The sequence below is a fragment of the Gopherus evgoodei genome, chromosome 4 (genome assembly GCF_007399415.2).
Source record: "Gopherus evgoodei ecotype Sinaloan lineage chromosome 4, rGopEvg1_v1.p, whole genome shotgun sequence".
Taxonomy (NCBI): domain Eukaryota; kingdom Metazoa; phylum Chordata; order Testudines; family Testudinidae; genus Gopherus; species Gopherus evgoodei.
Genome location: NC_044325.1, coordinates 131,301,283 through 131,424,889, shown reverse-complemented (window position 1 = coordinate 131,424,889; position 123,607 = coordinate 131,301,283). Strand labels below are relative to the sequence as shown.

Genomic DNA, 123,607 nt, shown 5'->3' with positions numbered 1-123,607 from the left:
CCAATTCACCCAGCACCCACACCCTAAACCAAACAACTGAAATGAGACCAAAGTCTTACAGCCCACAGGAGACTAGACGATCGTGTGCCACTGGCAGAGAATAGGAGGGATTGAGGTGCACCCGGTGCCAGAGGGCCCTGTGATGGCAGGGAACTGATTGAGTGAGATAGACCCAGCAGGCGATCCACACTCCATGCTGCAGAGGATGGTCCCAAGGTCCCTGCTAATCTGACATGGGGAAATTTCATTTCCAATCCCAGATCTGGCCATCAGAACAAGCCACACCAGCCAAGCATGTAAAACAATGGATTCTCTTTACCACCTTAGAGCACCATCCCACCCCCATCCAATGTCCCATCTCTAGCCATCGACATCTCTGATGCTTCAGAGAGACTAAAAAGAAACAAAACAAAACAAAATCCCCCAAACAATTACCAATACATCAGGAAGTTAAAAATATCCCTCCTGACCCCTGTAGGCTGAAGCTCTGAAGCATGAGATTTTAGGAATATAAGACAATAACTAGAAAGGACCTTAGGGCTGCTGAGCATTGGCCACCACCATCACAAGCAACCCTACAATCCGAATTTGTTCAGCTCTCACTTAAAATGAATTAAGTTGTTTGCCCCACAATGCCTTTGGGGAGGCTGCACCAGAGCCTCCCCGTCTGATGGTTAGACCCTTTTTTCTCATCTCCAGATTGAATTTGTTCATGGCCAGTTCATTCCCATTTGTTCTTGTGCCAACTTTGTCCTTGAGCTTCTCCCTCTCTGTGGTTTAACCCTGATGTATATGTAGAGCGCAGTCAGATCCCCACACAGCCTTCCGTTTGCTGGACCAAACAAGCCAAACCTTTTTAGTCTCCACTCACAAGACTGGCCCTCCAGTCCCCTGATAATCCCAGTAGCTCTTCTCTGTACCTGTTCTAGGCTGATTCATCTTTCTTGAACATGGATGATCAGAGCTGTACCCAGTATTCCAGATGAGGTCTCACCAGTGCCTTGTGCTATCGTGTTAACATCTCTCTCTCTCTCTCTCTCTCTCTCTCTCTCTCTCTCTCTCTCTCGGAAAGGCCTCGCCTGATACAGCCTAGAATCACATTGGCTTTTTTTTGCAGGTGCTTCATGTTGTTGGCTCACAGTCATCCTGTGATCAACGCACATGCCCCAGTGACTGTCACTTCCAGCTGATGAGCCCCCTGTTTACAGCAGACACGATTATTATCAGGCTCTAGGTGCATGACCTTGCTCTTTGTTCTATTGACTTTCATCCCATTTCTATTAGGCCAGTCTTCAAGGTCATCCAGAGTTTCCTGTAGAGCGTCTGATCCTTCTCTGTATTGCTGATACCTCCCGGCTTTGTATCATCCCCGATTTCAGTAGCACACTCCTACTTCTTGTGCCAGGGCCATTAATAAAGCCACTGAATAAGACTAGTCCCAAGACTGAGCCTGAGGAAATCCGCTACTAACCTCCCTCCAGTCAGATAGTCAGCACAACCCGTCAGCACAACCTGTTGCTTTCTCCACTTTAGCCAGCTCCTTACCCATCTTCCACTGCTTCTCCTGATACCCACCTTCTCTAATTTAACTAATAATTTCACATGTAGTATCACAGCAAATGCTGCTCTGAAGTGCATTAGATCTACTGCATTTCCCTTGCCTAAAATAATCAGGCCCCCTAAAAGGTCCATTGCCCGACTGTGGCTAAGGGACTTGCTGCCCATTGCCTGCACAGGGGAGCATAATTGTTGGTGGCCAGCTAAGAGGAATAGTTTGTGGTACAAAAGCGACAGAGGATGGGGAACTCACAGGGCCATAAAGTATATGGGGCCAAACTCAGTGTTTCCAATGCTGATGATTTTGTCACAATTCTCATGATACTTTGGTGTTTTTCTTAAAGCCCCAGCCCCTCCTAGAGCCAGTTGATCAAGAGAGCATCTCAGCTTTAATTGAAAGACAAGTCTGAGTAACTTTCTAATGCTCACCCTTGTGGAGAAACTCTTTCCTGAGCAGCTCCTGAAGGCTCATAAAGGAGAAGACAAAGAAAAAGGAACCCAAAATTCATCATTGTATCAAAAGTGCATGATTTTAGACCAAACATTTTTTTTTAGACCTGACATGAGTTTAGACTGCTTGGGGTTGGCAGTACTGCAGCCTGGCCTTCCAGGGCACCCAGCTGGAGTGTCCTATACACACACAGGGTACTTTACTTTCACCTTGTCTCTGAGCAAACCCCAACTACTTCCAGACATTCCTCAACATCTCTAGTACCATTACAAACCACTATGTAGAGGTATAGGCAAGATTGCTGCTGACTGACACACCCACTGCTTTACAACAAGGAGATGCCATGTTAAGTTCCCTCAGCTATTCCGTGTCTGCGACACGTAAGGTTCGAGTAATGTTTTAATGGGGGAGGAACAACGGGACACAATAGAATTGGACTTTAGGGTTGCGACATTCCAAAGGAAAATGGGGCAGTTGTAAGGGCAGTCAACATGGGGAACTTGACCAGAACCGTGATTGCAGAGCAAACTAGTCTGGAATAAGTAGAGGGATAGTTGATGCTGGAGGGAAAAGCCAACTCTAGGGCTCGTCTACATGAGGAAATGGACTGGAGTAGCTGGTGTGGAATAAGTACCAGCTAGATGAGAGCACTCGCTATTTTGGAGTGGCTCATGTGAACACTCTCCTCTGTCATTAAAGTCACTTAATTCCAGGATAATCAGTGTGCTTCCAAAGGGAGCGATTCTTCCTGAATGGAGTGACTTTTATTCCAGAATGGGGCCACATGAACTTTTCCGGAATAGCTAGTGCCTGTACTTAGCTGGTACTTATTTCACACTAGCTACTCCAGTCCATTTCTACATCTGACCCCCCCCCCCCCCGCTCCACCCACCTTCTCCTGGACCAAGCCACCAGCCAGCCCACTTAGCCAGGGTCATAGCATGGTCACAACTTCCATTTGGAGCCCCACCTCCTGTCAGGGAGCACATGTCCCAGAGCTCCTCTGCCTTAACAGGCCCAGTCCTCCCCGCATCGGCTCACAGTGTCTGCTCTTAGGTGGCCCCACATGCTCAATGGCAAGTGCCTCTCAACAAGGACCCAGGATTTCTCCTGGCCAGGCTACCAGAGTTGTCACATACCTGAGCCCTCAGTCCTGCAAATAGTCCTGTGGTGCCCCCTGCCTCCCCCCCATGCCCAGCACTGCTTCCTCAGCCCCAGGCCCTGCTCAGGTGGGGCCAGCCACCACCACAACCTCCCCAAAGCATCCTGGGGAGCGTGAGTACAGCCTTCCATCTCTGCTCTCCCCCACACCCTGCATCCACCATGATGTCCCCAGACCCTCTACCATCTGACAGACGTGGCTTCCTGGCTCCGCATTCCCCCAAACCCAGCACCCCTCTACAGCAGGACACCCCTTTGGGGTGTTCTTGGGAGGAGGCAGCTGCCAGACAACCGGCTTAGACCCATTGTGAGGGGTGCTGTGCTTGGGGCTGAGAGGCCTAAGGGAAGATTGGACATGGGAGGATTGGGCTGACTGGCTAAGAACTCCAGGCCGCCTGCCAAGCTGACCAGCTGTGGGGCAGCAGCGCAGGATGGGAAGGCAGAGGTGTGTGTCAGACTCACCTTCCCGGGCCTGCTGCCCAGGTGCGGGGTCTGGCCAGGGGATTCAGCGCAGCGCGGAGCTGGGCAGCAGGGAGCCGGGCAGCAAGGCCAGAAAGGAGAATCAAAGCCTGGCAGTAGCTTAGGGTTAGCCGGCTTGACAGAGAAGACGATTTCAGTCAGTTAGGCTGGGTGTGAAGAAGCTGGGTTAGGAAGCTGGCCGATGATGGTTATTTACATGCACTGCAATGGCACCCAAGCAGGAGCGGCACCAGGGTTTTTGGCGCCCTAGGCGCAGGGCCGGCTCGGTCCCGCGGCTCTGGTGGACCTCCCGCAGGCATCCCTGCGGAGGGTCTGCTGGTCCCGCAGCTCCAGTGGACCTGCCACAGGCGTCCCTGCGGATGCTCCACCGGAGCCCCGGGACCAGCGGACCCTCCGCAGGCACACCTGTTGCAGGCACAGAGGGTGCCCGAGGCAAGCAACAGTGGTTCGTTGCCCAGAGTGCGTAACGCCAATAAACACACCAGGGTGGAGAAGCAAGCAAAGTTTATTTGAGATCTCAAAGCGGTGCTGGGAGACTTGACATGCCTCAGATCCAGCACCCCTACACAAGCGGCTTTTCCCTTTTTATAAGTTTTTTTTCTCTTTCTTCTTTCTTCTCCCCCCTCCTCCTCCTCCTTCCTCCTCCCCCTGTAGCAATTACGTAAGCGCAGGTGCATTAAGTAATCTTGGCCGCGGCAGCTCGTTATAAGTTTTCCTTCTGCAAGTTATCTTGTCCTTCTGCTAAAGGTGCACAGGCCTCATTATTTCTGCTTTAGACCAGTTAGAACTGTTGTAACTGATAACGGCTGTTACACTTGGCCTTTTAGGTCAATTAAAGTTCAAACATGGAGGGAGTTTTGTCTGCTGAGGCCTAAAACCAGGAAGGCTCCATACCCTTGTGGCCTTCCACCTTCCTGAGTTACTTAGGGTTATGCTTAGTGACACCAACAAATCCCTCCTTTGAGAAGACTCAACAAACTTTTGGCTGAGTTTTCTCATACTTTGAGGACAAAAAGCGATTAAGCTCTAGGGAGCTGGAGTGCTTTACAACAAGCAAGCAAGAGGAGAGTAACGATACACAACACCACACCAGTGAGCAAGAGGCGAACAATGCCTTCCCCTAGTCCCCCCAGGTTGGGTAACCAGCCCCAGAGGGAATCAGAAATAGTGGGTTCCCTTTCCTGGGCTTTCCACTGTTCAAAAGCCTGTTTGGCTGACAGGATGTGCTTGTTAATATCCTGTGCGCTTTCTGGGACATAAGTACAGCATTCATCCCCTATAAGGGCGCACACCCCGCCCTGGGAAGCCACACTTCCACCCAGAAAGTGTCCAAGTATGTCTTCGTGATCACAGATCAGATGGTATTCCTGATGCATCTGTAAGGGCAGTGGGCCAGATCTGGTACTCAAGATCACTCCGAATGGCCATCAGCTGGTCATTCAGGAAATCCCGAATTCCTAAACATACTAGATCCCACTACAATGCCTTCCCAGCCTCAGTTATATTCAATACCATTTTTCCTTGGTGTAGTACTATATTACATCTGTTATTTAACTATTCTTAGGTACTTTCAAAAGGCATTCCATTAATAGCATACATTATTAGTCACTGGAATGGTTTCAATACGGGTAAAATTTCTAGTAGCAGAACAAACTCTTTGGGTACTTGTTATTTAAAATCCAATTAGAGAGAGCTATACATGCTGAAGGATTTATCCAAAACACAGGGTGCAGCCTGTAAAATAAACCCCAAACTCCAATTAATACCACATTCCCAAACATGGGTCCCACAAATGTCCTCCCACCAGTGTATAATTCTTTGTTTCTTCACCAGGGTTAGTTCTTAACGTCCTTTCTAGTCAGGAATCCCTGGATTTTGGCAATTTTAGTGGAGTGAGTGTTCCTTCTTCTTTCCCAAAACAGTCATGGTGCAGCATCGTACAGAGGAGAGGTTACTAGCACATCACCCTGTAATGGTTTTGATTCTTCTAGAAAAATTCAAAGGCACGGTAAATCTGTCAGTGGACAAGGGAGAGGTTACTAGCACTTCACCTTGTACTTTTTCCCTACTGTCCAGAAGGCACAGTGGAGTTAGAAGGCAAAATAGGCTAATCATCAGTAGGAGAATTCTCCCGATGTGGAGTGGTCTTTTTGCAGTGAGAATCTTGGGTCCAAGCAGTCAGTCTTTGGCACTTCACAGTGGTGTTGGTAGGCAGCAGGACTTAATAAGGGCCTTTCCAGGGTGGAGCCAGAGCAGTCTTTCGTTGGTGGACCTTTACATCAATCCAGTTTCCTGGTTCCAAGGAGTGGCAGGGCTGCTAGGGTCTTTGGGTAGCGCTTCTTTACCTGTGAGAAAAGAAACCTAACACATTTCATTAGTGCCTGGCAGTGTTTTGCAAATCTCATAGCTGCATGGGCAAATCCAAGCCCTCCTTTTCCTGGTTGTCAGCCAAGTCTTGACTGTGAGCAGTGTCCTTGAGTGGAGTCAGTGTCTTATCTATAGCCTTAGCTTGCTAGTTAATTTTTTTTTCCAGTTAACTCATTTTGTTCTTTGTCCTTTTCCCCTTCTTGGATTCTTTTAACCTGCAAAGAGAACTTCCACTTTTCACTTATATACCTTTTTCCCAACAATGAAGACATAAACATTGTAATTATACAGTACATTAATCTTATTATTTAATATATGCCACACACACCCTTTTACTAAAATAACCTTATCACAGAGCTTTGGAGCAACAAGCCAGGACAAGCACACCCACTTTGAGGAGTTCACTCAATACAACCTCTAGTCCAATAGCCTCCCACCATCCCCAGCCCGCTGGCTAGAAATCTGAGGTAGCCAGAAAGATCCCATGTACAATATGGAGAGTGGGTTAACTTTTCATGTCTTTGCTTCCAAAGACTGTTGGTATGCAAATTTTAACAACAATTTTTGCAATTAACAACTTGGCCAATGAAGTTTCTTTTTCTTAAGGAAATGCATTAGACCTTAGTATTTCATATTCTCCTGATTTATCCAAACACTTTGTATTCCAAGTTGAACAAAACAAGTATCTGCATCTTAATGTAACCTTTTTGTTTAATTTTAAAATAGACTATTCTATGAAAATATTAAACACAACAATTCCGGCCACAAGACAAACACCACAGGACAGAACATAGAACACAAAACATAGTTCCTATTGGGCCAGTAAATGCATGGTACGTTGAATGCTGTTCAGCTAGCCTCAGTTTTCTCTGGTTATCTGAAAGACAAAAAAACAGAGGTCTACCCACCCCTTCCGGGCAGACAATCATCCCTTGAAATATACAAATACCCTTGTTGACTTCAGGCAAAACAGAGGAATTACCCCATATTTTCTTGTATTTGTTTCATAGGCAGTCCAGGTTTTCAATTACATAACACTGTATAAATTCTTCAGCTAATTTAACTAAATTGTTCATAGCCAAATCAAATGATTGCAGTCTAATAATTTCTTTGCCTGAATTTATTTACAAACATTTCACAGACACCAAGAACTTTCTTCTTTAGCATTTTTACAAAGTTCAACTGCTGTTTCCTCCAGCAACTACAGAGTTAACTTCTCACTCTCCCTTAAATCACTTGCTTGTCTCCCAACAGCCACTTTTATCAACTTCACTCACCATTCCAAGTAAGTCCTAGGTATTTGAAATCTCCATGCTTACACTTACTGACTCCTTCCTTCCACTACACCCTTAAAGTTTTCCAACCTGTTTTCCAATCTCTCTCTGTCTGTTGCCTGCCCGTCTGGGCCCGATCCTGCTTTTCTTGCTGAACCGTCCCTTCCATGGGCACCAACTTGTTCCACTACCAGTTTAGCTAGGAGGGTGGGCTTCTCAGCTAGCCCCCACCCCTCCTGGTCTCTTCCCATAAACATTCTTACTCACAAGACTACCCGAGTCCTCCCTCGTGAGGCTTGTCACCTGGACAAAAACACATGGCCCATATAATCCAAACCCCTTTAGAGGGTTTACCCAGAGACCCATCCATCTGTCTGCTGACACTTAAACAGAAAAGAGAATTACACAAAGCAGAGGAACTTATAGTCTAAGCTAAGCTTTCCCACTTCTATACACTGACCACTACAGGGGACAGGACAGAAGGATCTCAATTCGACCTCAGAGCTTCCTCGCACGCATGGCTTCCACTCTGAGGAATTACGAACGAGAGGTTCAGTTCTGCCCACAATCCTAACGCCCAAATGAACAGAGCAGAAAAACAATAGTAACCGGTTAAACAGAACAGAACCAGAACCAGATAGCGTTTCCTTATCCTATTAGGGCTCGCTTTTACTCATGCAGTTCTCAACATATAACACCAATAGTACCAAGCAAAGCAAACATAAAATAACAAGGGTAAAACAAATAGATGGTGTAAATTCTGCAGGGCTCCCCCCTTCTTAATTGCTCACCAAACTGTGACAAATTTCTGTTACCAATCTATCTCTCATGTCAGGTGATCAGGCTGACACTACAGGATCGTTGGGGGAAGATAAAGAAAACACACCATATAACTGAATTTTAAAGCTTCATTAATAAAATAATAAAACAACAACGGAGAGTGTTGGGAACGCTCCCACATCACTCAGGAAAATATTAATGCCCCAAGCCCTAAGCCCCTTTCATACTCACACACGTACGTCCAGACTGGCCACTTCTCTGGATAATGTTCAGAGAAGGGGGAGCGGTGGACGGGAGATTATCCTATATACAGCTTGTCCAGAATTTCCAACATGCTTCTGCTCTTGGGAGGGCTGTTCTCTTACACCCTGGAATATCCTGCGGCGTCTCTTTCAGAGATTCCAGTCCAGGTCGGCTGCCTGTGGCTTCTTTGGTGTCACCAAGCCACACCGGCTCCGGGGTCACAAAGGCACACTGTTGGATCTTACTGGACAGTTAAGCTTTGCAAACGTAATCTCAGTTCTGTAACTTATATTGCCTTTGGTTCACCTTTGTAAATTTTCCTTTTCCAAAGCCAGCTGGGGCCGAAAGCAGTTTTTCTTTGTACTTAGCATAGTCTGCGTTGATTCTTGACCTTGAACGCAGAGCAACTTTCTTTTTATCCCTGAGCCAAGCTGAATTTCAAATTAACCCATTCCTTTCCTCAATAGACAAATTTGTTCACACTGTGTCAAGGCTTTTTGGTGATTAAACGCTCCTCTTAGATGTATGATCTTATCTAGATTAAAGGACCTTCTAGTGGGCATTGTTTAGATGGATTTTCACGCGTGTAAATATGCCGATTTTCTAAATACCTGCAGGTTGTTGAACCATAATGTACATACATGTAATATGGGCGGGTACCCTTAGGGGGTGAAGTGGAATGTTTAGACTGCCCCCCCACCCATTTTCCACTTACACACACAGGGAGGGTGCCCTGTCCGCACTAGCGGCTCATAAACTAAGGATTTTTCCCTACAGGGCACTCACTCTGCTGACGAGGATGGTCACGACCCTCCTACACCTCCCTTCAGCAAAGAGCGTCGGCTAGTTTCTGGGAGATGGCGCTGCTTACTCTGATTGCATCCAGTGAGATGATCAGACTGTCAGTAGCCCACATGGAAAGGAAAGGGGAAGGGAAGATGGGTACACACACTCCTAGACCCAGGTAGCTTCCTCACCGCATGATGCCAGGCTGAGTCAGCCCACCATGGGTCGGACCTCCTAAAGATCCACTAGTTACCGGGCTTGCGTTAGAATTGTCCTGGTCACGAGCTTTTGCTTCACAGGGTACTCTGGGTGTCTTCCGGTAACAGTCACTCACACTGGCCCCCAGTACCATTCTGCATCTGATCTTGCTTTTTAGCTACAACAGAGAGAGAGAGTGCAGGTAGGACATAGGGTCTCCCCTTTCTAGACAGGTTCCTCCTTTGTCCCTGCACTATCCCTAACCTGCTTTTGAATCCTTGCACTCCGCCAGACAGGGGGAAGAACAGGAGCTACGGTGGGGGATTTTTTTTTTACAAGAGCTCTCCATACAAACAGCTTCAGAAGCTACCGGTTCACTGACAAAACAGGAGTAACTGGAGGATCGTGTTATAATTAAGTGATCCTTCCAGTGGCCACCTTTTCTTGTCCTCTAGTTGATACTGAGGCCAGTCTACTATACAGAACTTTTTCAGTTTGCTTTTAGTTAGTGGATCTGATCCAAACACTTCCCAATTCGCTAGAATGCATTCTAAGGGTGTACACCGTGCCCTGCCTATACTCTGTCTCTGCCCCATATCCTAGGGTGACACTGGGCGTCCCCAGGTCCTAACAGGCAAAAATCCAGACCACTGGACTGTTCCTACCTTATCCAAGGGACCAGTTCCTCACCATCGCCCTCAACTGCTTCTCCACTTCTCGAGCGCGTTGCACCATTGTGCCCTCTGGGGTCGGTCGAACTGCGTCTCCGCGGAGGCCCCCGGTGAAGTCACCGGTGTGCACTGGGTGTCGGTCGTCACCGCGATCCGTTGACCTCCAAGAGGGGTCCGGGCAAGGCTAATTTTCGCCTCCGCCCACCCAGGGACGCCAAAACTGTTGCAGGCACAGAGGGTGCCCGAGGCAAGCAACAGTGGTTCGTTGCCCAGAGTGCGTAGCGCCATAAACACACCAGGGTGGAGAAGCAAGCAAAGTTTATTTGAGATCTCAAAGCAGTGCTGGGAGACTTGACATGCCTCAGATCCAACACCCCTACACAAGCGGCTTTTCCCTTTTTATAAGTTTTTTTTTCTCTTTCTTCCCCCCCCCTCCTTCCTCCTCTCCCTGTAGCAATTACATAAGCGCAGGTGCATTAAGTAATCTTGGCCGTGGCAGCTCGTTAGTAAGTTTTCCTTCTGCTAGTTATCTTGTCCTTCTGCTAAAGGTGCACAGGCCTCATTATTTCTGCTTTAGACCAGTTAGAACTGTTGCAACTGATAACGGCTGTTACACCTGGCCTTTTAGGTCGATTAAAGTTCAAACATGGAGGGACTTTTGTCTGCTGAGGCCTAAACCAAGAAGGCTCCATACCCTTGTGGCCTTCCACCCTCCCGAGTTACGCAGGGTTATGCTTAGTGACACCAACACGCCTGTGGGAGGTCCACCGGAGCAGTCTGCCGCTCTCCCAAATCCTGGCGCCCTAGGCGACCGCCTAGGGCGCCTAAATGGAAGTGCCGGCCCTGCACCCAAGGGTTCCTAGCGAGGATCAGGGCCCCGCTGGCCAAGGGTGACACACACTGACAATTAGGGCATGATGGCTGTTAAAGCCTTGTGTAGCATTTCAGCAGTGCGCTGTGCCCTAGCTGCTTGGGGACTCAATGTGGGCGTAAATTCTGCTGCAGGGGGTTTCTGGGTTCTTGGGTTTTGGGGGGGGGGTCACTAGGGAAGGGCAGGAATAAGAACAAAGTCAGACACCAGGGGCAAAGTGTCAGGCCCCAGGATCAGGAATAGGTATTAGTGTGACTTTAAAAACCAGCAAGCCAAGGTGTCACGTCCTGAGGTGTAATCCAGCCCAGTGAGGGGCTGTGTCACACCCGCCCTGTGACCCCGAGTGCCTCAAAAGGCTCTGCTGCTGCACGTCTCCTGTCTGGACACATCCAGCCATCACATAAACATGCACTGAGAGTCTGTGCATTAAGCCCTGCTTCGGCGCCCCGACCCCGCAGCCTGCCGACAACACAAGCAGCCCCACTCTGCTTACACCTGGCAAAGGGACTCTAGCACCCCCTCTCCCCCGCCCCCATGTGCTTTGCAATGGCCAGCCCCTCTCCTGGATCGCTGAGAGGGATGAACATTTGTTTCCTCCTCTAAAGAAACAAAAGCACTTTACAGCTTATTACAAGGGTGGCCAAACTGTGGCCCACGAGCTGCATGCAGCCCCCCTGTCCCCCATTCTCCACCTACCAGACTGGGGTTGTGGAGAGCTCAGGGTGCAGGGGTGGGGCAAAGGGCTTCTGCAAGAGACGATTGGTGCCTGCTGAGAGTGGGGGGGGCACACTTAAAAAGTTCACTCCCCTCAACAGCTTGAGTCACACCCCCAGGCATTCCCCTCTCACCCTCAGTGCCCCTCCCAGCAGCTCCCAGGTGTCAGCTGCACATGGAGAGGCAGGGGAGCTGCAGGGAGTGGCCTCTGCTTTAGCTTTGCAAGGACAGGCAGCAGCAGCAAAAGCAGCAGCTCCAAGCTGTTTGCAGCTGCCTCTCCCCATGGCTGCAGCTCCCAGCTTGCTGGCTCCAGCAGCTGCCTTGCAGGAAGGGGCCCAGCTAGGGTGACCAGATGTCTCAATTTTATTTGGGTCTTTTTCTTATATAGGCTCCTATTACTCCCGCCCTCCCCCACCCCCGTCCTGATTTTTCACACTTGCTATCTGGTCACCCTAGGACCAGCAGCACCAGGTAACAGAGTGGGGCCAGCAAACCCTGGCAAAAATAGGGGTGTGGGGGGAAGGTCACATGTTGCCTCTGGCTTCTGCCCAACAGGGAGGGATTTTTGTGGTTCAGGGCTTCAGCAGGAGTGGGGCTGAAGCCCGGCAGGCGGGCCCCAGCTCTTGAACTTCTGAAGATTGTTGTATGTGGCGCAGATGGTCAGTAAGTTTGGCCACCCCCTGGCTTATTAACTTCACTGGGAGATTGTTAGTGGCTTAAGAGTGTGTTCCAGTGCTCAGCAGACAGGACTCGGGTTCTGCTTAGGGCCTTCCACTGTGACCTTGAGCAGTTCGTTTTACCTCATGTTCCTCATCTGCAAAGGAGAAAAACCAGGTTGTGAGACTTCTCTGCAGAGCACTTTGAGAGCCCACGGATGGAAGGTACCAAGTACTGTTGTTTTATTATTAGGAACCCAAGAAAGAATCCTTGCTAGTTGGGGTGGCACAAGTCCTGGCTCTAGAGTGCTAGTGGGTGGATTGTAGGCTACGTGTGTGAGCCAGCCTGTGTCGGTGCCGGGAGCTGGGAAGAGCCGAGACAGTGGGAGCCTGGACATGTGGGAGTTGTCTTGATAGTCACGTCTCTCATCTGAATGCAGAAATCCAGGGTCTGTGGCCATTCTTTCTCTTAGAGTCTGTCAGCAAAAATAATCTGTCTGTTATAAAAGCCTTTTGCTCCAGTCTCTCTCTGGCTGTCTCCTGAACTGAGCGAGAGAGACAGAAGGCCAGTCACTCATGCTGCCATGCCATTAGGTCAAGCCGGTGTCTGAATTTTTAAAAATGGCCATGTTAGGGGCTTGCATACACTCAGTGGCATTCATATTTATGATTGATGCTGAGCACTGGGGATCATTTGTTTTGCTGCAGAAATTGGTCTGCGTTTCATGAGATTTGCCAGGCCCTGAGGAACAGTGAGGCAGGTGCAGTGATGCTGTAATAACCCACACAGAGAAAAAAGAAAATGGGGGATGAGGCTTCAGGGGTGTGTGTGTGAAGGTTGCGTGTGCATGTGTGTGCATGTATTTGTGTGTGTGTGCATGTGTGTTGAAAATCATAGCCCAGCCCTAACATACGTGACTAACTTTTAATCAATAAAGCACAAAACTCTACTAGCTCTCAAGTGGGAATCTCAGTAGCACTCAGCTCTGTCCTACCTCTGCTCCCATCCAAGTCGACAGCAGAATCAGGCCAAGGCTGAGATGGTGGAAGATCCTGGTTCTGTTTCTCAAACCAACTTCCAGCAGTAGCCGCTCTTTGCTGGAATTCCTCCTCCACGGGGACACCCCCCCCATCCCCCGGCCTCTAGACACTGGCCAGACTTAGGCCTTGTCTACACTAGAAAATGTTGCATGGGTGTGATCACATCCTCCATGGGTCAGAGTTACTGCTGGGACAAGCCCAAACCACTATCCCAAGTCCAGATTTTGATAGTGGCTCCTATTTTCATGATGGGCTGAACCATAACTCCAGATCTAAAATCCCCTTCCCACCTAAATTCTTGGCTCAGGGTTTAGCTTTTTTTAATTTCTGGGGGCACTGAAAAAAATAGGAACTACTTGCAGACCCTGGACCTGGGATTGGGGGGCTCATATCAACAGTAATACTCCCCTCCAGGGTTTGATCATATCCAGAGCAGAGGTGAAGTGTGGCACTTGGAAGCACAAGGCACATGTTGCTCTTCCTGCCTGTGGCAACAGGCTGTATTAATTTCAGTGCAGCAAGAGCAAATCCAAAGAACTGAAAATCAGATAAGCAGGAAGGCCCTTCTGATACGCTTCTGTCGGGGGCTGGGAGAGGGGGTTTGTCAGGTGCAACAGAGCCTTTTAGTGCCTGATTACTCCTAAGGGACAACTTGAGAGATCCAGCCTCCCAAACACTTACTGCTGGGCACCATGTTTGCTACTGCACGGCAACCACCCAGGTGGTTCTAGCAACAACCCTGTGATAGCAAAGAAGCAACTTGGGTCCAATCCTCCCAGTTATTGGCTTCCAAAGGGCTGGGGAACAAGGAGTGCAGGCCTGAGCTCTGGCTTGCACAGAGGTGTAACATTTCTTGTACACTGAGTGGACTCTATAGTAAATTGGAGGGTCTGGGTCATCCCTGACCTGTGAATTGTCCAGTGCCAACGTGGCGAGACAAGCATTCAGTACAAACCTGCTTTTCTTTTCTATAGCATCTGCCGGAGTTCTGTCATGCGAGATGGAGGCGCTGAGGATCACGTGATATCAGTGACAGCCCCGGTGTCTAGTAAATATGCTCGAGCAATAACACGAACTTACCAAGTCTGTGCAGGGGCCCCAAAATGCACAAAACCCAGAGCGAGCGCTCGCTGCTGTTTAGACAGGCCTGCAGCACTAGGAACGGCCAAACTGCATTATCCAGTCCAGAATCATCACTGGGAGAGTGCCCTGCCCCAGCTGCTTCAGAGGAAACCTCCTGGTGGGCAATTCCTGTCCATGGAGGAAGTTTCTTCCTGACTCCAGGGAGTCAATGTCAGTTAAGATGTTGAATCATGCCCTGAACGTTTAATCCCTTCTATTTTTTCCTAACACAACAGTGATTCTTATTATCCATAGACCTGTCCAATCCTTTTTCCATCCTGCTAAGCTTTTGTGCTCAGTCATATCTTGTAGCAATGAGTTCCACAGGTTAATTATGCTTTGTGGAGAAACAAAAAGAAACGAAAAGAAAGAAAGAATTTCCTTTTCATCAATTTTAGATTTGCTGCCTTTCAGTTCCATTGGCTGCCCCCTAGTTCCTGTTTTACCACAAAGAGTAGAGAGGAGCACCCAGTCTATCTTCTCCCTCCTCTTCATTACTTTGTATCTTTCCACCACGTCCCCTCTTACCCGCCTCCTCTCTTAACTACATACCACTCCTCCGCAGATGAACTGCCTGCTCCGTGTTCCAGCTCACCTGGCGCCTCTCCGAAAGAGCAGCTTTTTCAGGCTGCCCCGAAACTGGTCCGAAAGGGAGAAGCAGATGAGGGGGCTCACGGAGCAGTTGGAGTAGGCTAGCACCATGGCCAAACTGGAGGACACGAAAGCCGCAGGCGTCTGAGAGAGGTGGTGAGTGGCAGAGAGGTAGATCACCACAGAACAAGGTATCCACATCAGCACAGAGACAATCACCACGGTCAGTATCATGACAGTGGCCTTCTGGTTGAGTTGGGTGCTCTCTGATGAATGGACCACGTGGGTGTTCCGGCACCAGAGGAACTGGACAATCCTGGAGTAACACAGGAGCATCAGCAGCACAAAGGGGAGAAAGGCAATGCCCCTGAAGAGGAGGAAGTACAGGAAGGTTTGCTCCGGGGTCAGGAGGAGCACACAGTAATGGGTGTCTCCAACCACCATGACCCTTTGGTGCAGCCAGTTGGGGATGGAGATGAAGAAGCCCAAAAGCCACATGCTCATACACAGCAGGAGCCCCTGGACCTTACTGGTGGAGAAGGAGCAGGTGGGATGGACCACAGCCACGTAGCGCAGGATGGATGTGGCCACCATGCTGTAAAAGCTGCAGAACATAGTCCACATGGAGAGGCTCTGGCTGCTGACAGAGACGGCCACCCCCATCTGCCAGTCCTCCTGGAGAAAAGTCAGCAGCAACACCTTGACATTGCAGAGAAGGAAGAGCAGGTCAGAGACGGTGATGCTGATCATGAGGGTGCTGGTCAAGGTGGAGATGTGGCTGCTGCTGCTGCTGCTCTGGAGACCCTCGATCAGGACCAGCAGCATCAACAGGTTTTCTACAAGACCAACTAACAAGATCAGGCTGCAGACAGCAGCAAAGATGTATCTGAGCTGCCTCATGGCCAAGCCAAGGAAGCTGTGTTCCATGCCGTGTGCGGTGGTGTCATTCAGGGAGCTGTCGGGGGCAAGGAAGACAACGGCTGTGGTGGCTGGGAAATCCATCATTCCAGCTTTAATGAAAGCGGAACAACAGAGTCTAGAATAATAATAACCAATAATACCCATTGGGTCCTGCTGTCATAACTGCTGTCTGGCCATCCCATGTACTTTACAAACATAGCAGCAGTCCTGGCAGGAAGGGGATTAGCCTAATTTTACAAATGGGGAAACTGAGGCACACAGGAACACTAATTTACCGAAAGTCATGCAAGGAGTCAGTAAGGGCAGGGCACAGACTCCAGGAGTCCCACTAGCTTGACCAGACAGCAAGTGTGAAAATTGGGACAGGCTGTGTGTGTGTGTGTGGAGGGGGGGTAATAGGCACCTATGTAAGAAAAAGCCCCGAATATCGGGACATCTGGTCACCCTAGTCCTGACTCCTTGCCCTGTGCTTAGCCCAATATGGGCAGGGATCACCCAGTGCATATCCACTAGCCAGGTGTGACCTCGCTAGAGGGATGTCGCCAGAACGATGCTCAGTCTGCCATCATCATTCACCATGAGGCTACTCCCGAATGGCTCTTCTCCGGCCACTGAGTTACTGCCCATCCCCTGCCCCCATTGTGCAAAACAGCAGCTTCCAGGTCTTGCTCAGTTCTGCGTATTGGGCACCTTTGCCTGCTGCAGGGAGCATCCTTTCTAAGGGATGAGTTATTCCTGTTTCCCTTCTGATTCTTTGAGAGCACACACTACAGTGTAGCTGCTTCAGGACTCCCAGTTTAACCCACCCCCTCTACTCGGCTCATGAGCCACCCCAGCCTTGGCTCACAAAGCTGGATCAATAAGCTCAAGGAATAGAGACGTGTGCTGTTGGATCCAGAAGAGCCAGGTTTGGTCCCTGCTGCTGTAGCGTTCCTGCCTGCTTAGCCAGCTGCTGCACTAGAAAGAGCCGATTTGCTGCTGGTCAAGCTGCTATGGGCTGGAGAACATGGTTAGAACATGAGAATGGCCATACTGGGTCAGACCAAAGGTCCATCTAGCCCTGTACCCTGTCTTCTGACAGTGGCCAATGCCAGATTCCCCACAGGGAACAAACAGAACAGGTAATTATCAAGTGATCCATCCTCTGTCGCCCATTCCCAGCTTCTTCAAACAGAGACTACAGACACCATCTCTGCCCATCCTGGCTAATAGTTATTCATGGATCTACCCTCATGAATTTATCTAGTTCTTATCTGAACCCTGTTATAGTCTTGGCCTTCACAACATCCTCTGGCAAAGAGTTCCACAGGTTGACTGTGCATTGGGTGAAGAAATACTTCCTTCTGTTTGTTTTAAACCTGCTGCCTATTAATGTCATTTGGTGACCCCTAGTTCTTGTATTATGCGAAGAGATAAATAACACTTCCTTATTTACTTTCTCCACACCAGTCACAATTTTATAGACCTCTATCATATCCCCCCTTAGTTAAACAAAAAGCCTTGTTCTTTGAACTTGCAATCAGCCACTGGAGGGGCGGGAATCCTGAGCCCTGAACAAGCAGATGCTGTTTCACACGCAGTGACATCAGCCAGGTACTGTGAGGCCAAGTGACTCTTGACTTTAACTTATGGGAAAAGAACAAAGCAGGAAGGAACAGGAGTAAGATCCCCATGAGAGTGAGTACAACACCCCACTACGCAGCCATCTGAACCCACCAGAAATCAGCCATCTGCAAACAGTGGAAATGTAAAGGTACAGTAGCCAGAAAATAAAACCTAGGATGAAGCTAGGTAACCGCCAGGCCCACCTCTGCCTCCTGCCCCCACCCCTCAACTAGCTCTTTGAGCCTCCTTCTGCTTAGGCAGAAAAATGTTTTGAGAAAATAACCTTTGGAAATAAACTCATCCATTTGTGCCCCCTCCCATACCGTCCGACTCTCCCCACATCTCTCTAGCCAAGCCATTTATTCTCCAGTGCCCTGCCCTGGGGAGTCGACTGAACAGATGAAGATTCCATCGTCTCTCTTTCTTTTCTACAACATCTGCACTGCAGAAGCAGCGTATGTGTCCTGTCAGCTCACTGGGAGGAAAGGCCGGCCTTGCATTCAGGTTCTAGGCATCAAGACTCCTGGATTCTCTTCCTAGTTCTGTCCTGGGTTCACTGTGTGACCGTGGGAATGTCAATTCCCTTCTCTGTGCCTTGGTTCCTCCTGTGCGAAGGGGAAATCATGACACCGACCTCCCTCCCGGGGGCCGGGAGCAAGGCTAAGTGATTTAATGCTTGTGGAGTGCTCAGACCCTAGCGTGACGAGATCCAATAACTGAGTCGGTGGAGTTAAAGCAGGGAGGACGCTGGTATACAGGACCCAGAGCCAACTCTTAGCCTTCAGACCCACATGGTCTCCACATTCGCCCTAGCTCAGAAACTCCCATGTTCTCAGCCTCCTGGAGTTCTCCTAGTCTAGGGCTGGTCCTTTGTTCTGGTCTCTGCCCCTACCTCACTCTATACTCACACCACCTCCCAGGCCCCAACCACCCTCACTCACGCCCTTCAACTGGCTTCTCTGCTGGCTGCCAACCTGACACTGCTGAGTAACAAAGGGCACTGGGAGAGGGACCGTGCCCCTCTAGGCACATTGCACATGAGCCACCTAAGAGGTGCCAGGTTCTAATGAGGATTAGTTTCTGCCAGCCTGGCCCAGAGAGCAGCTGGTCGCCTGGACGTGCAAGGCTCCATGTTGGGTGCTCAATCACCTAGGCCAGTTAGAGGTGAATCCTCTGCATCCACTCAATGAATTACGGTGTTATTGTGCGACTAGTAATTAGGACACCTGCCCCATTGGCTTGGCTTTTAGCTCACAGCTTCATTCCCTCTGCCGCTTTGTTCATTCTCATTGTAAAACAGGAACACAGCTCAGCTCTCGCCAGAGACTCCAGGTCCAGAAAGGACCATTGTGATCAGGGTTAGCATTATGTTTTTTGCCACCCCAAGCAAAAAAAATTTTGGCTGCCCCCCTGTCATAAACAGATAGCTAAGGGTTAATGTCTCTTCCACCTGAAGCACCTGACCAGAGGACCAATCAGGAAACCGGATTTTTTCAACTCTGGGTGGAGGGAAGTTTGTGTCTGAGTCTTTGTTTTCTGTCTGCCTGCTTTCTCTGAGCTTTGGAGAAGTAGTTCTGTTTTCTAATCTTCTGTTTCTAAGTGTAAGGACAAAGAGATCAGATAGTAAGTTATATGGTTTCTTTTCTTTGGTATTTGCATGAATATAAGTGCTGGAGTGCTTTGATTTGTATTCTTTTTGAATAAGGCTGTTTATTCAATATTCTTTTAAGCAATTAACCCTGTATTGTGTCACCTTAATACAGAGAGACCATTTGTATGTATTTTTCTTTCTTTTTATATAAAGCTTTCTGTTAAGACCTGTTGAAGTTTTCTTTACTGGGAAATTTCAGGAAAATTGAGTCTGTACTCACCAGGGAATTGGTGGGAGGAAGAAATCAGGGGGGGAGATCTCTGTGTGTTGGATTTGCTAGCCTGATTTTGCATTCCCTCTGGGTGAAGAGGAAAGTACTTTTGTTTCCAGGACTGGAAACGGAGAGGGGGAGTCACTCAGTTTGGATTCACAGAGCTTGTGTCTCTGTATCTCTCCAGGAGCACCTGGAGGGGGGAAGGGAAAAAGGATTATTTCCCTTTGTTGTGAGACTCAAGGGATTTGGGTCTTGGGGTCCCCAGGGAAGGTTTTTCAGGGGGACCAGAGTGCCCCAAAACACTCTAATTTTTTGGGTGGTGGCAGCAAGTACCAGGTCCAAGCTGGTAGCTAAGCTTGGAGGTTTTCATGCTAACCCCCATAATTTGGACGCTAAGGTCCAAATCTGGGACTAAGGTTATGACACCCCCATCCCAGCCCTGGGCTCCCCCCCACACACCCTGCTGCTGCCCCAGCCCTGGGCTCTCCCCCCATCCACCAACACCCCCTGCCACCCCAGCACTGGGCTTCCCCCTTTCCCTCCCACCAGTGCCCTCCCCCCACCCCACTGCCACCCCAGCCCTGGGCTCTCCCTCACCAGTGCCCCCCCACACTTTCTGCCACCCCAGCCCTGGGCTCTACCCCCCCCCACCTGCACCCTCCTTCCACCGCAGCCTTGGGTCACTGGTAATTCGCTCCCAGGGCAGGTCATTCAGCAGGAATTTTGGATGTGCACAAAACACAGACAGGATTGGTTCCCATATGGTTGCAGAACTGCAGTAAAGTGGAACAATTTTCAGCTTGTGTGATTGGAGGATATCTGGATGCATATTATAAGACTGTCCTCCATAAATGAGGAAAAGTTGAGGTGCCTTTATTATTCTTTTGTTCTACTCTTTCTTTCTATGGGGAATTTTCCAATGCAATATGAGTGTCTTCCTTTTAAACAAACAAAAAAAAACAAGGCAATGGCTGTTGAAAATAGTAATTCCAGTCTTAATAACCACTGGGAAGCATTTCTTGCTCGATCTTATCCTACTTTTTCTACAGCAAGTTACAGTGGATCAGTATATTTGATTTAAGAGAAATGAAGTAACAGCTGCCCAAACTGAGCTTGAGCACGCCTGAATTTTGAGGTGTTCACATCTGGAAGGCAGGTGCTGGGGGGGGCGAGGGGGCTGTGGGCTCTGCGGGGGAGCACAGCAGCATGTATGCAGCAGCGTGTCTGGAGCTGCACGGAGCCAGACATGCTGGTCTGAGTGGCACAGTAAGGGGGCTGGGGGGTTGGAGAAGGGGTAGGGAGTTCTGGGGGGGCAGTCAGGGGACAGGCAGCGGTTGGATAGGCATGGGAGTCCCAGGGGTTTGTCAGGGGACAGGTAGGGAGTGGGGTCCTGGGGGGAGGTTGGGGGGGGTCTGAGGAGGGGGAAGTTGGGGACAAGGAGAAGGGAGGCTCAGATATGGGGTGGGGTCCTGGGGGGCAGTTAGGGGCAGGGGTCCCGGGAGGGGGCAATCAGGGGACAAGGACCAGCAGCACTTAGATGGGGGGGTGGAGTCCGGGGGGGCAGTTACTGGCAGGGTCCCGGAAGGAGGTGATCAGGGGACAGGGAGCGGGAGGGGAGTTGGATGGATTGGAGTTTCTGTGGGGGGCAGTCCGAGGGAGTGGATGGTGGCAGGGTGGGGCTAAACTCCCCATGGAGTGTCCTGTTTTTTGAATGTTAACATATGGTCTCCCTACCACTCACACCACGCTGCCGCATGAGGTACCCCTCCTTCCTTTCCAGTTGGTGGTGGCCAAGGGAATGCTGGGAAATGTAGTTCTTACTCTGCTTCAGGGCTGGCCCTATAGGCAGGGAGCTAAACAATGAACTACAGCTCCCAGAGCCCCCTGTTGGTTCTCAGCTCCTGTGCCGCCCCTGCAAATGGGCTGCCCCAAGCAGGTGCTTACTTTGCTGGTGCCTAGAGCCGCTCCTGATTGTGATCATCTAGCCTGACCTCCTGCACAGCACCCTCCACAGGACCTGCCTGGATTCATTCCTGTGTGAATGAGAGCAGATCTTTGCTAAAGAAAAATATCCCATCTTGATTTTTAGCTCATCAGCGATGGAGAATCCTCCATGACCCTCAGTAAACTGATTAATTGCTCTCATTGGTAAAAGCAGATGCTGTGTTTCCAGTATGACCTGGTCTAGTTTCAGCTTCCAGTCATTGCACCATTGGCTCTGAGCCAGTTCAGTATCCGTTCCCCATGTAGGCTCTCAGTGATTAAGTCACCCCTCAAGCTTCTCTTGGCTAAGCTGAACAGATTGAGCTCCTTGGCCAGACCCACAATGATCCATAGCCACCCAAGTCCCAGTTTTGGCTCCACTGCAAGCCGCAAAACTCCCCTGGCCCCTGCAGGCACCTAAACTGCCTGGCTATGTTTTCCAGATTAAAAGTCCCTCAGCCTCTTTGTTTCTGCCTCTTTCCCTCTTGACTTACTCCAGAGTGATTCAGAGCCCAGCAAAAGAGGCATTTGGCCCCAAAAGACGTGGGCAGGGTAGTTAGATGTGGTAGGTGCACTTAGAGGCCACTCACCAGATCAGGTCCCATTTGCAATCTGGCCAGAGAAGGAGAAAGCGGTGCTGGTGCCACTGCCCAGCGGTTTGAGCACACACCTGGGATGTGGGAGAACCAGGGTCCATTCCCCCCTCTGCCACAGAGGGAGGAAGAATTTGAACAGGGCTCTCCCACCTCGCAGGGGAGAGAGAGTGCTAACCACTGGGCTAAGAGTTAGCAGGTGGGCACCTCCTCTGGCCATTCTGAGTGGAGCAAGCCTAACTCATTCCCAGAAGAAACGCCTTAAGTGCCTGGAGCTACCTGCCTCCAGGTTCCCTTTCCTGGATCACTAGCAGAGCGAGGTGCCTCTCTCTGAGAAAACACTGGCTTAGCACAGCCCATCACTCAGCGTCTCCCCTCTGCTAGCTCAGGCAGCTCCGCACCCAGTGTCTGGCTTGGTGGGTCCCATTCTCAATCTTTCAACTGCAGCGGCTTGAACACCCAAGCTAATGGACACTTGCTGCAATCCCTGTGCCAAACCCAGCAACTGCTGCAGAGAAATGGCTCTTCTGAAGCCAGTGAAACACCTTCTCTCTCTCCCCAGGGACTGAGCCATTTGTACCACCTGCATCTGGAGGAAGAAACTCACCTGGCTCAGGAGCCCAGACGCAGGCCTGCTGGCTGGGCGAGGGCAGCGCTTGAAGCCTTCTAGGCTGTGTCAGCAGCTGCAGGGCATATTATGCTCCCTGGCCACATGGGAAATGGGGAGGGAAGAGAGCGGTTTCCCCCAGGCTCCCTGGGGCTGTGCAAATCAGGCTAGAAAGACTCAGTTCTCTGTGCAGACTTGTCCCAAAGCTGCCTGTGAGGGAGTGTGTGAAAGGGGGAAGCTATTTTAATCCTCAGCTTTCCAAAGACACATAGAACCAAGTCCCCTGCGACCACTCGTGGTCACTAACGAGCCGCTGACAGGATTTTTCAAGCCAAGGGGGTTGTTAATTTATACCTCCGTAACCCTCGCCAGCAGTTCCCAGTGGGCGTGCTGCATTCTCCGCTTCCTCTGCTGCAGCGTCGGCAGGGTCGGGGGGCTGCGATTGAGCAGTGGGTGGGATCCAGCCCGTGGGCAATGCTGGATCGAAGCTTCCATACAAAGGCTGGGATCATGTGGCCTGGGAAGGGCTGTCAGCTGCCGTAATAGCAACCAGTCGCCCCTCTACATCCTGTCCCAGAGCACTTGGCCTTTCTCCAGAGCCCTCCATTCAACGGTCCCCAAATGCTGTACGAACACTAGTGCCTTAGGGCTGGATTTCCAAAGCTATTTAGGCACTGAATGATGCACAGAGGTGCCGAGTGAGGTTTTTCACACAGCCCCACTGAAGTGCCTAACTCCTACTGGAATCAGGGCGGGTAGGTGCTTTTGAAAATGCCACTAAGCACCTCTATACATCTTGAGGTGCTTAAATCCCTTTGGCAATCCAGCCGTTAAGAGCCTCACAGCTTCCCGCTGCCAGCAGGACCCCAAGTATCATTTCCCTAGCTTCCAAATGGGGAAACCGAGGCACAGAGAAGTTGTGACATGGCCACAGTGGCAAAGGACAGCACTGGCAGAGCTGGGAACTGAGGCCAGGAGCGTGGTGCTAAGTGCTACCTGCTGGGCCACACTCCCTCTATTACAGAGCACCATCAGCTTTGGGATTCACTAGCATAGGAGGGCGTGGGAGGAGTTCCACATCCTGGAAGGGCCAGTGACAGCAAGTGGTGAATGGAAGCACGGCCTCATTCCACAGCCCCAAGAGGCAGTGAGGGCCACTGGCTTTGTCTGGTACCTTGGGCATGTCCCCTCACTGCTCCAGGCCATGTTTTCTCTGTCTGTACCATGCGGCATCTCTAATTTAGCCTCTTCCCACCAGAGGATCTCCAGGTGCTTTATAAGTGCCAATGGATTAGACCTCCCAGTGAGAAATAGAATCATAGAAACATAGAAGATTAGGGTTGGAAGGGACCTCAGGGGGTCATCTAGTCCAACCCCCTGCTCAAAGCAGGACCACCCGCACTTACCGGATCTGAAAACTGAAGCCTCGAACATTGAATTGACCTGTCTAAGATCACACAGTGAATCTGCAGGGCCCGGAATAGTGTTGTACACACAAAACTACATAGGATCTTTTCAGGTGGCAAGACAAAGATGCCACATTTATTATGATAATTTGATTTATGAACAATAACTAATATCTTAATCCTTGTACACACACATTATACCTAATACTTATACACACACACATTCACACACACACACACACACACACACATCCATCAGATGTTCTGCAGCTGCTGCATAGTTACCAGTCCTGGACATAGCTTGAGTTCGTGGCTTGTGGTGGCTAACTGGCCAGGAAAGCCAGGCACAAGGACTAGCTGGGTCTCTGTTGGGCATGCACCGATGCCCTTCCATGTTGGCACCAGAATGTTACCTCTCAAAGTCTTCCATCTCACCCATCCTTTTTGTAGGCTTTAGTTTGAATCCAGAGTCTATAGGTCTTGCTGCGTCACGCTGCCTCTGGGTTTGGTGATTGATCACCCGTCAATTGCAGGCGTAACTTTCAGCCTGGGACCTGGCTTCTATTGCATCTTTTCTTTTTAGGGTGGACTCTTCTTACTTTGTTAGGGCTCTTGTCTGCATCTTCAGCTGGTGGGGTTTGAACTCTATTTCATCAGGACAGGCTGGGGCTGGAGGTTGATTCCATCATCCATACATACCTGAGTCACACAGCTAAACTAAACTAATAAGATTACAGAAGAGTTTGCAAAAATGAAGTTTGGAGGAAGCATTTACAAAATAGAGTAAACGTTTTTAAATGGGGTTTGAATTATAATATGGCAAACAGTGAACAGAAGTTACAATATAGACAAGTGTAGTGGATGGCAAACAGTGAACAGAAGTTACAATGTAGGCAAGTGCAGTGAATTGTGAACAGAAGTTACATTAATAAAGTGAACAATTAAACAATTTCATCTATCAGTTCTACAACAGATGCCAGCTCCTCCTGCCTGCAACATTTATCCTCGCTCTGGTAGACGGAGAGGAGATGCAGCGGCACAGGAGAAGGATCTGGCTGGTTTAAAGTGTCCCTTTAAGGTGACCAACTATAATGGCAGTCAGTAGCATGGGGCTGCTGCCACATGATGCCCAATATTGCTCTAAGCTAGCTGTGCCAATAAAGCAATGCTGGACCTGTTCCTGCATATGCCTCGCCTTGTAGCAGCATGGGGTAGTGAGAGGCGCAGTGGGTTAACCCAGTGCCATTTCTCCTCCCTGGAGACCTTAGCTGGAAGCCAGCTAGAATTTTAAGTGACAAGGGGTTTGGGCAGCAGCTCACTGGAGTTCCATTGGTGCATAGCAAAGGACCACCCCATGCACAGTAGGGCCTTCTGTTCTGCTTTCTCCTCACTGCTTTCCCCATGGCCAGATGGGTCTCTGTGGTGAAATCTCCCATCTGTCACCCCGTTGGCTTGATGTCAGATGAGCGATGGAGTCTACATTCATCACAGAATGATTCACCTGTGCGCAGTGTCCTTCACACGGCCTGTGGCTCCTCCAAATTAGTGCCAGGGCAGAGAACCAAGTAACAGCAAATATTCCAATATATAGTAGAAAACAATGCAACATACACACTGAAACTGGGTCACCACTACCTATAATCATTGTCAGCACTTAATTTGACTCAGTGATAATTAGCTCTAACAAGTACACTATGATTTTAAGCAATTAATGTCTCATTTCAATTATATATGTTAACAGGGTATAAATAGGATCCGATTTTCTTGCACAGTAATGGCTGACGTAGCCATGGCGCTGTTAAAACCATTCTTGCAATAACCATTGTATTGTCCGCTCAAGAATGGGGGTTACAAAAAGACTCGGTGTTGGCCCTGCTCCGCTCCCATCGGAGTTAATGGTAAAATACCCATCGAGTTCAACCAGAGCAGAGTTGGGGCAGCGCTGAGCACCTCTGAAAAATCTCACAGACTTCAAAGTCAGAGGAGCCCATCATAATAATCTAGTCTGACTTCCCGCACATCACAGGCCTCAGAACCTCACCCACTCGCTCCTTTAACAGACCCCTAACCTCTGGCTGAGTTACTGATGTCCTCAAATCATGGTTTAAAGCCGTCAAGTTATAGAGCAGGAGTCGGCAACCTTCCAGAAGTGCTGTGCCGAGTCTTTAAGGTTTCACATGCCGGTCATACATTTTAACATTTTTAGAAGGTCTCTTTCTATAAGTCTATAATATATAACTAAATTATTGTTGTATGTAAAGTAAATAAGGTTTTTAAACTGTTTAAGAAGCTTCATTTAAAATTACATTAAAATGCAGAGCCCCCCGGACTGGTGGCCAGGACCCAGGCAGTGTGAGCGACACTGAAAAGCAGCTCGTGTGCTGCCTTTGGCATGCGTGCCATAGGTTGCCTACCCCTGTTATAGAGAATCCACCATTGACATAGTTTAAACCTGCAAGTGACCGTGCTCCATGCTGCAGAGGAAACCCCCCCCCCTCCACTCCCGCAGTGTCTCTGCCAATCTGAGCTAGGGAAAATTCCTTCTCGACTCCAGATATGATGATCAGTTAGCCCCTGAACATATGGGCAAGAGCTACCAGCCAGACACCTGGGAAAGAATTCTCTCTAGTAACTCAGAGCCATCCCCATCTAGTGTCCCAATCCCATCACGAGCCACTGGAGATATTTGCTACTAGCAGTTGCAGATCGGCTCCATGCCACTGTAGCCAGTCTCATCACACCATCCCCTTCAGACCCTTTCAAGCTCAGTCTTGAAACCAGTTTTTTTGCTCACACTGCGCCCTTTGGAAATCAGTGGGAGCTTTGTCCTGAACTTCAGTGGGGTCGGTATTTCACTCCTAGACATCTGTGGACAGTCACCCACCATTGCACTAGTGCTGTTGGTGGCAATGGCAGAATAAACAAGGGCCAAGTGGCCATCAGTGTTTATTCCAAGAGGCCTTCTGGGAATGCCCTATTTTCACTCACTGTTGAGCTTTGAGAGCCAGATGTGGAAGCTCTGCAATAACACAGGCAGGGCTGTGTGCATAACTGAGCTCTCGGGTCACTTGCAGTACCAAACAATTGGAAAAAAAATAGTTTCAGGTCAACTTAAAAAATTTTGCTTCAATTTCTTTCACAAACTGAAAAAATAAAAAAAAATTCCTTTTGGGTAGGAGGAGACCTTGGACATTGTTGGAACATTTTATACTTTTTTATTTTAATAAAATCGAAGTAACTTTCTAATAACAAAGTCATTTGGAATCAAAAAGTTGAAAATGATTTTGAAAATGTTAAAAAGGAAACATTTTGAATTTTTTTTAGAATTTTTTTTAGGTTTGGTTTTAATTGAAACAATCCAGCCTAATTGATATGACATCACAAAATGTTTCCGTTGACCTAAACCTGCATTTTTTGGCCAAAAAAATTTTTGGAAGAAAAATTCCATATCGCTCTAGTTCTCCTGGCATTTCCAGCCTGAATTGTCATGAGCGAGCCCGTTGCCAGGGCTTTGTCTCCAAGGAGGGTCAGTGGCAGCTAGTAGCTGTAGCCCAGACAGCGATCTCCGGTCTGCACACCTGCCTCCTCCACTCTCAGCCTTTTAGTGCCCCCTGACCAGTTTTTTTCAGCTGGAGCCAAGCTTGGGCTGAGAAACCGAAGAAGCCAGCAGGGCTGACATGGCAATTGGACCAGCCAAGCAAGCAGCATGGACCATGAAGACTGGAGGGTGCTGTGGCAAACTGTGGTTCACCAGCAGGAAGGTCACCACCCAATGTGGCATCCACATGATCATGAGGCTCACCACTATGGTGACCTGCCTACAGTTGTGGCACCAACTCTCGGTGTGGATGAGCCCTCCCCTGAACTGGCTGATCTTCCAGGAGCATAGTGGGGAAGAAAGCCACCCCAGGCGAGAGAGTGAAGGAGACCACTCTGCAGCTCCATCGTGCAGGAACACTTGGTGGCAGCACCGGCTCTCGGTGCTCATGACCTGCTGGTGCATCAAGCTGGGAATAGAGAGCGCAAAGCCCGTGAGGCACATGAAGCTGGGCAGCAGGAGCCTTTGGCAGCGAGTGGAGACAGACCATGGCCAGGTAATGCAAGACTGAGGTGCCCACCATGCTAGGGTTGCCAACTTTCTAATTGCTGAAAAACAAACACACTTCCCTGTCCTGCCTCTTCCCCTGAGGCCCTGCCCCTACCCCGCCTCTTCCCATGAGGCCCCACCCCCGCTCACTCCTCTCCCCCCAGCTCACTCTCCATACCTCCCCCCCACTTTCCCCCCCCTCCTGGGTCTCACCTCTGCCGGCAGAGCCAGGCTGGGAGGAGCCGACGCGGAGCCTGCCCAATCAGGGCACAGCAGGGCGGAGGGGAGAGTCGTCCCCGGAGCAAGGGGCAGGCAGGGGTGGGTCCCTGTAGCGAGGGGGCAGGGTTGGGGCAATCGGGGACAGGATTCTCCCCAGGTGGCGGCACCGACCTCTTGGAGCCCATCCAGAAGCCAGTCACTGCTCTGTCAGGTGTCAGCAGCTGAGCACAGAGCAGCTCCTCCATGGGGCTCCAGCCGCCGCTGCCGCTCCTCCCACCCCCAGTGGCAGAGCCTGGTTACTGCGGCCAACCGGACTTTTAGCGTCCGGTCAGCTGTGCCGACTGGATCCTGCCAGGTTCCCTTTTTGACCGGACGTTCCAGTCAAAAACTGGATACCTCGCAACCCTACCTTGAAGAGAGACAAGGCTTTTTGCGCAAAAGTTTTGTAGACAAAGTGCCAGTGTAGACGCTGCTGTTCGTTATGTCAACACAACTGGCCTCCCCCAGTATCCCACAATGCCCACCATGACCTCTCTGCTCACGGTTTTGAAGGCTGCCCAGAAAGCATGAGCACGCCCCACCCCTTCTATGCTCCAGGAAACTTTGACTTTCCTCAGCCTGAAGAGCTCACGGAGCCAGAGGCACCAACTTTCTGAGTTTCCAGGGGCTGCTCAAGCCCTGCTCTGCCCCAGGCCCTGCCCCCACTCCATCCCTTCCAGGGGTGACAGTGAGCTGGCACGGGCAGGTTCTCCATACCGGTAAGAACCTGCACCGGCCCACACCCAGCCCACATTAAAGCACTGCCGCAGCAAAGGACCCTGCAGCGCTTTAACATCCCTGCCCCTTTTGCCCCACCCCCGGCAGCTGACAGGTAGTGTGAGTGCAAAGGGAGCAGCTGCCTTGGGGCTGGTGATTTAAAAGGGTGTCCGGAGGTCCAGGCCCTTTAAATCAACCCGGGAGCCCTGGGTGGTGCAGGCCAAGGGCTGGCTGGGAGACGCTGACCCCTTAGCCCCCTCCCTTCCACCTGAGGTCCCACCCCATCCAGGGGCCAGAGCCACCCCCCTGTACCAGTAAGTGACCTCAGTTACTTTCACCCCTGACCCCTTTCCCCAAGGTCCCACCCCTGCCCCACCTCTTCTCGCCCCACCCCCACCCTCAAGTGCACCCCACTTTTGCTCTGCCTCTTCCTGCCCCTGCTCCTCCCCCCAGTGCCTCCTGCATGCTGCTGAACAGCTGATCATGGTGGGTGGGAGGTGCTGGGAGGGAGGGGGAGGAGCTGATTGGCGGGGCCCACCAGTGGGTGCTGAGCACCCTCTATTTTTTTCCCGTGGGTGCTCCAGCCCCAGAGCACCCATGGAGTTGGCACCTATGCACAGAGCTGCTGAGGATGCTGCTCCCAGTAGCTGAGGAGGCTGTGGGAGAACTCGGAGGGAATCACAGAACCACAGGCAGGCAGGCAGAGCGGGCTGCTGCTACTGGGGGATGGGTAGAGACTGCTGTGCTGTGCAGAGCTGGGGGCTTATCGGGGGGATGTCCCTCTCCGCTGGGGACAGAATTAGTTGTTCAGGCTGCTGTCTGAACTTAAAGACTGCATGCCGACACTCTCCCCAACACAGACACTGTTTCTGTCTCTCTCCCTCAACACCCACACATGCTTCCCCCCTTCCTCTCACCCCCCACCCTCCGTCACTTCAGTTGAAAAGCAACTGGCAATCTAGCAGGATGCCCGTGGGACGAAGGGATTGAGAAAGTTGCATCATGTGATGCTGTCCCTGCCCCATGAGGCATTGCAAACCGTTCCCAAAGCACCCTGCAATAATTTCCCACAGTGCACTGCTCTCACTGTTGATGCAAGAGCTGCTAGTGTGGATGCACTCTGCCAACACAAGGCGCATACTGTGGACATGCAACAGAAGTTTAATTAAAGTGATATAACTTTTGTCGACAAAACTCTGCAGTGTAGAAAAGGCCTTAGGGACATCAGCAGATGTCCACCCCCGAGAATGCCATGGTAACTAAGTGACCTATGTGCTAATGAACTAGAGGCAAAAAGATTAACAACCATGGGAGAAGGGCACCCCAACATTAGTAGGGTGAGGTGCTACAGATTAGAAAAAGGGCAGAAACCCCTAGTGACCATGCCTTAGGCAGAATGGCATCAGCATAACACCGTATAAAAGTTGTAGCCTGGCCTGCATGCAGCTCTTGGAAGGTGCAAGGATGACGATCACGGCTGATGGTGACAAGAAGATGATGCTAAAGACAATAATTTAGGGGTTTAGGGACACCCAGAGCCTAGGGCTGCATCCCTGATCTTGGCTAATAGCCATTGCTGGACTTATCTTCCATGAACTGATCTAACTCTTTTTTGAACTGAGTTATAGTTTTGGCCTTCACAACATCCTATGGCAAGGAGTTCCACAGGTTGACTGTGCATTGTGTGAAGAAATACTTCCTTTTGTTTGTTTTAAACCTGATGCCTATTAATTTCATTGACACACCCAATTTGTGTGTTATATGAAGGAGTAAATAACACTTCTTTATTCACTTTCTGCACACCAGTCGTGATTTTATAGACTTCAATCATATCCCCCCTTAGTTGTCTCTTTTCCAAGCTGAAAGGTCACAGTCTTTTTAATCTTGCCTCATACGGCAGCTACTCTATACCCCTAAGCATTTTTGTTGCCCTTTTCTGTACCTTTTCCAATTCTAATATAGCTTTTTTGAGACGGGGTGACCAGGATTGCATGCAGTGTTCAAGGCGTATCATGGATTTCCATAGTGGCATTATGATATTTACTGTCTTATTATCTATCCCTTTCTTAATGGTTCCTAACATTCTGTTTGCTTTTTTGACTGCCGCTGCACATTGAGTGGATGTTTTCAGAGAACTGTTCACAATGACTCTTAGATCTCTTTCTTGAGTGCTAACAGCTAATTTAGACTCCATCATTTTATATGTATAGTTGGGATTATGTTTTCCAATGTGCATTACTTTGCATTTATCAACACTGAATTTCATCTGCCATTTTGTTGCCCAGTCACCCAGTTTTGTGAGATCCCTTTGTAGCTCTTTGCAGTCTGCCTGGGACTTAGCCATCTTGAGTAGTTTTGTATCATCTGCAAATTTTGCCACCTAATGGTTTACCCCCTTTTCCAGATCATTTATGAACATGTTGAATAGAACTTGGCCCAGTACAGACCTCACTACTTACATCTCTGCATTCTGAAAACTGACCATTTATTCCTACCCTTTGTTTCCTTTCTTTTAACCAGTTACCCATTCATGAGAGGACATTTCCTCTTATCTCATGAAAGCTTACTTTGCTTAAGAGCCTTTGGTGAAGGACCTTGTCAAAGACTTTCTGAAAGTCCAGGTACACTATATCCAGTGGATCCCCCTTGTCCATATGCTTGTTGACCCCTCAAAGAATTCTAGTAGATTGGTGCGGCATGATTTCCCTTTATAAAAACCATGCTGACTCTTCCCCAACAATTACGTTCATCTATATGTCTGATAATTCTGTTCTTTCCTATAGTTTCAACCAATTTGCCTCGTATTGAAGTTAGACTTATTAGCCTGTAAATGCCAGGATCACCTCTGGAGCCTTTTTTAAACATTGGCATTACATTAACTATCCTCTAGTCAACTGATATAGAGCCTTATTTAAGCATACTACAACTAGTACTTCTGAATTTCACATTTGAGTTCCTTCAGAACTCTTGGGTGAAAACCATCTGAGCCTGGTGACTTATTGCTGTTTAATTTATCAATTTGTTCTAAAACCTACTCTAATGACACCTCAATCTGGGACAGTTCCTCAGATCTGTCACCTAAAAAGAATGGCTCAGGTGTGGAATCTCCCTCCCATCCTCAGCCATGAAGACCAATACAAAGATGGCCTTGTCTTCCTTGAGTGCTCCTTTAGCATTTTGATTATTCAGTGGCCCCACTGAGTGGCAGGCTTCCTGCTTCTGATGTACTTAAAAAAATTGTTGTTAGATTTTAAGTCTTTTATTAGTTGCTCTGTGGATTCTTTTTTGGCCTGCCTAATTATACTTCTACACTTGACTGGCTAGAGCTTATGCTCCTTTCTATTTTCCTCACTTCCAATTTTAAAGGATGCCTTTTTGCCTCACACCGCTTCTTTTATTCTGTGGTTTAGTCAAGGTGGCAGTTTTTTGGTCCTCTTACTATTCTTTTTAATTGGGGATATACGTTTAATTTGAGCCTCTAGTACGATGTGTTTTTTTTAATTTCCATGCAGCTTACAGGCATTTCACTCTTGGGACTGTTCCTCTGACTTTCCATGGAAGATTAGGACCATGCCATCACCAGTGCAAACAGCTGGAACTCAGGACGTCCACTGCTCCTATTTTCATACATCCTTAGACATTGGATCAGAAACCAGGGGCCCAGGCCTGCTCCTAGTCAAGTCAGCAGGAGTTTTGCCATGACCGTACTGGGGCCCAACCAGAAGAGAAGGGATCTAGGTGCTGGGGGATGGTTTCCAGGAGGCAGCATCAGCAGGACAGGCAGCTACAGCAGCACTCTGCACTCAGTTGCTCTGCGTTCCTGTGCTACAGAAGAGCTGGGGTAGAAGCAGCGAGTTTCAGGGGATTCAGCACTATCAGTCCCACTCTTCCAGGCCACCAGACAAACGTCAAGGGCAAACATCTGTGACTTGGGAGAGCCATGTCTGTGCACCCCACACGACAGCTAAAGCCAGGCTTGAGCCAGGACGCTCCCGATCTGCCACACATGGAGAACACTACTAGTCCTTTAGAAGGAGTGAGCCATGGACAGGGTGGGCCAGGAATGGCTTGCACAGAGCTGAATGCTGCACCAGGGCTGGTGGGGCAGCGTCATGTTAAAAAGCAAGTGTGCATGTGCGTGAGTATTTTAAAAATAAAGGAGCCAAGAGTCCCTCTCTCACTATGCACACGTACAGCACCTAGCACTGAGGCCCTGATTTCAGCTGGGGGCACTGCCGTAACACACACCTCAGTATTGCAGGGTCAGGGACAATCTGGAACAAGCACCCAAGAGGACCAAGAATGACAAAAGCCGGGATGCAGCAGCTTAATGTTCTCTTGCTCTGGGACTTGCCATCAAACAAAGTCGAGGGGAGCACAGCTGTGGCCACGATTTACACTGATTAGTGCCAGAGACCAATGACATGCTCAGCTCTCTGCCTGCAGCCTGGGCTCTGTCCTGCAGGTCAGCATGAGCAGCGTTGGAGTGCTCAGCACCTGGCAGGAATAGGACCTAACTGCAGCGCAGGTTTAGTCACGTCACAGGCCTGGGGAACCATGTTGCTGTTGACCTCACGGCAAGTGCGCTCAGCCCACCATGCTGCTGCTGGCAATAAAAACGGAGTCTTACTTTGGAAAAGACAGGCACATCTTCCAGCCCAGCAACCCCCCTTTGCTTCCCACTGGGACCCCATTATCACTGTGCTCATTCACACCTAATGTTCCAGGAGCCGGCATCTCCCGCCTTCCACCCCACTTGGGAACAGCAGCACCTTTAACGTTCCCTCCTTCCCTCCGAAGACTAGTGTTGCTGAATTCCCTCCTGGGGAACAAACAGCTGATTCACCATGGAGGTGAAGCAATACACTGTCTGAGATACCACCTGAGCGCCAGAGGAGAATCTCAGGGTAAAATATAGAAACAGACTAATAGCCAGCTATTCCACCTGCATGCCATAAAAATCAGCAATTTTAGCGTACATTATAGCATTTCAAGAACTCCCCAGACAGGCAGCATGGCTCAGTGGCTGAGGCATGGCACCTAGGTCAGGAAACCTGGGGTCTCTTCCTGGATCTGTCGTGGGCCTGCTGGATGACTTTGGGCAAATCACACCCCCACCTGTACCTCAGTTTCCCCTCTCATGCTCTGACCTAGTCTACAAAGACTTTGCTGGTACATAATGACACCCTAACAAAGATGCAGTGTAGGCTAGCGCAGGAGTTCTTTCACCAGTATAATTACACTACCTCTCCAAATGACATAAGCTAGTCTGTCCAAAGGTATAAGCTGGTATACGCTGTGTCTACAAGGGGATTTTGCCAGTGCAGGTATGTCACTTAGGGGGCATGATGTTTTCACAGTCCTGACCCACAGCTACACTGACAAAATGCTACTCACTTCCTCCCCTGAGCACACCCTGTCCCCACTCCTTCCCCTCCCTCCCAGAGTGTTGTACGTGCCGCCAAACAGTTTTTCGCGGTGGGTGAGAGGCACAGGTCGGGAGAGGGAGGAGTTGGTCAGCAGGGCCACCGGCAGGTGAGAGACGCTGGGGAACAGGGGAGGGGAGAGCTTGGCTGGCAGTGGGTACTAAGCACCTGCTAATTTTTCTTACCAGCCCTGGAGCACCCAAGGACTCGGTGCCTATGGTCAAGCCCCATTGCCTGAAGCCCTCGGGCAATGGGGCTTGAGCTTCAGCTTTGGGTCTGGGCCCCAGGAAATCTAAACCAGCCCTGCTGACCCCATTAAAACTGGGTCGCAACCCACCATTAGAGAACTGCTGCCTTACAGGAATAGTTATACTGGCATAGCCACCTTTCTCCTGCTCTGACTATATCCACGGCGAGGGGTGTAGATCTAACTACACTGGTAGAGCTAAATCACAAACATTGGCGTCGACAAAGCTACGTGTACACATATGTACAGCACCTTGCACACTGGGGTCTTGATCTCAAGTGAGGCTGGTGGGTGCCACTATAATAAATTAACACTAATCTACCCCATAAATGATACTGAAAGCAATCATACCCAAGAGCTAGCAGACAGACAGAGGCCAGGTCCCCTGTGGCTGATACTTCTCACAGAGCTCTGCCCATTGGCCTCCAGGAACCCAGCGTCACCCCACTCGGCCAACGAACTGGACAAGGGAACGTTCTTGTCACTCACTCATTTTTATTCACATTTTGTAATGAAGCTGCTAGAGTATTAGGAGCACATAACAGTGTCATATCTACAAAGGGAAGGGAACAGCCCTCCTGTGTACAATACTATCAAATCCCTCCTGGCCAGAGACACCAAAATCCTTTTACCTGTAAAGGGTTAAGAAGCTCAGGTAACCTGGCTGACACCTGACCCAAAGGACCAAAGAAGGGATAAGATACTTTCAAATCTTGGGGAGGGGAAGGGTTTTGTTTGTGCTCTTTGCTTTGGGGTTGTTCGCTCTTGGGACTAAGAGGGACCAGACATCAATCCATGTTCTCCAAATCTTTCTGAACCAGTCTCTCATATTTCAAACTTGTAAGTAACAGCCAGGCAAGGCGTGTTAGTTTTATCTTTGTTTTCTCAACTTGTAAATGTTCCTTTTTGCTACGAGGATTTACCTCTGTTTGCTGTAACTTTAAACCTAAGGCTAGATGGGGTCCCTCTGGGCTCTATGAATCTGATTACCCTGTAAAGTTATTTTCCATCCTGATTTTACGGAGATGATTTTTACCTTTCTTTAATTAAAAGCCTTCTTTTTAAGAACCTGATTGATTTTTCCCTGCTTTAAGTTTCAAGGGGGTTGGATCTGCACTCACCAGGAATTGGTGGGGGGAAAGGAAGGGGAATGGTTAATTTCTCCTTGTTTTAAGATCCAGAGGTTTGGATCTGTGTTCACCAGAAGCTTGGTGGAGAAGTCTCTCAAGGCTACTGGGAGGGAGATTGTCTATCCTCCCCCCAGACAGAGTTTCCCAAATAACTGTTAAAGGATTTGGGTGGTGGCAGTAAAACCAGATCTAAGCTGGTAATTAAACTTAGAGGTTCTCATGCAGGTCCCTACATCTGTACCCTAAAGTTCAGTGTGGGGAAGGAACCTTGACAAACAGATACCAAAATTCTTGTCAAGGCGGAGCCAAGTGAGGGGAGGGGCAGGCTGGGGGAGCTACTAGTTTACCTCGCTAGCGCCTGCCCCAAAGAGCTGATGGTGTGTTCTGCACTCGTACCGGGCCTGGCACACGGGGCTCCTGGGCGCTACCGTAACACGTGCTAAGGACCAGATGATACAGCCTCTCCCTGTGAGGGCAGTCTAGGCCCCTGATTTATTGCTAACGCTATGTTGCAATAACGCATAAAGAATCAGATTTTAAGGCCTGCCAGGACTGTGCCAATCGGTGGCTGAGCTCCTGCAGTGCGCAGCCCAGAGAGCCCATCACCTATTCCTGCATCCAGCCCCTCTCCTCTGGCCAAGCCAGGCTGGGCCCGCATGCCTGGTGATGTACAAACCCGTGACAGTACCACCGCTGCGGCCCCATGGAGCTTCCTGTCTAGAACCAAGACAGCCAAGCAAGATTGAAGCAGCAGCTTACCCCATGCAATGGGATGTGCTTGGTTCTCAGCCAGTCAGGCTGCCCACCCTGCTGGCTTCTTCACTGCCTCTGGGAGGCTGGGTGTCTACAGAGCCCTTTGGGAATGGCCCAGTCTAGGGTGCCCCTGCCCCGGGACAGAGGCTGAAGAGCTAATCCGGCGTATGCAATATTGCACACACAGCAGCCATGGGGACTGAACTTGGGACCTCTTGCTCTACAGGCAATAGAGGCTCATACTTGAGTGATGAGGCCCAGCTCATCCCCTCTATATGTGGCCCAGGCACATGAGAAAAGATCCGGGACCAGCCCGGAACAGGCATGGTCACACGTAACCAGGACGGAGAGCGTCAGACCTTCTCCATGCCTTCCTCATCCCAGCTCCACCCAGCCCCATCAGCCCCTACAGCGCTCCTCCCTCGCCACCCGCAGCTTCCATCCTGACCGTGTCCTTGGAGCACCCTGGCTCGAGGCAGCACCCCGTCTGCCTCACAAGCTTCCTCAGCCCAGCCTGATACTGGCTGGAGAGGCTGAAGCAGATGATGGGGTTGACGCAGCGGTTGGCGTAGGCCAGCAAGGTGGTCAGGTTGGATGCCAAATACATGGGGCCTGTGGTGAGCAACTCATCATCCTTCGTGAGGAAAACCACCAGCCAGTAGGGCACCCACATAACCACAAAGGTCATCACGGTGACCAGAGCCATGACCGTGGCACGCCTGTTAACTTGGAGGCTGGAGGCTGTGTGGACGGTCAGCCCCCTCCTAACCCACAGAGTGAAGATGATGCTGGAGTAGCAGAGGATCATCAGTAGCATAGGGGGGAGAAACGCCAAGCCTCCCACGAGCCTGAAGTAAAGAGCCAGTTGCTGCTTGGGCATTTGGTTCACGCAGTACGTCTCCCCCTCCACCTCCACTGTTGTGTAGTGAATCCATAAGGGGATGGAGAAGAGGAAGCCAAGCGTCCATATAAACATGCAGACCCAGGCGATGAGCCTCTGGGACACAGCCATGGTGCGTGTGGGGTGGATCACAGCCACGTAGCGCAGCAGGGAGACTGCCAGCAGGCTGTAGAAATCGGCAAAGATGATGGAGAGGGACATGCTGTTGTAGGTGACGCACACCACGTACCCCAAGGGCCAGCCCTCGAATAGCACATTACCAAACATCACTGGGACAACATAGAGGAAGAAGAGGAGGTCCAAGAGAGCAATATTGACCAGCAGGGGCCCAGTCAGGCGGGAGACATGGCTGGCACCAGTCCTCATGAGGTCTGGGATCAGGACCAGGAGCAGCAGGACATTCCCAGGCATGCCCAGCAGGAAAATGAGAAAATAGATGGAAGCAAAGAACCTCCTGGATTGGAGGAGGAAGAGATCACTCAGCACAGAGCTGGAGCTGTTCCCTGCACTGGAGTTGGAGGTCATAGCAACGCTGATGTGCCTTGTCAAGCAGAGCTCGGCTGCAGCTGGCCCTGTCGCTCTGTTCTGGAAATCAAAGGGCAAAGTTAGCATGGCATTCAGCACCTACGGGCTTGTCTTCATGGACAGCACGGCGGCGGCACTGGTGCAACTGCGCTGCTGTAGCACGTTTGTGAAGACACTGCTACTCTCCTGTTGACAGGGAGCTGTCTACACCGGGGTGAGGTCAGTATAAGTATCACTCAGGGAGGGGGATTTTTCACTCCCCTGAGCGATGTGGTTATACCACTACACGTCTGTAGTGTAGACCAGGCCTCAGAGAAAGCAGCAGTGCTAAGGGTCCAGCCCTCGGAGAATGGTCAGAAGCACAGCTCCCCAAGAGGAAAATATGGAGGTTTGGTGCGCGGAAGTGGGATGAGTAACAAATTCACCAGGCAGCCTGAGAAATTCTGACCCTCAGAAACAAAACTTCCAGCTTCCTGGGGACAAAACCACTAGAAATCCAGACACAGGGGGAACACAGCTCCCTGATAGGAAAGCCCTGTAGGATGCCAGAGCAAATACTAATCCCCCAGAGGTTTCTCTAGCAGGGATCCGTGACTGCTTAGGGAACAGAACCCAGGCACCTCCTGCTTAGCTAGCGAGCAAGACAGCCTCGGCTGACACCCCGGGAGCTGTAGTTCGAGGCCAGTGGTGGATTCGTAGCACTAAGAGCTCAGTAAAGGCAGGAGCAGCCAGATAATTTCGAAGAGGTGGATTTAATTAGAGTGAGTCTGATCGCACCACTAGAGAAACGTACTGGGGGGTCAGGGAGCGGCCTTGGGAGAGCCAGGCACTGCTGGAGAATAAAATACTCAAAGCATGGCAGGAAAGTGGGAGAACGTGCAGGAGCCCAGTGTCCACGGCTGAGGGACAGAGGCTCTAGCTGGGTGTCTAGAGGGCCAGAGCGCCTCAGGTTCTGCTGCGCTCGGTAAAGCACCTAGCAAGCTCTTTGGAGCAGGGCTGGTTTGCCTGGGCCTTGTCCAACACCAACCCTGTTGTTGGTTATTTCTCCCTGCTAACCTCCACATGTGGCTGTTTCTGAAGGGCAGACAGGCTCCCCGAACTCCAGCACCCTCTCACGGGCAGGCTTTTTGCTCACCCAGAGAGAGCGACAGAGAGGGAGCAGGAAACTTCCCTCAGGATGGGGGTTTGGTTTGGCCAGTGAGCTAGGAACTGACGCTGCAGCACAGGAAACGGTCTAGTTAGAAGGTAGCTTCTCGTTTGGTCACCGGGAAGATTCCCCCAAGTTTCATTGGAATCACGCTTTGCACGAGTCTGGACACCCATTCTCCTCCACTACACATTGGACTCACCCGATGGGCCCGATCCTGCTCCCACCGAAGTCAGGAACTGAACTTCCATGGTGCAGGAGCAGGCCTGATGTCCAAGTTCCCGACACACCCCGTCCTTCCTGTATTTGAAATGCAGCTCTACGAACCCGCTCCTCTGTGTGCATCTCCTTCTGCAGTGCAGAGAGGTTCCTGGCTCCCTGGCCTGTAAGCTGGGAGCCCGTGGCGTGTCCAAGCCAAAAGGACTCACCTCTCCAGTGCGCGTGGGTGCCCCTTGCAGGGAACAGCTGGATGAAGCTGCAGTCCCAGGCAGCTGCTCTTGTCTTGACCTTGTCACTTTCCCGAGCAAACCCCTGCTGACTAATGAGAGACAAATTTATAAACTCCAGCCAGAAAAACCTCAGGAGGCGGCAACACCCCTGCTCTGCCCAGGGCTGCCCATCACAGTCCCTCTGGCTGAGCAAACAGTCAACCTGCTCCAGTGCAGAGATCAGCCAAAAGGCACAGACGGCCGTCAGTCAGCCTGGTGGAGAAACCGCCTGCGAACTGGGGTGAGCAAGGGGACTCTGCCTACTTCTGCCACGTGTTCCAAATAACCAAGCAGGCTGAAATCGACCCCGTGGATCCTGCCACCACTGAGCTTTTGGGGAGTGTGGATCGAGACTGGAACCCCCAGTCCAGCCTGACTCACAGCACTCGCTGTTCCAGAGGACACTGGGGGCTGATGGGGAAGGAACTACATGAGGCACACAGTGAAGCTGGGTAACAAATTTTCAGTGAACAGAAATATTGCTAAAAAATGTATTTTTCATAAATCCAGGGCAAATCTGGGGAATAGTTTCACCCCCCCTTTATTTAATGTATTTATTATTAATTATTATTATTATTATTATTTTAATTTTGGCCACTGAACCAAAAAGTCAGTTATTCACTCAGTGCTCTGACTACCACAACTGTGGTCTGCATCCTGGGCTTTGATACAGCGAGCTTTCCCGGAGCTGTGTTTACAGAACACGTCACACACACTGCACTCACCCCAAAGACTTACAGGAGGAGGAATAGCTCAGTGGTTTGAGCATTGGCCTACGAAACCCAGAGTTATGAGCTCAATCCTTGAGGGGGCCATTTGGGGATCTTGGGCAAAAATCTGTCTGGGGATTGGTCCTGCTTTGAGCAGCAGGTTGGACTAGATGACCTCCTGAGTGTTAAGATAAGTTCCTGTCTGCATCCTAAAACTTGCCCATACCGGTATTGCCCTGGCCTCTTCCTTTGTCATTCAGTGTTAAACGCATTTTGAACTATATGCATTTCCTCACCTTTTGGGGGCGAAGCCAGACTTTCAGGCACCTGCTCCCCTACTTGGTGTAAACTTTGCTTGTACCAATCAGAAACGAACACACACAGTTTTTGGGCCCCGTCCCCTATGACACTTTTATGATGTCATAGTGGGTATTTTAGGCTGGTCTGCCATGTGCAGGCAGAAGAGGAGAAAGAAAAACGAATCCTGTGTACCTTGTGCACACCCGTAACCGAGCCTGATCACCTCGAAGCCTCTCTCAGCTCACGTGTTTTAAGCAGAGTTTCTACGTTTGCCGGTCATTATGAGTTGGTTTGTATTCGTAAGTATTGGTTATTACTAAATGCTGCATCTGTGTTTATAAATATTGTTTAATAGTAAATACTTTAGCCATTGTATATTTTAAGTTCCATTAACCCTATTAGCTAATCATACGCTGCTCCCCTACCCCTTGTAACTATCCCCAATAAAACTTTAAATTAATTAATTTTAGTTGTGTGCATGCCTGCAGTTTGCATCGTGACCCAGACCCTCCTTGCATCCCTTACCTATACAATCTATTGCCACGTGCAGCCTGGTAAATAACAGCTCTGCATTTTTCTTTCGCCCCTAAAAGGACGTGGCAATCTACACTGAGGTCCCTTCCAACCCTGATATTCTATGACTTTCCAGTGGTTCTTTCCTGCTCTGTTCTTTTCCCTGCTGTAGAAGGAAGCTCGTTCACACTGAACACACCCCCTCCTTTCCAAATGTGAAGCCATAACGTGCCAGAAACCAAAGCCTTTACTTCAGGTGCAGATTCATAAATGTTTGCTCTAGCAGATCACTGCCCTTCAACAGGACCCAGCAGGCGCTAAATCCAAACTCTAACACGAGGGAATTTGAAAGAGACCTGGCCTAAGCAACTACAACTCCACTGACTTCACACCAGCTTGGGCCAGATGGGAACTGGGCCCAACTATTGCCATACGGGATTGGGACAGAACTTAAGCCTATTTAAAGGAAGAGCAGGGATTTCTAATAGCTTCCCTTCATGCAGGGACATGCACCTGAAAAATCTGATGCAAGAGCTGGGCTCAGTCAGGTGACTAATAATGGTCCATGCTGGCATACCGGAGTCCTGGTAAGTCCATGGCTGGTGAGTATTTATCCTGTCATCACAGCACTGCCTTTTACAGGTCAATCACGTGTACTTTTGGAAGTTGTTCCACATACTTTGCCCTTTTGTAGAGCTCTCCACCTGCAGGTCTCAAAGCATTTTATAAACACAGACCACCTCAGCATCCCCAGATAGGAGATATTCTGCCCCTCTTAAAGATGGGGAAATGGAGACAAAGGGGAAGTTAATTTCCCCAAGTTCACACAGTGAGTCAGGGCAGAACCCAGCAGTCTAAACTCCCATTTTCCCTGATCCAACCACTAGACCATACTCCTCTCCCAGTGCCAGGAATGGGAGCCAGGACTGCTGGCTCTGGATTCACCCCTGCTGCTACCACAACAGTGGGAAGGACTTTTGTGTTAAATGGCAGCATTGTTTTTTTTTTGGCACTTCTATCTTATGTATAAAGAACAACTTTATTCCATGAAGGGAAAGGTTATTCTTGCTTTTTTAACACACTAAAACCAGAACAAATCAAACAATCTGATCACTTTCTCCCCTGTTGTTTTGCTGAAGGACCCCTCAGAGAACGGGAGAACGAGCAAGATTAGGACATTGCATGGGGCTAGAGCCAGAGCAGTGGAGAGATGGGATTTTTAATCAGGCTGTTTAACACTCCAGTATTAACAGTGTTCAATTCAAACTCCGGCCACCTGGGAAGAAAGCCCCTTTATAAAGGATTCAGCATCCCCCCACAGTGAAGAGCCGAGGAAGCTGAGCTCCAGCTCTCTGCTACTCCAAGCAGATCTCCAGTAAGAGCAGGAACAAGATTTGATATTTTTAAAGTTTAAAACAACCACAGCCTAAGCAGGGAGATCCATCACAAATTGCAGCCACGCAGTGCAGGCTCCAATGGACCAGGGCGTGTGGTCACGTCGCTGTGCCAGTAACAGAGCTCCTGGCACTCGCTCATTGAACTGCACCACCAGCAGGGCTGGAAATGCACACAGGTTTTGCCCGCAGGAGCTAATTTTTGCCTTTACCTGCCAAAGCCCCAGTCTGAGGCTCTGTTGGTTCAAACGGCGTGTGGCGGAGAAAGACACTCAGAAACATGGCAGGGTCCCCCAACACCAAACAATCACATCCCTGAATCCTCAACCACCACCTTCCTTCCGGGCTGTTTTCCACCCTACACTCCTCCCCCTTCCCCCTGAGAGCAGGTGTCACTGGTTAAATCTGCTAAATTCCAGCCAGCAAGATTTACTGGCAGACCGTCTGTTTCATTAAGCTGGTGTTTGCGTTCACCAAGGCCCTAAAGACATCATTAAAGCCTCCAAACACCATCCAGCGTTATCATGGATTGTCAAGAGGCACCACAGTGCTTATTAAGAGCTCTCACCTCCACAGCCAGGGAAAGGAGAGCAGCCTTATGTTGGGAAAGGTGTTACTCTGCTGCCTGGCTCAGGGGAAGCATTTTCACAAGTCCAGGCTGCTTGGATTGATTTCTGGGTGTGCAGAGCCTGGGAGCAGCTGTGAGGAGGGAGGGGAATTGATTGCAAAGATCTTGCTGCCCACCCCACCCCAATTGCCAGTGGGACACAGGCACAACTTGCTGCCGAGAATAGAACAAACACCAGCCTAGAGTGCTGCCCTGGCTGTTCCCAATCGCAGTACCGCCCAAGAGGGCACGAGGCAGCAGAGAGACTGCCTGGGATGGGGATGCACAGAGCAGAACATGCCCAATTTCACTGTGTGGAAGTAATGCAGATGGCAAAGTCTGATAAGCAAGCGCTGTGGTTACAGCAGCAGGAGATAAGCACCTGGCTTTGAAGTCCCTTTGTCCAATGCAAGGCCTAATTCTCACTGAATTAAGGCCAGCAGGGACTATGCTGATGCTGTGTCTGAGCTCCTGCATGGCCCAGGCCAGAGCCAGTCACCCAGCTGTTCCCGCACTGTAGGGAATTGTTCTTCCCTGCAGATGGGATTGTTGAACAGCCCAGTGACTTGTTAAACTAGTTGCTCCCCCCAGGGTCTGTTTACAGACTCCAGACAATGCTCCCAGCGACCCCATCGTTGCCTATGCTGCTCCTGCAGTTAATCACCCTCAAGAAGTTACATCTTCTTTCCCATTTGATGTTAACTTCAGCTGGGAACCCCTGGATCCTGCTAGGCTCTGGGGTGCCCAGTTAGAGACCCTGAATTACAGGGACTGTCTCCCTAGGTAGCACTGGCCAGAAGAGTTACCTCTTAACCGACTCAAAATTAGACTGAGCTCCCAAGCCTCACAAGGCTGTTCTTCCTAAAGTGTGTGCTGGGAGCCCCCATCCCCAGCCTCGCTGGGTGCCAGAGCAGCTCAATGAACGCTGAGAAAACAAGCACCAGATTGGTAACATTTGTACAGCACCTAGCACACTGGGGTCCTGCTCCACGGAGCCAGCCTCCATCACTGCCTGCTAGCACTAGTCTGTCTACTCAGGCTGGGAGGTTCATGCCCAGCCACAGTGTGGACATATCCCAGGCAGCTACCACAATACAAAGAGGTTCTAAGAGAGCCCGTAGGCATCTAGTGCACACAGTACAGGATCATCAGTGCCTTAGGGCAGGGACAGTCTGTATATTCACCTAGCACAGGGGATCCCAGGCATGAGCAGGTCTCCTGGATGTGACAGTAACAAACGGAGGTTCAGCGTAGGGTGACCAGACAGCAAGTGTGAAAAATTGAGATGGGGGGAGGGTAATAGGAGCCCATATAAGACAAAGACCCCCAAATCAGGACTGTCTCTATAAAATCAGGACATCTGGTCACCCTAGTTCATCGGCAGAGCACGTTGGTTTGCATGCTGACCACGCCTGCTATGGAACTGGCTTTCTACAGTGGCTACACACAGCCCTGAGCCGTTCTGCCAATAGGTTTTCAAAGCACTAAAGTAGCTTTTCCTTTCAAAAGCCCTGGGAGGTGCCCAGGGACAAACCGCTCTGGGGAGTTGTGCACTGGGCTCCTGAGTTAGATCCTGGAAGGGGAGGAGTGGGATGGATCAGTTCTGCTCTCTACACTCACCCAATAGCCACCTGCTTTGGTCTGAGCCCTCAGACTCCATCACCCAAAGCCTCTAGCACTAGTGGCCTTGGCCCACGGCACGGCCCCCCAGTGTCCTGCTGCTCCTTGGCTGCCTGCCCCAAGGGCAAGCCCACACTGCTTTCACGCAGTTCCCCTTAAGGATGCCAGGCATGGAAGCCCGCCTCTCTCTGCAGGGCAGAAGGATCATGTGAGCAAAGGGAGGGGTGTTTTCCTGCCACTGGTAAGGTGAAGATTCAATAGGACTAATCAACTGTACATTTTATTGACATCAGTGCATTCCCAGAGAAGTGCATTAAGCAGGGAAATGGCCACCCGAGTAACAGACTTACTGGAGCCCTTAAGAGGGGCACATGGCTAAACAGATAGATCGCACTGCTATCCCCTGACCCCGCCCCTACAGTGTGTTATGGTGGCTAGTCACCAGGGAGAGCCGGGCCTGGGAGAAAGCACCTAGTGTTTGTTATAGTGCGCAGGGGCCTGCTGAGGCCTGTTGCTGGGCCAGGGGGGAGAGGCGCTTCAGAGCAGTCTAGCAGGAGCCAACCCCTCCCATTCGCACAGTGAGGCACCCACAGAGCAGGTAACACAAAGTCCGTTTGGTTTTTATTTCTAACCCAAATATTGCAAATATACAGAAAAATCCCAGTACAAAGTCATTCCCCAGCCCTGACTTCTCTCACCAACAGACGCTGGTCCAGTAAAAGACCTCCTCCCCACTCTTGTCTCTCCAGTACAGTTATAGCCCAGCCAGGTTTGTTTATAGAACACTCCACACCCCTCAGCCCATCCCCTGGACCTGCCCTTGGCCTGGAGCCCGGAGACACTCTACATGGCAGGGCAGGGGCTCTGGCTTTAGTTACGTGGTGACATATCCCCGGCAGGGCACCTGGCACAGCATCCCTGTGTTGATCTGCCCTGCAGCCATACTGGTAAGCCAAGGGTATTGGGGCAGCATTGGTGCTCAATGCCACGCGACAGCAGCATTCCCAGGGTAGTGCTCGGGCAACAACCATTCAGCAGGGACAGGGAGGCAGCATTATCAGCGTGCTTTGCTCAGGGAGAGGAAGGCTGCCGTTGCACTGGCCCATGGGGAAATGCACCATTGCCCACCAGAAAAATGACATTTGTCTCTCGCCAAGGCTGCGTTTACCCCATTGGCACGCAAGCTTTCTGGGGGGCAGGTGCTCTCCACCCCAATGGCCCATGTACCGCATGCATAGCAAACATCAAGGCTGATGGGTTTGGGGGCAGGAAATAGGGCAGGGGGTGTGCAAAAGAGAACCACAGTGTTTACTAGCTTCCTCGACAGCCTGTAAACGAGAATGTGCCTTCAGAACAGGCTGGTCTCAAGAGCATGAGAATTCACAGCCAGTTTTACATTCATGCATCTAATCGTCCCATCTCCCAAATGCTCTACTGCTGTTTCCCATCGCAGGCTGGTGCCTGGAGCTCCAGCGACCGCTCTAGGAATAAGAGCCGTGGACGTCTGATTCTGCCCCAGATGTCCATGCTGTGCGGTGCTTGAGACAGTCTGCAGGAGACTCCCAGAGACAGAGCAGCTGCCTTTCATTTATTCTTCAGCCTCTTGTCCCAGCCGGTGAGGAACGTGGACCCAGAGCTTCTCCTGGCGCTTTGGCCAGCTGTGGCTATTTGGCTGCTAGTCAAATTCTAAACGAAAGCTTCTCAAAAACTCATTCTTTAAAAAGAAATTTTGTTAAACCGAGTCTAGAAGCCAGACACTCTCCAGGCAAACAGGCTAAGCTACTTCATTCCTATTCTACATGACCAGCTGCGTAAATACTGGGGGATACTGGTGGGACGAGGGTAGAGTTTGGCAATGTGTTGCCCAGGAAAATGCACCCAGATCTGCCTTCACCACCGAGCAGCCTCTATCTTGGCCAGATCACATTCGCTCCCTTGCAATAGGCTACTCCAAAACATAGCACAGCTTCGGAGAGCAGCCTTCCAGCCATAGCTGGGGAAACTGCGCCTTCTAGTGGCCACAGGGACCGCATGGCTCTTCCTGTAAATTTTTAAAGGAAAGCCCCAGTGTAACAAGAGTTTGGTAGCTACAGCCAGATTTTTGTGAAGGTATTTAAGGGCTCCTTGTTGCAACACTTAACTGATTTAGGAGCCTAAATCCTACTTTCAGTGAGACTCAGGAGCCTAAAGGTATGTCTACACTGCAGTGTAAGTCCAGGGTTTGAACTCAGGCTCAAGCCTAACCCCCTTTTGTCTACACATAAATCATCCTAACGCAGGATTTGGACCCAGTGACCCAGGACCCCATAGGGGTGGAGGATATGAGCCTGAGTCAAGCTGGGACCCAGGGTTCAAGCCCTATTGCTTTGCAGTGTAGATGCAGCCCCACTGGGTTTGCACTCTGGGAGTCTGCAGAAAGCACCCACAATCCTGTGAGCCAAAATTTCTTTTGTGCCCTGGACAGTCATGTTTTCCCATGCTGCACCACGAACACAGGGCTACAGTGGCCATGTTTAAGGAGGGAACTAGGAAGCCTGGGACGGGGGTGGCTGGACTCAGGCCTGCATGCTGCAGTATAGATGTTGGAGCTCAGGCTGGGACCCAGGGTTCAAGACTCCGAACCTGGGGTTACAGACGAATGTAGACGCTCAAGCCCTACGTCTGCCAGCTCGAGTTCCACTAACCCAGGCAGTGTAGACAGAGCCCAAGCACTCCTGAAAATGACATTATGCTCCTAAGTCGTCGGTGCTGCAATGCTGAGCAGAGCAATGCCTAAGGTCCTGCCAAGGCTGGGACTTAGCAATGTGAAGAGTCGCAATAAATAGGTTTAGTGTCAAAGAAGAGTTAAGTTGAGCTGCTAATGGGACTGTGAGATGGACAATTCCAGTCAAGCCAGCTCAGTTCAAATAAGCCAAGTTTGAAAAATACCAGTTCTTGAGACTCCTGTGTCTCACGTGCCTGGGGCTGAACTGTGTTCCTTGCTCTTGGCCTACGCTGGTGCCTAATAATGCACCAGAGGAATGGCAGCCCACTGGGACCCAGCTGTGGAGAACGAACCCCCGTTATATCCGTCAGACTGTTCCATACGTTCACTTTTTATCACCCAACCCTCCGAGTGCAAAGGCCAGCCAGGCATTGGCCTAGCCACCCCCTCCACAATCAGCAAGGCAGCATCTACTGCAGAAGACAACTGGATGTTTAAACAGGGACATGGACACACTGCAGTGTACTCAGCCGAGTGGAAATGCGCCTAGAGCAGCAGCTTACAGTTTGCCAGGTGACATCACCCCCAAAGGTGGTACCGCTGGGAAGGGCGGGGCACTGAGGATCCTGTTTATAATAGCCAGAATGCCTGCAAGCCACCGTCAGGCCTGGCCACATCAACAGCAGCTCTAGGAGCTACCAAGCAGCTTGTCTCCTACCGCTTTAGGTGGGGAAACAGGCAGATGTTAGAAAACTAGGAGCCTCTCTCTTTTGCCCAAGAGTGGCGCCAGGGTTTTTGGCGCCCTAGGCGGGGGTCCTTCAGCACTCCTGGTCGGCGGCATTTCAGCAGTGGGGGGGGGGGTGTCCTTCCACACTCCCAGTCCTCAGGGCACTTCAGCGGTGGGTCCTGGAGCACGGAAGGACCCCCCGCCGCCGAAGACATGGAGCGTGGAAGGACCCCCTGCCCCCGAATTGCTGCCCTCCCAAATCCTGGCACCCTAGGCGACCACCTAGGTCGCCTAAATGGAAGTGCTGGCCCTGCTTCTGCCCCCTTAAATGAAGCCATGAGGCTCTTCGCCAGAGCACTGGCATTTCAGGGCACAGCTCCACCTGGAACATGCTTCCCACCACCCTGAAGAACACATCAACAACCAGGAGATTTATTCCTCCGAGCTTTCTGCTGCACTTATTCCTAGAACTAAAAATAACCCCTTTCCCTCCCCTGCTGCTGTTGCCAGTGTTTGCAGACATGGTGCTTTCCCAGTTCAGTGCTTTGATTCCACAAGGGCCAGTCACAGCAGTTACTCCTGGCACGTAGATGAACTCCACTTGACGTGCCACGCTTTTCATCCAATCACTTCTCATTTTTGGCCTGTGGCCCTGCAGGGTCCTGGCTAAGCGACATGCCGTCCTGGCAGGGGGCCCAAGGCCTGCCCATGCTAGGTGAAGTGGTGGGGATAGGCCAGTGCCACCAGCAGCTTTGCCCAGCTGAGGCCATGCTGAGGCAGAGATGAGCCCCCAAGGGGTGACTCTGGAGTTAAGAGCATTCTCTCTGCAGCAGGATGAATTGCACCTTCGTCATGGTTAGCGCTTAGTGAAATGCTGGTTTCACCTTCCTATTTAGTCTTCCTTAAAAAACAAACAGCTGGAAAGAAATCTCATTAAAATAAAGTTAAATTATGCCCCTGCCCTCCCCCTTGGCCTCTGGGCCGCCAGGTTGCTGCAGCAGCTCCCTGTCTCCTCCCTGGGTCTGCAGCGCAGCTGGCTCTGGACAGTCTCAAGGGAAGCGACAGGAAAGTGGAGTCCCTCGGAAAGGGGACGGGCAGCCACTGCGGAAAAGCGTGGGCTGGAGGAGGTGTTTGCTGTTCTGCAGATCCGTGGCAGCGTCCAAACCCACTTGTCCAGTGCCAGAGAGCAGCAACGTGCCCCTACTCCAGGAGGTCCTGAGGAGAGAACACGAGTGCTCACCCCTCAGGGCAGACAGCGCCAGAGCCTCCCCCATCTCGGTCAGATCCCAGCCCAGGATCACTCCCCTCCTGCCCTGGGAATGGGAGAGAACAGGACACCACGCCTGCTGCCGTCCCCTCATGCTCAGGAAGCCACGGGGCCCCTGGGAACTCAGCACTACGTGAAAATCTCACCCTGCGTGATAGCTAGGATGGTGGCCAAAGCCACCAGGACAGCACAAGCCCACTCTTCTGCCTAACAGCCCCAAGACTGAAGTCCTGTTATTGACAGGACAGGCATCACTGCAGTGCAAGCTTCTCACATGTACCATGCAGTTCCTGGCCCAGAGGGCTAAGGACATGGGGGCGGGGGCAGTGTCCGGGGCTCAGCCAGCCGGCACAGGGGCCCGCTGCGCTATTCTTTCGGACACACCACCTAGGAACGGGATTGGGACTGACTTATTTCACGCAGGCCGTTCAGCCACACGGGGGTGGCTTTCAGAGACACTTGGGAACTAGCCCGCCCTGCCAAGGCTGAATGGGAAACCCTAGATCAAGTGTTCTCCAAGCCACTGAAGACATTCCAGGCTCAAATATGTTTGCAGCCCATCAGCTGCCCCATTCAGAACCCACTGGCCTGCCCACTCAGCCCCCCAAAGGCTCCTTCGGCTGGAGCGGCTCAGGGCCTACATTCATGACCGGCCTGGCCTTCTGCAGCCTGGGGATGACACTGAGTGGGAGGCAGGTTCTCCAGCGGCAGCCCTACGCTCCTGTTGCCGGTGCCTGTGGTCTGCACTCCACCAGAGCTGCTCAAATAAAGGGGCAGTTTCAGATGGCCCTGACATTCAGTCCCCTCCTTGCATGGGAGCAGCAGCCATTCTTAACCCCATCCTTCCAGTGTCCAACTCAAGCCCTGGCTCCCCAGGACACCGAGGAGGACATGCCATGCTCAGGCACTGGTCTCTGCTGCATCTGCATCACCCTCCAATCACCTACCTCATCAGAATCGTCATGGTAGCCCCTTTTATTAGCAGGGCTGGCTGCATCCAGAGCTTCAGCCCCTTCCACTCCATTCGCCTCTGCGTGCTGCTGCAGGACAGAATAGCGATGGACCAGGAACCTGGGGATGGAGCAGACACGGGAGTCAGGGCCATGCCATGCTGTCTATTGCACCTCTGGCATGTCAAACAACAAGACCTTCTAATGCAGCCAGAACTGGGGGAAGACTTCCAGGCCTTTAAGATGCCCCGTACTCTGCAGTGGAATGGTTAGCGACTGTGGGAAGGATTCAGGAGCTGCTAACCATCAATGACCTTCACTTAACTGAAGCTGGTAGATTTCAGAGCCACCTCAGGATATACCTACGCCGCAGTCTGAGGTACAACCACTAGTAACACGAGCAGGTGCCTGGGATCTCGGACAGCCTGTGCCAGAGCTGTGCCACTGGGCTACACTGCTACTTTTAGCCAGGGTGCTGCATGTACACCTTGGATTCCAGCATGGCCGTATCTGCTGAGGGGGCAGAAAACCTACCTGGCTTCAAGCCTGAGCCTGATAAGTTTACAGAGGAGACGGTACGATGAGACTGCTTACAACAGCATGTGGCCCAGCAGCGACGGCCAGTAGCAAAAACCCCAATGACTGGTCACGGGACACTGGATGGGAAGGGCTCCAAGTTACTACAGAGAATTCCTGCCCAGGTGTCTGGCTGCTGGGTCTTGCCCGCATGCTCAGGGTCTAGCTAATCACCAGATTTCAGGTTGGGAGGGAATTTTCCCCCAGCTCAGACTGCCAGAAACCCTGGGTTTTTTTCACCTTCTTCTACAGCATGGGGCATGAGTCACTTGCAGGTTTAAACTAGAGTCAATGGTGGATTCTCTGTAACCTGACGGCTTTAAACTATGATTTCAGGACTTCAGTAACTCAGCCAGAGGTTAGGGGTCTGCTACAGGAGTGAGTGAGTGAGGTTCTGTGGCCTGTGACGTGCACGAGGTCAGACTAGATGATCACGATGGCCCCTTCTGGCTTTAAAATCTATGAGATGTGTAATACTTCAGCCACAGCGACTGCATGTGAAACCCCTCCCAAACCTCACCTGCCCCCGCAGACGTATTTCTTAATGATCAGGACTCCAGCTATGATGGTGAGGAGCATTACGCCCGCGACTGCCAGGATTATGGGAGCGGAGCTGGAGGCAGCGGACTGCAGAGAGAGAGAGAGAGAGAGAGAAGGAAGTTTTGCTAAATTCACAAAACATGAAATTTAAACCAAAACTGCGCCAGTTCCTGGCGTTTGTACAAGAACCTTACACCCCCAAGGGTCCCAAGCACTTCACGCCCTGGTATTGGCTGGCTCCCCACATGTTTGCTATCACCTACCGGCTGGCTGGGGGTCAACAAGTTGCTTGTACATTTCCTCTTCAGGTCCATCACCTCACGGCTCGGACTCTTCCCACCGCTACATTTGTCTCCCGGGATCTTACGATACCTGGAATGTCAGGGAAGAAAGCACCTGCAGGGCCTGATGATCAGGAGGGAGCTTCCCAGGACAGCTCAGAGATTGTCTGGCCATTCCTGGAGACATCAAACCCCACACCCCCACCCTGGGAAGGCAAAAAGTGTGGAGAGCAATGTGGTTTCCTAGCTAGGATCCAAAAGCTACGCCCAGACCTGCTGGGAGATCTCCAGCCCCATCCTGCCAGGAGGCCAGAGGAACGGCCTCCTGAAGCTGGGCAGGCTCCCCTGAGGTCTGGCTCCATGACCGAATGCCCCCACAAACAGCACAGGGCCAGCAGCACGGGTATCCACATCCATTCTGTGTGCCCAGCACTGGTCTCCCAGGACCAGAAGGGCAGTTTCCCACTTGAGTATGCTACAGCTGCACTTTTCCCAAAACCCTGGGGCCAGGCTGGGAAGTACCATCGTTGCTCAGAGGAGGAATTGGTGAGACAGCCTGGCACAGAACCCAGGTCCTCCTAATTCCCACCCTGTAGCCCTACCCACTGGCAGCAGCAAAATCTATCCCCCTGCTCCCAGGGCCAGGGTTTGCTGAGCGAATCCCTGTTAAAAAGCCACTTTACCCACTAGTCGTCAGTAGCTCCTGCCTGCCATAGAGACAGAACTCCAGGTCGTGGCCCTTCAGCTCCGGCTGCTCCACGCAGACAGACTGGTTTTCAGGGCGGAAATAGCCAAAATCACTGCAGCGCAAGGACAAAAAGCAGAGACGGGCATGAGCGACACACTGAGTGATGGCTCAGGGGTGAACTTCACCTAGCTGGCTAGAGCACTGTCACACAGACAGTCCTGGAGCACCTGAAGTGGACTTTTCTAGCCAAGCGGATACAGGCTGTGCTAGGCCTGCGGGTGAGCTCTTGGCACTCCCACATACACCGTAGGGAAGTCAGGGTCTGGTTAGAGGTCCCCCCATCTCCAAGTTACGCATGGCACCATGTGTGGTGCACTCTGAGCAGGTTTGCCTTTGCCAGGCACTAGGTGTGGGATCCCTGACTCGCTGGGCGATGCTCTGACAAACCCTACATGCCGACCAGGCTAGATGATCCACGCGAGCGGGTCCAGCACAAAGGCAGCTCCTATGCCACCACCTGAGCGCCAGACGAGAGTGCCACTCTAATAACCTTAGCAGAGTAGCCATCACCCCTTGCCCAACTATGCCAGCCCCCTTGCCACACAAGGGGGGCGAGCCTTTGCTCGCCATACCAGAGGTAGTCCTCCAGTGTGCATGGGCAGACCGATGGCTGCTTCATCATCACGTAATCCCGGCCATTCTGACAGACAGATGACTTGCGGAGACGCAGGTACTGCTCCTTATAGCCCAGAACGCAGCCATCAGTGCGGCTGCCGGGCTCGCTGGAGTGAGCCAGCCAGATAGTATAGTCGTCGTCCTCACCTACGAGAGGAGAAAGGTGATCAGACTCCAGGCACGAGACAATATAATCGAGAAGACAGGAACTGACCCTAGGCAACAGCTGCCAACCCTAGAGCTACAGCTCACGGGGCTGAAAGCAAGAAAAGGAGTGTGGCACAATGAAGCAGGACAGTCTGCCCGCCCGCAGGAGAGGCAGTAATGGGTAATACCTGGGGGCACTGGGAGAAGGGGGAAGGATTTTACACCACCTGCTCTAGCCAGCAACAACCACATTCCTTTCCATCAACACTAAAATCTGCCCTGAAAAACCCTAGCAACATCCGCCTGGTGAAGTTATTTGCTGCCAGTGGGCCTTGGGACACTGGTAGGGAACCCCGGTTCCCAAGTAGCCTATGGGAGCTACCCCCTCATCTCACTGGGAAGTTACAGGATCGTGCATGAGATTAACTCCAGAAACCCCTGATTTCTATCCAGGCTCTGGTGGCAGTGGGTGTGTCACTCCCTATCGCACCCGCCTCAGAGGAGCCGTGAGATCTAGCACGTTGGGAAGATTCAGAGCTCGGCACCAAGTGCAGAAGGCTCCTCTCATTTACACAACCCTCAGGACAACTAAGTGCCCAAGATGTTACCATGGCAGTGTCCAGTAGAGGCTCTCAGAGGGGCTGTGCAGCATCCCTGCAGCTTTCTGAACCAGGCCTGTTTTACTGAGGGGTCTGGGCCTTGCCCGAGGTCACACCACAACTTGCCCAGCCGCCTGCTCTAACCACTAGCCAGAGGCGAGCCCATTAGAACAAAGCCCCCTACACCTCCATGTTCTCCACACCAAGCTGAAACCCAAGGCTGTGCCCAGGCTCCTGGGGCCAGCACAGCTTTGGTCACGCTTTGGGAGCGAAGACTTTTACTGAAGGAGGGCAGCGCAGAAGTGGGTGAAAAGCAAGTTCTGTTGTATGCTGCCCCTGCATTCGCAGCCACTAACTGCATCACGGAAGTGGTCGGGGTGAATCCCCCTCCCCCGGCCTGAAGAGGCCAGCTAAACTGAATTGTGTGTTTGGTGCCCCGCCCGAACCAAGGACTGGGCCCCCTTTGACTGTGCCACTGCTTGGTCCTGTCCCAAAGAGCCCGAGCAACCCGCACTCCTGCCAGCCTGCCCCTGAACCAAAGGGCCGGAGCTAGGATAACTGTGTGTTTGGTGCCCCGCCCGAACCAAGGGCTGGGCCCCCTTTGACTGTGCCACTGCTCGGTCCTGTCCCAAAGGGCCCGAGCAACCCGCACTCCTGCCAGCCCGCCCCTGAACCAAAGGACTGGAGCTGAGAGAACAGTGTATTTGGTGCCCGCCCGAACCTAGGGCTGGGCCCCCTTTGACTGCCACTGCTCGGTCCTATCCACAGGGACCGAGCTACCCGGGCAGTGGGCGACAGTTCCGAGAACCGAGACTCTCAGACGACAAGTCAAAGCCAGTGTGGCTCCCCTCCTCATCCGGGAGGGTCGAGCCCCGGCGAGTCTCGGGTACACGGTCTTCCACAGTATTCTTGCCAGCAAGTTAAGGAAGTATGGGCTGGATGATTGGACTATAAGGTGGATAGAAAGCTGGCTAGACCGTTGAACTCAACGGGTAGTTGAGCTCCATGTCTAGTTGGCAGCTGGTATCAAGTGAAATGCCCCAAAGGTCGGTCCTAGGGCCAGTTTTGTTCAATATCTTCATTAATGATCCGGAGGATGGCATGGACTGCACCCTCAGCAAGTTTGCAGATGACACTAAACTGGGAGGAGTGGTAGATACACTGGAGGGTAGGGATAGGATACAGAGGGACCTAGACAAATTAGAGGATTGGGACAAAAGAAACCTGATGAGGTTCAACAAGGACAAGTGCAGAGTCCTGCACTTAGGATGGAAGAATCCCATGCACTGCTACAGACTAGGGACCGTATGGCTAGGAAGCAGTTCTGCAGGAAAGGACCTAGGGGTTACAGTGGTTGAGAAGCTGGATATGAGTCAGCAGTGTGCCCTTGTTGCCAAGAAGGCTAATGGCATTTTGGGCTGTATAAGTAGGGGCATTGCCAGCAGATCGAAGGACGTGATCATTCCCCTCTATTCGGCATTGGTGAGGCCTCACCTGGAGTACTGTGTCCAGTTTTGGGCCCCACACTACAAAAAGGATGTGGAAAAATTGGAAAGAGTCCAGCAGAGGGTAACAAAAATTATTAGGAGGCTAGAGCACGTGACTTATGAGGAGAGGCAGAGGGAACTGGGATTGTTTAGTCTGCAGAAGGGAAGAATGAGGGGGGATTTGATAGCTGCTTTCAACTACCTGAAAAGGGGTTCCAAAATGGATGGATCTAGACTGTTCTCAGTGGTACCTGATGACAGAACAAGGAGTAATGGTCTCAAGTTGAAGTGGGGGAGGTTTAGGTTCTATATTAGGAAAAACTTCTTCACTAGGAGGGTGGTGAAGCACCGGAATGGGATCCCTAGGGAGGTGGTAGAATCTCCCTCCTTAGAGGTTTTTAAGGTCAGGCTTGACAAAGCCCTGGCTGGGATTATTTAGTTGGGGACTGGTCCTGCTTTGAGCAGGTGGTTGGACTAGAAGACCTCCTGAGGTCCCTTCCAACCCTGAGATTCTATGATAGTACTGCTCTACTCAGCGCTGGTTTGGCCTCAGCTGGAGTACGGTGTCCAGTTTTGGTCACCAATGTTTAGAAAGGATGTAGAGAAACTGGAAAGGATCCAGAGGCGAGTAACAGAGATGATCAGAGGGATGGAACACAGCCATACAAACAAAGGCTGAAGGAACTGGCTATGTGTAGTATGGAAAACAGGAGATTAAGGGGGGGACTTGATAATGGTTTTCAGATACTTGGAAGAAAAGTTGTTCTCTCTTGCCACAGAGGGCAGGACAAGAGGCGCTGGGGTCAAACGACAGCACAGCAGATTTAGATTAAACCTCAGGAAAAGCTCCCTGACTGTAAAAACAACAGGGCAATGGGACAGATGCCTAGGGAGCTTTTGGAAGCTCCTTCACTGGAGGTTTTCAAAAGGAGGCTGAAGCCATCTGTCTGGGGTAGGTTAGACCAGGGGTGGGCAAACTTTTTGGACCAAGGGCCACATCTGGGTATGGAAATTGTATGGCGGGCCATGAATGCTCACGAAATTGGGGGTGGGGGTGCGGGAGGGGGTGAGGGCTCCAGCTGGAGGTGCGGGCTCTGGGGTTGGGCCAGAAATGAGGAGTTCAGTGTGAGGGAGGGGGATCAGGGCTGGGGATTGGGGCACTGGAGGGGATTGGGGTGCAGGCTCTGGGTGGCATTTACTTCAAGCTCCTCCCAGAAGCAGCAGCATGTCCTCTCTCCAGCTCTTATGCGGCAGCATGACCAGGCAGCTCTGCATGCTGCCTCGTCCACAGTTACCGCCCCTGCAGCTCCCATTGGCTGTGGTTGCTGGCCAATGGGAGATGTGGGGGCAGCGCTTGGGGTAGGGGCAGCATGCAGAGCCCCCTGGCTGCCCCTACGTGTAGGAGCCGGAGTGGGGCAGGGCCATGCCGCTGCTTCCGGGAGCTGCGCAGAGCCACAGCATGCACGGAGCAGGGCAGCCCCAGACCCTGCTCCCTAGCAGGAGCTCAAGGGCCAGATTAAAGCATCTGAAGGGCTGGATGCGGCCCCCAGGCCGTAGTTTGTCCACCCCTGGGTTAGACACAACAACAAGTCCTGCATCTTGGCAGGGGCTGGATTAGCTGAACTTTGCAGTCTCTTCTAACCCTATGATTCTAGATGGGACCAAACCGTAGGAAATCTGGGGTAGGGGGATTCCAATTGCTGCAGCTCAATTTGGATTCCTGCGTGAAATGCCACAAGCATGCCCAGGTGTGAAAGGGAGCAGCAGTGTGATGTGTGCAGTCTAGAAAGGCACTTTACAGCAGCCTCTCTGGAGCAGATGTTCCACTGTTATGGGAGCTGAAACCAATCTGTATCTCTCAGTCCTAATGCATCCTTACTCATCTATTCAGATTGCTCCCCCACTTTGCCCCTCAGCCCTTCTGCACCCCCATCTCTGCATGGAAAGGAAGGAAGCAAGAGAAGCTCACAGTTCCTGCTGAGAAGATGACTGAAGTCAATGGTGTAGGAGACCCACTTGCGGGGCAAGACAGAGTCTCTGTAGCCCCAGAGGCTGACGTTCATAGATCTGGCTCCTGGCTCCGACGCCAGCCCGGTGAAGTAAATGGGCTCCTTGGAGAAAGTGTACTTGTGCCAGCACTGACCTTCATCCATCGAGAACCTAGACAGAAAAGGGTTACAGTGAGGAGCCTGGGTCACAACCAAGGAGAGACCAGGTGGAACCTTCTGTGACCCCGTTACGTTCAAAGGCGAAGAGGTGTGGAAAGACAGCACAGGCCAAGCAGCTTGGCTTGTGCACAGGAGTGAATGCCCAGAAGGGGGAGCTTACCGACAGAACGCTAAGCACAAAGCAGTATCTGCCAAAGGAGAGGGCTCCTTCCACTCTGAACAGTCCCACTCCCATAGAAGAGCCTTTGAGCAGCTGCAGAACAAGGGGGGAGGAGAAATCCCAACAGTGACAGCAGCCTGGTTTCTCCCTCAGCACCAATCTATGTGGACAGAGCTCTGCTTACAGCTCACCAGAGCCTCCAGGAACCGGAGAACAGACCCACCCCCCACCGCATCCCCTTCAGTAAGTGGAGCTCAGGCTTACTTAATCACATTGATCGGCTCGAGGCTGTGCTCAATGGCTACGATGATGCCCCCGGAGTCCAGGATGGCGTAGTGATGGGGTCCTTCCAGCACCCATGTCCAAGTGTAGCCCCCATCATCAGATATGTAAACGTCTGGGCTCACCACAGGGCCGGCATCCCCCACGCTGCCTGCAACCCAGGGCCCAACACCACGGGGATTAGAGCAAGTGCAGGAAGTGTCCCTTCCTCGGGGGCAGACAGACTTATTTCCTCTGACCTTCCCTTGCCCCCCCAGCCTTGCTCTGTAGGAACGAGCAACTCACCCCAAATGGATTAAACCTGTCACTTGCCAGCCCAAGGCCCAGAGGATGGATTCTGAGAGTCCCCTCTGTCCTGCCCACATACCCCTCCACTTGCCCTCTCCCTGTGTTGGTAGCAGTTGGGTTCGTTACCGTGAGCGATGACTATTCCCACCACATTGGGCTCGGACAGAGGCAGCATGGGCACGTTGTGATTCAGGGAGATGCCGTACAATGCATAGATGTAAAGACTACACTGTGAACAACACCAGAGAATCCAGGTTAGGAAACAAGATGACACATTGGGGTGGGGGGGTCCTTCTGGAATGTTCCCACCAGCATCTCAGCAAAGCCCAGCTCAGGTTTGTGCCCACCTTGGGCCACTCAACTAATGTAGGGCCAGGGACCTTTACCCACTTCTGCCATTTCCATGTTGTGCGAGGCACAGACCAATCACACAGGACAGGCTGCTGTCTGCCCCCAAAGATACTCCACAAAAGCCTGGATTAACACATTGTGAAGTCTTGGCTGGTGTCACTATTGAACTTCACTTTATTACGCATCTCACTCACGCTGCAGGATGGGAATAAACTGAGCAGTCGCCGCACGCAGGCCTGATGCTGCAGTGTCTGGGCCACTAGCCCTGCCACGAGAATAGGTCCCCTTGGACTTGCACATGGGAAGATGCAGTGGTCTTAACTAAAAGATTGCTTACAAAAAATGAACTATGGGGCCATGTCTGCCCTGCCTGCGTCCCGACACATGGCAGTGCCCCACACCTGAGCCTGGCTGCCCTGGGACCCCAGACAGACACACCTCCTCCTTGTTCTTTGCTGTGGAGTTACACTTAGCGTTGACAGGCATCCTCAGTGGCAGCCACTCACCACCTTGGTCGAACGTGATCACCGACTGGATGGAACGGTCTGGGGGGGGAGGGAAACACGTGGTGTGAAACCCTCGGTGTTTTTTATTCCACTCAGCTCACTCCAACTCAGCCCTCCCGTTGGAGACAGCAATACAGTCTGACGGGACCCTTGTCCCGGTCCATCTAGCCTACATCCCACCCCCGTGAAACAGGCAGCCTGGCTGCAGCAGAAGGTGATGAGTCGATTACTCCCTGGCAGCTGACCCATGTATATTTCTACTGCACCGTTTTCCCAGTGTAGAGAGCTCCTGCTAGACTGCACTGAGGCAGTGTCTCTCCAGCTGCAATCACTGCACTGAGACTGTTCCAGTTCAGGACTTCAAGGACTAGTAGGACCCCAAGGACTGGTTCAGGCTAATAGTTCAATAATGGGCAATTAGCAAGCTCCCAAGTTACACCAGCAGGCTGTCCAGGAGACAGTGGAGGCCAAGAACCATCCTTGCAGGAAAAGGAGGAGCAAGCAAGTTTCAAGGATTTTTTAAAATCATTATTAAGCCAGCCAGGCTCCCTCCCTGCTCTGCCTTAGAAGGCAGAATGGACCTGCATGGCAGTTAGCACCATTCACCATATTAGCTCCTACTGCCATGGACTACTTGCCTCCCTTCACTGCACCACTTCAGTTGCAAATTCAGACACGGCAGTGAGAGCACTGTGTTTCCTGCCAGCGACGCCCCCAGGTGTGCCTGCATAGTGCCATAGCCTGCCGAGCAGCACAGAACCCCAGCCGGGCTCTGCCAACAACCTGATGCTTTCAAGCTCAATGAGTAGAGTCCTGTGGTCTAGTTCTCGCTCCCTCCCCCAGCCAGAATAAATTTGTCCAGGCTTTTGGAAGCCAACTCAGGCTCTTTCCTGAAGACCTCCAGGCTGAACCCAAACGTGGCCATTTCAAGCCCTGCGGGAGACTCATGTGAAAGTTTTGCATCCAGGAGCCAGCCACTACTTTACTCCTGTGAGCAGGCCCACCAGCACCAATGGAAGCAGGACCAGCCCACTGACTCCAATGGGGCTACTCACATGAGCAAGGACTGCACGCTATCCAGTCCTGTAAGCCAGGCCCAAGTGAGCCCTGCAGAGAGAATAAGGGTTGGACTCAAACAGGAGCAGGCAAAGGACAGCAGAGATCCACCTCATCCTTCCTGGGCCTCGGTGTGCCCCAAGGCATTCCCGAGACCTGGTGCAGACCCCGGGGGAATCGCGCCCCCCAGGAACAGGGAGGAGCATTCAAGAGAAAGGTTCTGCCTTGACTGAAGCTTTAGCCCAGGCCCTTCCCCGATGCTGAGGCTGAGGGTTTTGCTCTACCACAACCGTCCTGCTGGGTGCAGCCCATCCCCCAAGAGCGAGTGCTTGCCTTCAGAGAGCACGCTGGCGATATAGACGCCCCGCAGTGAGGTCACATTGGTGAAGTCAGTTTCACTCCCAATGCCAGTGTAGAGATGCCGTTCGAGGGACTTGGAGTATATGAGGCCTCGATCGTCTGAGGTGTAGATTGTGCCACACCCAGTATCTGCAAGACAGACAGATGATACAGCTGGGCAATCAGATAGTGCCCACAGTGTAATAGTGAAAGAGGTTACCAGACCAGGAAAGTTTCCTAGTCACACCCAGACTCAAGCCTCCACATGCCAGAGTCACACCTTATGCTGCCAGTGTTGACACAGCATCACATCAGCAATTTATCCCTAGTTCACATGGCAGGGGTGGTGGGGGCAGACAGAAGCAGCAAGTCCCAGAGGAGAAGCAAAGATGGCCCATGAACTCCAGCGCTCACATGGTGTGACGCTACTAGATGCCAAATTCTTTGCTTCTCCTTACAGCTGGCCTTGGAGACAGCACTTTCACCCTCTGCTTTGCCAGGAATGATGGCTCAGCAGTTAGGGGGCCAGCCAGGGACTCCGGGCTTGATCACAGACCATGGGCAAGTCACTCAGTCTCTCTGGCTTCAGTTCCTCATTTGTACAACAGTGAGAACAGCCCTGCCCCCCAGGGGTGTGAGAGGATAAACCAATGACAGTACTCTGATAACAGGGCCATCTGAGCAAAGGTCTCTCTTTGTCCAACGCCCAGGGAATCCCTGATCCTGAGCCCCTTAGCTTTGCCAAACCAAAACCAGCGCAACTGAAATGTCACAGGCATGATCACGTACTGGGGACAGCTTTTCTGGCAAGTCTGAAGCCAGAGAGTGGTGCAGAAGTGAGGATTACACTCAGCGAAACTCTGGGCAGTCATTAACTCTCAAAGCATGCAGCCTAGAAAGCAGAAGTTTGGTTTAATCTGCTACTCTGGAAGCCTGGTGCCATGGAGGAGTTTGCTGGGGAGGGATTTGGGGGGATAATTTAAGTGTTTACACGTATCTGACAGGCAACTTCATGTGACACATACAGTTATGGCATGGGGAGAGCAGCAAGGAGCACAGAGGGGACCCCCTCAATCCTCATCCCATGCAGCCACCAGCCTGCTGTGGCTCTCTCCATGACTGGAGAACGGAACGGCAGGGAGCTACATGAGGTGTCCAGTCTTGACACTAGAAAGGAAGACTCCACAAAGGGACAGGTCTGAGAAGGAGCAGGGCCATCTGCTGAAGTCTTAAAGAATATTCCCTAGCAAAATATTTCAGTCAGGGTTAAGACTGTAAAGATCAGTTACTAACAGGAAAAGCCTCTGAGAGAATGCCACACTGTTCGGAACACTCCACAAGCATTAGAAAGCCTGGAAAGTCAGAGTTAAGGCTAGCCAGGTAACCTTAACTCTGCCCTTATATCACTACTCACAAGACAGTCCTATTTTCCAGCAACAAACATGTTGACTGCATCAGCGACTCTGAAAACTGACTTGTGATCTAACTGGCCTGCTTTGGTCTTGCTCCTAGTTTGCACTCGGGAATTTAAACTGAAGGGCACTATTTTTTCCATCACTACAAGCTGCTCTTACTCTCCAAGGCCATGAACAACTGCGGAGGAAATAAAGGAGACTGATGCACTTCTCTTCATCAAAGCAGTCTGGATTCAGGACCATAAGATTCAAAGGACAGATTTTTCAAATACTGTAAGTACCACAGTGAAAGATTTGGCACAGATAACGAGCTAATACTTCTAATGGAACAAAGTTAAGGTGTGGACCAAAACTTAGGCAACTTAAATAATGGGGTGCAGGGTAGTTTGGAAACCACATGCATCTCAGACCCGCAACGTACAAAACCATAATGTATGTATGTGGCTATGGGATTCCCACAGCCTGGGCTACCAGGAATTAGAGCCCTTGCTGGACTCTCCTTCAGAATGTTGCCTCCCACATGGAAGGTGCAGCGGGTACACAAGGCAGGTCAATGCACAACGGGACAAAGTTACGGTTGTTTCTATACTTAGAACATACGGGCAGGGGAGTTAAGTGAATTGTCAAGTTGGCTCTGCATTTCCTAGGGTCTGTTATCAGAAGACTACAGTGTTCCCTTGAGTACGATTTACAATCAGCTCCAGTTGGATGAAGCATTGGAACTGACATTTGGATCTATTCAGGCACGCATCGCCCACCTGTCCTCTATCACTCACCTCCGGGGTCATCCACATGCATGAACACCATGTCCTCGTTAGCTGCCAGGATGGAGAAGAACTGCTCCTGACCCACAGATGGAAGCTGGGCCATATTCCAGGTCTCCCCTTGGTCAGTTGAGACATGGATCCTCCTTGTATTGCCCTGGAAGACATGCACAATCTTTATGCTGCACCACCAATGTCTATGGTACTCAAGTGTTCACCAGTGGGGGCCTAGACGGATCAGATAGGGTGACAGGGAAGAGAAGCAGGAGCGAGAACAGTCCTGGTACTAGATCAGGACACAGGAATGGGACAAACAACTCTGGACAGCCACATGCTCATTTATGCCCCTGCCTGTTCCCAGCCCCTTAAGGCATAATCACATTCACACAGATCCTGCACCCACAAATCCAAACTAGGGCATTTATCCAAACCTGGGCCATGGCCTCCCACATGGAAACAAAGAAAGGCTGTGACTCTATGGACTCGCAGAGCCACCTGGAAGCCAGACAGAAAGGAGTAAAGCAAATCTCCTACCTTCTCTGACATCACGGAAGTAAACAGGAAGCGACCTCCTAGGCCAAACGAGTAGATTTTGTTTCCTATGGTCTTGAAGCTTTTGCCAAAGTCACTGGTTTTCTTTAGCTCCAAAAACCCAAGATCAGTTTCTTAAGAGAAGGAAACGAGAATTAACGTTGCTGCAGTAGAGGAGGGGACGCTGAGGTGAGGTTGATATAACTACGTCACTCAAGGGTGTGAACAAAGTAGTTAAGTCAAAGTCCCCAGTGTAGACAGGGCTAGGTCAATCGCAGAATTCTCTGGCGACCTAGCTATCTCCTCTCAAGGAGCTGAAGTACCCATGCTGGCAGGAGAAGCTCTCCCATCGGCATCAGTAGCATCTTCACTGAACCGTTGCAGTGTTTTAAGTGTAGACAAACCCCGAGGCTGGGAAGTGCTAATCCCCCTTAAAGTTCGTTCCTGCCTCACCACAGCAGTTTCTCACCCAGCCCCGCCCAAACTCCGGGCAGAACCTCATCCTCAAGCATCAGTCTGCTCTAAAGGCTACTAGATTGTCTGTTACAGACTGCCACCCTGACGTGCCCACATCCTGCCATCAGCAGCTTAGCCTCAGCCTGCTCAGTGGCAGGATTCCACACCAGGCTGCCCCCGAAACCTCAGACAACCCTGGATCTACTTCACAACACAGGCCTGTTCAGCTTCCTTTCCACCTTCTGTGCTCGCAGCCCTGGAATATGGCGGATTCATCTGCGCACTGACATCACCCATCTTTCGGGATCCCACCATCACATCTCAAGCTGGCAGTGATTAAGTCTCTGGGAAGCCCTAAGGAGAGCAAGATCTGCCCCCAGACATCCATCTTGCCTCACTTCTCGACACCCAAACTCTCCCACAACACACTAAGGAGCTGTAGCATGAGCACTGCCAGCCTCCGTTCTCCCTCACCCACTCCCCAGCATCAAACCCATCGGTTTGCTTAGAGTTTTATGAGGCTATTATGGCATCATGCTTTCGTGATCGCTGGACAGCACCTGGAGAATTCTGACCTGTGGGACTGCTACATTTAAACAGATTGAAGATGTAATTTACATAAATTGTTTAACCTGTAAATCCAGGCATCTAAGTCACCTTGTATGGTGCCTGGCACACAGTTGACAGGTTTCAGAATCGCATGTTAAAATAGCCACCGATTAGCTTTATACAACCTCCAGAGCATTTGGGCTCAGGACCATTCACTGGTCTATCCCTAGCTCCTTGGGCAAATGAGTCAGTTACTAACAGCTGATGATTTATTAAGGTGTTTTCAGAACATGGAGCTGAAGGGAAAAGGCTTGCGAAGTCTCTGGCCTCACACACACACACACAAAGTGGGTTTGATTCTCTGATACTGCACAACCATTAGTTGGAACCAGGGAGTACTTACTGCAGGAGTCATTCAGGTAGGTGGTGAAGAAGATCGTGGTGTTGGGGCCCCTAGAAAAAGACAGGAGGAGGAAAAAAGAGTGCTTAGAAACCTGATATAAGAAAAGCAGATCAACAGCTGTGTCAGGCTGTCTACACTGCAGCTGGAGATGTAACTGCAGCTTGGGTAGGCAGATCTGTGCTAACTTTCTTCTAACTAGCATTGCTGAAATAGCCATGAAGACGCAGCAGCACATACACCAGCGCAGGCTATACAAGCACACCCAGAACACATTGCCAGAGTCCCGGCCAGCATGGCTTCTCTGCTCCTTTTAGCTGAACTAGTTATATTACAACTAGCTCAGGCATGCCCACATGGGCAGCAGTCATACCCCTGATTGCAGTGTAGACATGCCCATAATTTTACACAACATGGGGACACAGGTGAAGCCAGACTCCCTGAGCAGTGACAGCTTCTATCCCAGTGGTATACTGGGATTCTACAACACATGCACCAATGAAGACTGCTACAGGGCCTTTCAGAGAAGCATGGGTGCTTTTGCTCAAAAGTCTGGGGAACATCCAAGGGGTCTGTGAACTGCACCATCCATACCGCACACACTGGCCTCATCCAGGTAGTCACTGAAGGACTAGTTTGACTAGATACAAGTAAGTTTGTGATGAAGCTTCTACCTACCAGAAGCAGGGCTGAGACCTATCGAACTCATGGCACCCAAGCCCATGGTTCCTAAACTGTTCCAGTCTGAACTGAAAGCTATCGGATGCACGTGTCACCTTGGTATCTAGGACCAGAATGCTGAGTGGCATTGCTGACTCCAAGGGGTTCAAAATCCAGAGAGACTAAGCAAACTGGGAATCAACTCCAAACAATCCAAGGTCCTCTCACCTTCTAAGTGCCCGCCCTCCCTCCCTCTGTAGCAGCCAGGAATGAAGATTGTGGGCATCCATAGGCAGAATCTGACATGAGAGGGTGCAGCACAGGCACAGTAGTTTATACACACACATTAGAGAAGTGAAGCAGCCAAGCAGGAACTGGAGTATTTTATCAGATGGCCAAAGGTCTAAACGAAGTGCGTGACGAACAAAGACACTCAGATAACCCCAGTAAGGAAGAGTGGCTGGCCAGGGTATGGGGAGGCTCCAGAGCAGACAGTTAGGTGAAGCCAGTCAGGCAGGTTACCAGATGAGCCCAGCCAGAAGCCCATGGCTGTGTGCAGAATTCTAGACACTCCATGTGAAAAGAGTGGAGCCTTCCATTGAGGGAACACTCAGTCCATGCTGCTGCTCCTGATGGAAGAATCTGAGTCCAGGACATTGCTTTATGGCAGGGAAGGCTCCCCAGCCCCCAGTGGGTTGGGACACTTATTTCTAAATCAAAATGTATTAAACATGAGTGGCATGGGCCCCGCATGCTGTTGGGCTTCCTCTATGGGAAGACAGAGGGGACAGAAAAAAGAGTGCAGGAGAGCTGATGGAAGTGCCACAAGCTGTGTTGAGCAGCTCCTCCTTTCCTTTGGCAGGAGAGCTTAGAGCAGTAGATACCGAGTTACCATTCGGCTACTCACCATTTTGCCAGACAAACAGCTTTGTGGATTTCTTCCCACTTCTCCCCAAAGTTCCTGGACACCCAGAGGCTGTTCTGAAAAGTTCAGTAGTCAGACAGGATTGCTGGTTACTGGCTGTGTTACCTCTAACGCTTCAAATAGCATCTGGCCTAAAAAAATGCAGAGCCAACCCTCTGAAATGGAACACACATCAGGGCTTCTAAATACAAGGCCACATCACACTCCCTGGAAAGTACTGACTGTATGTTTCAGACTCAGGAATAGAAGTTCATCACCCAGAATCCTAAAGGGCTAAAGGACACAGCAGCTGTGATTTGTCATTCTTCCCCTTGTGGGATGCTACCACCCGACCCCGCCAGGTGTCGCTACAGAACTCAATCTCAGGATATCTCACAGAGCACACTGGCAGCTATGTGAAAAAGCAGAGATGAGGAGTGGGATGTGTGCTGTCTCTTACTTCAGTGCTGAGGACCAGCAGGTTGTCGGAGTTCTGCGGGTGGTACATGACCTGATTCTGGGGCTGAAAGGGGAGATCTGTCTGAGCAAAGTTCTTAGCATAATCAGACGATCTGAAGATCTTTCCTCCATGGCTCCCTCCAGGCATAGGCATGTCCCCCGTCAGAATAACCTAGACAAGGAGCAAGAGGGAGACCAGGTCAGCGAGGGCGAACACGTCTTCACTGTGACAGTCAGCCTCGGCCACATCCCCCGCACCAGCTGTACTGACCTGCTCCAATACAAATGGGCTTTGTGTGGCTCACTCAGCCCCCATTTCCTGGCAATGGGATCAGAATGTGCACTTCCTGGCAAGGGGGCTCCAAGGGCTCTAGCTAAGCCCAGAGAGAAAGGCACTATCCTCGTTCTACAGATAGGGAAACCGAGGCACAGAGTTGTGATGTGATTTCCCCTCAGTCTCCCAGCAGGTAAGTGGAGTGTTGGGAGCAGTACCCAGGAGCACACCACCACCCCTCCTCTGAACACCAGTCAGCACTGCCATGCGGAGAGGTGCATTTCAGTGAACAGAAGTGCATTGCTATGTAGCATGAATGCAGCCCTCATGAAGGCCAGCTCCATCCCCGACTCAGGGGCAGTTCCAGGGAGTATATGCTGTCCAAGAGCACATCAGCAGCTGTCTCCTACCTTCCCCGAGTTCTCTGGGCCGATGGCCATCCCAAGCTCCGTCCGGATGAAGGTGTGGTTAATGAGCTTTGTGATGTCTATGAAAGTTTTTCCATAGTCCTCGCTGAGAGGGAAGAAAGTACATAATGACTCTTCTAGAGCAGTGGTTCTCAAGCAGGGGTCTGGGGCCTCCTGGGGGGCTGTGAGCAGGTTTCAGGGGGTCTGCCAAGCAGCACCGGTGTTAGACTCACTGGGGCCCAGGGCAGAAAGCCGAAGTCCCACCACTCAGGGTTGAAGCAGAAGTCTGAGCAACGCAGCTTCGCGGGGGCTCCTGTGGCATGGGGCCCTGGGCAATTGCCCTGCTTGTTACCCTCTAATGCTGGCCCTGGCTTTTATATGCAGAAAACCAGTTGTTGAGGCACGGGTGAACTGTGGAGTTTTTATAGCACGTCAGGTAAGCCTCAGACAGAGAAAGGTTGAGAGTCCCTGGTCTAGGAGACACCTTGGGATGCAGCACAGGAGACAAGGTGTCACTGATGCTTCTGGGACAACTGCTGAGATTAGAGAGCCTCAAAGAAGGAACGTGCTGGGCACCTCAAAGCAGCTGCTCAGACAAAGAACGGAAGCATTCCATGGCAAACAGCTACTTTTCCAACACTTGAGCTAGGGAGGAGCCAACCTGCAAGAGTTCCAATTACCCAGGACCAGCCCAAAAGGGAGTCACAAGACCACCAGCCCAGTCCTGCATTGTTCAGCTCTGGCCTACAAGGCTCCTCCCCCCTAAAAAGGTGTTTACCCAGGACTGAGGATATTCCAGTCTCCAATGAGCCACACAATCCTTTGCATCAGTGCAGAGGAGTCTGGGAAGCTGTGGGTACTGGTCACTCGTGCACATGCGGAACCAGGGCATGATTTTGTAGAGGGAAATGAGTGACCAGGCACCACGCACCAGGTTCACCGAGTGCTAGCTCCTCACTGGCATGAAAAGACTCTCAGCGACTAAACACCCAGATTCCCAGAGCAGCCCAGAGCTGTTCTTGTTACCCTGCAGCACGCCCATCCCACTGGGCTGGGCAGAGTTTCTTTGCATTCCTCACCCTCTCCCAGGCACATCAGAGGAAGAGACAAGACACAACCAAGCCCTTGGCAATTATCCCCACTCGAGGTATCTCCCATTCCTGTATGGCAGCCCAGCACCTGTCAGCTGGGGTGACACAGTGGAGTGAGTCAGCACCAATTTAGAAGCCCTGCCTCCCCTACCACACCCCAAAAGGCTGCTTGAGCCTGCTGGCAGCTCAGCCTGCCTCCACTCCTCCCCCAGTGGGTACACCACGCTTACGGCTGGCCTCCCACGGACGAGCGAGACAGAGAGCTGCAGCATCAGGTTGGATGGCCAGACGATGCAGCTCGCTAATTCACTGAGTTAATCAAATCAGCTGCATGCATCAGGCACTGGGGGCCTCACCTCCTGTAGAGTTTGGACTGCTTGAAACTCACGAACAGCAGTGGTAACTTGAATGTGGTCAGGACGAGAATAACCTGGCCAAAGAGAGGACCAGAGTGTCAATCTTGGGGAGAGCTCACTAGCAGCCCCTCCCCCCAGGCAGCCTGTGAGTGCAGCCCTCAGTTCACCCCCTCCCACTGGATTTACTGACCCTGAGAAGGGGTTTGACAGCCCCTTAAATATCCACCTTAGGATAAGCAGCAAAGAATCCTGTGGCACCTTATAGACTAACAGAAGTTTTGGAGCATGATCTTTCGTGGGTGAATACCCACTTCCTCAGGTGTATCTGAGAAGTGGGTATTCACCCACGAAAGCTCATGCTCCAAAACGTCTGTTAGTCTATAAGGTGCCACAGGATTCTTTGCTGCTTTTACAGATCCAGACTAACACGGCTACCCCTCTGATACTTGACACCTTAGGATAGTCAATTAGTGCTTTGACCAACCCCCCCACCCCACTCTTACCCCTCTCATGTGGCTTCTCCCAGGGAGAATGGCTTTAACAAGACAGGGACTCGCTGGCCAAAAAGGTTTGTATTTGCCAGGGCAGGAAATGAGTCTGCTGGGAAGATACCCTCAAATCACAGGCGATCAGACAGTCATCTGGCCTCCAGCCAAACCCAGGGGCAGGTTATTGGCTCAACCCACCTCTTTCGACAGCCAATCCCAATGTCTTTAAGGCAGCAAATGCCACAAGCTAGTATCAAAGGATGGTCTTATAGGGGTATACAGCACCTTCAGCTCCCAACATGCAGCCACTTCTAGGGTGGAAGGCACCAAGCGATGGACGACGGACAACACAATGCACAACACTGATGTAGGGGGAGGGGTTTGGTCAGGCTTTAGGACAAACCATTCCTCCCCAGGAGAAAGGCCAAGGGATCTTTGATGTCCACAGCCCAGACAAGACCTTGGTCTTGCCCAGCAGGCCCACACGTAGGGGAGGCTGAGGAGCTGAGCCAACTCTGCCAGGGCTTGAGCCAAGATCTTCAGACACGGGCTTGAGCCTCCAAGCTGCTCTGCAAGAACCAGCATTGTCTGGGGCGCAGCGGCCGTCTGATGAGGGTGAGGGAGGTTGGCTGCCTCAGCAGTTCTTTCCTGCAGGAGCCCACGGGAGTGTAGGTTGCCTTGCCTGATAAAGACAGCACAGCCCTGCCCTGCCTGGAGCTGTAATTTAGAGGGTCAATTCCAGGGGCTGGAGGAGCAGCCGCCTTGCGATAGATCTACAGATAAACCCTCCGACGGCAGCTGCTCAGCGAGCAGTGCTGGCTGTGAAGGTTTCCTAGCAGCAGCTCACTTGCTCCATGTTCAGAGACTTCTAATGGGCATCAGTCACATAAGAGCACGGCCCAGCACCATCCCACTCCTCAAATGCCAGGAGCTTCCATAGATCCTAAAGCCCAAAGGGACCACTGCAACGTTCCTACTAATTTTTTACATCCAGGTGCAGAATGAATTTTGTTCTGTGCACCGATATGGAGGTGATGAGTGGCGGGGGTGGGATCGAGGGGTTTGGGTTATGGGAGGGGGCTCAAGGCTGGGGCAAAGAGCTGGAATGTAGGGGAGTGAGGGCTCCTGCTGGGGGTGCGGGCTCTGGGGCAGAGGGTTGGGGAGCAGGACGTGAGGGCTCTGGTTGGGGTGTGGGCTCCGGGGCTCAGGCAGAGGGTTGGGATGTGAGAAGGGGTGAGGGCTCCGGCTGGGGGTGCAGGCTCTGGGGTGGGGTTCCAGGGTGGCACAGACATCAGGATAAAGGTGTTCTATCAGTGCAGCTCATTCCGGGAACTGGACCTAAATAAGCAATACCAGTTTAAGCACCATTCTACCACTATAACTACACCCCTGCTGTAGGTTATGTAGATTCATGCCAATGATCTAGCTGGAATGTTAGACCAGCCCCCACTGGGGACCTTCCTAGGCAGGATTAGATGTCTGGGCGCGCAGAACACTGGGAATGTCCAATATCAGGAATGCTTGTGCTCAAATTGGACACTGCTTCCCGGAAGCCAAGTTGTACTTCCCAGCTGCCTCTCCGGCTTGCCCACCCCCACTGCTGCCCCATCATTTAGAAGAGTTACCTTTTAAAGCCCATTCAGATCAAATGCACTACTTACTCCAGTGCTGTCTCCAACCCAGGACAGTGACACAGTGCCGCTGAAGTCATCAAAGACGTACTGCAAGGAAAAAGATTGGAGTCACAACCAAACTTCTGTGTTCCACACCCCGGATCAGGCAACAAGCCCCTCTACCTCCTGTCACCAGAGGGGAGAGGATCAGGATGTATTTGATCTGCATGGTGGAGTACCTCCCAGTTACACACCATCCCAAGGCAGTATTAACCACCTAGCTGCCAGCCCAAGATTTGTCCAGCCCACTGTCATTCCCCCCCCCCCCATTCATCACAGGTCGCTAGGGATTACCTGGGCAGTCTATTGCTGAATCAGTAAAGCCAGGAGACACACCCCAGCAGGGGCTTTTTCTCCAGCTTCATGCTCCCTCAGGTGGCTTCCTTCACTGACCCACACACATCCCCTTACGTGGGATGTTGCTGAAATGCCCAGTGGATTCTTGCCACACACCCTACATGTGACAACTCAGAGTTTGTCTCCTTGGCAGATCTCACGGGCAGGTGTCCCGAGTCCTCTCTCTCAATACCACCTTATCCCTTCGGTAGTTCAGGTAACGCTGGGCGGCTTGTGCTGGGCAGGCAGAATGAAGCAGAACTCAAGCTTTGTGGGTCGAAGGTGCTAAGTTCAGCCCCCATTGACCACCTCTCCAAGGGGCTGACTTGCTCACATCTGAACTACAGAGCCATCCTGTCTCTACCCCAAAGCTTTGCAGGGGCCTGGGGCCTTTCCCCTTAGCACTTGATACTCATCAGCGAGTTATTCCAATATGGAAAAAGCATAGTCAGGTTCCCCTTGTGTCTGCCCTGGAACACATGTGCAGGATAGCAGCTCTGCTAATGGAAGCTGATCTCACTTTTGGTTCTGCTGAAGTGCAGATGCTTGCCCGGCATGGTCACCCTCCCCTAATAGGGCTTCATTGCTAAACCAGAAGCCAGGGCCCTACAAGCGTCATGAGGCCTGCGATTGTTTCTAATCCAGCCCTGCAAGAACACGAGAGTGAGCAGCACAGACTGCTCCCAGATCTCACACCCTCATGAGTTAACAACGCCTCTCCTGTCAGAGAGCTCCCCAGCAGCCAGTTGGCATTGAGAAGCATCCCCACCCAGATGGGCAGTAATGGCTGAAAGTTAAGCAGAGCTGGACTCTTTTCCTGTTGGACATAACTAGTCACCCCTAAGAGCAGCACCATGCTGACAAGAAATACTCTGGTGTATTTGTTTGGCCTTGTAGAGTAGTAAAACTGGGCTGTGCACTTTATCACGAGCACTAGAGTAAACAGCGCAGCCCTGCCACCCTGCAAAGGCATCTGCCTCCAGATAATATTTTCCACAGCTCCTGCTGGCTGCCAGGCAGGACCACAGCAAAAGCTCCTGTTCAGCAAGGGGACAAACTGGACCCAGCCTCAAGAGCCCAGAGGGACACCAGAGAGATGAAGCCAGCAGAGCAGTGATGCTGGGATTTGGCTAGCTAGCACCATGTTAGTGCCAAGGAGGAACCTGGCAATGCAAATATTCCCCTGAGCAGAACAATGAACGCCATCAGTGCCCTGCCCTGCAGTCTCAAAGGTTGCCTCATAATCTGTTCACAATCTCGCTACATTTTGAGGCTCGCCATGTTACAGCTCAGCCAGCACTTACGCCATAAAATCCTAGATCAGTGGCTGAGCTGGACAGGACATAAACCGAGATCTGGGTTTCAGGCAGAGAAACCTCTCCCCCTCCCAGAGCAGTGACTCCGATACACCTGTGCCTCTGGGAACAGGAATCTCAGCATTCTACAGGCAAAACCTGGGAGATGGCCAGACAGTCACCATGGAAATACACCTGGGACCTTGGAATGCTCTGTTCTGAGAGGCCCTCAATACCTTCACTGTGACAGGAGAAGCATTACCAGCTTCAACCTCAAGTGTCCAGTTACCTTCGCTGGAGGGGAGCAGAGACCCAGGGGACACCTGGGGGAGAGTGCAGAATGCTGTGTCTTCACAGCCATGGGCACCTTACGGCCTCAGCAGTGCAGGGGCAGGGCTGTGCCAACACGGTTATTGAGCTATGCCAGATCTGTGCAAAAGGCAGGCTCCTGGGGCGATCAGAAGGAAGACGAAAGAAGACAAGGAGGCCGTGGAGAAGGTTCTTGCACCAACAAGGACGGCATGAAGGACAGAAGAGAGCTGATGCTATACAAACAAGGGGAGGAATAGACAGAAAATCCAAGAAGTGGGCTGGAGCAAGCCCTTAGAGAATCACTAGCCTGGGTGACTCTGAAATGGACCCAAGAACAAGTGTGGAGTTTGACACAGTCTCACTGTTTTGGAGTGTGCAGGAAGTGGTTGATGATGTGCTTGAGTGCAGGGAACTGGGACTTTGGGAGACAGGGGAGGCATTTTCAGCAGACAAGGAGAGAGGCAGGGAGACACAGGTGGGACTTGCCACAGCCAGGGACTGGCAGCAGCCTACACCAGCCACACGAGACAGGTGAAGGAGGAAAGTTCTGGACGAGAGGGGGAGGTAGAGGGACCTTCCAAGCAAAGGAAGGAAAGAGGAAATGACATACATGGCATACAGCAGTGCAACAGTGTCAGAGTGGTGGGTATGGTACAGTGCAGACAAAGAGCAGAACCTATGAGCTGCAGAAAGGGGGAGAAAAGTCAGGGCAGCTGTGCCCTTCCCCCCAGGAGCCAGTGCAGCATTAGCTGATTCATCTGAGACACACCTATTAGCATCTCATTAAAAAAATGGAAGAAATGTAAATTAGCTGCCTGTGTGACAGATGGGACGGGGGATACCAACGGCGGTTACAGACATGCCAAAGTGAATGTAATCCAGACAACACAGCCAGGGCTTCCAGTGTGAGGAAACCCACGGGGGAAATTTACAAATGGTTGGCAAAAAACTGCCCGCTAGCAGCCACCTCCAAACACGGCGGCTGACTTTGCATTACTGTCCTAGCCATCCCCAACCTCAGGCAAATCCACCTCCTCGCTCCCCTCCTCCCAGGAAGGAACAGTTACATAAAGATTCTGCTTTGACGCAAGATGGGGAACAGTTCTGCTGAGAGCACTGAGTCACTCTCATGGCACGCTCACCCAACAATCCCAACAGGTTTTCTAAACCCATCTCCACTTCAGCCAAGCGAGATCGGGAAGATTCTGCTTCTCTAGGAACTAGGTTGTGCTTTAATCTTGCCAGGCCTCATGCTATGAGGCCATCAAATCATCCACTGGAAGCCATGTGACAGGAGGCCACTTTGCTATACAGCAGGGTAAAAGATCTTGTGTTTTTGGCCTACTGGTCCATCAGTAGCCAAGCTTCATGGTAGCGTAGCCCCTGCTACTCAGTCTCTCTTAAAAAAGGATGATTTTAATGGCTGCTCTTCATGCAGAAATGGAAAAAATGGGCTTAGCATTTAATTACAGGTACATTGCAATAAGTTCTTACAGCTAGACGGGGCTCTATGGATAGCAGCCCTCCCACCTCCTATGAGATGACGTTTGGGCCCACGGCAGAGGTGCAGGTGCTAAACAAGGAATGGCATCTGCACCAGCACAAAGAAGGAAACAGAGTTTGCTGTCTAAATGCAGCTGTCTGCATGAGAGAGGCTGCCATACCCAGGAACATCACCATGCTAGAAGGCTAGTGGGCGGATTCAGGGCTTGCTTGACTAGAAGCAGGATAGAGACACTCTTCTTAAGCAGTTAAAACTTGCTTACTCACATAGCTCCTTAGCACAGATGCTGGCAACTCAAATGCATTTCACCTCAGCACTGACTATCCCTCAGGGAGGCAGAAGGAAAGCTACTTTGCACTTTATAAATGATCACAGAGTGTTTATCAGCTAAGCCTCAACACCACAGCGTACAGGTAAGGAGCATGAAGAGATCTCTTCCCAGGGCACTGAAGTGCGGCTACCTCTGGGATGGAACATGGCAGCTGTTCTTTTATTATTTGCATTACGGTAGCATCTGGAGAACCCAACCAACATCAGCATCTCATTTTGCTAAGCACCACACAAACAGCCCCTGCCATGCAGAGCTCACATCACAGCACCAAAGAAATGGCAGAGGTCAAGGCATAAAAGATAGTGCAATCCAACTGCAATTAGAGGAAGGCTCTAGGGAGCTAGGACAGCAGTTCTCAAACTGGCGTCTGCGGACCTCTGGGGGTCTGCGAGTCATGTCCGGGGCCGCCAGCCCCACTGATCAACTCCTTCTCCTCCCTCCCAGCACCTCCTGCACACTGCTGGACAGCTGTTCCACAGTGTGCAGAACATACTGGGAGGGAACAGGAGTAGGGACAGGGCATGCTGGGGGGGGGGCACAGAGGCAAGGAAGAGGCATGGCAGAGATGGAGCAGAAGTGGGAAGAGCTGGGGCCTTGGGGGAAGGGGTGGGGTGGGGCTTGGGGCTGATCGGGGGTTGAGCAACCCTGGGGAAAAACAGAAGCTGACTTGGGGGTCCATGAAAATTTTAAAATGAAAATGAAGGTCCTTGGGTTGCTAAAAAGTTTGCAAACCGCTGAGCTAGGAGCTAGCCACATCAGTTGGAAACTGACCAGGACACACAGGTCAGACAGACAGACAGACAGGCTTTGTTGTGCTATTTTAAAAAAGCAGAAGTGTCCATTTGATCAGCTCTTCTATTATCAACAGTGCTTAGAGAAGATTACAGTGACAGGAGCCTGAGAATTGCTGCTTAGAAGGCATCAGCAGCACGCTCTGGCTAAGCAGCCACGGTGCTGGTGTGATCTAACCGAAGGGGAATGACTTCTAAGGTGGGGAACAATTTTGTGTGTAGAAGCTTGAAGAGAATCTCTGGCAAAACTAGTATGAAAAATGCCCTCGTGTTTAATATTTCACGTCTTATTAGAGATGACTTGACCCTGTTATGTTCATAAGAGCATAGCTAAAAATAAAGGCCCAGATGTGCTGTGCATCTTCACAACCTACAATGTCAAATACGACATCTAGTGAAATAGGGACATTTTCCAAAGCCGAGAGAAGGCCCATCGCTTCCACTTGTCATGGGAAAGGTTAACGACTTGTGTCCGACAGCTCCCCTACTGGAGGAGGAGGCTGGGCCAAAGGGGAAAAGCCCCCGGTGAAAATGGAGCTATCCTCAGGAACAGCCAAGGGAGCAGTCCAGGAAAACTCCAGTATTACAGTGCCCCTTTGGACCACAGCACCACTTCCTGTGCCCTACCCCATCCCTGTGCGGGCTGGAGAATGGGACTGGGAATAAGCAGGGCTGCCCGGGGAGGGGGCAAGTGGGGTAATTTCAGAAGTGGTGTGGCGAGTCTTCATTTATTCACTCTAATTTAAGGTTCTGCGTGCCAGTAATACATTTAAACTTTTTTAGAAGGTCTCTTTCTATAAGTCTATAATATATAGCTAAACTATTGTTGTATGTAAAGTCAGTAAGGCTTTCAAAATGTTTAAGAAGCTTCATTTAAAATTAAATTAAAATGCAGAGTTCCCCCAGACTGGTGGCCAGAACTGGGGCACTGTGAGTGCCACTGAAAATCAGCTCGCGTGCCGCCTTCGGCACGCATGTCATAGGTTGCCTACCCCTGGTCTATATTTCATTTTAGTGCCATAGGGAGATTCATGTCAGGAGAGGGTAGCTTCATTTAAAATTAGCCACAGGGTGAGGGATCACATGAGAAGAGCAATATCCTTCCCAACCCTACCAAGGGAGACCCCCCTCCCCTGCATTCCCTGAGGCTTCGGAGGGGTTAATTCAGTGGCTCTCAAACTTTTATATTGGTGACCCCATTCACATAGCAAACCTCTGAGTGTGACCACCCCCTTATAAATTAAAAATTTTTTTTATATATTTAATACTATTATAAATGCTGGAGGCAAAGGGTTTGAGGTGGAGGCTGACAGCTCGCAATACCCAGTAATAACCTTGTGACCCCCGAGGGGTCCTGCCCCCCAGTTTGAGAACCCCTGGGTTAGTTTAATTTTAGCACCCTGTATCCATTCACATGCATGTGCTATTTTGAGCATTTCAGTTTTCACAACATAGGCTCAGCCCAGATTCTGGGACAAGCTCAAATGCTCAGTTCGTGGAGTATGTACATAACTATACTAAAGACAAACCCACAGTAACCGTCTCCAGTTTGTGAGGGACCCCATGGAGCCAGTCTCTAGGAAACAAATAAATGCATGGAGGTTAAGTCCATTAATGGCTAATAGCCAGGATAGGTAAGAAATGGTGTCCCTAGCCTCTGTTTGTCAGAGGGTGGAGATGGATGGCAGGAGAGAGATCACTTGACCATTGCCAGTTAGGTTCACTCCCTCTGGGGCACTTGGCATTGGCCATTGTCGGCAGACAGGATACTGGGCTGGATGGACCTTTGGTTTGACCCAATATGGCCATTCTTATGTTCTAAGCTAAATGAACCCAAAGTTATGGAGACAGAAATGAGTCAAGGAAGACAGCAGAGTATCAGAAACCTGGGAAAATCTCTGACTGGATGGGCACCGGCATTTGGTCACAAGCTGAGATGGTTCAAAAGTTTTGGATTTTTTTAAGCAGAATTTTTTTTATTGTTTCTTTAAAACAATCAAACACAGCAAGCAGCAAATATTTGGCCACACACTTCTGAAACCCCAAACCATATTGAGGTTTTGGCAGACTAATTTCAGCTTTTCAGTTAAAAAAAACAACAAATTTTGAAGGAAAGCAGACATTGTCCGTGATTTTTTTCTCCTTTTTAAAAACCCCTAGTTTTCGATCCAGAAAAAGTTTTGATGGAAAATATTTGTCCAACCCTTTTAATGAGCTTTAGTGCCTTTTAGCACCAGCTGATGCTGAGAACCAGTGATACCTTGTAAAGAAGTTCTCAAAACTGGGTTTATGCCAAGATGCAGAAGGTTTATTTTTCCCAGGGCTGCCCGTGGGGGGGAAGCAAGTGGGGCAATTTGCACCGGGCCCTGCAGGGGCCCCCACGAGAACATAGTATTATACAGTATTGCAGCTTTTTTATGGAAGGGGCCCCCAAAATGCTTTGCCCCAGGCCTCCTGAATCTTCTGGGCGACTCTGGGCCCTATTTCCAGCTCTTCCCAGTCTCTAGAACGAGTCTCAAAAGGAGAGTTAGTCACTGACGTTCAAGCAGCTTTGAGATCCTTCAGTGACCAGCACTACAAAAATGCCAAGTATCCATATTAAGAAAACATTAACCCAGTTTTCACTCCTTCCCGCTCATCCCCCTAGCCAACCTTTCCGTTGTTTCTTTCCCGGGAGACAAGATGTGCACTCATCCTGTCCAAGGAGGGGGATTGTATGCCGGCATGCATGCAGCCCAAGCATCCCTTCTGTCAGATCCCAGCTGAGGGAAGAGGGGAACTCAGGGCTAGTCTACACTGGCAACGCCTTAACAGCGCAGTGCTGGGAGAGAGCTCTCCCAGCGCTCTAAGAAAACCACCTCCACAAGGGATGCAGCTCCCAGTGCTGGGGTACTGTTTGCACAAGTGCTTTACAGCGCTGAAACTTGCTGCGGTCAGGGGGGTATTTTTTCCACACACCAGAGCGAGAAAGTTGCAGCGCTGTAAAGTGCCAGTGTAGACAAGCCCTCACTTGGCTCATTCGATCACAGATTCCAAGGCGGACAGGACCATGGGGATCAAATAGGCTGACCACCTAGAGAGCATCCATCTAGCACTAAACGCTAGGCAGGAACGAGACCTGTCAAGTTCTATCCGGTCTGTGCCTTGACAGTGCTCACTTCCTCCAGTAAACTATCAGCGGTGCAAAGACTTTAAATCCTCATTTGTGGTAGGTGAGAAAATCCCAGCTAGGCATCTGAGGCCTTTGCAATATGCCTGAGCATGAGCAGACAGTGTATATTAGCGCAGGAGGCACCAGACAGAACAGAAGGCAACAAATCACACCATGTGGAGAGCTAGGCTGGGTTCAGGTTCAGCATGTACCGACACCATCAAATCCTAGAGCAGTAGCTGAACGGACAGGACCTTGACCCCTTCCCTGGGAAGGGCAGAGGAAAAAAAGTCACCTCTGCGGTGAATCACACCCTGCAAAGTATGGGTCACTTATGTCATCGTGGCCTTTGGCACATCAGGCCCCCTCCATCAGCGCAGCACGAAGATAGATGTGGCAGAGAGCCCAGGGGTCTCAAGTCTCCAATGACTGAGCTAAGATTTGCTTTTTGGAAGGGAAGAGCCCCCCTTCTGTCCTTCCTGACCCTGTATCTTATCCTGACAGGGATCATGCTTTGAAATGCAGCTGTCGGCACACCAGGATTCTGAGACACTGAGATTAGCATCTGTTCCCAGCTCCTGCAGTGTGGCATCACCATCACTCAGCGTTCTGCCAAGGTTTAAGGGTTTTTTGAAAGCTGCACAGCCACGTTCTGACATATACCCTAGCACACCCATGCCATGTGTGCTAACAGGAGACTGGGCAATACATCTAGAGAGAGAGGGAGCTTTCCACCCAGTCACTTGGAAGACGGGATGTTCCCTTACACAAACAAGACACCCAGCTCCTGAAATGCAAAACACAGGACAGGGGACAGTAGACTATATCCAGCACAGTAACACAGGGGATAGTAATGCCCAGTCCTGCCAACAGCCAGTGAAACTCACCAGGCTGACCTACTGGATCAGTCTGAATCTAGAGGACCACACCCGTCTAACCACAACCCACATTTACACCACAGGCTCAGATTGTGCTGTAGCTGGATAAGAAACATCCTTGACGAAAATCCAGATGTTGTAGGAGCCATTTTTCTGATACTGTCCGATATCCAAGGTACCTAGATGGCCCCACTGCCATTATCTGGGCACCTTCCAATCTTCCTCTGTGATTATCATCCCATTGCGCAGATGATGAACTGAGCACAAAGTGAGGCTGTGACTTGCCCCAGCTCACACAGGGAGTTTGTGGCAGGACTGGGAATTGGATCCAGGTGTCTTAAGTCCTAGGCCAGAGCCCTAATCACTGGACCATCCTCCATCTCTGGAAAGATCTAAATGCAAAGGCCTGACTACCTAGAATCATTAGAGACCTCAAGTACTTTTCCTCAAGAGTAGAAGCTTTAACCTCAGTGTTCTCATACAATCCCAACACCCACTACATTCCTAGAAACAAGGCTCTCCATTGCTTTCCCAAACCATGGAGCAGCGTGGCTGTTTGGCAGCTGCTGGGCTCCACCCCAGAAGCAGCCACCGCAATTCCTACAAAGAACTCTGGAAACATCAGAATGGGAGCACTACATCCCTGATGGGTATTTATTACCACCTGTTTAAATTCTATTTGGGAGGGTGATAAAGAGAAGGTGGAAAGTTAGGAATTTTATTTTAAGCCTTTCCTTATTCGGGTGCCTTGTCCCTTGCTGTTGGAGAGGTCTGGCGCTCAGCAAAGCCACATCTTCAGCTTAATTACACAGCAAGGGTGGCTGGCTGCATCTGCAGCCCTTGATCACAGAAAACAAGATCCCACACTGGAAACCAGAGGAGGAGTTCAGAACTTGACCTTCCCAGCCTTGCAACAGAGCATTGTATCTTCCCAAATCTAGAGGCCGTGGAGCAGAAAACAGCACCCAGCCCTGCATGGCTCATGCTCAGACAAGAGTGTGAAGGGCTGACAGTGCAGCAGGGACCAAGCAGGACAGCAGAGAGTTCTCCTACTTTCCCACTGTCGGAACAGCATTCACGCCGCTGGTCAGCACAGTCTCTAAACCAGAAATTCTGGCTCTGCTGGGAAACGCTTGGGTGACTGCTGCTCTGAACATAGAATAAATGAAATGTCCTCAAACATGAGCAGAGCTGGAGTAGGGCCCACTTCTGCTGCCAGAAAGTCCCTTTTCTTAACATTGAACTGGGACCTCACCCTGTTTAGAGGGCAAGAATCATTTTATTTCAGAGAAAAGCTGTCTGCCAGGCTGCCAACGAGCAACCCAAAATGCCACTGAGTAGGTAAGAGATCGCATGCAGAAAGCTTCCCAAATCCAGGGAAAATCGCTCTGAGGCCTTCCCCTCTAGTTTAACATTCCCCAGCTGTTCAACACTTTCTATTTTCAAACTGCATCAATGATTTTTCTATATCCCTCCCTAATGGTAGAGGTAGCCTCCCATTTTACAGTAGAGAAACTGAGGTGCAGAGGCTAAGCAGCTTTACCCAGTGTTGCTCCAGGGACAGCAATGGCATGAAGCAACCGGCTATCTCACTTGTCCCCACAGCCACATGGTTTCTGACAAAACCATTGCGATGCATCAGCATGCGGCACAGCTCCCTTCTAAGATGTTTGGGCCACAGCTTTCAGAGAAGCTCAAGCATCACTCCCTTATTGCCCCCAAACACTGTTGTGTTTAGATATGGAAGTGTTGTAAGGTAGAAGAATTGCAAGCAGTGAGGGGGTTTTGCAACACTTTCCGTTGACTTACACAAGGCATAAACCAGTGTAGCTTCCAAGCTAGGATGGAAACCCCAGAGCTGCTGTCTCGCAGTCTCATGCGCAGCCCCCTAGGACACACTGCCTCTTACATGTAAGGTAACAAAACACTTCAGACCCAAACAGGTCTGCCCATATGGCATGTTTAACCCAGAGGAAATGCCTGCAAAGGGAGGAGGAGCTGCTATTATTCCACAAGCCAGCTGGCAGGTGCTATGCATTAACTTGGCAACTAAGGCAGGAGAGCACACTGGCTGATGCTAGCCTCACCCCCACCCTGGATTTGCAGGCGTATTCTTGAGGTAGGATGTTTTCAAACCCATCAGGAGGCAGCCACAAGTGGGCACATGTTTCAGCATCTGATCAGAGAAGGAAGGCCCAGCAAACAATAGAATTAAACCCACTGGCTCTCTCCTCAACCCTACTGCTGCTTGGAAGCTTTGGAACTGACATCCCAGTACACTGAGAATCCCAGGAAGAGGTATTGCTGTGAGACAGAGCTGTTTACCCAGGCAGCAATCTGCAGAGGGTTTGGGAAGTTACCTTAGCTGGCCTGCGCAAGGAGGGGATGGAAGGAGGTCTTGTGTCATCTGCTTGGCCAACTAGGGAGTAGTACTTCAGTTGTACAGAAAGCTCTGGTCAGGCCTCCCTGGACTGAAGACTGACAGACCCTTTCCCCTCCATGGGGAATGGGGAACAGACTATATTCCCCACAGACACACACACAGGCATAGCTGAGATGTTGGACCTCTCAAGCATAAAGCAGAGACTCCGGGAGGAAAGCACCCTCAAGGTCTGGGGGAGAGCAAGCTAAACAAAAACAGAGGCTGAAAGCTGCGTAAGAAGATACCAGATTTCACTCCCTCTTCAGGACTCCAGAGGCCCATAATAAAAGCATAAGAGCTATGGCTTGCTCTCTCGTCTCCAGAGACACGATCTATTCTATCACAAATGGCTAGGACAAAACACTGCCAGTCCTAGCAAATAAATGCTCATATTCTTCTCTGTGCTGAGACATCATGTTATTCCCCAATGCTGATTTCTGACACAGCCTGTTTCTTTTAGACATTAAGTGCTTTTTACATGCCTACAGAAGCTATGCGCTGAAGGGGAGAGAGGATGGAATTGTAGGTTAAGGCAAAGAAACAGGAAGCAGGATATATGGGCTCTGTTCTCAGATCTGTCATATACTCACTTTGGGCAAGACACTTGCCCTCTCTAAGCCTGTTTCTCAACTGTAAACTGGGACAAAACTGCCTGTGTTACAGGGAGGTTGGGATGCTAAACTCAGTGTTAGAAAAGGGCTTTGTGATCCCTGGAAGGAAGCCAGAGAAGGTTTTTAAGTCTCAGCTCCAGACACAACAGGATGACAGCAGATACACTGCAGAATACCATTATACCACAGGGCCCATCCACCACAAAGGCAGGATAAAGCACCCACAAACAATGTCACATTACACTGGGACTAAATACCTCCAATGTGTCAGAAAGAGTAAGCAAATGAATCCCAACTTTTGATCCTACATCAGGTACAGAAGAGGCTGATAGAAATGGGCTTAAAACCCAATCACCCAAGCCAGGCCGGTTTACTACTGCCTAGTGAGTGGTAGGCTTCACCACTTGTTGCTACAGAATCTAAGGTTTTAGTCCTTATGATTGCGAAGAAAACCTTCCCAAATGCGAATTTCATGTAAATCCATGCAGTGCCTATCTTCTGGAGTCTGCAGACGGTGCCTCTGCTTCTGCTCATAGCTTTGCCAAGCAACAGCATGAAATTAACAAGAGCAGTTAAGATTAACAATAGCACTGAGAATGCTGTGGCCAGTAGGCAAAACTGACCAGGATCATCACTTCTGGCCTTAAAATCTGTCTCTCTTTCTCCCAGCACTTGTTAATTTGGAAAGCTAAAAGCAAAGGCAGACACTGGAGCTGCTCCTGGGGGAGAAGGGCCCAAAGAAGAGGCTGGGTAAAGAAGGGGAATAATAGTCACACTCCCCCCTCCCGGCTTGCTGCAGCCCAGAGGCTCTGTGATATGAGTAGAGGAAACCTCTGCCCTTCCAAGCAGCCAGGAAGCTCACCTATTTGAGACAGGTGGGGGGGATGATAGTACAATAGTAAGAATCCCAGGACCCTTCCCAGTTGCTATATTATAGTAGCAACCAGGAACCCCCATCAAAAACCAGGATTCCACTGTGCTAAGTGCTGGACAGACAAGTAACTAGGACAACACTCCTTCCCTCATAGAGTTACAATCAAGGTGTCAGGCAGGATGTCACAGGCAAGCAGGATGGGAGTGAGTTGGGAGCATGACGTAACAATAAAACAGTATTTACACAAAAGCAGAAGGCAGCTGGGGCTTCCAGCACAGTACCCCTAGATCTTTCTGGGGTTAACATCTCCTTTTTTCTACTAGCTCCTGGCTAGTAAGCAATTGGTAAGGTGGCTGTTGGGGGGAGACTCGTACTAGGAAAGATGACTAACCCATTTAGCTTTTGTGGGGTTAGGTGACTGAAATTTAAGCTGTCTGTACAAATGGGAAATAACAAGGATATTAGATTTTAGGTCTACCAAACCTGGCAGCATCTCCTTAATCTTCCACCTCATTCTTTCAATCGCTGTACTAAGAAGCTACTGCATTCAGGTGAAGTGCTGACACATCACATCTTATGTGAGAATAGCATCTCAGCTATTACTTAAAGTTTAAAATATAAAAATGCAGAAAGAGAAGCAACTGAATTAACTGTTAACTCAGGCTCTACCCAGCTAAGAGACCCCTCCCCAGAGGAAAGGGGGATAAGCCTGCCAGACATAGTTCTGCCTCTCAGGGGATCCCCAAAATGGTAATACATCTCAGGTACAGAATTAAACCACAAAGAAAAACACCAAGAGTGAAACAAACATTTGCTAAAGCCATAAAGGGAATAGGGAGAGACAGGAGGGATACAGAAGGAACCAAATAATAGGATTTTCTACAGCAGATTATTAATGCAACAGCAGCAGTGAATTGCCCTGCTATAGTTAAGGGCCTGTTACAGTCTGGATTATATGCCCCTATGCTCATTGTCAGTGGAGCACAGGTTCCTGCAGTATACATGCAGGTGCAATCTTTGGAGCCATTGCACTCTACTAGGTCAGTGAACTGTGGCTAACAGATGACTGGGGGGCGAGGGAATGGTGGTTTTTTATTTTGTTTTTTTCAGAGACTGCTACAGAGTTCCACAGATGCAACAAGACTCAGCACCTCAGACGCCTGACAATCTCACAGGAGCAGCAGTATGGCCCCTCTGCCGCTCACTCAGCATCAGCAAAGTGACCCGTTTTCAATCTCACTTTGAAAGTCAGGGAGAAGATACAATGCTGTTCAGGTGAAGGCACACCGAGGTGTTCAACACAACGTTAAAGGGTTCTCTGCAGGTCCTCTATGGGCCTGCAAAGCGCACAGACTAGCCTGCCCTTCGCTGACACATGCAGGTAAACCAAGCGCTCAGATATTAAAGATACCTCTCTAACTGCAGGCAAAATGGGTTCCATTATCCCCATTCAGTAGATGGGGAAACAGAGGCACCAACCTAGGAAGTGACTTACCAAAGGTCACACTGACATTTGCCATAATAGACACTCACGTGGCAGGAACCTGCTCTGTACAAACTTAACCCCCTCGGCTCCTGGCTGCGCAGGCAAAGACCAGCTGCCCCCCCGTCCCAATACCTATTGTATGCAGCGATTTCTTGAAAGCACTGGCAACTAGCGCTAGAAAACAAGGTGGGAGGGCCAGCTTTAGCTCTCCCGGGCCCCTGCCTGCAAAAGGAGGAAGGTGAATTGCTGTCCTTGGGGCTCTGATAGGAGGCAAAGACCAAGGCAGCGTGGGAGCCCCCCCAAGACCAGGGGGGCATGGCTGGCACAGGGCAGTAGCCCCTATTCTGGGCATGGCAAGACCAGCGGCGGCGGCGGCGGCGTGTCGGTCTGTCCGCCCCCAGCGGCGGGGGGGAAGAGGTGTGTCGGTCTGTCCGCCCCCAGCGGCGGGGGGGGAAGAGGTGTGTCGGTCTGTCCGCCCCCCCCCCGCACCGCCCCGCACCTGGTAGGTGTTGTTGCCCAGGATGGGCTCGACCCCGCGCAGCTCCCCGCAGCCCGGCTCCACCGCCCGCCGTCTCTGCAGCGGCCCGCCACGGGCCCCCTCCAGCCGGTCGGGTCCCAGCAGCAGCAGGAGGAGGAGGGTCCCCAACAGCGCAGCCTCCCTCAGCCCCATCGCCACTAACCGGCCCAGCCCCTGTCAGCGTCCGGACCCCGGCTTCGCCCTGCCCCGCCTACAGTCCCCCATTGGACGGCACGCACCCAGATGCCACTTCTCATTGGTTAAAGGAAACGGCAATCTCCGTTAAAGAAACAAGCCCCGCCTCCATGAGGGCTCTTTCCCCGTTCGTGTGGCCGAGAGCGCCTCATCATTCTGATTGGCTTCATGAACTGTCCATCTCTATCTCGCAAGCACTCACACCGTCCCCCTAGCAACGTAACATGGGCCGAACCTGATCAGACCCTTTACCTTCTGATTATCAATTATGCATTCCAAGCACCACCTTCTTCCAGAAACGCCTCGCTCATTGGCTGACCTCGCATAAAGTGATTGCCTAGACCCACCGTTAATCTTAGTGGATGCGCAGAGCAGGTTGTTGTTTCTTTAATTGGTTGAATTTAAGAGCCTCGACTTTGGAACCTGGAAATGTGTCTACAAATCCCGCTCCCCAGAGCACTCAAAGGCGCAGCGCCCTGTGGAAGCCTGGTTCCTCCACGCTCCCACCAGCTGCCCCGGGGGTACAATACGCTATTCCCCTACTGGATCCGGGCCCCAGAGCTGAGACCAGAACCCAGGCATCTGAGTCCAGGCCTTGTCCTAGGCCTCTAGCTGTGGCCCTATGGGCTTTTTTGCTGCATGCCGGTTCTATGCGGGGGGAGGGGGAGAGGGATAGCTCAGGGGCCTGCTAAACCCTGGATTGTGAGCTCAGTCCTGGAGGGGGCCATTTAGGGAACTGGGGTAAAAACCTGTTCTGGGGATTGGTCCTGCTTTGACCAGGGGCTGGGACTAGATGACCTCCTGAGGTCCCTTCCAATCCTGATAGTCTACGGGTCTACATTAATAATGGACTTAAAACTAACCCTGCTGGCAGCCTCCATCTATCACCATTAGAATTATAGAATCTCAGGTTTGGAAGGGACCTCAGGAGGTCATCTAGTCCCAGCCCCTGGTCAAAGCAGGACCAATCCCCAACTAAATCATCCCAGCCAGGGCTTTGTCAAGCCTGACCTTAAAACCTCTAAGGAAGGAGATGCCACCACCTCCAGCGGTAACCCATTCCAGTGCTTCACCACCCTCTTAGTGAAAAAGTTTTTCCTAATAATCAACCTAAACCTCCCCCACTTCAACTTGAGACCATTACTCCTTGTTCTGTCATCAGGTACCACTAAGAACAGTCTGGATCCATCCTCTTTAGAACCCCCTTTCAGGTAGTTGAAAGCAGCTATCAATTCCCTCCTCATTCTTCTCTTCTGCAGACTAAACAATCCCAGTTCCCTCAGCCTCTCCTCATAAGTCATGTGGTCCAGCCCCCTAATCATTTTTGTTGCCCTCCACTGGACTCTTTCCAATTTTTCCACATCCTTCCTGTAGTGTGGGGCCCACAACTGGACACAGTACTCCAGATGAGGCCTCACCAGTGCCAAATAGAGAGGAATAATCATGTCCCTCAATCTGCTGGCAATACCCTTACTTATACAGCCCAAAATGCCATTAGCCTTCTTGGAGACAAGGGCACACTGTTGACTCATACAGCTTCTCATCCACTGTAACCCCTAGGTCCTTTTCTACAGAACTGCTTCCTAGCCATTCGGTCCCTTGTCTGTAACAATGAATGGGATTCTTCCATCCTAAGTGCAGGACTCTGCACTTGTCCTTGTTGAACCTCATCAGGTTTCTTTTGGCCCAATCCTCTAATTTGTCTAGATCCCTCTGTATCCTATCCCGACCCTCCAGCATATCTACCACCTCTCCCAGTTTAGTGTCATCTGCAAACTTGCTCAGAGTGTAGTCCACGCCATCCTCCAGATCATTAATGAAGATCAGATTGGTCCCTTCTGACCTATGAGTCTATGAATCTATATTGAACAAAACCAGCCCCAGGACCGACCCTTGTTGGCAGCCGGTTTCAAGCAGAGTGCCCCTAGACATGGAGCCCTTGATCACTACCTGTTGAGCCTGATGATCTAGCCAGCTTTCTATCCACTTTATAGTCCATTCATCCAGCCCATACTTCTTTAACTTGCTGGCAAGAATACTATGGGAGACCATATCAAAAGCTTTGCTAAAGTCAAGGAATAACACATCCACTGCTTTCCCCTCATCCACAGACCCAGTTATCTCCTCACAGAAGGCAATTAGGTTAGTCAGGCATGACTCATCCTTGGTGAATCCATGCTGACTGTTCCTGATCACTTTCCTCTAAGTGTTTCAGAATTGTTTCCTTGAGGACCTGCTCCATGATTTTTCCAGGGACGGAGGAGAGGCTGACTGGCCTGTAGTTCCCCGCATTCTCCTCCTTCCCTTTTTCAAAGATGGGCACTACATTAGCCTTTTCCAGTCATCCAGGACCTCCCCCGATCGCCATAAGTTTTCAAAGATAAATGGCCAATGGCTCTGCAATCACATCTGCCAACTCCTTTAGCACCCTCGAATGCAGCGCATCCAGCCCCATGGACTTGTGCTCATCCAGTTTTTCTAAATAGTCCCGAACTACTTCTTTCGCCACAGAGGGCTGGTCACCTTCTCCTCATACTGTGCTGCCCAGTGCAGCAGTCTGGGAGCTGGCTTTGTTCGTGAAGACAGAGGCAAAAAAATCATAAAGTACATTAGCTTTTTCCACATCCTCTGTCACTAGGTTGCCTCCCTTATTCAGTAAGGGGCCCACACTTTGCTTGACTTTCTTGTTGCTAACATACCTGAAGAAACCCTTCTTGTTACTCTTAAACTCTCTTGCTAGCTGTAGCTCCAAGTATGATTTGGCCTTCCTGATTTCACTCCTGCATGCCTGAGCAATATTTTTATACTCCTCCCTGGTCATTTGTCCAATCTTCCACATCTTGTAAGTTTCTTTTTTGCGTTTAAGATCAGCAAGGATCAGCCCAAGCTGGTTGCCTGCCATATTTACTATTCTTTCTACACATTGGGATGTTTTTTTCCTGCAACCTCAATAAGGATTCTTTAAAATATTGCCAGCTCTCATGGACTCCTTTCCCCCTCATGTTATTTTCCCATGGGATCCTGCCCATCAGTTCCCTGAGGGAGTCAAAGTCTGCTTTTCTGAAGTCCAGGGTCCATATTCTGCTAATCTCCTTTCTTCCTTGCATCAGGATCCTGAACTCGACCATCTCATGGTCACTGCCTCCCAGCTTCCCATCCACTTTTGCTTCCCCTACTAATTCTTCCTGGTTTGTGAGCAACAGATCTAGAAGAGCTCTGCCCCTAGTTGTATCCTCCAGTACTTGCATCAGGAAAATTGTCTCCTACATGTTCCAAAAACTTCCTGGATTGTCTGTGCACCGCTGTATTGCTCTCCCAGCAGATATCAGGGTGATTCAAGTCTCCTATCAGAACCAGGGCCTGCGATCTAATAACTTCTGCTACTTGCCAGAAGAAAGCCTCATTCACCTCATCCCCCTGGTCTGTTGGTCTATAACAGACTCCCACCACAACATCACCCTTGTTGCTCACACTTCTAAACTTAATCCAGAGAGAGACTCTGGTTTTTCTGCAGTTTCATACCGGAGCTCTGAGCAGTCATACTGCTCTCTTACATACAGTGCAACTCTTCCACCTTTTCTGCCCTGCGTGTCCTTCCTGAACAGTGTATATCCATCCATGACAGTACTCCAGTCATGGGAGTTATCCCACCAAGTCTCTGTTATTCCAAATAACATCATAGTTCCTTGACTCTGCCAGGACTTCCAGTTCTCCCTGCTTGTTTCCCATGCTTCTTGCATTTGTGTGTAGGCACTTAAGATAACTCGCTGATTGTCCCGCTTTCTCAGTATGAGACAGGAGTCTTCCCCTCTTGCACTCTCCTGCTTTTGCTTCCTCCCGGTATCCCATTTCCCCATTTACCTCAGGACTTTGGTCTCCTTCCCCTGGTGAACCTAGTTTAAAGACCTCCTCACTAGGTTAGCCAGCCTGCTTGCAAAGATGCTCTTCTCTCTCTTCGTTAGGTGGAGCCCATCTCTGCCTAGATCTCCTCCTTCTTGGAACACCATCCCATGGTCAAAGAACCCAAAGCCTTCTCTTCCACATCACCTGCGTAGCCGTTCGTTGACTTCCACAATTTGACGATCTCTACCCAGGCCTTTTCCTTCCACAGGAAGGATGGACGAGAACACCGCTTGCGCCTCAAACTCCTTTATCCTTCTTCCCAGAGCTACGTAGTCTGCAATGATCCACTCAAGGTCATTCCTGGCAGTATCATTGGTGCCCACATGGAGAACCAGGAAGGGGTAGCAATCCAAGGGCTTAATGAGTCTCGGCAGTCTCTCCATCACATTGTGAATCCTAGCTCCTGGCAAGCAGCAGACATCTCGGTTTTATTGGTCGGGGCAGCAGATAGATGACTCAGTCCCCCTGAGGAGGGAGTCTCCAACCACCACCACCCTCCTTCTTGGGACCGGTGGTCGTGGAACCCCCATTCCTAGGACAGTGCATCTCACGCCTTCCAATCGGTGAAGTCTCCTTCTGCTCCCTTCCCTCAGATATATCATCTAGTCCGCTCTCCACATTAGTGCCTGTGGAGAGAATATGAGAACGGTTACTTATCTGTATCTCCACTGCTGGTACATGGATGCTCCTCTTTCTTCTTCTGGAGGTCACATGCTGCCAAATTTCTTCACTATCCCTCTCTCCCCTCTGCACAGCCTGCTCCAATTCTTCAGAATGTTGTGCCCGTAGAAGCATATTCTGATGTCTGTCCAGGAAATCTTTTATTTTTTCCTATGCAATGCAGGGTCAATACTTGTTGCTCCAGACCTTGAACCTTCTCTTCCAATATGGAGACTAGCTTGCACTTTGTACAGACAGAGTCGCTTCTGTCCTGTGGAAGAAAGACAAAAATGGCACATCCTGTGCAGGTTACAACAGCTGATCGCTCATCATCCATAATTTCTTCCTTCTAAGAGCTTCCTCTACTGTTGCAGCAACTCACAGAAGCCCGTGAGATGACAGCCTAGGTGGGCTCTCCCCAGGCGAATTCCCAGGCAAACTCCGCTTGTTAGCCTCCACTGTTAACTGCTCAGCTGGTTCGCTGCTGACTGCCTTTTTATAACAGTCAGGCCCACTCAAGGCCCACCTGGAATAAAGCACTCCCAAATCACACTTTTCAAACAAACCAACAATCTGACATTCACCTGAAGTGTTTTTCTTACAGCTCCAGCTGAAGTCGGGTGAATATGTGAGACTCAATCAAGTAGTTTTAAAAGTTTCTAACCATCCTGGCTGTGAACAAAGTTGAAAGTGGGACCCAGAGCATGCTCTAAAGGCTTAAAAACCAGAAGGTCATTTTTAAAAAAATGTTTTTAAAGTCTTTGGTTTAAAAATCACATCTCAAGCTTTGAGTGCTTCATGGTAGCAGTGCTAGGGGTAGCTGGCCCAGTGAGCAGTGCAAGCCATGGTAAATTGGGCAAGAACAAGAGTAATCCCAATTCCAACCCTCAGTGATGCCATGGCATGAGTGGAAAGCAGCTTCTAGTTACAGGTGAGGATTTAGCATGATTAAACAGATGGCTGCTTGCAAAGGTTGGAAAACAAATCTAGAATCCCAAATTCACATGATGTTTTACACGCTTTAAGGCACATGCCCTTCACCAGTGGACTTCACCCTCAAGACAGTGCAGGGAACTGAGAAGAAATTGCTGGAGACTTAGACTGAAAGGGAGAGATAGAGAGGGAGCTTGGTAACTGATCCAGGCCTAGGCAAGTAGCATGACAGAGACATGAAGCCAAAAACTGGAGGCAAAAGGATCAGTAAAATGAGAAGATGGGGAAAAACAAACCTAGTGAGAAAGGGGACATGAGAGCACAAATGATATGAGGTGCAAGATTAGTAAAACAATGAGTTTGAATTACATGGAGTAAGAGATGGGGACTCAGTGAAGGGATGCAATATAGCACTACATAGAAAGAATGTAAAAAAAGATACTTTTAGTAGGTAGGCTGGAAAAGATGTTCAGCTTCTCTGCCTCCTCCATCAGTGAATGGACATGCATGTTTAACTGGTTTCTCTTCAATGCCTTATAAGCCTCTACTAGCATAAACATTGTGAAAGGTTTTTCATTCTGGGCTATAATTATGCCCTTACAAATCCACATTTAAAATGTTATGCAAGATAGTTGGACCATGGCCACACACTTATGCAGTCTCAGAATCCTAGCAAGGAGACCAAACCTCAGCTCCCACAGTGCGATGCTGCTGTTTGAAGAGTGCAGCTCCACGCCCGCACAATGAAACTTTAAGAGATTTTTGATAGTAAAGAGCAGCTTTGTAACAAATTGAGCTCCAACTCCATGGCAGGGGTCATGGGGAAAATAAGACCATTCAGAAACCACCACTGGAATCAAAGAGATAAAAGCTCCCCCTTTGGCCCAAGGCAGGTATGGAGTTCACAGATATTCAGGTTGAGGGAAGGTGCAAAGGAGAAAATTCCTAACCCATCTGTGCAACACTCGCCATCTTGAAAGCTTTACAGCGACTAAGCCTCATAACTATGCGGAAGTGAGATAAGCTGTGTAGAAGACAGGTTAAGTGACTTTGCTTTGCCCAAAGCCACAGATTAAGTCAGCGGGCAAACAGATTAAAAAAATCAGAAGTTTCTCACTCTTCATTTTGTTCTCATTCCATGCTCCCTAGCAAATGAGAGGGGGACTGCAGGCAAGAAAAGAGCTTAATTTTATATCAGTGTCATCTCCTCCACAGATGCTATTTTTCCTTGCGTTCATTTGGATTTCAAATTTGAAAAACATAAGGACAAATATCTGACATTTCTACAACTGCCTAACAGCATTGCATATCGTCTGAGTAGTACTGTGGGAAGGCGTCAAAAAGAGCCCAGATGAAACTCATTTGAGTGGGATGTGGCAAGAGAGCAAAATCTATTATTCCAAGATGCCCTACTTGTACTGTATTTGACTTGTTGGCTGACTTGCAACAACTTCAAGTGTTTAGTGTTTCTCCCTGGAGCCGAGGGAACAGAGATCAGAACGCAAAGCCTTGATTTAGTTAGAATACCATGTCAGGATCACATGATAGTTGGTACCAGCAAACGTGATTAGGATAGGATATAAAGGACATTTCTTTGTTTTGAGTCCCCACCCAGGGAAGATGTGTTTGTTGTATTTTGTTGCCTAGAAAAGGAAAGTCAAAGGAACAGCACCATCTCCTGGAACAGCAGGATTCTTCTGGTCAGGTACCATGACTAATTGCACAACAATTGAGAACCAGAGAATGGTGCTATAAAGGCAACATGCTGTTGTGCATTATTAATCCAAGCCATGGAAACACTAGCACTGACCTCCAGATACCTGAATCCTACATTTCTTTTTAATGGGCAAGTTTCAGTGGCACAGACCTTTGACATTATAGGTCTGCAAATAAGGCCCGTGAGGAGTATGCACGGAGGCAAAGTGGGATTGGGAGTCAAAAGGCCTAGATTCTATTCCTGGCTCTGCCACTGGCTGTGACCTGGGGCAAGTCACTTCACTTCTGTACCTCAGTTTCCCCATCTGTAAAATGGAGCTGAGGCTTACTAAAATCTACAGATGAAAAGTAAGAGTCAGGGATTATAATACTCAGGTCAATGAAGCACATACCTTGTGATGGCATATAAGGGCAACCTGTGTGATATAAGTAGTCACTGGCCAATTACTATGTTTATGGTAGATGAGCTGCCGAGCTGAGCTGAAAAGCCTCACCTAGGAGAAGGACAACTGCGAATAGAAATCTTGCATGCACAACAGCTGCCATGCCAGTGGCATTTATTGCACCAGCGGAGCAACAGCTGCTTGGGTAAGAGCATGGGAAAGGCTCTGCGCAAGCCTCTCTCACTTAAACCCATTCATAGTGCTGGTTGTTCAGCCAAACTCATTTAGCTCATTCAATGTAAACAACTTACCCAAATGCTGTGGTGACGAGGACAGGCAGAGGATGCTGCTGGCAGTCCTTAGTCACAACCTCTGCACATTGACCATTGCCGTAAGGCCACCTTTCTCCATAAACTAGAGCAGATATGCAGCTCATATCCTCCTGAGGTGACAGAGTAGGCCTTTTTGGAGACTTTAATGCTTGTGTGCGAGCCAGTTCTGACATGGGGAATAGAATGCTAGGCCATCACAGCATTGGAAGGTCAAACTCCAGCAGCCAACTACTTCTCTCCAAGTGTGCCGAGCTCAATCTCACCATTACCAACACAGTCTTCCAACAGGCCAAGACAATATGGATGCATCCCAGATCAAAACAGGCACATGATGGATTACATAATTGTATGGTTTAAAGACATTAAAGATGTGCACATCACCTACGCTGTGAGAAGAGCCGAATGCTGGTGAGAACATGTTGCTACTCTTACTCAGAGTGCTCTAGAAAATGCCACAAACCACCAAAGAAGATCAATGAGCTGCCATGAAATACCCCAGCAAACAAGCAAAGTTCGAACAAACACCAGAGACTGCATTAGCTGAGGTCCCAGAGAACTCTGGAGACATTGACGCAACCAGGCAGAAGCTCAGATGTCACATCCAAGGTTCTTGGCTTTCTAAGGCAGAAATACCAAGACTGGTTCAATGAGAGTGACCATGAAATAGACCGGCTAGTGGAGACTATGCACACCACACACATCCTACATTTTGGATAAAAATATCAGCAAGGAAGGCCTGGTAGCATCAAGCCAAACACTGCAAACCTGATGAAGAACCAGTGGTGGGAGCAGAAGGCTCTAGAATTGCAGGAAGCTGCTGACAAGCATGAAATGAAGACCTTCTATGAAGGTCTCCATGCTGTGTATGGCCCAAAATCCAGTGGTACAGTCACTGCCCTCACAGCCGACGGTAACCAGTTGCTCAAAGACAAAGGCAATATTCTCTCGCTGAGCAAAGTACATTGATCGTTTCCTGAACTATGTCTGACAATGCCATTGACTCACTCCTGCAGTGTTCTGGCCTGGAGGAGCTGCCGTGTATCTTTCTTTAGTCGAAGTTAAAGGCAGCTGTCCACAGGCAAGTCACCATGCCCTGATAGCGTCGCATCAACCTGAAATGTACAAATGTGGGAGGTGCCCACCTAATCAGGAAACCCACTAGCCTTCTCAAGGTTCTATAGGAACAGGGTATGGTGCAACAGGCATATAAGGAAGCTTTCATAGTCCATCTCTACAAGAGGAAGGGATGCACATCTAGCTGTGACAACTATCGCAGAATCTCACTGATGTCTGATCCTTGCTCAGGTTGTCCCCAACAGGCTTGTCTCTCACCTAGTTGACTCAGTCACAGTCTGGCTTTGGTGCTGGCTGTGACACCCTGGACATTTTTTCAGCCTGATAAACACAGCAGAAGGCTAGTGAACAGAACAAGGACCTGTACATAGTGGTTGCTGGCCTGGCCATGGCCTTCAACACGGTGAATCGCGAGAGCCTATGGGAACGCCTTCTTAAATTTGGCTGCATAGAGGTGATTACTACCATCTTCTCATTTCACAGTGGCATGATGGCCAGGGTGATGGAGTGTGGTGACTCATCAGAAGCCTTCCCTGTCACCAATGGCACCAAACAAGGGTGAAGAATGGCTCTCATTCTCTGCCATTGTCTTTTCAGCCATGCTGTTGCTCGCATTCCAGGACTATGATGGAGGGAGAAGTACACATCCAGTTCAGATTGGATGGGGATGGAGGATGGGTCTATTCAATCTTAGTGACTCAGGGCCCGTATCAAGGTAATCAAACAGCTATTAGGACAGCTCCTGTTTGCTGACAACTGTGCCCTCATTGTCCTTGGGCATGTGTTCAATCAGCTTACCGCGAACTGCTTTGCTTATGCCTCAGCCTCAAAATGCTTTGTTTTTACGATCAGCCTGCACTCACCAACACCAGATCATCAGCATCATGAGCACAAAGATCCCGGTGTCACCATTAACAATACATCCTTCAACTCAGGCAGGAAATTCTGCTACCTGGGTAGCACACTTTCCAGCAATGCCGTGTTGGATTATGAGATCACTCAGCACCTGGTGAAGGAAACTTGGCATTTGGCAGGCTCACCCACAGGCTCCTCCAAAGGGAGCATGGAGTCTACCTCAGAACCAAGATAATCTACCATGCTGTTGTACGCACCCAACTCTTCCATGTCTGCGACACATGGACACTGTATCGATGCCATATCAAACAAGTGGAGAGCGTCCACCTTCACTTCCTAAAATCCATCTGCAACATCAAAGGGCAGGACAGGAGCCCCAACACTTAAGTCCTTGAGAGGTGTCAAATCTCTGCCATTGAGAGCATCCTCATCCAGGTTCAGCTTTGCTGGGTTTGGCACCTGCTCTGCGTGGAGGTTTCCTAGATACCAAAAGCAGTGCTCTACAGCCAGCGGAGCACAGGAACCCACTCTAAGAGTCGACCTATCCTTAGATATAAAGACACCCTGAAGGCCAACCTCAAAGCATGCTAGTCACTGAAACGTGGGAACTTGTTGCACTGGACAGATCTAGACGGAGAGGTCAGCGCCATGAGGCTCGCTCTACTTTTGAGGAGTAGAGTGAGAGATCTCTACAGGAGAAGAGAGCAAGTCAGAAGTCCAATGCCTCAAACTCTCCCCTCAACAACCACTACACTTGCAAGACATGCAACCGTATTTTGCAAATCCAGGATCAAATTCACTTCCCATGTGTGAAGCCATAAAACCAAATAAACACAGCGCTTAAGTCAAAACCAGCTGAACACTTGTCCATCGAAGCAATAAGAGAATCCAACATACAATTACTCTAGTATCGGATATGAGGGAGCCTCCATGAACAGTAGGTACAGGTACAAAGTAATAAAAATGATTAGGGTTATGGAATAGCTTCCATACAAAGAGAGCTTAGACTGGGACTGTTCAGGTTAGAAAAAAGTCATGACTAAGGAGGGATATGATAGGGATCTATAAAATCATGACTGGTGTGGAGAAATTGCCAATTCCCTCTGAAGCATCTGGCACTGGACATGGTCAGAAGATAGGATACTTGGCAAGATGGCCCATTGGTCTGACCCACTATGGCTTTTTTTTTTTTTTTTTTTTTTTTTTTTTTTAAAAAAAAGGTCCACAGACAATTGGCTGGAAAATCCAGCCTCCCACTCTTGCTACTAGAAAGAGATGATGCTGGGATTCCTATAAGGATGCTGTCTGAACATTGCTTTGGGGTTTACCTTATGTGTCTATTCGTGTTCAATTTGAAACTTTCATGCTCCCAGCAGCTGGAAGGATGAGTTTTCCCTCTGCCTAGCCTTCTGGAGGGCTCTGCTATTCTAACCTTACCCAACCTCCATTATGAGGTCTTCCTCCTGCCTTCAACACCCCCTGCCTCCCTTTGCTGCTGCTCAGACCATTCCCAAGCAACAGCAAAAGAAAACTGACCCAATTCTTGGTGTTTGGACTTCCACAAGACAAGGAATAGCAACAGTGAAACTGATCAGTCTTGTCAATTTCATGCTGCCGCTTGAAAAAGCTAAAAGCAGCCATGAAATTAATGCTGGAGACAGAAACAGCTTCTACTTCAGAGTCACAGTGGAAAGATTTTTTTCAGAGGCGTACGAATACTAGTTTACTGTTTCAGTAAATTCTACAGAAATTGATGTCTTAAGCATTCCCATTTGCAAGAGCAAGTTTTCTTCTCTGCACTACTCAGAGTCTCTCAATGCCTGTATTAAAAATGCTACCTCAGTTGCTTATTTCACAAAAAACAAAAGTTCTAATTTCTTCATTATGAAACTGTTTAATTTTTCAAAATAAGACAGACAAAGTGAAACTTCAGGTAGGTCCACCCTCAATCATATGCAACAGTTTAAAGAGCCACCCACTCAACACAACTGTAGTCACAGGCCTTTACTGGCAGGAACCACCACACAGCTAATTTTCTAAATTCTGAAATAGCATTAGTAAAATAAGACCTTGATTTCACAGGAACAAACATTTTTGGTTTGATGATTAAGAAGAGCTTCCTTTTACTTTTAACAATCCAACACACATTGATCTCAATCCCCAGTACCCAGATTGTGCAGCAGAAGGTACAGCTCCTCTGGTTAGAGAAACTAATGCTGTGTGTTACTCAACTGGGAACAAAAGTGAGACAAATAATGGGATAAGATTCACTCTAGATAAGCAAAAAGGACACTGATCTAAATGACAACCACCAGAGATAAATGACACTAGTCTGATTGTTAACAGGACAATACTGCACCCATAAATCTCAATGCAATTTCACATCTGGGAAAAGTCGTTGCTCTCTGACAATTAACTATGAAAATAAAGTCACAGTACTTTGGTACATTAAAATTCATTTCCAGGTAAGGGTATAAGTATCCTACCATGCTCTTTGGTCCTACTTTTAAGGCTCCTGTTAAGAAAGAATGTCAAATCCAGTTATTGATTTCACAACCTTCTACAGAAGTCAAAACTACAGGCAAGCCTTGGACACATGAAGGAGAATGGGCGAGATGAATCTGGATTAGCAGGGGGTCTTTTTGACGCACTGGATACACAAAGGGCAATCCGTCTCAGGTAAGTGACATTGGATCAGATGTTTCATTACAGATAGTATCAAGTATCAGAGGGTAGCCGTGTTAGTCTGGATCTGTAAAAGCAGCAAAGAATCCTGTGGCACCTTATAGACTAACAGACGTTTTGGAGCATGAGCTTTCGTGGGTGAATACCCACTTCCTCAGATGCATGTAATGGAAATATCCAAGGGCAGGTATATATATGTGTGCTAACAAGCAAGCTAGAGATAACGAGGTCAATTCAATCAGGGAGGATGAGGCCCTGTTCTAGCAGTTGAGGTGTGAAAACCAAGAGAGGAGAAACTGGTTCTGTAATTGGCAAGCCATTCACAGTCTTTGTTCAATCCTGAGCTGATGGTGTCAAATTTGCAGATGAACTGAAGCTCAGCAGTTTCTCTTTGAAGTCTGGTCCTGAAGTTTTTTTGCTGCAGGATGGCCACCTTAAGGTCTGCTATAGTGTGGCCAGGGAGGTTGAAGTGCTCTCCTACAGGTTTTTGTATATTGCCATTCCTAATGTCTGATTTGTGTCCATTTATCCTTTTCCGTAGAGACTGTCCAGTTTGGCCGATGTACATAGCAGAGGGGCATTGCTGGCATATGATGGCGTATATTACATTGGAGGATCCTCCAATGTAATATACGCCATCATAATATACGCCATCATATGCCAGCAATGCCCCTCTGCTATGTACATCGGCCAAACTGGACAGTCTCTACGGAAAAGGATAAATGGACACAAATCAGACATTAGGAATGGCAATATACAAAAACCTGTAGGAGAGCACTTCAACCTCCCTGGCCACCTATAGCAGACCTTAAGGTGGCCATCCTGCAGCAAAAAAACTTCAGGACCAGACTTCAAAGAGAAACTGCTGAGCTTCAGTTCATCTGCAAATTTGACACCATCAGCTCAGGATTGAACAAAGACTGTGAATGGCTTGCCAATTACAGAACCAGTTTCTCCTCTCTTGGTTTTCACACCTCAACTGCTAGAACAGGGCCTCATCCTCCCTGATTGAATTGACCTCGTTATCTCTAGCTTGCTTGCTAGCACACATACATATACCTGCCCTTGGATATTTCCATTACATGCATCTGAGGAAGTGGGTATTCACCCACGAAAGCTCATGCTCCAAAACGTCTGTTAGTCTATAAGGTGCCACAGGATTCTTTGCTGCTTTTACAGATAGTATGTTATTACAGCATTCTCCACAAGAGGGAGCTTTGCCATTGGAGTTGCCAGAAAGGATCTTCCCCAGAGTGGGTCCTGGAGGTCATGCCATGTCTGGGAACACCAGACCATACTGTTCAGAGAAGCAGTCTGCATAGCAGGGCAGGGAGAGCAGTTTTATTAGGGATGCCAGATTGCAGAACATACATTAGATGTAGGGCTTACTGTATTACCTTGCAGCAGTTTAACAGCAGAGGTCATTCTATATCTGTTCCGCATCTCCCCCCACCCCAGATCTTCAATACAAGAGAATCAAGATAGAGTAACAAAAAGGATTTATTCTCATTTTCTTATTGTAGATTGTTTATGTACAGAACCTGTAAAAAAAACCATTAGAGCCTTCTACAAAGAGCAAGCACATAACGCTGCTGGAAATAAAATCATGGGCACTCAAAGCAAACTGACTTCAGTTCGCTTAGACCAGGGAATGAGGCTTTTGAGAGTCTCTCTCTCTCAAGCTCTGTGTTTTTCAGATATCCTTGATGACTTCTTCAAGCTCTTCTTTCGTGTACATGTGAAACTTCATTCCGGGTTCCACCGTTGCAAGCTGGAAGGAGAAGAAGAAAGGGTTCAGTGTAACTGTTTGCCTGCATACGTGAGGAAATGACAGCACAGGGCATGGAACAGAGAAACTGCCAGAGAGGGAGCAGCTGTTCCTTCTCGGCTGCCTGATCCGCCAGCCCAGCAAGATCGTTCCAGCCTGTAACATGTTCTTTGATTCCCAAAAATAGCTGCCTGCTGCAGAAATAGCTTCTAATTGACTCAATCTCCTCATCGTAGCAGCAGCTCAGGGAGACATCTACTGGGAACGGCTCAGATTCAGCTGCTTCTCCCTCTACAGGGACAGACTGGTTAGCACTAATTCTTCAGCAGACTCTACAGGAGCCGGGGGAAAGACAAGCTGCAGTTCAGCCCAGTCCCATTCTAATCAGATTCAGGTAAACATCTTTTGACCAACATCTTCAGGAGACAAGATTAGGGAGCCAGCTGCCCTCTTCTATAAGAACCAGGGTTACAAGTCCTGTCCTGTTATACAGGCATTCTTAAATTGAGCCTATAACAAATCATATCATTAGGGGACAATTTGTTAATACTGAGCTTGAGTATCTTTGGGAAATTGGTAACCAAAGAGGCAATTTGCACCTAAGTCATTACTTCAAATACAGACCTGGTCAGTAGTGAACATCAGTCACTGCCATTTATCAATCAGTTGTTTAGTGGCTCACGTGGAGATAACAAGAGGGCCAGGGATTCAAGGGTACCTGGGCTGAGAGGGAGTTCACTCTCTTGGAAGTGACCCCAGGAGAACAGGACAGAGGCACATTATCAAGATAAGGCAGAGCAAGGCAGGGCAGGGCAGGGCATGGATCTCCTGATGCTGTTTGGATCAGAGGAATTCAGTTTCGAGGGCTGACTGCCTGGAACCTTCATGGATCAAGCACCAAAATATTAAGAAGAAATTGGAAAATGAGCAACAGAACATTTGAAAAGCCATTTAATGGGGCTGACATGGGAAGACAACAGTAAAGAATAGAAGCAGTGGCAGCTGAGAAGGGGGACTGGGGAGCACCCGTGGCTGCTAGTGTGTGTGGCACAGAATCTTCACTCCTTGGACCACTCTGGGATGTACTGAGTTCTGGAAGTGGGGCAGAAGTCTTCACTCTCTAGGGAACGGGGAGTATGCTGCTGCCACACATCAATGGAAGAGGAAGGACTGGGCACGGAAGTGCAGAACAAAAAGGGCCTAGGCCCTGCATGTCCTGGAGCTTCCATTGGTCCCCACTGGCGCTGCTTTGTGGTCACTCACAGACACCAGCAGGGGAGCAAAGAATGTCCCAGATGTCCAAGATGAAGAGTATAAAAACAGGTCAAGAACTTTTAAGGCCAGCATTTTCTAAATGATGAGTCCCAACACGGGACACCTTAACCAGGCCTGGCTTTCAGACAGCGGGCGGTTGGCACTTTCTGAAAGACAGCTCTGTTTAAGAAGTCTCATGTTGGGCACCTAAAAATCACTAACTGCTTTTGATAGTTTTGGCCTAAGATACTGGACCCACTTTGACTGGGTAACCCTTTAAGCATAACTCTACCCATGCCCCCAAACCACCATTCAAAGACACTAGTGAACGACTCAAATTTGTCTAAACTCTAGACCAGTGGTTCGCAACCTATTTACCGTTGTGGGCCGCATATGCCGCTCTGTGTGTGTTAGGTGGGCCACAGCCACACAATATATATACTACCTGTATGGCCCTGAGGATGTCACATGGGCTGCAGCTGTGTGCTGACTGGGCCGCAAGCAGCCCATGGAACACATGTTGAGAACCACTGCTCTAGATTTTAAAATTTGTCTGTAAGGAAAGAGGTTAAATAAAGGGAAACAGTCACACTGAAAAAGTGAATTGAGAGACATTTCAGGTGCTGCACTGGCTCCTGAACCCTGCTGTCAACGTATATTTTTACCTGTTCCTTTACCACATTTTCATGCTGTTTTTCTACACCCCACTTCTATGTGAAAAAACCCAAACACCGTGGTGTCAAATGTAAACAACCCAACCCCAAACCTTAACTCTCTCTTCAGTTTGCCTTCTAGCCTTTCAGACATAGTAATTAAGTCAAACATTCTCAACTAGAAGGGTGATTTCAGTCTACAGTGCCCCTTTAATCCTCAGTACACTATTCTCACACTTAAACCTGATAGTGATTCCTCAATGCATACAGAGCTACGCTGAGGACAGTTAAGCCCTGTTAAATGAGGACCTGACATAAGTATACTGTACACATTACTCTGCATTGATTTCTTCACACACTGTACTACAAGTCGGTCATCCAGAAGAAAGCTTTACTGACCCAGATACTGGATTTGTAAGATAGTCATAATGAGCAAACATGCTTGTAAATGTGTGGCCCCTTACTGGGCACCCCACTGTAGCCTCATAGCAGCCCTGCAAGTGGTCCCTTGCCTCAGTTTCCCTCTATTCCTCAAATAAACTCAGTACGGCCTTTGGAATACATAAGTAGCCCTTGTTGCAGTTTTAGTTTATTACTAGAAGTCCTGCTACCTACCATAAACCAAGATGCCCCCAGCACAGTCCAAATAGCACATTTGTCACAACAGTCCAACACCAAGTACAGCTCTGGCTTTTCTCAACATGCCCCATCTCACTGCCTCTAGCTGGAGATTCTCTCCACCTTTGCTTCTTTTCAGGAATAGTGCCAGCTCTTGCCTGAGACATCAGCAGCCTCACCCATCTGTCCTTCAACCCCCTCTGGCTTTCCAGCTTCAGCTCTCCAGTTCAGAGGCATCACCCTCTGCCACTCTCAGCCCTCAGCACTCTGGCCTGAGGAAGTTTGTAGGGGCCCCACCTCCAACTGCCTTCTTGCCTTCTGCTTTCCCCAGCCTGATCTGGCTTCAGGGGCATCTCCTCCCTGAGCTCTCAGCCCAGCTCTGCTCTTCCTCTGAGCTCCTTACTCTCAAGCCTCTGGACTCTCTTCCATTCTAAACAGGATCCTGAGGTACAGAGCTTTCATTTATAACTCCTGGGCAGCCTCACCCTCATTACACTGAACTAGAGCACATCTGGACTGAAAAAGGATAGCCGAGTCCAACTTCATTTAAGGGGCTTGCTACCCTGTTAAAATGCTCATGACATAGTCCTTGCTAACTGGAACTTTTCTGGGTGTGGCACAAGATTGTGCTCTGAGTGTGCAAACTCAATCTGGCACGTCCTCTTCCATCTCTCCTCTGAGCCTCATCTCAGAAGGGCTCACTAGCAGCATTGAATATTAGACAAGCAGCACAGCTAGCGTCAGATGCCTATTGCTAGTAGCTTCTGTTGCTCAAACGGTTGCTAGTATCTAATGTACTCATTAAACTTCTCTCCTATTGCTGGTACTGTTCAGGAACAGCACTTAGGGAAGTTTACTGGACCTCAGAGCATTTATACTAGACCCAAAGTATTTCTGTGCTTTAGTAGGGTGTGCATACAAAAATGTAAAATCACATCATTCTGACTGTCATCTTGCTTCACTTCCCCACCTCACGTCCGTTATAATTTCAGCAACTGGTCCTTCACAGACTGCCAGAGTTAAGGCACCTGCAGCTCACAACTCTGAGAAGTCAGGCCCCAGGCATCTCAGGGTGGGCAGTCAAAAACAGAGGCACCCAAAATTAAAGTGTGTGCCTACTACTTTCCGCTCGAAAGTTACCAGCTAGAGACAGCAACTGTTGAAATCACATCAATAACTGAAGAGAGAGAAGAGCAAGTTAATAGTCAGAATGACATGATTTTAAGGTTCAGTTATCTTGGAAACTGCCAGAAATAGAGACAAATGTTATACACCAGCCTTGTTAAAAAGAAATCGATTCACCTACTCTTTACCCAGAGGGAAAACATTTTTATTTGCCCCCCAAAAAAGTATTAGCATGTCTGAACCAAATGACATCTGGCAAGGCTGCTGCTCATCACTAGGAAGTGGAGGTTAACAGACTCTACATCAGGGGTAGGCAACCTATAGCATGGGTGCTGAAAGCGCCACACAAGCTGATTTTCAGCGGCACTCACACTGCCTAGATCCTGGCCACGAGTCTGGGGGGCTCTGCATTTTAATTCAATTGTAAATGAAGCTTCTTAAACATTTAAAAAAATGTATTTACTTTACATACAACAATGGTTTAGTTATGTATTATAGACTTATAGAAAGAGGCCTTCTAAAAACGTTAAAATGTATCACTGGCACGTGAAACCTTAAATCAGAGTGAATAAATGAAGACTCGGCACAGCACTTCCGAAAGGTTGCCGACCCCGATCTACATATTCATTCCCAGAGATTTGCTGGGAAACCCATCTCTTTGGTCTTGTTATCTAACAAGGATTTTTGCACTGATACAAGCCTAAAAATAGCAAGTCCTGAAGCTGTATAATTTTCATTCCTTGAAGTGCCAAGAAAGGATGGCAGTGGGAAAGCCTAAAAAAATTGCCCAGCTGGCATGACATGTCCACTCTGGCAACTCTTGAGATCTTGTGTTAGTGCTCTCAGCAGGGCCCCCCCTTCAAGGTTTTGGAGAGCAATACAAAGTCAAGTCTAGTCACATTCAGGGAGTGTTTCAGGATTCAGATATTCACTCAGACAAGCATTGTCCAATTAGCAGGGCAGAAGAGCCCACATGAAGAGAAAGACTGAGGATTTCGTTCTTACCTCAGGTATGCCACACAGAGTTATGTGGCAACACACTGATATTATGCCAATGAGCACATTAGAAATATATAGATGTTGAAAGAAACAAGAATCACCACCTTAGAAAAAGAGACTGAAGTCTTAAGAGTTGCGGATTGGCCCTTGTTTTCAAGTCCCTTCATCCCAGTCATTGCTGTTTTGACAAATATCTAAAACCAGCCCTGACTTAGTATCAGGTGAGACACCATAAGGGGACACATTTGCTGTGCAACCACAGAGACTTGGACCAGGGAAGCAGAGAATATAAGCAGGATAGACTTTTCTTGCAGTCCAAATGCTGCAAACTCCTACAGCATTTATACAAGGAAGAATAGTACAGCAGGACGTACCTCAATGTTAGTTGCATTCAGTTTTTCTTCCATAACTTGCTTTAGGATGATGAGGGATGACTTGATTGCTTCTTTCAGTGTCATTGACTGTTAAATAAAACAAACCACAAAAGTTAGCCACTCAGTTTCATTGCTTAGCTTCTCATGCACATCCCTCTAATCAGTCCTCTGCAAAAAAGAAAATCACATCCTCTCTAGACGTCATGTCCTCCCTCTGTCCTGCTCCAAAATATATCAAGCTACCACTGGCAGCAAATTAAAATGTCACCAAATTATATATATATTACCAACACTGAAGTAGTGAGGAATGTAGTTCAGACAAGGTAATAAATTACTGCGTACATGTTTTAACATGTATGAAAAATTGGCCTCCGTATTCACAGACGTCTTCATGCTCTAACATGTGAGGCCCCCCTATGAGCCAATGTCCAGAACCAATGATTTATGTGATAGCTAGTCATCCATTCTTGGGTGTTATCAGTTGTTGGCCGCATGTGTGTTGTACTGTACTGGCTCTGACCAGATCTATCAAGGTCTGCTGTATGGGTTAACTTCCCAAGAAGATCACACACTCGGTTTAGTGGCAAAGGCATTCGGCCAGGTTTATTGTTGATGAAGCGTGGTCCTAGCACCTGGTAGACTCTATGGCAGCGTTTCTCAAATGCTGCCACCAGCAGATTTTTCTTCAGCTACAACAGCCTCCAAAGCATACATGGAGAGTGGAAGGGCAAAGCAATGGCCTCTACCTGCAGCATCCAGCTGTTGCTCCTGAATAGCTGTTACCAAAAGCAGCGAGATGTGCTGCCTTGGTGTTTGTGCTGGTGCTGCCAGAAGGGTTCTGCGCCCTGCACCCTCCTCAGGGGCTCTGGGCAGCGCCTCTGGAGGCACATGGGGCTGGCGTGTGTGGCATCGGAGGTGGCTGCAGTGTTCGTTTGCTGGGGTGCTCCCCTGGGTAGCTCCCCCGCTCCTGCCCTGGCAAGACAAAGGGAGCCTGGGACTCTGCAAATGGCTGATGAGTTCCCGACCCACCTGCCTGAGGCAGGCTCTCGCTGAAGGGTTGTGGGAGACAAGGACAGAGAATCTGGTTTGTCAGAGCGGCCACCAGCAAGAGTTGGTGGTCACACTCTGAGGCCACCAAAATATTTGTTGTGAGAACCCCTGTTCTATGGGGACACTTAATACATGTATACCCATTACAATGGGCGCAGCTCAGTGAGCAGGCATGACCTTCTGCTCCCCACTAGTCCAGACAGACACACACCCTCAGCAATCCCTCTCTTATACACCGATATAAACAAGTTACGTATTGCCTCTCTGACTTGGTTAGTTACCACCCTTTAACTTGTACCTGTTGGTTCGATCAAAACATCTCTATCCATCACGCTGTCATCCTGACCTTATCCTTAGGAGGGATCAGCGTGTCCCTGTATCATCTTTGTGGAGTGTGTTTATACCATAATTTGGTACTGGGGTGTTCTGGTACTACCCTTCTGGATTTAGCCCCGTACCTAGTTTCCCCACCCATGAAGTGGGGGTAATACCTACTTCCCAGGGCACTGCAAACATCAGCTAGCTAATCAGCAGGTGTAATTCTGAACTCATTCCATTACCTTGTGATAAACCTCTTGCAGGGAGCTCTGTGCACCTTCCGAGGCAGACCCAATTGCTTTGGCATCGCACTGCACAAACGTCCCTGAAGGGTCCATGTGAAACCTGCCAGGAATACAGATAAGTGTCTTATGCCATTGCATTGCAAGGGGTTTCCCCAGAAGATTCACAATAATGAAACGTTCTCTGCAGAGCCCAATTTACAGCTGGAAGTTAAGGACTCATTGGGTGAAATTTAGAGAGTGGCAGCTTGCCTGACATCCTGAGGCAGAGGCTCAGTGTACATGATGTGGCTAAAGCCAGCATCATCTTGTATGGCAGATTTGAGGGGCTGCTTAGACAAGACACCCCAGCCGCAGGTAATTCCTGCTGGCATTTGGAGGGCAAGATGAAACTCAGACCAAGATTCCAAAGGGGCTGAAGGGTCAAGAAATGCCCTGATGCAAATGCCAAACCTAACAGACAACCAGGGTATCCAAATTAGAATTAGAGTTGCACCCCTTTCTGTCACTATCATTTGCAACCCTTGCAGAAGCATTTCACATGAACAGGATTTTTCATTATTCTGATAGGGACTGAGGCCACGGTTACCCAGAAAGACAGACCTTCAGCTAGAGATTCTTCTGACTGAGCTATTCCTCCTACGGCATTCATGGAGCTTCCATCCCCCAGTACTCCAGGAAGGTCTGGATCTTGGAAGCACATTGAGTTTCTAGTTACAAGTGCTCCAACCCCCTCCCTAAGGAATGGTATAGCAGGCTCCAGATATTATGTTACGAGTGGTTCTGCTAGTTCTCTGGGGAAGGATAAGAAAGGTCTCCCCTTCTCACTTTATTCTCAACTTAAATAAGACTTAAAATCAGGATTTACTGCAAGCATCATATTCTGTTCAACACTGAACAGGCAACACTGCAGCTTGTTGCATCCCTAGACAGATACTGAGATAAGCCCAAGATGTTGATTTCTATGCAATTCCCTATTTCCTGTCTAATAAGACCATCTTATGGTGCTTCAGGTAGAAGCCCCACCTCTTCCCAAGCAGAGCATGAACCAGCGAGAGACTTGAACTTACAGTTGGGGTCCTTTTTCATCGACTCCTCCAAACAACAGTGCTACACCAAATGGACGAGACTGTAACAAAACCACAGGAGGGTTGAGAGAGACCAAGACTGTTAAGGCAGAGGAAATCCAATGGTTTTTACACTCAGAAAATGTCCCGTGCCAACACCTACTCACCATAGCACCAGGATCAGCATCCTCCTCTCCAAACTGCAGGGCTAGGTTGGATACGGCCTGTGTCACACTCTCTACTGTCATGATTTCATTGTATGTAAACCAGTGATTCTAGGAGAAGATAATACAAGGGCTTGAACTACCCATCCCTTTCCAAAAGCCAGTTCTTGCATGTGATCCTCATCAGGACACATGCACAAGCCAATGCTCTGATGGAATAAAAGGGTCTCAAAGATAATGGGCCTGCCATGCAGCCTTGTGATGGTGCTCTTCACTGCCATGCAGAAGACTCATAAGAACAGCCATACTGGGTCAGACCAAAGGTCCATCTAGCCCAGTATCCTGTCTTCCGACACTGGCCAATGCCAGATGCCCCAGAGGGAATGAACAGAACAGGTAATCACCAAGTGATCCACTCCCTGTCACCCATTCCCAGCTTCTGGACTCCAGTTCCATTTCCTAACCTGGCAGGGGCTTGGAGCATTCCAAGGGCAGAACGTTCAATTACAATATGGAGATAATGCAAGGAAGTGCGCAGAAGTGACATCCCAAACTAAAAGACATGTGTCTCTGACATGGGCCTCTCAGCAGAAGGGCATCTTCATGGCCTGGTATTTGAAAATACCAATTCACAAGGACTTCTTTCAGAAGTAGTGGATTGGTCCTTAACTAGTTTGCTGCTCCCTTAGGGAAGTCTGAGACCCTGGGCCACTAACAGGGTGATTGCAAAGTCAGGGCATCTTAGAACTACACTCAGCTGAAAGGAGAGAAGGATTCATGTTAATCCAAAAGATGGGGAGAAGCAGTGCTGATGTGCCTTTATCCACCCATACCAGCTGTGAGTCCCCCAGGAAAAGCCCCTCTACAAGAGAAATTAATGCAGTTCCTTCTTCATACCAAGCTCTCACTACTAAAAAGACCAAAACAAACAACAAGTGAGAGCGAGAGAGTCACTTCTGCCACACACCTGTGAAATTTCAGCTGCTGGGCTTAGCTCCAAGTTTCTCCTCCTACTCAGCATTGTTTGCCTTTGCTACCCAGATCTGCAAGTGCCAGGACCATCCAACTGGCCACAAAAATAATCTGTTCTCAGAATCAGGTCATTGTTTTGGGGAGGGGGAACAACAGAGGAAGCCTTACCTGTGTCTCCACTCTTGCTTTATCAATTAAAGTCTTTGCATCAGCTATTAATCCGCTCATGGCACAGCCTGAAACAAAGGGGAGAGAATGTGACAAATAACTTCATTTATTAAGTTATCTACCACTTTCATCCCCCAAATCCTCAAAGCACTGTACTAGTGACATAAGAACTCCTTCACCCACCGGGCCAAACGTGGCTGCTGTGTAACAGCATTCAGTAACACTGTACAATAGTTTAGGTCAGAAAGTGAAGAACACTGGATGCAAACAGAATTGCCAGACAGGTGAGGTTCTACTGCTCAGCTAGATGGCTAAAGCTATGGCTCACCAGGGCACAAAAAAAAAAAAAAAACAAACACCACTGAAGTGAATTGACAAAGGAACCGAATCTGGAACCTTGGAAGAGAATCCAAGACACTAGCCAAACCTGCTGAAAAGAATAAAGTTATCCTCCCCTGAAAACAGGGCTGGCTGCTTCTCATACTCATAGGTCAGAAGGGACCAATATGATCATCTAGTCTGACCTCCTGCACAAGGCAGGCCACAGAACCCTACCCATCCACTTTTATAACAACCCCTAACCCAGGACTGAGTTATTGAAATCCTCAAAATTGGTTTGAAGACCTCAAGCTGCAGAGAATCCACCAGCAAGTGACCCATGCCCCACGCTAAAGGGGAAGGTGAAAAACCGCCAGGGCCCCTGCCAATCTGCTCTGGAGGAAAATTCCTTCCCGACCCCAAATATGGCGATCAGCTAAACCCTGAGCATGTGGGCAAGACTCAGCAGCCAGCACCCAAAGAGGAATTCTCTGCAGTAACTCAGTTCCCACCCATCCAACATCTCCCCGCAGACCATTGAGCAGACTTATCTGGTGATAATCCAAGATCAAATGCCCAAATTAAACTATCCTATCATAACATCCCCTCCATATACTTATCAAGCTTAGTCTTAAAGCCAGATAAGTCTTTTGCCCCCACTACTTCCCTCGGAAGGCTGTTCCAGAACTTCACTCCCCTAATGGTTAGAAACCTTCGTCTAATTTCAAGTCTAAACTTCCTAATATCCAGTTTGTACCCATTCGTCCTCGTGCCTACATTAGTACTAAACTTAAATAATTCCTCTCCCTCCCTAATGTTAACCCCCCTGATATATTTATCTAGAGCAAGCATATCCCCCCGCAGCCTTCTTTTGGCCAGGCTAAACAAGCCAAGCTCTTTGAGTCTCCTTTCATAAGGCAGGTTTTCCATTCCTCGGATCATCTTAGTAGCCCGTCTCTGGACCTGTTCCAGTTTGAATTCATCCTTCTTGAACATGGGACACCAGAACTGCACACAATATTCCAGATGGGGTCTCACCAGCGCCTTATATAACGGTACTAACACCTCCTTATCCTTGCTGGAAATACCTCGCCTGATGCATCCTAAAATCGCATTTGCTTTTTTTACAGCCGTATCACATTGGCGGCTCATAGTCATCCTGCTATCAACCAATACCCCAAGGTCCTTCTCCTCTGTCGCTTCCAACTGATGCGTCCCCAACGTATATCTAAAATTCTTATTATTAATCCCTAAGTGCATGACCTTGCACTTTTCACTATTGTATTTCATCCTATCACTATTACTCCAGTTTACAAGGTGGTCCAGATCTTCCTGAATAGTATCCCTGTCCTTCTCCGTGTTAGCAATAACCCCCAGCTTTGTGTCATCCGCAAACTTTATTAGCACATTCCCGCTCTTTCTCTATTAGCTGGCACTGGCACAGAAGGAGGTCTGAGACAGCAATCAGGCTCCACAGGGAGCCACTCACCAGCTTCCTGAACACAGGTGGCATAATGCAAGGGTGAATTAATTAGTGGCTGGGTAGCACAAAGCAGCCAGAATTCAGGCTGGGGACCTACTACACGTGTGAGTGTGAAGGGTTGGAGTGGGAGGACCCGTGGGGCTATTGACCAAAAATCTAAGTACTGGACAAGTCACCTTTCTGCTTGACAGTATTTGGTATACACACAAGTATCAGAGGGGCAGCTGTGTTAGTCTGGATCTGTAAAAAGCGACAGAGTCGTTATAGACTAACAGAAATATTGGAGCATGAGCTTTCGTGGGTGAATACCCACTTCGTCTGATGCATCTCGCTGATATATACACACACAATACCACCAAGTTGCACATTTGCAGCTGTGTAGTGAGGTGGCTGCCCCATTCCTGAAGAACAGGGGTTAAAAGCAGCCCTGAGAGGGCTGCAGCTGTGAAAGGCTGGGCTGACTGGGGAAGGAGCCACCACTGGGGCCACACCCCAATCAGGCTACCGTTGGCCCTATAAAAGGGCTGTGAGCCAGAAACGCAGAGAGAGTTTCTCTCTAGCTGTAGAGAGAGAAGGACCTGGCTACCTGGGAGCTGAGCGGGGTACCTAGAGTGAAGCAGGGCTTGGGGAAGTCCAGAGAAGCTGGGGAGCTCCAGCCTGAAAACCCTCCAGGCTGCAAGCCTTGCTAAAGGCCAGGAAAGGTACTGGGGCTACAGAAGTGTAGCCTGGGAATAGGCAGAGGCAGCTGGTTGAACCCCTCCTTGCCAATGATGGGTGATTTACAGACTGCAGTCTGCCCCAGTGAGCAGGGGCTAGATGGTGAATGGCAGTAGCCACTGAGGCAAGGTGGGGATAGAGGGTTGGGGGGTTTCCCTGGGTGGGGAGACCCAGATTGTGGGTTACTGCTGGGGGCAGAACCATGACATAGAGGGGCACGGGCCAGCGGCAGGCGAGACACTGGCCTGCAGAGGGCGCTCTGGGCTGGAAGAGCTAATTCCCAGGACAACCAGCAGGAGGCGCCACATCAGTGAAGCTTTGCCTTGCTATAAGCTGGCTGAAATAAGTGGCTATAAATAAATAGATTTGTTCAACCTGTAATACCACATGGCTGCTGGTAGCTGTGGAAAGGGCTGTATCATAAGAAAGCAGAGGAGAAAGTTTCTTTTCTGGGAAACTAGCCTGTCTCTTCACGAGCAGCATAACTCACCCCAATTCTCATCATTTACAAGACTAGTGCTTTGGAGAGCTCTAATTTTTTAAGCTGACATATTTGGCAATCAATCTTCCTTGGGCCCCCTGTAGCCACAGTAAGCTGCCTTTAGCACAGAGGAACAGGCTAACATTAGTGATCCAATCAGTGAGCTTCCAGCACAGACACTGGCCTGGGATCAAACCTTTACATTGCAATAATACCGTGCCCTCCCAAGATCTAAATTTGGGGATGAGCTTTCATTAGGGAGGTCAAACAGGAGGAGCATTTCAGCTGCTGCTTCCTGCTCCTGCAACTATGTCCTGCTGGCCTGGAGCCTGGAAAACCAGTAACCAGCACCCAGTATTTGCTGGGAGTTGCTTGTTTGTTCCCACCCAAGAAAGCCAGGTGAGGGCCTAACAGCTGACTTCAGAAGTCATGTTTCAAGACAAGTCTCTCATGAAACTCTTCTGAAGGAGAGGCTTTCATTACACGTCCAGGGCTGGAAGGATGCAACAGGCCTTACCATGAGAAGGAACAAACCTGCATTACTCTTACCTATATGAGAATCTATTTCTACGATTTTCTCAATACTGCTGGGTTCCATAAGCGAGGAGGTGATTCTCTTCTCCACTGCCAAGCAAACACCTTCTGATGTCTGAATCCCAATGGCTGTGGAGCCAAGCTAAGAACACACACACACAGTTACCACCATTACACATAATCTACAACATTACTAGGGCGCCTCCACTTTGGTATCTAATCTTCACAAAATGAGGATGCTCATCTTGACCTACATCATTTGTAATATCTCTACCCCCCAGAATGATGCCATTACAGTACTACAACATCAGTAGCAGAAAAAGATTCTGCATATACTAATGCAGGGGTTCTAAACTGTGGGTCAGGACCCAAAAGTGGGTTGCGACCCCGTTTTAATGGGATTGCCAAGGCTGGCATTATACTTGCTGGGGCCAAAGCCAAAGCCCCACCGCTTGGGGCCAAAGCCCGAGGGATTCAGCCCTGAGCAACTGAGCTCAGATTACAGGCCCCCTGCCCGGGGAGGGGCTTGGCCTTTGCTTTGCTCCCCTCCCCCAGCTGGGGCGGGAGGGCTCAGATTTCAGTTCCCCCTCCTGGGGTTGTGTAGTAATTTTTGTAGTCAGAAGGGAGTTGTGGTGCTATGAAGTTTGAGAACCGCTGCACTAATGTATCTACAATTATGTACCTTCACAACAAATACAAGATAACACATAGTGAGAGCTAAACTAAGAGGTCAGAATTTGATCTGGGAACCAGAGGAAGTTAAACAGCTCAGGATGTGCAGTTTGAAAGTTCATTGAGACCAAGAAACCCTCTTGCAGATTAGTAATTCATCTCTTCCCCAAACTATACCATAATCTCTCAGATTTTTGTTTTAATTTTACAGATTAAAAAGAGCCTTGTGAATTTTCTTTTGCAGAACAAAATTAAAGTCAGGTGCATTAATTTCCATGGAGGCCTTAAAATAGGATATAACTAATATTTTCAGATTAATTTTATTAATTTAGTCACTTTTATTCCTTCCTTTGCTGTGAAATCCCCTACCACCTCAGAATTTACTTAGTGTACAAGTGAGAGGTACTTTGCACTCACACCACATACTGCTTTTCATGCCTTAATGACTGCATCCTCAACTCCCCTCCGAGATAATTAAGTATTACACTCCTCTCAGAGACAGGGAAATGATGAATAATGAAGTGAGGTGACCAACAAAGGCCACACAGGGCACCAAAACTAGGATTAAATACTTGGCTATCAGTTGCTTATTCATAACTTTAAGAGTTTACCTACACAAGGAAGTTTACTTGTATAACTATATCAGTAAATTTCCCCATGTAGATAAGCCCTAAATCATGCCACTGTCAAATGCACAGAAGAATTTCCTAATTCTGGAAGTTACATCATCTTCACCTACATGTTTCTCAATGACTGAACCACCTGGATCCCTTATTAAGTATTTATCTTGCCTGAACCATATTCAAAGCTTTGACTGTAATTATGAAACAAAATATTATTGTTTGAGGTACTGCAAAGATTGCATTACCAACTGCCCCAATTTATTTCCTTGTAAACTGAAGGACCCCCGTGTACTCCCGACACATGGAATAATGTACCAAGCATCTTTAAGGCAATATTTGAGCAGCATAAATTTAATTTATTTCCAGGCTTATTGGTGGAACGGACAATAAAGACAAGCAAGTTTATCCTGTGGATTAGCTTTCAGCTTTCTTATAGGTATTTTCTGAGCAATATGAATGCATCAACACGCTGACTACTAGGATGCATTTAAGGAGTTCTTGCTTCCAAAAACTCGATGAAAATGAATAGCTGTACCTTGCCCGCTCTTTGTGGCTAAAGTGTTTGATTGGGCAATAGTAACAGAGAAGATATTCATCTGCGGGGACCCTTAACACTAATCTCTAAATAGAGGCCATCAAGAAACCTATAAAAAAAGGCTTCTTTCCTCAATGCCACTTATACTAAAACCCTCTGTATCAAATTTGGGGAGAAACTGTTGGTTTCTTTACATATTAGAAAAAATACATCTCTCAATTCATTTAAAACATATCTTGTGCATGTGCAAGGAGACAACTGCATCACTTGCAACAGAAAGAACATTCCCAGCCATTATAAACAAGCACTGCCAAACTTCACAACCCAAATTTCTTTGGCAATTAGCCAAAAAAATAAAAGGTCATCTAGTTAACACAGAATAGTGTAGTTATAAAATGGTAATCTTTGAGAGAGGCGGTACGTGGAAACTACACATCCCAGAATGCAATGCTCCATTAGCCCAAGAAGGTTCAGGGCATCAAGTGACTATTTTTAATTAAAGCTATAGGGGTGCATTTAAGGAGGTAAAATGTAATTACTCACATTAGAATTTGGTTTGAATGTTGGCACTAACACAAACTCTCAAAAATACCATGGGAGCTTTAATAATCTCAAGTTAGAACTAGGGGGTCCCAGTCACAACATTTGGCAGTATGTTAGCATTCAGTAGTTTCCCCAAACTTTTGCTGACTGTGTAGTTTTGGGGAAGAGGTCTTTCCCATTCCCCTTCTCCAGGCTGTGGTGTTCCTAAGTGTTAACTAACATTCAATTCAATTGATTATACAATGGATTTTGCTTATTAGCAACCCCTTGGTTCCAGTAAAAATTGCTGCTGTCCAGAAGTTGCCAATAAGCAGAAGGCAGATTTGCGGGGCTGCAGCCAGGGAACAAGCAATAGGACAGCCTGAGCCCCCGGTGCCAGGACAGGACACAGCCAGTAAAGTGCAGGGAGAGGTATTGTGCAGCCTTGTTGGGCCTCAGCACCTATACTCTCCATGGAAAGCCCTAGCATCTGGGCTGAAGTCTCCTTCTGTATCACTGCCCAGCCCACAGCCTCCCCGCCCAGCCCACAGAGCCAGGGATGTGGGCACCCCAGGGCACTATGGATGTGGATGGCAGTTCCTGGTCACAGGCAGCTTTGTGGGGCTGCAGTCAGAGAAGGAAGCACTGAGGCGTGCCGAACCGAGGTACTAGTGCTAAAGCAAGATAGCATAGAGACATACTGTGCAGCCTCAAGCACTTCCTTTCCTTGCTACAGGCCTGCAAACCGCCTGCAGCTGAGGTCTTTCCTCCAGAAAAAGTTGTTAATAAGTGGCACGCCTGTTGCCAGTACCCGAAGCCCATGAACATCAATGGAACGGGATTGGCTCTCAACTGCAAGATGTCATCAGCATCACCGTATGAACATAAGCGCTCCACCAGGTGCGTGTACACAAAAAGGGAACAATAAATGATGATAGGGCACTGGTTCAGTCCTCACTTCAAATGAAGAGTGTCAACTACTGAAATGAACAACGGGACTTTTCTTAAGAGCTCTCCCATCCTTAGTGACTAAACTCAACCACAATTAGAAGCATTTGGGTTACAGATTGCAATGTATCAACAATGGCTGAGGTTTGCAATACCTTGATAGCCTCGATTGCATATTCCACCTGGAACAACCGCCCCTCTGGAGAAAAAGTATTCACACCCCTGCAGTGAAAAAAACAAAATCAGAGCTAGAGAAAAGGCCAAAAACTTGAGGACAAACATCAGAGAAAATAGTTCCTGTTTCAATTCCATAGAGGGACCTAATGGCACTAAGTCAAGTCAGCTGGTAATGCAGAAAGAGTGCATTAAAGTCAATGGCTAGATTAAGTTTATAGAGGTACATTCCTCATCCAGCAGCATGCCACCTGTATATTCAGAAAGCGAACACCAACATGGCAAATATTGACAAGAGCAGGTGTAGGCAACCTGTGGCACGCGAGTTGATTTTCAGAGGCACTCACACTGCCTGGGTCCTGGCCACTGGCCCAGGGGGCTCTGCATTTTAATTTAATTTTAAATGAAGCTTCTTAAACATTTTTAAAACCTTATTTACTTTATATACAACAATAATTTAGTTATATATTACAGACGTATAGAAAGAGACCTAAAATGTTAAAATGTATTACTGGCATGCGAAATCTTAAATTAGAGTGAATACATGAAGACTTGGCACAGCACTTCTGAAAGGCTGCCGACCCCTGGACTAGAGGGATGTAGATCCACAAGTTTTAAAAAGAGGAAATAGTGAAAAAGCAGCAGGGACTGGGCAAAGAAGCAGAAGATGCCCTAGAATTCCAGTGGGTCCAATTATAAATGTAGGGAGAAATGCTTTGAGGGATCTTCCACAAGCAGATGCTAGAATGGCCACTGGACTCTAAACAGTATATGCTCCTATTGGCTCAGGAAAGCTATTGCCTTGCTTATATTTAGCAAGAGTTTTTCCCACCTACATAGCTACCGCCTCTTGCGGAGGCAGGAGTTAACAACCCAACAGGAGAGCTCTCTCCCGTTGGCTTAGAGCAGTGGTTTTCAAACATTTTTCCGCATGACCCAGTTAAAGAAAATTGTTGACGCTCGTAACCCAACATAATTATATCTTTTGACTGGAGTTTTCATAAAATCATAATAATGCAAAACATTCCAGGTTAACCCACTTTACATAACGAACACTAGACACTAGCCTTAGTAAGCCCATGGTAAGGAGCGTGGGAGTTGGCCCAGGGTAGGGCAGAGGGTGGCATGTTGGGGTGAGGGCTCTGTCTGGGGGTGAAGGCTCTAGGATAGAGCTGGGGATGAGGGGTTCAGGGTGCTGGAGGGGGCTCAGGGCTGGGGCAGAGGGTTGGGATGTAGGGGGTAAGGGCACTGGCTGGGGATGCGGGTCTGGGGTGGGGCCAGGGATGAGAAGCTTGGGGTGCAGCAGGCAGGCTGCTTCAGAGCTGGGGCCAGAGGACTCCTCCTAGCCCCAAGCTCTGGGGGAAGGGCCCCTCTCTCCCTCTGCATGGAGCTCCGGGGGAAGGGCCCTCTCTCCCGCCACAGCCGCAAGTTCCGGAGGGCCAGGGGAGATGCCTGCAGCAGTCCTGCAAGCCCCAACTTGCCCCCCTCCCCAATTCCCACCCACCTCCTTCCTTTCTCCTCCCCAGGTTCCTTTAGAGCTGCTGCACAGTAACAATCGTTATAATTTGAATCAGTAAGGTGACCCAGGGCCTGATCTGTACTTTGAAAAACTCTGGCTTAGAGTGTCTCCACCACAAGCAATGCATCGGTGCAGCTGCACCACTGTAAGTGCTGTAGTGCAGATGCAGCCTACGTGAATGCAATGTCACCACCAAATGCCCCACTAACATCCAGAAATCTGTGGGGACTCTGGGAGATTTCTTAACGTGCGACTTCTGCCTCACCTTGGAAGACAGTATCATTTTAAATATAACCGTACGAAACTTCATACTTGGTACAGCACAGTGCCCCACCTGACTGGTTCAGAAGCTGCTAGCCAGGACACAAACAGCCACTGACATATGCCAGGAACTCATTCCATGTCACCACCCGCTACCCACAAAAAATCTTGGACTACTCTAGCAATACTGCATATAGCCCTTCTTCATAAGAGAGACTTAATTGGTATTTTGGGTTGGGCAGTTAGAAATAGGAGCAACACCACACTAAAGAAATGAACCTATTGGTGGAAAGGGATGAAGGGAATATCTATGTAAGCCTTTGTAGGGGAGTGGGAAGGAGAAGGAAGTGCCATATTGATATGTGGAAAGGGGGGTGGAGGGAAGAGAAGAGACACTCCTGGAAATGTCCGAGAAGGAATCCAAGCAGCCTTGTCCCACCAACTACCCAAAACCTAGAGCTAGAAGGGCTGTGTGCCTGTACTATCTTGTTCTGGATCCACAATTTGCAGGCAAACTTACATTAGGAATTGCCATTGAATGAGCCCCTCAGCTGCTCCCATGAAGATGATCATCATGCAAGGGATGGGCAAAATAGATGCTGGTTCCCACCCCCAAAAGAGATATTGAAGAGGGTAGAACAATCAAGCTTCTGACAACTGAACAGACTTCAGATGGGAAGAAACAGCTAGATGGGACACCAAGAGAACTCGCAACAGCAGCAACAAGCTACATTTTGAGGTTACTCTCTTCCTAATTACCCCCACCACGCTGCCAGTTTGAAGTAGCCTTGCAGCACAAAGCTATTTTCCCCACAGTATTTTAATGACATAGAAATGTGAGATGTATATAGTATTGTTACAATACATCAAAGAAGTTGTAAATATCTTCCTGCTAACTCTCTTTCAGGGTCACTCATTTTTATTTTTAATTGCTGCAACAGAATTCCAGATTATACCCTACCATGCAAAAGGATCTACCCTGAGGCCTCAAATCTGCAATGAGTTCCAAATGGAAAGACTCTTGCACCTGCACAGGGCTCCGTGTGTGGATCACTGCACACACACAAAGCCTCAGTGACTTCAGTAGGGCTCAGCCCACACAAGTCTCCTTGCAGGCTCAGGACCTTATACATCAATTATATACACAACAAAACCATAAAAAGGCAGAAGCATTAGCTGCAACTCAGCCATTTACCAAAGTTAATTAACTTGGCATTTTTCTCAGCAACAAACCTCAAATCAATGAAAAACTATCTTACCATGATTTCTATATTCCTGTGTTGTTTTTGTACCCAGTGACTTTGCTGTCATATCAGTATATATTGCAATCATTTTAGAATACAATTGTAAGTTTGTATTAGGATTTGTAACTGTATGAGGAACAATTAGCTATGTTTTTAATTGAAAAGTTATTATTTGAACAATTCCAAATACATTCAAAGTGCAAGGGTGCATAGTTAAATTCACATTTGTCAGATCCCCACAAAATGCTTAGCTCATGATTACATGGTCACCTAAACTTTCTGAGAGTAGTTTTTATTTATCTGCTTTGATGGCAGTTTAATAATCATGCAAAACATAGCATTCAATCCAACTAAAAATGAAACCAAAAGCCTGAAAACTCGGAGTCACTCTGTGACTAACCCAGCCTGCTTCTTAGGCCCTGCCTACACTATAGTTTGAGCTGCAAGCCAGATAGTAGGAGGCCTAACATGAGTAGGCCTCATCTACTCAAGTCAGGGAAACTATATTAACACTTTGCTAACCACCACCATATTTAAAGCAACTTGAGCCATGGCATAGACAGGGCCCAAGTATTCAGAACAGCAGTTAAACTATAATACAAAGGCACAATATGTTGAATTAGGGACAAGGCTCCAACTACTCTACAACTACCTTTCTCCAGTATGTCTAACAAACAAATTTGTTAGTCTCTAAGGTGCCACAAGTACTCTCGTTCTTTTTGCAGATACAGACTAACACGGCTGCTGCTCTGAAACCCATCCAATGTGTCTCTTTCTTGTAATGAAGTCTACGGCCACCTGTAACTGTAGCGTGGACAGAGCCAAAATGACCTTGCTAACTTGAACTCCACTTGGTTACTGCTGCTTTACATCAGAGTTTTAGTCATACTGCAGCACTTTTGGTATTTAATCTCAAGAGACTTCAGGGAGAGTTGGGTGCCATGAGTGGAAAAGGAAGATATTGTAGTGGGATAATCTGATGGTGTTCCTTTGACTTTAGTGCTTTAACGTGGCTTGTGTAGTCATGACACAGCACCGGGAGAGAGCTCTCCCAGCACAATAAAAACACCACCCCGAAGAGGGGAGTAGCTCCCAGCACTGGTGCACTGGCTACACTGGCACTTTACAACACTGAAACTTGCAGCGCTCGGGGCAGGGGGGTGTAAAGTGCCAGTATAAACAAACCCCAAGTTTCCTACTTCAGACACATTAAGGCTGGGTGGCTAAAGCATTCTTTCCCATTCCCCTGGGCCTCCAAATGTGGGCCACCACCAGAGGATAGTCTACAGACCCTTCCAGAGTGATGATGCAGTGGGGACTGTACTCCCCCACTAAGGGGGCCCAGTTCAGGGCCAAGATGAAAGTACTGGGAACACCCGAGGGGAGTCACTGGAGGCCTCGTTCTCATCCCCACTGACAGCACCAGGGAAGAGGCCCAAGGACAGGGTCTGGGAGGGGGGATTCCCCCACCAAGAGACAGTTGGGAAGCTCGGGGAGGAAGGAGAAAAGGGAATTGGGAGGCTCATGGGGGCAGATTTCCCGAGGCGGCCGCTGGGGGGGGCTCAGCGGGAGAGGCTGCGCAGGGGTCTCGGAGGCTGGGCCGCCCCCGGCGTGACCCGGCCCCAGCCCCAGCCGGGCTCCATGACGAGGCAGATCCTGGGCCTGGACCGAGCCCCGCGCCCGGGCGAGCCCGCCCTCGCTCACCTGTCGTATTCGGAGCGGGTGAGGAACATGGCGGCGACGGGCGCGAGGCTGAAGGCCGGTGCGTGCGGGGCAGGGAAACGCCGAGTTCGGATCCAAGTCTCACGCCAGGCCCGATACCTGCGGCGAGCGGCCCTGTCAGCAACCGGCTCCGTACTGCGCCTGCGCGGACCCGCCCCTATCGCCACCCAATTGGTGAGACACCCCAATACGTCACAGTGCTCTCGCCAATAGGCTTCCCAGGCGGGATCCGGTCTTGCCTCTTTGCTATTGGTCAAAAGCTACCTTGCCAAGTCTTGATTGGCTGCTGGGTGCCAGTGTCTAAAGTGTATGAGGATCCCGCCCCCCTCTTCAATCCTTCCGATGGGGGAAGAACCCAGATGGTAATGAGGGGGGAGGGGCAGCAGGTGTGAGGGGCGGGCCGGCACAGGCCGCGCGGGGGAGGCTGGGCCCAGCCGGGAGAAAGAGGCGGGATGTGGGAGGAGTGGGCCCAGCAGGGAGGAGCTGGAGCTGGGGCCGGTGCAGTAGAAGGGTCTGAGGCTAGCAGATCCTGAGTTATGTTGCTCCTGCTGCCAGTGGGGCACCAGGTCCAGAGTAACCAGACCAGGGTGACAGTAACCTTTGCCCCGACCACTCACTACTGGTCCCAGGGTGGGTCACTGGGCACAACTGGTGACTTCATGACAAGTCTCACAACCGTTGTGGTTTTTGGTTAAAGCTCCACCTAGAGATCAGGAGATTGCATGAGACTCTCAGCTTTCATATTAAAAAAAGATCCCCCCCTTTGCTGCAGCAAAAATTTTCAAATCACAAAGTGAATGCACCCTAGCAGCTCTAAAAGCAGAAGGCAAAGAAAAATACTCCAAAATGTATAATTTTTTACAATATTTTTTAAAATATGATTTTTACATGCTGTACACAATAAATAATGAAGTACAAATCACAAATTCTGAATTACCAGCACTGCTGGTAAACCACCTTCAGACCTCTGTAAATCTCAGACTGGCTGTTTTGCAAAAACTCAATAAAGAATTTTTTTTTTCCGCTGCTTGGGCCAGCTCCAGTGTTTTTGCTGACCCAAGTAGCGGAAAAAAAAAAGCTGCGATTGGCTTCATTCTTAGGCAGCAAATCGGCAGCAGGTCCTTCCCTCTGAGAGGGACCTGCTGCTGAATTGCTGCCGAAGAGCCGGATGTGCCGCCCTTCTCCGTTGGCTGTCCCAAGTGCCTGCTCACTGCACTGGTGCCTGGAGCCGGCCCTGGCTCCCAGCCAGTAGCCACGGAGCTTCCTGCAACTGGGGTAGGTTCCCGGAGGTTGGTCTGACAGAGCCCTGGGAGCAGCCCATGCAGGATAAGAGGAAGTCCCAGCCCAGATAGGGAGGGCTGGAGCCTGGTGCATGGTAGGAGCCCCCAGCTGGGCACCCCCATCTCTGCCCCTCCCACGCTCTGAGTACATGAGCTAAAGGGGCCTTGGACTGGCTATGTGCATGTGGGGGGGATGACAGCACCACCCTGACCAAATGGCCCTGGGCAGTCGCCCACTCACCCACCCATAAGGCTGGCCCTGTCCTCTCCAAAAGTGATGAGCCCACCATATGATGCGACTCTCACTTCTGCGCTGCTGCTGGCAGCGGCGCTGCCTTCTGAGCTGGATGCCCAGGCAGCAGCCACCGCTCTCCAGCTGCCAGCTCTGAAGGCAGCGCTGCTACCACCAGCAGCGCAGAAGTAAGGGTGCCATTGTATAGTATTGCCACCCTTACTTCTGCGCGCTGCTTGCAGTGGTCCTGCCTTCAGAGCTCTGGAGCTTCTTGCAGCTGGGGAAGGTTCCTGGAGGTGGGTCTGACTCAGCCCTGGAAGCAGCCCGTGCAGGGGAAGAGGAAGTCCTGTCACTCCCCAGCCTGTCCAGGACTAGCAGCTGAAGCTTGGTGCACAGTAGAAGCAGGACCAGCGCTAGGGTTTCTCGCGCCCTAGGCGCACGGCCATTTCGCCGCCCCCCGCACTGATCTAGCGGCTCCGGTGGAGCTGCAGTCATGCCTGCGGAGGGTCCGTTGGTTTGTGGCTCCGGTGGAGCTGCCGCAGTCATGCCTGCGGCAGGTCAACCGGAGCCGCCTGCCGCCCCCCCGGCAAAATGCCGCCCCCCGAATAATCCTGGCACCCTAGGCGACTGCCTAGGCTGCCTAAACAGTAGCGCTGGCCCTGAGTAGGAGCCCCAATCCAGCCCCTCCCCTACAAAAGACAGATTTCACGGGGTAGATCAGATTTCATGGTCCATGATGGGTTTTTCATGGTCATGAATTTGATAGGGCCCTACTTATGGTTTGTGTTATATCAGGGCCCTCCAGCACAACTGAGTCAGCATCTTTTCTTATTTTCAGAGGGTCTTAGTCCATGATCTTTAATGCTAGACATAAAATCCCCCTTCCCCTTTAAGTCTGGACTATCCTGAGGCCTCTTCTTTTACTCCAGATTATTTTTGTATGTGGTACTGTGGACCTAAATTCCCTCTAAGCTGTGTGGCCACGCGGCCGCACAGCAGCCTATTAAGCACTGTGCAGGGGCTCAGGGCTGTGGTGCGGGAGATACCCCTCCCCCAGTTCCAGCCCTGCCACGGCAGGGAGTGATGCCCCTCCCCCGGCCCTAAACCAGTACTGAGTTTATAATGGTGGCAGGCCCACGCTCAGCAGGGGGTCCTGGTGGCCCGTCCTGTCCTCTCCTCTCCTCCTTCTAGGCCCACCAGCCCAGGGCTTCTCTCCTCCCCACCCTCCGCCCACTCGCTCCTCTCTCCACCCCTGCCCTCTGTCACTGGCAGACAGGAGCCGCCAGCTGCCTGCCAGTGACGATGTGGAGGGAGGAGGAGGGGGTGGAAAGGAGACCACAGC

At 49.8% G+C, this 123,607-nt stretch overlaps 4 protein-coding genes across 4 annotated transcripts; all 4 read right to left on the bottom strand.

Annotated features, from left to right (window-relative positions):
- Nucleotides 1–14,963: 14,963 nt before the first annotated feature.
- On the bottom strand, nt 14,964–15,965 carry LOC115651257 (galanin receptor type 2-like). Its single transcript, XM_030562193.1, has one exon. It carries the CDS (start codon nt 15,963–15,965, stop codon nt 14,964–14,966), a length of 1,002 nt encoding a protein of 333 aa, XP_030418053.1.
- Nucleotides 15,966–36,024: 20,059 nt separating this feature from the next.
- LOC115651590 (C-X-C chemokine receptor type 2-like) lies at nt 36,025–40,144 on the bottom strand. The gene is made up of 2 exons (XM_030562658.1): nt 39,563–40,144; nt 36,025–38,047 (listed from the first exon to the last, which is right to left on the bottom strand). Exon 2 carries the CDS (start codon nt 37,985–37,987, stop codon nt 36,968–36,970), a length of 1,020 nt encoding a protein of 339 aa, XP_030418518.1. The 5' UTR covers nt 37,988–38,047; nt 39,563–40,144; the 3' UTR covers nt 36,025–36,967.
- An 8,306-nt stretch (nt 40,145–48,450) lies between these two features.
- SORT1 (sortilin 1) lies at nt 48,451–85,646 on the bottom strand. Its single transcript, XM_030561097.1, has 20 exons — nt 85,475–85,646; nt 70,973–71,032; nt 68,824–68,897; nt 67,380–67,482; nt 66,697–66,867; nt 66,240–66,313; nt 64,676–64,725; nt 63,271–63,401; nt 62,749–62,893; nt 60,552–60,707; nt 59,095–59,201; nt 58,432–58,534; nt 58,000–58,168; nt 57,377–57,567; nt 53,132–53,321; nt 52,495–52,611; nt 51,794–51,902; nt 51,511–51,617; nt 50,412–50,535; nt 48,451–49,412 (listed from the first exon to the last, which is right to left on the bottom strand). Exons 1-20 carry the CDS (start codon nt 85,643–85,645, stop codon nt 49,398–49,400), a joined length of 2,367 nt encoding a protein of 788 aa, XP_030416957.1. The 5' UTR covers nt 85,646; the 3' UTR covers nt 48,451–49,397.
- Nucleotides 85,647–99,710: 14,064 nt separating this feature from the next.
- PSMA5 (proteasome subunit alpha 5) lies at nt 99,711–120,903 on the bottom strand. The gene is made up of 9 exons (XM_030561096.1): nt 120,736–120,903; nt 115,989–116,055; nt 112,549–112,675; nt 109,001–109,068; nt 107,864–107,971; nt 107,700–107,758; nt 106,630–106,732; nt 105,020–105,106; nt 99,711–99,999 (listed from the first exon to the last, which is right to left on the bottom strand). The coding sequence occupies exons 1-9, from the start codon at nt 120,762–120,764 to the stop codon at nt 99,922–99,924; spliced, it is 726 nt and encodes a 241-aa protein (XP_030416956.1). The 5' UTR covers nt 120,765–120,903; the 3' UTR covers nt 99,711–99,921.
- Between the last annotated feature and the right edge of the window lie 2,704 nt (nt 120,904–123,607).

What these genes read in the sequence shown, in the direction of transcription:
- LOC115651257 (XM_030562193.1), bottom strand. Translation starts at nt 15,965, where the DNA reads ATGGATTTCCCAGCCACCACAGCCGTTGTCTTCCTTGCCCCCGACAGC.
- LOC115651590 (XM_030562658.1), bottom strand. Translation starts at nt 37,987, where the DNA reads ATGACCTCCAACTCCAGTGCAGGGAACAGCTCCAGCTCTGTGCTGAGT.
- SORT1 (XM_030561097.1), bottom strand. Translation starts at nt 85,645, where the DNA reads ATGGGGCTGAGGGAGGCTGCGCTGTTGGGGACCCTCCTCCTCCTGCTG. An exon ending in GCCCAGAGAACTCGGGGAAG is followed by an intron (nt 66,868 to 67,379) that starts GTAGGAGACAGC and finishes CTCCTTGTCTAG; the next exon opens with GTTATTCTGACGGGGGACAT. An exon ending in CTTCCGTGATGTCAGAGAAG is followed by an intron (nt 62,894 to 63,270) that starts GTAGGAGATTTG and finishes CATGTCTTCCAG; the next exon opens with GGCAATACAAGGAGGATCCA.
- PSMA5 (XM_030561096.1), bottom strand. Translation starts at nt 120,764, where the DNA reads ATGTTCCTCACCCGCTCCGAATACGACAG. An exon ending in AGAAATAGATTCTCATATAG is followed by an intron (nt 109,069 to 112,548) that starts GTAAGAGTAATG and finishes CCTTTGTTTCAG; the next exon opens with GCTGTGCCATGAGCGGATTA. An exon ending in GATGAAAAAGGACCCCAACT is followed by an intron (nt 106,733 to 107,699) that starts GTAAGTTCAAGT and finishes TATTCCTGGCAG; the next exon opens with GTTTCACATGGACCCTTCAG.